We start from the raw sequence: 142,431 nt of genomic DNA, 5'->3' as shown, positions 1-142,431 counted from the left end.
TTCAACTGCTGCGCTGATTGGATATTCGTTAGACCCACCCCCCACCCCCCGCGCTCATTGGAGCAGCCGAATTTTCGGGTTGCTAAAGCCGATTCCTCTACTCAGCTCCAGACCAGAGAAAGAGTCCACTCTGAGAGTGGGCGGGGTCTATGGTCTGGAACCAGGCAAGGACATTCCAACATGGCTGCTGATGACTCTACATGTTTCTGCGAAAATCTACTGTAGAATTATGTGTGGGACACTTCCGGAGAACAGCAGACATACAAGCTCACGTCGTGTCGCAGTTGCAACCGTTGTGAGCTTGTAGATCACTCTCGGCTGCGACGCCGGAACTGCCGCATCACCTTCTGCGCAATGCACGATGGGACGTCATGCACGATCCCTGTGAAGATAGCTGTGATCTACAAGCTCACAACATGTCGCGATGTGACCCGCTGTGAGCTTGTAGATCAGCTATTTGTATTTTCTCTATTTTTGAAATCAGGGTTTATACAGTCAAGCCTTTTCAAACACTTTAAAACGTGTATTATTCAAAATATAATAAGTAGCATAAGGTTTAAGATAAGTTAACCCCTTCACATTCCCTTGGTCTTATTGTGAGTGGAGCTCTCTGTGTTTCCATTGATAAACAAATACAAACAAACATTCAAAATGTATTTAAATAAGGTGGAGCTCATTATTGAGCCTTTGGGATAAAGGATGAGTGGAGAGAAACAGAGAGAGGGATAACAGAGGGATGGGCAGGGGAGAGAGAGAGAGAGAGACAGACAGACAGACAGACAGACAGACAGACAGACAGACAGACAGACAGACAGAATGGAGGGATGGGCACAGTCCCAAGACAGAGAGGGGGAGAGAGAGAGAGAGAAGGAGGGAGGATAAGGGGAGGGAGGGAGAGAGAGATGAATAGAGGGAGTAGCAGGGTGCTGTCCGCACAGTGGCGTCAGTTCAGCAAAAGCTAGGGTATGGCCAATTTTGGAGTCCTCATGTACACAGCCACAGCGCTTTGTGGGTTTCGTCAGTTTTTTCCCTGGGTTTCTACGGTTTCTTGGGCTGGATATGGCAGCCTGGAACGGTTGCTCTAGTGCAGCTAAACTTGGCATGTTAGTAAACGCCCCTGGACCCATGGTAGGGCAGCTGCATACCCCTGCCATACCCAATTGACGCCCCTGTGTCAGCAGGTGCACAAGGGGACATGTGACTGACCGCAGGCGTGTGATTGGTGCACAGAGGGACATGTGACTGAGCGCAGGTGTGTGACAGGTGCTCAGACCACAGGAGAGGAGAGATGGTTATGTAAATAACATGTAAACACGATGCCTTGAGTTCTACGTCAACACTTGACCTTTCACTCTGCACTTTGTCTGCTTTTCCCCCCTCTACACCAAACCCCTTTGCCAAAATAGCCGGTCTACAAGCTCTCAACGCCTCGCAGCGCGAGGCGTTGTGAGCTTGTAGATCTGCTATTTTTGGCTAAAGTTCTCAGAATATGGACACTAGGGTTCAAGTGGTTAATATAAAAAAGGAGGAAAAGGGTTTCTATCACACAAAGATTTGGAGGACCCCCTGTAGTAACTCTGAGGACCCCCTAGGGTTCCCGGACCCCCTGTTGAAGACCCCTGATCTAGAAGAGCATCTGTCTGTTTGTCTGTGTTTGAAACAGTAAATTAAAGGTCAGTCTGTCCCAGTGAAGTTAAAAATAGAATTTGTGATGATTCATACTATCAGCCCACCCACCTACTGTAGGGTATATATAGTCTACTGTAGGTACAGGTCTATGTTTACAGCCTGTCGGACACATCAGCATGATGCTGAATGAAGCTAACGCAGTCTGAATAACCTCCACTATACCTGAGACAGTAGGAAATAAGTTATAGACCAGGGGTTTTCAAAATGGGTGACGGGGCACCCTGGGGTGCCGTGACAGCAGTCCAGGGGTGCCACGAGATGATTTGATAATATTTGGAATTTATTTGGACGCTTGAAAAAAAATATTTAGTATCATTTTAAACTTGAAGTATGTTTTTTTTCAGGCAGTTCTAACCAAAATGTCTATCTCAACGTTTTCCTCGCAACATAATCACTAAAATATCGTCACTGTCGGGCAGAAACCTTGTATCTCCAAGTTTCAAATGTGTACGTCTTTTGGTAAAGCAAAGCCCTGCTTCATCATACAAGACTGTCGCACAAAACTAGTGAAAACAGTCGATCTACAAGCACACACCGCCTCGCGATTGCGCTTGTAGATCGGCTGTTTTCACATTTTATAGATGATAAATACCAGTAAGACTCCCTAATCGGGAGATAAGCGACCTGCGGTCGCTTATCTCCACAAATAGGGCAAAAATGTGTTTTTCCAAAATGTTCCTGATCCATGTTGATGACATGAGTGTAGACATACTGTGTAGTGATTTTCGTGATTTTAGGGCAAAATCTGTAGGAGCAGTGTCCAAAAATGTGTTTTTAAAAATCGGCCTGAAGGTGGCGCTATATGGGACAGATTGATGTTGATGGGATGAGTGTAGACATAGTGTGTAGCGATTTGCGTGATTTTAGGGCAAAAACTGTAGGAGCAGTGTCCAAAAATGTGTTTTAGAAATCGGCCTGAAGGTGGCGCTAGAAGAGGGCGCTAGAAGAGGGCCATGTGAGAAATGAGGGGTGGGGTCTCCGCGTTGCCTTGGCGGACGAATAGGTACCGGCCCCGGCTCTCCCGGACGCTCCTAGCCCGAGTTACGGCATTTTATGTGAGCTGCAGTGGAGGGGGTCCTCCACTGGGGGCGCCACCACTTTTGCATCCGTTCTGGAGCACCAGGAGTGGGTGGTCCCCAGGAATTCCCTGTGAGCAGCCCCGTTGGGGAGGTCATTCATTTTGGTCATTTTTGCACATTTGGCCTTTTTTGACACCTGGGGGTCCCCCAGGGACCTGGGGGTCCCTGGAGCTCCGGGGGTCCTTGGAGGTTGTAGTTTGGCAGGTAAGGAGTGTGTGTGCAAAAGTTGGCATGGATGGGGGCAACGGTTGTGGAGATATGAGCAGGGCAAAAGTGTGACGTGTGACATATGACTCACGGATGGACATTTTTTTACACCTGCGGGTCCCCCAGGGACCCCCGGGGGTCCTTGGAGGTTGTAGTTTGGCAGGTAAGGAGTGTGTGTGCAAAATTTGGCATGGATGGGGGCAACGGTTGTGGAGATATGAGCAGGGCAAAAGTGTGACGTGTGACGTGTGACTGGCGGACTCACTCACTGACGGACAGCCTGTGGAGGTTTTGGTAGTAAATGCGACCTACGGTCGCAACAAAACGAACGGTTTTGGACATGCAAGGTTTCTACCCAAAAACGACGATATGCTATAAATATAAGGTGCTGGGACTGAACATTATAATGTAGGGGTGCCTCGGATTAAAACAAATATTTATGGGGTGACCTGAGACAAAAATGTTTGGGAACCCCTGCCCTAGACACTCTCATGGTCACGTGGCTCTCCATGTTGTTACTTGGTCTTGTTGTGTGCTTGTCCTTGGGCTGCACCCTGGGCGGTGCTGTTTGTATGGAAGGGGACAATAAATTATACAATTTCCTCTTTTTAAAAGGACTTTCTTTTGTCTTGAGTGAGGCAGGAAACGGGGAGAGAGAGAATGGCAGTGACACTCAGCAAAGGTCGTTTGGCTCAGGAATCAAACCTGCGACTCGCCGTCAGGCTATTCGAGTGCCTATGTAGTATGTGCCTTAAAGGGGCCCCACCATTTTTCTTTTTTCTATTTTTTTTTGGTCTTCCCAGAGTCTCGTCCAGCCCCAACTAAAAACCCAATTCATTAACTCTAAGCCTTGCCTTTCATTTCAGTGATTTTCTGAATGGGCGTGTCTGAAATGTCTAGCATGTTAGATTTCACTGGAACATAAACCTGGCACAATTCATTCATTATTTATTTATCTAAACTTTGATGAATACTAACTGTGATCACCACTGACGTAATCTTTTATTGTGATTGACTTGTGTAGGCGTACAGGAAGACATCTTGAGTGAGGGCTGCTGCTGCCAAGCAAAAGACACAATCAGTGGCGTCAGTTCAGAAAAAGCTAAAGGTATGGCAACATGACTGGTGTCTTGCACACCAGTCATGTTGCCATACCTTATTGTAAATCAGCTACAGTTTCAGCTGCTCTCTCTCACAGGAACGCACGATATAACCTTGTCTGCTAATGTATGGTAAATATCAAGGGCTTTGCACACAGACGCTTTCATTTTTTTAAAAGAAAACAATGATTCTCTATGACCTCATGCACACCGGCTCCCAATTTTGCCATGCGGCAGATGGCTGCGGCTGTGTGTTTTTTTCCCGATCGAACCCAGTTCGATTTGTGCGTCTTGTCGCATGCGGTAAAAACTCATTGACTCCTAATGACTCCTTTTGGGATCCACAGTGTGGATTCCGCACAGTCTTGCACACCAAATCCAATGTGTTTTAATCATGCAGCAAACGGAAAGAAACGCAATGGTCCTGTGTGCAAAGGCCTTAAAGGAGCGGTTCACCTCTGGGACAACCAGATCATTGTTGTTTGGGACACGATCAACACAATCCTGAGTTATTTTTTGAGTTCAATCTGTGTTTTTAGATATTTTAGTATTTCAGCATGCTACAACTGGTCATATGATGCAAAATGCATCATATGATGCTTTGTAGCATGCTGAAATACTAAAATACCTAAAAATCACAGATTGAACTAAAAAATAAAAATAAAAACATAACTCAAAAGATTGTGTTGATCATGTCCCAAACAACAATAAAATAAGATCTGGTTGTCCCAGAGGTGAACCGGTTAAGAATATTAACAACTTGTAGAAATATAGAAAATAGAAAAAAAGTCATTTTGGGGGTGAACTACTCCTTTAAGAATATTAACAACTTGTTCTACTTCCCAGCAGGGATGACTTTTAAAGTTTGGGAACCGCAGACTTAGAAAACAGATATTTTGTTTAAAGGAGCAATTCGCCCATTTTCAACTTTATCTTCATATAATTGGTCCTCACTGCATTCCACCAATGTTACGGGATAGACCTGCCTTACCTGTGTCTAATTTACTCTCTGGCAGGCATAGTTTTAGTATGGTTAGGATTAAGGTCAGGTTTAGGCATAGGCTAGTCTTACTAAGGTTAGGGTTGGGGTTAAGGTTAGGTTTAGGAATTGCAAAAACAGGAAAATCTCAATAGTCCGACGTCCCATTAGTCCTACCAAGGTCAGGGTTGGGACGATATGAAAATGTCATATCACGATTATTGTGACAAAATAAATAGCGATATACAAATATCCCGATAAACAAAATCCATTATCCTGGGGCAGAGCCGCAGAACATTGCGACGCGTTGTGAGCTTGTAGATCTGCTATTTTTGGGCAAAGAGATTTGGTAGAGAGTGGAAAAAAAGACTGTATCAATTACATTTACTAGTCGGCGACCTGGCCAACTCGGAACAATGTAAATAGGGAACGAATGCCCCGCCCTTTAATGCAAACCCCCATTATACCTGTTGTCATAGGACCCGTCTTGACCACGACCCCCAAAATAACCATATTTTAACTGGGTACTAAAAAGGTCTTAAAAGTCCTTAAATTGTCACTAGAACTGTGCAGATACTCTCTATAGACTTATAATGTATGTTGGTCTGTTTACTGTTGAGTGAGAAAACTATTTTAACATTAAGCTAAACATCTGGGGACCCCGAACCACATGTTGAGAACCACTGCTCTATAACAGCCCTCATGGAGTGACTTTCGTCAAATAACTTGGTCCAACCTGTAGGCTAACGTCATAGTGCTTTAAGACTTATAGAAACTTAAAGGAGCTATAGTCAACTTTTTCTTGAAAAACGGATGCTAAAATAAAAATAATGTTTCGAAAATATTTTATAAAAAAATAAGCTTCATATATGTGTTTCTATTCAAAAATGACCACAAAAAGCGTAAAATAATGATAAAATAATAATTTTGGCCATTGTCAGACCGATACTTTGTTTACATTCTAGTCTAGTCTATAGACTTGGATGTAAACAAAGTGTCGGCCCTACAATGAAAAAGTTGACTATAGCTCCTTTAAAGAATAGACCTCTATTGATGTATAGAACAGACCATTAGACTATAGAATAGACCTGTAGATGTATAGGAATAGGCCTCTAATAGCCTTAGGGAGCGTATAGAGATATTGTTCCACGTCCCATTAGTTTGATGCTGGTGAATGCTAACCTGGTGAAACGCTAACCTGGTGAATGCTAATATGCCTAAACCTAACCTCAGTAAAACTAAGCCTAAACCTTAGTCTGACTAGTAGTAGAGGAGCCTTTCAATTTCCGTACTTTTGGAATGTTAATTTTTGGAGACATGTATATCTTGATTCTTGGGGTTCTCAGAATGCCAAAAAAACATGTCTCCAATTTTTATTTTGTGGTTTAGCATGTGTAATTAGCATAATTAGCCAATTCATTGCCCAAAACAGGAAATGGCAATAACTTTGCTTCTAGGTAACTTATAAAGGTGATCTAAGAGTCTAAGTCCATGTTTGTGAGGTCCAGAAATTCATCTGTTACCATTGTGAAGTCATACAACCTTTCCTAATTATCATAATTAGCATACATTATTCAAAAACGGGTGAAAATAAGTAAATTGCTGCATTTTTTTAAGTTTTAGTCAACTTTGAAAGCTTCTCACAAACTCTAAGATGTATGTTTACAAGTCAATTATCATCATCCTATAAATAAATCATGTAACCCTTTGTCTGTGTAATAATTATGTAATAATCACACCCAAACGAGAAATAGCTATATTTCTTTGCTTTAAGTTAATTAATAAAGATGATCTTACATACAGTGTAAGTCTGTTTGCATGTCTAGAAAATATTCTCTTTCCATAACTAGGATATCTAACCTTTCATTATTAGCGTAATTTACATATATATTGTAACGACCCTGCAAGAGATCGGGCCGTAACTCGCCATGCCAAGCGAGCTGCTTGCCTTGTCTGCTGAGTGGGGGGCTGGAGTTCGCTTCCCGGTTTGGGAGCGAACCGCCTCACTCAGTCTGCAAAACGCTACATTAGTCAGACGGGCAGGCACGTGGAGCGTGCCTTTGCGTGAGGGACGTGAGGCACTCGGCCGTGGGCAGTGAAGCGTGAGGAGGGGGTAGTGTAACGACCCTGCAAGAGATCGGGCCGTATCTCGCCTCTTGGTGTTGCGGGTTGCTTGCCTTGTCTGCTGAGTGGGGGGCTGGGGTTCGCTTCCTGGTTTGGGAGCGAACTGCCTCACTCAGTCTGCAAAACGTTACAATATATATAGGCCTATATACTGTATATCCCTCATATAAAATAAAGAACAATATGAGAAATGGTCACAGATTGATTGTTTGTTCTAATATTTACAGAAAGTTTTGTAAACACATTTAAATAGAAGGGTCTCCATCTTTGTTGTCATCATCATCAATCCCCAACAGATGTGCCTTGCTTACATTACAACGCACCTATTCATCTGCCCCACACATGCATATCTGAGAGCAGTTACACGTTTGAGATCGACAAGAACAATGTGACATGCACTGGGATTTCAGTTGGGTAATGGTGGCTGGAGCTGGGGGTCATGTGTTGGGACTAGCACCAGTTGATTTCCCTCAGCCTCCCATCCATATTCAGTTGCTGGTGGTATCTGTGGGTGTACGTGGTCCTGACTCCTCATACCATACCATTGCCTGGTAATGGGCACGGGCAATGGCTTGATGTAATGCTCCTTGTGTAGGTTGCAGCTTCTCTGCTTCTAATTGTTTCTTTGTGAATAACCTCCACCTGAGCTCACCAACATCCACAAGATTTGTACCGGGATTGTATTTGTAGCTGGGAAACAAATGCTTCAATCTTTTTTTCTGTGTCAGAACTTAGCTTGTTTGCAGTACCTAGAGTAGCAAATGCAGACACCACCTCCACAGGGCTTGCCAACAGGTTAACTTTCCCTTGCCAGCAAAATGGCCTGGCTGGTCAGCTCCAGAAATGGCATGTAACCCTGGTAAGGCTGAAGTCCTTGTTTTACCCAGTGCACTACTGGCTACAGTGAGATGATACGTTTTTTGTTCCCCACACCGGTGATGAAATGGGGGTCCTTGTACAGCTGATGGTAACCCACACACAGCAGGCTGTGCAGGATTATCCTTGTGTCAGCCTCTTCCTGTGAGCTGTGGAGATGTTTTACATTGATAGAGTTTGAGTGGACATGTTGCCTTGACGTGATTATGAAAATGTTGGGTTTCCCCTGGAAGTGTTGGAGGGCTTTCTTAGCCAGATAGACAGTCAGCTCATCTTTGGTGTGGATACCTGACAGTTTTTCTGACACCTTCCCTATTAGTGTGTTGTCTTCCACATGATAAGTGGTAGGGGGCTTGCCACCCTGGCATCACTTACATGTGGCCTCCCTCAGTGAAGATGCAATGTCATGGCGGTCAAATACTACATGGGTCTCACTATGTTCTTTGGTCTTCCTGTCCAGTGTGGCTATGAAGTGGTCAGCCCACTGGAAACATCTCTTGATCCATTATGGCTTTCCCATTTGCATTTGCTACTCTAGGTACTACAAAAAAGCTCAGTTCTGATGCAGAAAACAAGATTGAAGCATTTGTTTACCAGCTGTACGAGCCCGGTACAAATCTTGTGGATGTTGGTGAGCTCAGGTGGAGGTTATTCACAAAGAAACAATTAGAAGCCGAGAAGCTGCAACCTACACAAGGAGCATTACATCAAGCCATTGCCCGTGCCCGTTACCAGGCAATGGTATGGTATGAGGAGTCAGGACCACGTACATAACCCACACATACCACCAGCAACTTAATATGGATGGAGATCAACTGGTGCTAGTCACAACACATGATCCCCCAGCTCCAGCCACCATTACCCAACTGATCAAATGTGTCTGCGAAAAATCCCAGTGCATGTCACATTGTTCTTGTCGATCTCAACATTTTAACTGCTCTGAGATGTGCATGTGGGGCAGATGAATAGGTGTGTTGTAATGTAAGCAAGGCACATCTGTTGGGGATTGATGATGACAACGACGAAGATGGAGACCCTTCTATTTAAATGTGTTTACAGAACTTTCTGAGAATAAACAATCAGATAATTCTGTGACCATTTCTCGTATTGTTCTTTATTTTATATCACTTCACTGCCCACGGCCGAGTCCCTCACGTCCCTCACGCAAAGGCATGCTCCACGGGCCCGCCCGTCTGACACTAATGTAACGTTTTGCAGACTGAGTGAGGCGGTTCGCTCCCAAACCGGTAAGCGAACTCCAGCCCCCCACTCAGCAGACAAGGCAAGCAGCTCGCTTGGCATGGCGAGTTACGGCCCGATCTCTTTCAGGGTCGTTACAATATATATGCAAATTAAGCTAATAAGGAAAGGTTAGATATCCTAGTTATGGAAAGAGAATATTTTCTAGACATGCAAACAGACTTACACTGTCTGTAAGATCATCTTTATTAACTTAAAGCAAAGAAATATAGCTATTTCTGGTTTCGGTTTGATTATTACATAATTATTACACAGACAAAGGGTTGCATGATTTATTTTAGGATGATGATAATTGATGACTTGTAAACATACATCTTAGAGTTTGTGAGAAGCTTTCAAAGTTGACTATAACTAAAGAAATGAAGCAATTTGCTTATTTTCGCCTCGTTTTTGCATCATTTAGGCTAATTATGCTAACTAGGAAAGGTTTTATGACTTCACAATGGTAACAGATGAATTTCTGGACCTCACAAACATGGACTTAGACTCTTAAATCACCTTTATAAGTTACCTAGAAGCAAAGTTATTGCCATTTACTGTTTTTGGCAATTAATTGGCTAATTATGCTAATTACACAAGCTAAACCCAAAAAGAAAAATTGGAGACATGTTTTTTTGACATTCTGAGAACCCCAAGAATCAAGATATACATGTCTCCAAAAATTAACATTCCAAAATTACGACCAACAGAATCTGCTCGATTGGCTCCCGTGGGACCTTCGAAATATGAAGATTTCACCTCGACTTACAGGGTAGAACTGACGAACTCCCAAGTATTGATTTGAATTTAGAGGATATCAGCTTTACAACATCAACAATAAAACATGACCCGCTCACTGGCAGTTTGCAAGGCACAAGAAAGAATGTAATAGGCTTTTAACATTTCGGTCGCGCGGTGGACCTTCCTCAGGCAGACATTATTAAATTCTTTCTTGTATCGTGCAAAGCTGGCAGTGAGCGGTATTTTTATTGCATTTTTCAATGTTGTCTGCTTTTTGTCTACGCACTCGCCTTTTACGCAGTTTTAATATAGGTGTACGAAAAGAATTTAAACGAGTTTATCCAGTTAAATTGCTTTTCCAGTTTTAATATCTACTTATTATTGTAGCGTGACCGCGATCCGGTCGGGAGGCGAACCCGGGTCGCATTATAACAAGGCATGGACGTTACCAGTCAGCCAAAGAGCCAGGCTCAACGGCCAAGAGTTACACATCACCCTGACGGCGTACATTACCAGTAAGACTCCCTAATCGGGAGATAAGCGACCGTCAGGTCCCATACACAAACTTTAGAAGGAAATGGTAGCCAATCAGGAGGGAACATGTTGATGACATGACTTTAGGGATACTGTGTACCGCCTTGCGTGATTTTAGGGCAAAATCTGTAGGAGCAGTGTCCAAAAATGTGTTTTGCAAGAATTGGCCTCATGGTGGCGCTAGAAGAGGGCCATGTGAGGAATGAGGGGTGGAGGTTGTGGTTTGGCAACCAAACTGTGCAAAGTTTGGCATGGATGGGGGCAACGGTGGCAGAGATATTAGTAGGGCAAAAGTGTGACGTGTGACTGACAGACAGACAGACTGACAGCCGGTGGAGGTTTTGATAGTAATTGCGAGCTGACGGTAGCAATTACTAGATGTGCACAAACCAAATGAACTCATTTAGCCCATGGAAGCGCTTTGACCTGCTAGAACCGGAACGTCTCCCTCAGGTGGGTCACCCTGACCTGCTGAGACGCTGAAGAGTGTCCTCAAATGAAGGGAGACAAGACGCTGGGAGGGTTGACCAGGCAGGACAATCTGCTTTTTATCCAGTGTTATTTACAACAGTAGCTACACCAACACCAGGCATCCTTTAATGCTGTTAACAACAGCTCCTCTCACCGTCCCCAAGAGTGTTAATTACATGATAACAGGTGTCCCTGCATTGGGCACATTTTCAAAAAATACTCAAAAAAGAAAGAAAAAAATCCAAATTGTCATTCCCTCCACCTAGAGCAGGGGTCTTCAATGTTTTCGGGCCAGGGACCCCTTAGTTGGGAGAGAGATGAAGCAGGGACCCCCACAACCTGTTCATAGATTCCATATAGTTTCATTGTTTGACAGCACATCATTGTATTTTGGATTCATGTCAATTTGTGTTTCCAGATATTTAAACACTCGAATCGTCAATACTCAATAAACGTGACCTTTCACTCTGTACTTAGTCTGCTTTTTTCCACCAAACCGAAAATAGCCGATCTACAAGCTCACAACGCCTCGAGGCGTTGTGATCTTGTAGATCGGCTGAGTTACAAGGGACTGAGTTGGGACTGAGTTACAAGGGGCCTTCATTATTTTATACTTTAGCCATTGAAAAATAGCAGATCTACAAGCTTGCAGTGCGGCACTCTGTGCCTTTTTGAAAGGAAGAGAGGAGCTGCCATTCAAAGCATTAACCAAATAAAGGTGACCACGTTGAACCTTTACAAAAAAAAGAAGAAAACAAAGAAACAGAAACCATACACAATAACATATCAATAAACAGCAGCAGGATTTCTGAACAGAAACGAAAACATACATAATCAATTACATCGTCATCTTCAACCAATCAGGAGCGTCTATGTGGCACTTGTTTGATGCAGTGTGTGTGTGTGTGTGTGTGTGTGTGTGTGGCGGGCGTGTGTGTGTGTGTGTGTGTGTGTGTGTTGGGTGGCTGTTCTGTCCTAAACGTATGTTAATATGGCATTAATGATGAGATGTGTTTATCATCAGCATATGTATGTGTTGTTACATACAGTAGCTTGCATGTTTCAAAGACAGCGCCTGCCTCGATGAAACACAGGTAGGTCTGTGTGCATATCTGCATAGTGTGTGTGTGTGTGTGTGTGTGTGTGTGTGTTAGGACAAAAACGAAAAAGTCGACAAGTCGACTCAGTCGACTTCATTACACAAGTCGACTCCCACCAGACAAAGTCAAAAGTCGAAGTTGAAAAAAAGGCGTTGTGAGCATGTAGATTGGCTATTTTCACAATTTCTGCCTCTATATATTTGACAATTTGGACAATGTTTAATTTGTCATTTTAGAGGTTTTAAAAAGTCCTTAAATTGTCACTTTAGAAATGTGCAGATACCCTCTATATACTTAAACTTTATGTTGATTTGTTTACAGTTGAGTGACAAAACAATGTTTCACATTAAGTTAATCATCTGGGGAGCCCCCCGAAATAATTGGGGGTTAGAGTGTGATGTGATGACGTCATCAAACGATAAAGTCGACTTCAACTCAACTTTTTACTGAGTCGAGTCGACTTGCAAAAATCACAAGTCGTTAATGCCCTAATGTGTGTGTGTGTGTGTGTGTGTGTGTGTGTGTGTGTGTGTGTGTGTGTATGTGTGTGTGTGTGTGTGTGTGTGTGTGTGTGTGTGTGTGTGTGTGTGTGTGTGTGTGTGTGTGTGTGTGTGTGTCACTAATTGCACTTGAGGACGAGGGTGTGGTGAACATCTGACGGTTCTCTGAAAGACATTTGGCGTGTCCTTTTTTCCCCCTTCTTCCAGAACCGTGGTGGGACCAGTCAAACTAAAAACACAGGCTTCAATGTTAGCGAGACGACACAACACAACATGGAACACATTCACTCTGTTTCCAGGGACCGTAACATCCAGACCGTCTTCAAACCAGAAGAAACAAAACAGAGTTAAAAGCCTGATTCTACCACTTTTTGTGGTCACATGTTCAAATACTGGATTCTGATTGGCTTAAAACAGTGGTAAATCAGCAAACTAAAGATCCCTGCCAGTTACAACTGTGTTTTATTTCATTTATATGGTAAAAGTGGTAGAAAAGCAATTTACCATTCGAGGTTGTGGGTTGTTGGCTGATTTACCACTGTTTCAGAGTGGGGGGGAAATTGGGAAATTGGCATAATAACTAAATTGGAAAAAAATATAGATATCTCTGCTGTCGGGCCGAAGCCTTCCAACTCCAAAATGTTAATTTTCTGCATAATGAGCTCAAGTGGAGTTAGGAGGTTTTGACCGAAGGGCTTCTTTACTACTTTTCATTGGTTCAATATTATTTTAACCAACAGACAGACATAAAGGGTGTTCAATAGCACTTATTTTAAGAAAAATAAATAAATAGAGAGGGCCAATCGGGTGGAGTTAGCTGGTTTGGCAGAAAGTGTGGAGTTTGGAGGTTTTGTCCCAAGCACTTTCTACTACTTTCTATTGGGTCAATATTATTTTAACCAACACTCGTAAAGGGTTGGTTAAATAGCCCTGATTTATGCCAAAACAAATAAAAAACCTCAACAATGGAGTTAAGAGGCTTTGGCCAGACAGTGACGTATATAGTGATATATTATCATATTATTCGACACTGTTCAGGCGACGCTTTTCACCGTTTCTTTGCTGACTTGGTATAAATGAGCATTTAGAGGTGGACTGGAAGGTGAGCGGAACGCAGTCCCATCATAAAATAAAATAAAAACTAAAACAAGAGAAACAACGGGACAGAAACGACAGTGAGGTTAGAAAACGGTTAATGTTACAGCACACCGAAACGCACCACTCTCTGAGTAAAACACAAACCGATGTACTGTAGCTCACTGGAGACACGTGGCAGGAGAGAGGAGGGACACTGTGACATTATCTTAACCCATTTAGGCCTAGAATTATTGAATGCTTTAACCAGCGAAAAATAGCAGATATACAAGCTCACAGCGCGGCACCGAGTGCCGCGCTGCGAGCTTGTAGATCTGCTATTTTTGAAAAAAGTTGTGAAAATGTGTGCACATCTTTGAATATAATGTATTTTCAAAGCGAACGTTTGTAACTCAAATTTTGCTTCTGGGGGGTCCCTGGAACTAGATATTTTGAGATGGGGGTCCGTGGCCAAATAAATATAATTTTGGGGGTCCTTCACATGAAAAGGTTTGAGAACCACTGACATAGTAGTCTCTCAAGAACAGACTAACTGAGCTCCAGTTAAGTGAAAAGGACCTTTTCTTTGACGATGGCTAACCAGATTGCTGACATAGAAACACAGGTTTTTCAAAAAAAAAACCTTAGAAGGATTCAAAAGACACTTATAGAATCGGGTCAGAATTCTAATTTTCACGATTTTTCAAAAATAGCAGATCTACAAGCTCGCAGCGTGGCACTCGGTGCCACGCTGTGAGCTTGTAGATCTGCTATTTTTTAATAGTTAAAGCATAAAATAATGATACACAATAATGTGTACCCGTTCTAAATGGGTTTTAATGGGTCTAATCTCGCTCTCTCACAGATATGACACATCTACAGAAGAATGATTCATAGTTGCACAAGTCTCTTCAGAACACAGAGTGACCAGTAATGAGCAAAGAAATAGTTTTTTTTTGTATTTTCTTCATTTTTTTTAACATTCTGTGCAACATCAGACCCAAGTCGTCCACCCTGATTCTAATTCCATCATAAGACGCCGTGCCGTACCAAAAACATGTCAATCTATAAGCCAGGGAGGGGTCTTCAACGTTTTCAGTCCAAGGACCCCTTAGCTGAGAGAGAGAGATTAAGCAGGGAGGGACCCCCACAACCTGTTCGTAGATGCCATACAGCATGCATGGGCAACTGGCGGCCCGGGGGCCACATGCGGCCCCCACCTTCACTTAATGCGGCCCTCAGGTTAATACCGGAATATTGATATATAATTGATTTCAGCTGTAACAATTCCAAACATGACCCGCTTTAATTCCTTCAGTCTATATTAGTAGCTTGATGACTAGTATAGTAGTATTAAAATGTATCTTTTATGTCCAATGTATTTGTATTTATGTTCATAAAGTTAACATGACTATAGAATTAAATGTGTTTGAAATTAAATCAAAATGTTACATTTCAGGATTCCAATTTAAATTAACAACACAATTATTCAAGATTACAATTCAAAAGAAGCAAAAAATAGCCGATCTACAAGCTCAAAACGCATCGCAGCGCGATGCGTTTTGAGCTTGTAGATCTACTATTTTTTGCTTCTTTTGTATGAGATACTCGAATGACAAAGTAGGACGTAGCAATATGCATTGTGGCCCTCTGGAGTGAAGGTGGAAATATAGTGGCCCTCGCCATCATCAAAGTTGCCCACCCCTGCCATACAGTATAGTTTCATCGTTTGACAGCACAATCACCAGTGTATTTTGGATTCATGTCAATTTGTGTTTTTCAGATATTTAACCACTTGAACCATCAATACCTAATAAACTTGACCTTTCACTCTGTACTTAGTCTGCTCTTTTTCCCCTCTAAACCAAAGCTCTTTGCCAAAAATAGCCGATCTACAAGCTCACAACGCCTCGCAGTGCGAGGCGTTGTGAGCTTGTAGATTGGCTATTTTTGGCAAAAGTTCTCAGAATATGGACGCGAGAGTTCAAGTGGTTAATATAAAAAAAGGGGAAAAAAGGTTCTATCGCTCAGTTTTGGAGGACCCCCTGTTGTACTAGTGACTCTGAGGACCCCCTGTTGAAGACCCCCTGCTATAGTCTCACAACGTGAGCTTACAGATGGGCTAGTTTCTGGCACGTGACGCCGTCGTACGACAAAGTATGCGTTGGGCTTAGCAGGTCTCTATCTAGCGTGTTCAAAGCATCATCTCTTCAGTTCATTCTATGTATATTTATTTACAGTTACATCTAGTCTTAGTACCACCACCAACCAACCTCTCAACGGGTTTCTAAACATTCCTCAAACAGCTACAATTCAACCCCCAAAACAGAATCCACTTTCTTCTGGTGCTCCACAGGGTTCCTATGTTCCCCAGGTTCTATGTTCCCCATTTACCCCACAAAAACAGGTTCTATGTTCCCCGCTTGTCCAAAAAAGGTCCTATGTTCCCCACTTACCCCCACAAAAAAAGTTTCTATGTTCCCCGCTCAACTTACAATAGGTTCTATGTTCCCCACTCATCCAAAAATGCAGGAAACATTCCTTTACAATTATTAATAATAACAACTCAAAACACCCAATAATGGGAAGAGATTACAAATACTAGTGGGACAGGGGGCACTAGGAACATCTGGACACCATACTTTTGTTATGTCTGGGCATCTGGACGAGTGGGCACCTGGACATCTGGGCAATAGTGACATGTGGGCATTTGGACGAGTTGGCACATAGACGAGTGGGCACTTAGGGGTGGAGACATCTGGGCACCTGGGCAAGATGTCCCACTATTTCCTGCATTTGAGTGGGGAACATACTTTTTTTTGTGGGGAACATACAGTAGATCCTGTTGAGAGGGGAACATAGAACCTTTTTGTGGGGGATTGAACCCCTCCACATGGTTCCACGGTCCCTACTAACTCTACATCATTCCTTCGATGGCTGTGGGGAAGTGGATTAAAGCCTATTCTACAATTGCACTTGTTTCAAATTCCTCTAGATAAAGAGTGTCAGCTTTGTGGTATAAAGAATGAACATAAATCCTATCGGTTGACGTGATTCTTTTTTTGTCATATGGGATGTCATTCTAATGATGTACATTTTGTCTCCTTCTCAAACAACTAAAGTGAACAGCAGAGTTGAATGTTGCAGTTTTTTTCCCCCTGCAACTTAGGCTTCGTTCAAACTGTAGACAAATCAGTTTTGTTTCTGGTCTTTAAAGGAGTAGTTCACCCCCAAAATGACTTTTTTTCTATTGATTACTCATGCCATGGAGAGTAGAGTTCAATAATATTTTTTGGTTTTTGTCACATTCAGACAAAAATTTGAATCGAGTAAATTTACCCCCATTGATTCCGGATGGGGACCCGTTTCGAAACGGGTCCCCATCCGGAACGAATGGGGGTAAATTTATTGTTATCACATTTTTGTCTTAGGAATGTGACAAAAAACTAAAAATATTATTGAACTCTACTCTCCATGGCATGAGTAATCAATAGAAAAAAGTCATTTTGGGGGTGAACTACTCCTTTAAGCCTGACAGTCCACACGGGAACACTAAAGCCCTTATCAGAGTCCAGGGTGAAGAGCCTATCACCGTAAAGTTTAGGTGTAAAGCTATCCACCTAAAGTGAGAAAACAAGTGGAGGTCTAGATCAACTGGTCTAAATCGACCAATCGGTGAACGGGGTGATGGGCCGATCTGTCTGATAGCAAAAACAGAGAGATGTGTCGGGGGTTCGCGGTGGAAAGCTCTTCACCGCGAGTAATGACGTAATGTTGTAGTTTTATGACTTAAAAAGACTACACCGCGGTGGATAGCTTACCACCGCGGTGCCTACTATGATAGGGGCTTCACAGTGTCCAAGTTGTTCAGACACATCTTTATGTGTGTCTTGATGAATTGAACACATAGGACCACAATGGAAACAACAAACCCTCAGGGCTTTTTGTGTTATCATTTTTTGCAATAATTGTATAACTGTACACATCTGCACTTTTTAGCAAACTGTTAATAAAGTATTCAATCAAATATGTCAGATTTGAATCATGTTTCAAAACCACTCAGGAATATGGTTCAAATCAAATTACTGTAGCAAAGAAAATCTGTTTACTTGTGTTTTTTTTCCCCCCTGCTGTTCAGGCAAATAAAAAACAATCTGATTTGGAATTCCAGTGTGAACGTTACCTTACAGATAGCAAACATCGCCCCCTGGAGGCCTGAAATATCCCAGTCCTGAATTTCAGGTGAAAAACAAAAAGGAAAAGAATAAAATGCATTTTGGAATGTCATGGTGTGGACTGAGCTGTGGATAAGGTGGATAAAGACGTGTGAGCGGTGTTTTTAAAGGTGGATTTTCCACCTCCAACCTGCAGCGTTAGAGAATTCTCCTCGTTCGTCCCAGAAGGCCTTTGGGCGGGCGAGGACGCAGGGCACGCAGTGAGGGAGGAAAGGAAGGAAGGAAGTAAGAGTTCTCAAATTCTGCCCGAACCCGACCATACCCGCACCCGACCCGCCATTTAGGGTCGGGTAGGGCCTAAAATGTATGCTAACTAGTCGGGCCGGGTAGGGCCTTTGGGCCGACCCCTTTAGGGCCCAGTTAGGGCCCGGCCCTTAATTTTCAGGCCCGTTGAGAACTCTAGAAAGAAGGCAAGAAGGAGGATATAAAAAAGATAGAAAAATTAAGAAACACGGGCAGACGAAACTATACCAGGGGTCTTCAACGTTTTCAGGCCAAGGACCCCTTAGTGGAGAGAGAGATGAAGCAGGGACCCCTTAGTGGAGAGAGAGATGAAGCAGGGACCCCCACAACCTGTTCATAGATTCTATATAGTTTCATTGTTTGATAGCACAATCATCAGTGTATTTTGCATTCATGTCAGTTTGTGTTTTCCGATATTTAACCACTTGAACCGTCATCACCTAATAAACTTGACCTTTCACTCTGTATTTAATATGCTCTTTTTCTCCTCTACACCAAACCTTTTTGCCGAAAATAGCCGATATACAAGCTCACAATGCCTCGCAGCGCGAGCCGTTGTGAGCTTGTATATCTGCTATTTTTTGGCTAAAATTCTTAGGATATGGACACTAGGGTTCAAGTGGTTAATATAAAAAAGGAGAAAAAAAGTTTCTATCACACAACGATTTGGAGGACCCCCTGTAGTAACTCTGAGGACCCCCTGTAGGGGTCCCGGACCCCCTGTTGAAGACCCCTGAATGAGACGACCTCACTGGACTTCACTCAAACCAAACCAGGAGGAAGAGAGAGAGAGAGGACGACATCAAAAAGAGGAGGGGACCATTATTTCAGTCTGGGGAGAAAAAGTTCCTCGAAGGAAAACCTCAAACGGAAACGGAGGAAAAGAGGAACGCGTCGCCCCTCCTCTCCACGGCGACTCCTCCCCTAAGAGCAAAACGCAGGGAGGGACCAACCAATCAGGAGGCAGGGAAGTGCGAGGAGGACGGAGAAGCCCCTCCTCCTTCTCTTGTAGTGCAGTTCAATGTCCAAACATGTGACGGTTCCTTCAAATGTTTCAGGGATTTAGGAAAACTATAACAAATTTTGGAAACTTCAGAGTACCGTATTTTCCGGACTATAAGCCTTTAATTTTCTCAAAAAAACTACAGTGCGCCTTATATATGGATAATTCATTGACATTGACATTCCCTTTAGCACAGCTCCATCTGTTGGATGCATAACGCAGCGGTAGCGTCTATTATGTGCGCCTTATAGTCCGGTGCGCCTTATATATGAAAACAGTTCGAAAATAGACCATTCATTGACAGTGCGCCTTATAGTCCGGTGCGCCTTATAGTCCGGAAAATACGCAAATCAGAAAATCCATGATTCCATTTGCAAAATCCCCTATAGGGGGATTTTGACAGCTGCTGAAAGTTTGGGTTTGTTTAATTGCCAAAAAAAAAAAAAAAAAAAAACATTCCTTGGGCTAAAAACTGACCCACAAAACCATGCTAGTCATTTAGAGTAATCACTTTTCACAATTTTGTGGGGCCCGTTTTTAGCCCTGGGAATGTTTTTCATACAAAACAAATGCTTGCAGTGAATTCAGAATCATTAAAAAAAAAAAAAAAAATGTGAGATCTACTTTTTAAAATAAATAGCTCAACATGATCTACCCATCCAAAATGTTTTAGCTGAGGGCCTGAGGGGGGCTTTGGAATAGCAGCACTGGCGTTACATTTCAGACAAACACACTTACTGTAAGTAAATAAATGGGAAACACTGGGGGAAATGTCTTCATCCCATTCTGTATGGAAGTGGTAGGTTTTGGGGTTCTTAGTAATGCTACTGACTCTTGAACAAAGCATTGCATTGGAGGTTTGCCTACTTTAGAAGCCATGAAGGGAGCTGACAGGCCCTTCTTGATGTCATATTGACATACGGTATTCTTTTTATATTTTAATGATATATTTTTAGAGGCATGTCATGTTTCTACCTGCACACCCTTGGTGATCTACTGGTAGATCACCATCTACCTTTTGGGCACCCTTGCTTTATTGCGACCGTCAGGGAGCAGTTTACTATGAAAACCTCCACCGGCCGTCCGTCCGTCCGTCCGTCCGTCCGTCCGTCCGTCACACGTCACACCTTTGTTTGTGTACGGTGTGATGTCATATATCTTCAGTATGACATCACACCACATGTGTACACAAACCTTTGTGTACGTTGCTGTGGCAACAGTCTGTTGTTGCTGGTCTGTTAGTGTACGTTAGCAACCACCTTAGCAACCATGGTTTTACCCTAGCAACCAACTGTTTACCCTAGCAACCAACTGTTTACCATAGCAACCATGTTTTTACCCTAGCAACCAACTGGGCATAAAAGGGATTCTGTTAGGGATCTCCATATATGGGCATAAAAGGGATTCTGTTAGGGATCTCCATATATGGGCATAAAAGGGATTCTGTTAGGGATCTCCATATATGGGCATAAAAGGGATTCTGTTAGCTGTTAGTGATCTCCATATATGGGCATAAAAGGGATGCTGTTAGGGATCTCCATATATGGGCATAAAAGGGATTCTGTTAGGGATCTCCATATATGGGCATGAAAGGGATTATGTTAGGGATCTCCATATATGGGCATAAAAGGGATTGTGAGAGGTGGAGGTTGTGATATTTGTGGAGATAAGCGACCAACGGTCGCTTATCTCCCGATTAGGGAGTCTTACTGGTAGTATAGAGTATAGTAAGTGAATGGGACTCAAACTTTTAAGCAGCTGTCAAAAAAAATCCCCTAGAGATTTAGCAAATGGAATCATGGATTTTCTGATTTTGTCATACTCTGATGTTTCCAAAAAATATATATAGTTTTCATAATCCCCCGAAAATCTGAACGAAATGACACAAGGGACGACTACACTATTGTCAAGTCTTCAGAGGGAGAAGGGGAAAAAAGAGGGGATCAGAAGAACTTGTCGTCGATGCGGAAGTGCGGCCTTGTGACGTCGTCTGGGTTGATGAACACGCTGATGGATTTCCCAGGGTTCTCGGTCACCAGCTGCTGCAGCTTCTTGGCCAGGCGGTCGTCAGGCTGGCTGTCGCCACCCGCGTCCGACTGGGAGGGGGACGGCAGGCCGTTGGCCCCGCCTCCTCCTCCTGGGGGGGGGGGGGGGGGGGGGGGGGGTGGAAAAATACAATATCACCATATTGTTCCCAAGCAGTGTCACGATACACTAGCCTGACACTCAGCCTGAATTGACATTTCGTTTCACTCCATTATTCAGTCTGAACTTGCTCTGATCTAAGGCAATTTCAAGGCTGGGCATTGCCAAAGAGGCAGCCTTCTGCGATTGGTTCGTAGTGTTGTTATGTGTGGCTGGCTAGCCTGTTGCTTGCTAGTGCTACTTTCTAACCAAAGAAACAGGCAGAATAGGAGCACTACGAACTAGTAATCAAACACAACATAACACGCATTTTACAGCATTTTACCGCGACGCGATGCGCGGTACGGTACGGCGGCGGCGCTGGTTTACTTGGAAACTCACATGAGTTCTGGGAAACCCCCACCCACGCTGATCACAAGACGCTGATTCACGACGCTGATTCGCCGTACGGATTTTCGAACGAGGCAGGCCTCTTCAATGAGAGGAATTCTAGACCCCTGAATCGCCAAAACAAAAATGTAAAGGGGTGTGGCTAGCGATTCAGGGTCTGGAACTAGGCTAACGATACACCATCTTATCACCACTCTTTTTCATGGTTATTTTTCAAGTTACTTAAAGGAGCTATAGTCAACTTTTTCATTGTAGGGCCGACACTTTGTTTACATCCTAGTCTATAGACTAGAATGTAAACAAAGTGTCGGTCTGACAATGGCCAAAAGGATTATTTTATCATTATTTTACGCTTTTTGTGGTCATGTTTGAATAGAAACACATATATGAAGCTTATTTTTTTTATAAAATATTTTCGAAACATTATTTTTATTTTAGTATTTTCAAGAAAAAGTTGACTATAGCTCCTTTAACTCTTAGCCAGCCAAATCGCCTTCCATCGCCATTTTGAGGAGGGTGAGGCAGCCAGATCGCCAAACGTCGCCTTGGGGATCATTTTCTGATCATTTTGGTATTTCTTGACATTTTTTGAGCTATAAATGACCTTTCTAGCTTAATTTTAGTCTAAAGTTACATATTCGAAGGAAGTGACATCATCGATGACGTAACCCGGAAGTCGTTCGGCCATAACATAGAATGGGCCTTTTTACAGCATTGAATGTTGACGTTTTTCTTATCAAACTTTACCATATTTAGACCGATTTTCATTCGGAAAAAAATGGCTGGACTGACAGATTGGTCACTCAAGAGCAAAAACGAGTGTAAATGGCGTGCGCACGACGTTCGGATCGTGTTTTATAGCTCCCGTTCGGCGGACCGGGAGACATAATGGCCGCCAATGGGCGCCGCCATTATGGGTCTACTGCTGTCCACTCGCTAGTCCAGACTCTAGGAGATTATCGTTGGGCACACTCTAGTGGATAGTACTAGTACTACATTCTACAACAATATGATCCCTGTTGGGTTAGATTAAAGCTAACTTGGAAATTAATAAAATTCCTGGCAGTATAGGCGCACAAGCCTATTGTAAATGGCTAAGAATGAGTTTAACAGTACAACCACCTGCAAGGTAACAACAACTAAAGGAAAAAAGGTTAAAACTGCAGTTTTAGCACCACACCGAATTTAGTTAGGGTTACACCGAATTTAGTTAGGGTTACACCGAATTTAGTTAGGGTTACACCGAATTTAGTTAGGGTTACACCGAATTTAGTTAGGGTTACACCGAATTTAGTTAGGGTTATTGAGGTTAGGGTTAGAGTTAGAGTTAGGCATAGTATTCTTAACAGATTCGGACTAATGAACCTTCGGACCAATGCCATGGCACCTAAAGTATTAATGTAATACTATGATAATTTATAATACTCTATAATAGATTATAACAGTGGTTATAACACAATAGAATCTTTTATCGTGTATTATATATACATATATCCTGGTGGTCTAAAAGTGAGTGATCAGTCATTATGAAGTGTTTGGCACTGTTTGGCCTAGCTCAGACCTACTCCAGTCTGGATTGGATACTTTTTAGTACCACGTTTAGTACCACTTTCACACCACTCTACCCAGGTCCTTGTAGTGGAAAACCTGGCACAAGTGGGCGGTGTGGAGTGGTGTGGTGTTGGGCCATGTCAGTGGAAAAGGGGCTAAAGTGGGGTCCAGGGACTCTCTGGGTTCCTTCAGGGGAGGTCTAAATTTGACCCTTACAAAGTATGTAACTCAGACAGTTACGGGTCCATTTGGTTTCATTTGTAAACTGTCAAAGTTAAGGGGGAGACCTTGAAATTTTAAAGTTTGAGAACTACTGATTTAGACCAAAATACAGGATTAAATTGAATTCTGCAATGAATCTCTGTATTAACAATTCAACAGGATTGTTTTAAGGCTCCCTCAATGTATCACGATGTATACTAGGGCATTAACGAAAAAGTCAACAAGTCACTCAGTCGACTTCATTACCCAAGTCGACTCCCACCAGACAAAGTCGAAAGTCGAAATTGAAAAAAATAAAAAAATAAAAAAAGTTCTAAAAAAAAAAAACGCCTCGCAATGCGAGGCGTTGTGAGCATGTAGATCTGCTATTTTCACAATTTCTGCCTCTAATATTTGACAATTTGGCCAATGTTTAATTTGCCATTTTAGAGGTATTAAAAAGTCCTTAAATTGGTTTGTTTACTGTTGAGTGAGAAAACAATGTTTCACATTAAGTTAATCATCTGGGGACCCCCCAAAATAATTGGGGGGTCGTGTGTGATGTGATGACGTCATCAAACGATAAAGTCGACTTCAACTCAACTCTTTACTGAGTCGAGTCGTCTTGTGAAAATCACAAGTCGTTAATGCCCTTCGATATACAGTATATACGATACCTCTGAAAAGGCATATCGTGGAGACACTGTATCGTCTCCGCGATATTGATCACCACGCCGCCCACCACCACCTACTGTACCTCCTCCGCCCGACAGTGACGATATTTTAGTGATTATGTTGCGAGGAAAACGTTGAGATAATAGCCATTTTGGTTAGAACTGACTGAAAATAACTTTGTACTTGAAGTTGAAAATGATACTAAATATTTTTTCAAGTGTCCAAATAAATTCCAAATATTATCAGATGATCTCGCGGCACCCCTGGACTGCCGTCACGGCACCCCAGGGTGCCCCGTCACCCACTTTGAAAACTCCTGTCCTACTGTACCTCCTCCCCCCACGCCGCTGCTGCCTCCGCCGCGCCACTGGGCATCCGACGTCAGGCGGTTGGCGGCCTTGGCGTGCTCGATGGTGGTGCGGAGGTGCTCGGCGGGGTCGGAGCGCACGGAGGACAGCTTGCGGGCGTGCAGCACCGCCGCCTCGTCAGACAGGTGCTCCAACATGTTGCACTGCGGGATGAAGTAGTTGGGGCACGTCTTGTTCACCAGGCAGTGCTGGAGGTCGTCGATGAGACCCAGGAGGAAGTGAGCCGAGAAGTCCTCCTGACGAGAGGGAGAAATGGTCACAGGGACATTAATTGATTGATTGATTGATTGATTGAAGACTTTATTGTCAGTTTGCATAGGAAAAGGTACAGTTTCATGACGGTACAGTTCACTGGTACAAGGTCTACTAAAAGGAGATCCATGAAAAGACTAAGCTTATTTCCACAGGAAACCATTAAAGTATCTCATATAACATTGAATGACAGACGAATAGAACACAGTACTATGCAGTAGATATGTAAAGAAAAGAAAATGAGAGAACAAAAAAAGAAAAAGAAAACAGTAAGTCTAAACAAACAGTAAGTATATACAAAGAAGGGGCAGGGGAGGGTAGGGTTGGGCTAGGTTAGTTTCTTTTTACCAGTTGCGAACGGCTGCTGCCTGTAAGTGGTTTTTCAGGGCAATTTTAAAGGATGCTAGTGATCCACACTCCTTTATGTCCTTCGGTAAGGCTTTCCACATTTTGGTGGTATAGCAGAAAAAAGAGTTTGACCCTTTGTTGGTTTTGACTCTGGGTTGAAAGTGATCTGTGGTGCTGCCTCTGGTGTTGTAATTATGGACATCCTTAATGTTTATAAAGTATTTTGACAGGTACTTGGGTATCATAGTGGTGTAGTGTATCTTGTACACCAGGCCCATTGCAAGTTGCTGTACTCTGTCATCTACTCTGAGCCACCCCACTCTTAACTGGTTTGAGTAGCGGTGAGGTGAGTCTGCTGGCCATTGGGAAAAGCGGGACAACTCCCGAACGACCGGTTCATTCCCGGCCGGTCCAGGCCGGCCATTAGGACAAAAAATTTTAAAAAAATGTCGGCCTTCGTTCCATTTTGGGGGCTGGGCGGCCAACAAAGTAAATCGTCACTGTCGGGCAGAAACCTTGTATCTCCAAGTTTCAAATTTGTACATTTTTTCACAAAGTAAAGCCCAGCCCTACAAGGCCGTTGAACAAAAGTAGTGAAAACAGCAGATCTACAAGCACACAACGCCTCACACCGCAAGGCGTTGTGTGCTTGTAGATCGGCTGTTTTCACTAGTTTAAATCATTTTTTTGATAAATACAAAACAAAGGGTTTTGGACATACAAGGTTTCCACCCGACAACAACGAAATATAACTCATGTACAGTAATTGGCCCACTGGCTTGTCACTTGTCATGGTCTGAAATGGCAAATCTTTGAGTAGCAGCAGCGCTATAGAGAGAGATCTCTCTCTATAGCGTGCAATTAGGGCCTCTACAATCCTGGGCTGAATCAGGGGCCCAGCATGTCCCTGAATGGTCATTTTGTAAAACAGCTAGTTCCATTCCTTGATTCTGATTGGCTGGTTTCCCTTCAGTTCTACTGCCAGATTTATTATTTATTCATTGGGGCTGGTGCCAGCAAAAAGCAGCTTACCTTTGCGATGTTATTGAAAAAGATCTATTGATTATTTCCAAACGATTCTTTTTTTATTGGATCTATCATATGTGTACTTTAGCCAAGCTGGCGGCAGAGGGCAGCCTTATGTAAAGAATGGATGTGAATTGGGCCGCTCCGCTTGCCGTCCATTCAGAGCATAGAAATGCATTTCTAGATCAGATCCACAGAAAACAGCCAGGAAGTGATTTGGGACTCCATTATTGTTTACGTGCGGTGGAAGTTTTAGAGCAACGTTACGGGAGATGTTTCGTCCTACATTTACTAACGCTAGTATTGTCATATTCCGACGATTTATTCAATGTAATCCAATGCAGATGGCCAACTTTGAAGCCCATTTTCTCTGAATCTATGCTTTTCTGGAAGAGGACAGCCTTTATCTGCGGCAAAATAGCCAAAATGTGCTTCTAACAATAACATTAGCCTAGAGGTACTGGAAGCCAAGGCCTTCCGGCGCATAGTGATGACACGCACAAAAGTCATCGCGCACGTCACGGCTGCGCAGGGCTTGCGCAGCTACAGCGTTGGTCAATGGGCCTTATCCCGACCATTGAGCAGGAGTTGGGCTCCATCTATTGGTGGCACGTATTGAATGCTTATTGAATACTTTAACCAGTGAAAAATAGCAGATATACAAGCTCACAGGCACCGAGTGCCGCGCTGTGAGCTTGTAGATCTGCTATTTTTGAAAAAGTTGTGAAAATGTGTGCAAATCTTTGAATACATGTATTTTTCAAAGCGAACGTTTGTAACTAAAATTTTGCTTCTGGGTGGTCCCTGGAACTAGATATTTTGAAATGGGGGTCCGTGGCCAAATAAATATAATTTTGGGGGTCTTTCACATGAAAAGGTTTGAGCACCACTGACATAGTAGTCTCTCCAGAACAGACAAACTGAGCTCCAGTTAAGTGAAAAGGACCTTTTCTTTGACGATGGCTATAGCCAGATTGCTGACATATAGAAACATAGTTTTTTTTCCAAAAATCTTAGAAGGATTCAAAAGACACTTATAGAATCGGGTCAAAATTCTAATTGTCACGATTTTTCAAAAATAGCAGATCTACAAGCTCGCAGCGCGGCACTCGTGCCGCGCTGTGAGCTTGTATATCTGCTATTTTTTCATATTTAAAGCATAAAATATTGCGTCATAATGTGTTGGTAGTTAACAACCTACCTGGGACAGGTAGTTGGTAGTTAACAACCTACCTGGGACAGGTAGTTGGTAGTTAACAACCTACCTGGGACAGGTAGTTGGTAGTTAACAACCTACCTGGGACAGGTAGTTGGTAGTTATCCTACCTGGGACAGGTAGTTTGCAGGCAGACGGTCACAGGCCCACAGCATCATAGAGCGCAGGTGATACGGGCTGATGGCCTTGGGCCGCGACAACAGCTTGATGATGATGGCTTTACACGCCTGAGAGAGAGAGAGAGGGGGGAGGGGAGGGGGGAGAGGGGAGAGAGAAGAGGGGGGGGGATGAGTTACTGTCCGCTCACCTCTGCAAGGTCTGCCAGCATCAATCAGACAGACATCACGGAGGGCAGAGTGGATTCCAGCACCACACACACACACACACACACACACACACACACACACACACACACACACACACACACACACACACACACACACACACACACACACACACACACACACACACACACACACACACACACACACACACACACACACACACACACACACACGAAGTTATCGATTTGTTTTAAGACTGCAACTGTGGATTCTTTTCTTAGGAATTATTCTATTGTTAAATGTTTTGCTTAATGATGAAATGAGATGAGATATACTTTATTAATCCCCAAGGGGAAATTGAGGCGTTACAGCAGCATAGTGTGCAATAAGCATAATGCAATACTCAAGGAGCACATTTTGTTTGGCATTTTTTTTTTTTTATAGATACCAACCCGATAATAATGTAGCCTTTCTGTTTTGGAAATTGTAATATTTTATTCAAATGGATTACCGGTGGTTGGGTTAACTGTTGCACCACTATCCTATCCTTCACCATACCAGATGAAGTTATTGATTGTAGTGAAATCAGCCTAGTGGCCACTCAGTCCAACGTGACTGGAGAAGTTTATTCTAAATATAATAAAAAATCTTGAATCCAGGACTAAGTCACTCCCAGAAAATTATATTTCTTTTCTCCTATCAATTACTCCTCGAAGTCTTTAGAATTAACGGAGAATTTTAGTTTGTGTTTGCAATCCTTCACAGTAAAATAAGAATCCAAAAACTAAGAATATAAATTTAAGACAATAAGGGTCAGCAAAACTACATCGGAAATGGGTTTATAAACTCGACAAACAGCAGAGCCTAAGTGTCTTTCTTGTCCTCAATACTTCCAAAACCCGTTTCCGAATTAAACATCACTATATAAAACAGAGCCTGACTGATATATCGGATCAAACCGATATATCGGTCGTTTTTGGACCCCAATGTCGGTATCGGACATCGGTCATTATCTCTCCGATGTATCTGTCGTTTTATAAGTAATATTAGACCAACATTTGATGACATTTGGCCACTCAGACCCAAAACTTAAGAATATATTGTCGTTGCCCGTAACGATCCATTGGGTTTCATTTTACACTCACGAGTTAAAGATCTTATAAAGGGTCCATTTGGTTACCAAATCGCCATCATTTTGCTGGGGACCACCTGGAAATCCCTCAAGGACCACTGGTGGTCCCCGGACCATTGGTAAAAAAAAAAAAGGAAAAAAGAAACATTTTGAAGGTAAGAGGTTTTAGAAGTTTAGGCTATATTTATTCGTATTTTATATTATTACAACACATCAGTTAAACATCAGCAATCAGTGGTCTAGCACGGCACCGGCATCGGTCAAAAAATATGGCATCGGTCGGGCTCTAATATAAAACATGAGATAAACAGGCTCATGCCAGAAGGAGGAGCGGGCCTGGCTGTAAGGCGTGCGTTCCTTGCTTGTGTGGAACAATGTTCATACTGGAAGTGTTTTAAAATAGAGCAATACATGTGGCTTTGGAAGGAATGGGGACATGAACTGGATTATACAGTACCGTTACAGTTGTGTTGAGTTCATGAACAGGGTTTTGATATAGAGCGTCGCAGCGGAAGTGGTTTCCTGGTGCCACTTAATATTCCCCATTCATTTTCCCCATAGACAGGTTTCTTGTTTACAAACATTGAGACTAAATGCACAGCTGACTGTATCATGTAATCAATTCCGTCCAATCCCCAAACCTGTTGTTTTGGGGAGCGCTGGTTTCATTGGCTAATTTTGGTACGGACCCTGCGGACCAGAAACCCGTCTATTGACTTTTACAAAAATATTTATAACAATTATGTTAAGCCTCGAAACCAAGCCATCCAGGATGGCAGTGAATCATGACCACACAACCTTTGATCCTATGTGAAAATACATTTTAATAGTACATTATTTGATATACTACATTTAATAACTACCCTTTGTTTAGCGATTTTCAAAATGTTCTTTTCATAGAAACAAAGGTTGTATGGTCATCCTGGATGGCTTGGTTCAAGGCTTAACATAATTGTTATAAATATTTTTGTAAAAGTCTATGGGGAAAATGAATGGGGAATATTAAGTGGCACCAGGAATCCACTTCCGCTGCGATGCTCCATAGTCTGATGATGTGTTTGTTGTCGTTGTTAATCCTGCACCCGTTTTCTTCAGTTCATCAAGTATGTATTATTCCAGGGGTCTTCAACAGGGGGTCCGGGACCCCTATGGGGTCCTCAGAGTTACTACAGGGGGTCCTCCAAAGCTTTGAGTGATAGAAAGTTTTTTTCTCCTTTTTTAATACTAACCACTTAAACCCTATAGTGTCCATATTCTGAGTACTTTAGCCAAAAATAGCCGATCTACACGCTTGCTTGTAGATCGGCTATTTCCGGCGAAGAGGTTTGGTATAGAGGGGAAAAAGAGCAGACTAAGTACAGAGTGAAAGGTTACGTTTATTACCGTAAATCCCCTTATAGTAACCCGGGCTCTTATATCTTCATTTTCCATGATTACACAAAACTACCCCTATCGGTAAGAAACAAATTGACCCTTTTAACTGTGATTATAATACAATATAAATTTGTATTACAACTATCCTAATTATAATGCAATATAATGGATTATAACTGTGATTATAATACACTATACAGTATTAATGTATTACTATGATAATTATAATACACTATAATAGATTCTAATAGTGGTTATGACACAATAGAATCTATTATCATGTATTACAACTATATCCTGGTGGGTCTAAATGAAAAGTCAGTGAGTGATCAGTCATTATGAAGTGTTTGGCCCTGTTTGGCCTAGCTAGCTCAGACCTACTCTAGATTGGATACTTTTTAGTACCACGTTTAGTACCACTTTCACACCACTCTACCCAGGTGCTTGTAGTGGAAAACCTGCCACAAGTGGGCGGTGTGATGTGGTGTGGAGTGGTGTTGGGCCAGTGGAAAAGGGGACCATATCTGGTAGCAGTAGTAGCAGCAGTCAGGTAGGTTGTCATTGTGGAGTGCATTGCCAGTTGTCAGTCGAACATAAACATTCATTTCCTTTCCAAAGGTGTCTTGGTTCGGGTCCAGCTGGCTGCCATGGACTCATTTAGAAGGGGACAGGACATGTGCCAACTCCACACATTGTTGGAAGCGTTTTGCGTACACTATTGTTGTGTAATTTGACCAACAGTGTTGGTCCTTGTAACCATACTCCTAAAGGTGTAACATACTGTATAAGTGTATAGAGGGTATCTGCACATTTCTAAAGTGACAATCTAAGGACTTTTTAATAACTCTAAAATGACAAATTAAACATTGGCCAAATTGTCAAATATATAGAGGCAGAAATGGTGAAAATAGCAGATCTACATGCTCACAACGCCTCGTCTGAGCATGCAGATCTGCTATTTTCACAATAGAACAGTGTTATACAAAATGGGTGGGGGTCCCCCAGTTAAAATACGATTATTTTGGGGGTCGCGGCCTAAAAAGGTTGAGAACCACTGACTTAGCAGCTAGGACCACAAAGTAAAACATACCAAACAAGGCAGTGCTGAATAGAGGTGGAAAGAGTAATGAAAAATCCTACTCAAAGTAAGAGTACCGTTACTTTTTTAGTAAGAGTAAAAGTACTTGTCCAGGAGTTTACTCAAAAGTAAGAGTAAAAAGTAGCCTATTTAAAAACTACTCTTTGAGTTTTTTAACTTTCTTTTTTTAACATTAATTACATGTTACACGTTACCGGATACCTAAGCTGTCCCAATGTGATGTCATTAACCAGGAAGAGAAAAAACACTAATCAGAAAACCACTTTTAATAACATGTTTAAGAAAATATATTATGTAAACTGTATGTAAACAATACACACAAATAAAGTGCTGCAAATGTTGGAAACAGAGGACATATCTTTGTTCAGTGGTTCTCAACCTTTTCAGGCTGCGACCCCTAAAATAATAGGAGCCTAGATATCTCTACCTTCCATTGCTTTCACAGAATGTCAAAAACCTGAATTTACTTTACTTATTTACTGAATTTAAACTACTCTCACTCATTGTCCAAATGAAAAGTAACGGGTACAAGTATTTACTTTGTAAATTACTCAAAAGTAAGAGTAAGAGTAGAACATTTAAAAAATTACTTTAAAAGTACAGATCCTAAAAAAAAAAAAAAAATCTTCAGTAAATAGTTGAGTAGTTTTACTCAAGTATTTTCCACCTCTAGTGCTGAGTAACGGTTGTGTCACTACATTGGCCATCTTTCAACTCAAATGTTTTCATCTTGGATAAGGCAACTGCATAGAGCACCCAACACTGCCCTCTAGTGTTAATAATGACTCACAACTCTGTGTGGAAGCTTGATCTGTTGTTAAAGATTATGTTTGTAAATCATTCATAGATAATTTTCTATAACATCGCAAAGGTAAGCTACTTTTTGATGGCACCAGCACAGATAAATCAGTAAGAATCCCTAATCGGGAGATAAGCGACCGTCAGGTCGCAGCGTGATTTTAGGGCAAAATGTGTAGGAGCAGTGTCCAAAAATGTGTTTGAAAAAGTCGGCCTGATGGTGGCGCTATATGGGACAGATCCATGTTGATGAGATGAGTGTAGACATACTGTGTACCGATTTGCGTGATTTTAGGGCCAAATCTGTAGGAGCAGTGTCCAAAAATGTGTTTTAAAAAATCGGCCTGAAGGTGGCGCTAAATGGGACAGATCCATGTTGATGACATGAGCGTAGACATACTGTGTACCGATTTGCGTGATTTTAGGGCAAAAATTGTAGGAGCTGTGTCCATAAATGTGTTTTGCAAGAATCGGCCTCATGGTGGCGCTAGAAGAGGGTCATGTGAGAATTGATTGGTGGAGGTTGTAGTTTGGCAGGCAAGGAGTGTGTGTGCGAAATTTGGCATGGATCGGGGCAACGGTTGCGGAGATATGAGCAGGGCAAAAGTGTGATGTGTGACGTGTGACTGACTGACGGACTGACGGACGGACAGCCGGAATATGCCAGTAGAACTGTAAATACTGAGGTCAGCCCACTGTGTCTCTGTCCGTGGTGCTGAAATGGTCAAACCCTGTGCCTGTGTCTGTAATGTTGTATTTCTGTTGGTATTTTGGATCCCAAATGAAAACATTGCAGAAGCAGGCAGCACTTAAACCTTGCTGCAGAAGGGGAGCGGCCGGTGGAAAATAAACTGCGGTGTGGCTGGCGGTACAGGATGAAATCACTGCTGGAATGGGCGGTAATGGTCAGAAATCACTGCTGGAATGGGTGGTAATGGTCAGAAATCACTGCTGGAATGGGTGGTAATGGTCAGAAATCACTGCTGGAATGGGTGGTAATGGTCAGAAATCACTGCTGGAATGGGCGGTAATGGTCAGAAATCACTGCTGGAATGGGTGGTAATGGTCAGAAATCACTGCTGGAATGGGTGGTAATGGTCAGAAATCACTGCTGGAATGGGTGGTAATGGTCAGAAATCACTGCTGGAATGGGCGGTAATGGTCAGAAATCACTGCTGGAATGGGTGGTAATGGTCAGAAATCACTGCTGGAATGGGTGGTAATGGTCAGAAATCACTGCTGGAATGGGTGGTAATGGTCAGAAATCACTGCTGGAATGGGTGGTAATGGTCAGAAATCACTGCTGGAATGGGCGGTAATGGTCAGAAATCACTGCTGGAATGGGCGGTAATGGTCAGAAATCACTGCTGGAATGGGTGGTAATGGTCAGAAATCACTGCTGGAATGGGTGGTAATGGTCAGAAATCACTGCTGGAATGGGCGGTAATGGTCAGAAATCACTGCTGGAATGGGCGGTAATGGTCAGAAATCACTGCTGGAATGGGTGGTAATGGTCAGAAATCACTGCTGGAATGGGTGGTAATGGTCAGAAATCACCGCTGGAATGGGCGGTAATGGTCAGAAATCACTGCTGGAATGGGCGGTAATGGTCAGAAATCACTGCTGGAATGGGTGGTAATGGTCAGAAATCACTGCTGGAATGGGTGGTAATGGTCAGAAATCACTGCTGGAATGGGTGGTAATGGTCAGAAATCACTGCTGGAATGGGTGGTAATGGTCAGAAATCACTGCTGGAATGGGTGGTAATGGTCAGAAATCCTGCGGGACCGGGCAGCCTAGACCAGTGTTTCTCAACCACTGGTCCTGGGGACCTTTGGTGTGACCCTGAGAAGGGTCAAGTGTGCCCCTTGAAACTGCTTGAAAGCCAGTATTGTATTTATCATTTTAAAAATGATAAAAATCTACAAGCACACAACGCCTCGCACCGCGAGGCGTTGTGTGCTTGTAGATCTGCTGTTTTCACTACTGTTGTGCGACAGCCTTGTATGACGAAGCAGGGCTTTACTTTGCGAAGAAACTTGGAGATACAAGGTTTCTTCCCGACAGTGACGATATTTACACCCCCCGTATCATGTTCCTGTGCCCATGGATTCTTGGGACATGAAAAGTGTGCTCATGAAGAAAAGAGGTTGAGAAACACTGGCCTAAACCCATCACAGGCTAAACAATACGGCTTGGTTGTATTATAATACACACATGTATTGGTTGTATTATAATACACACATGTATTGGTTGTATTATAATACACACATGTATTGGTTGTATTATAATACACACATGTATTGGTTGTATTATAATACACACATGTATTGGTTGTATTATAACACACACATGTATTGGTTGTATTATAATACACACATGTATTGGTTGTATTATAATACACACATGTATTGGTTGTATTATAATACACACATGTATTGGTTGTATTATAATACACACATGGGGAATTGGCAAAACAAACCAAAAAACAAAGCTAAACTATTAAACTAAAAACAACAAAAAACTATTGATCTCCAAAAAACTAAACTTTGATCTGAACAGGGCTTAAGTGAATGATTGGATTTTATTCCAGAAATAAATCTAGCTTTACTTCCAATGCCAATAAAGGGCTTGTGGAAGCTACTTTCCTGTCTGTGATTGAGTATGGTGAAACATAGTGTATATGTCTGTGATTGAGTATGGTGACACATATTGTATATGTCTGTGATTGAGTATGGTGACACATAGTGTATATGTCTGTGATTGAGTATGGTGACACATAGTGTATATGTCTGTGATTGAGTATGGTGACACATATTGTATATGTCTGTGATTGAGTATGGTGACACATATTGTATATGTCTGTGATTGAGTATGGTGACACATAGTGTATATGTCTGTGATTGAGTATGGTGACACATAGTGTATATGTCTGTGATTGAGTATGGTGACACATAGTGTATATGTCTGTGATTGAGTATGGTGACACATAGTGTATGGCTCCCTGTGATTGAGTATGGTGACACATAGTGTATATGTCTGTGATTGACTATGGTGACACATAGTGTATATGTCTGTGATTGAGTATGGTGACACATAGTGTATGGCTCCCTGTGATTGAGTATGGTGACACATAGTGTATGGCTCCCTGTGATTGAGTATGGTGACACATAGTGTATATGTCTGTGATTGAGTATGGTGACACATAGTGTATATGTCTGTGATTGAGTATGGTGACACATAGTGTATATGTCTGTGATTGACTATGGTGACACATAGTGTATATGTCTGTGATTGACTATGGTGACACATAGTGTATATGTCTGTGATTGAGTATGGTGACACATAGTGTACAGTATGGCTCCCTGTGATTGCTTATGCTGACAGACTGTATTTTAACATGCAGCCTCATCCATTCTACAGACCTTCATTCAGTGCACCAAGCATCCCTTACCCTTTTTCTTGTTTTCCATCAACTTACTTTTTATCTGACCTCGCACAGCAGTTTGCTCGACCATTGGTCATTACAAAGGTGCTCTATAACAGGGGTTTTCAAAGTGGGTGACGGGGCACCCTGGCGTGCCGTGACAGTAGTCCAGGGGTGCCTCGAGACAATTTGATAATATTTGGAATTTATTTGGACACAAAAAAAGATATTTGGTATAATTTTAAACAAAGTTATTTTCAGTCAGTTCTAACCAAAATGTCTATTATCTCAACGTTTTCCTCACAACATTATCACTGTCATACAGAAACCTCGTATCTCCAAGTTTCAAATGTGTACGTCTTTTGGTAAAGCAAAGCCCTGCTTCATCATACAAGACACAAAACTAGTGAAAACAGCCGATCTACAAGCACACAACGCCTCGCATCTGCTGTTCTCACTATTTTATAGATGATGAATACAAAACGAACGGTTTTGGACATACAACGATATGCTATAAATACAAGGTGTTGGGAGTGAAAATTATAATGTAGGGGTCTCTCGGATTAAAACAAATATTTATGGGGTGCCCTGAGACAAAGAAGTTTGGGAACCACTGATTTATAACAGTCTGAGCTCGCTCACCTGGTAGGCCTGCATCAGACTCTCACCTGGTAGGCTTGCATCAGGCTGGAGGAGATGCACTTCTTGAGCTGCACCTCACTGCGGGCGAAGGACAGGCGCCACTCGTTCTCCTTGCGTCCCTTGTGTGAGCAGGCGGGCACCAGGTAGAACCCAGAGATCACCTCCTCCTCAGTGATCTTACCATCCCAGAAGTGGTTCTCCATCAGCCAGCTCTGGGCCACCGCCGGCCAGCCCTGGAAGGAGGGACAGACCCATTATCCAAACGGGCGATTATCCAATTCCATATTCATACAATGTATTAATATCGAAAAATATCGATATTGAAAAAAAAAAACTTTTATTTTGTATTTATTTTTAACTATTTGTGCATCTTGGTAACTGATTTTCCCCGATTTCCCGCTGTGGGATAAGTTTTTAACGCTGAAATAATATTACCGCAAATTTAGAATACAAACAGCACAATCCATGAAAAACGCAAATTTTCAGGATTCAAATGAAAAAATAGCTAAAAAAACTATTCAAGATTCCAATTAAAAAATAGCAGACCTAAAAGCTCAAAATGCGTTGCACTGTGACACGTTTTGAGCTTGTAGATTGGCTATTTTTGCTATGTTTAACTGTATATGCATGTGGCCCTCTGGAGTGGGTGTGCAAATATAGTGGCCTCTCCATCATCAAAGCTGCCCACCCCTGTTCAAGGGTGATGTGGCGACTAGATGTGAGCCTCACTTGTAACCACTATTTAAAATTGGGGGATTTCTTTTATTTATTTTTTGTTAAAATGCATATCGGTTCTTAATATGGGTTATCGGCCTCTTTGATCACAACAAATCGATATGGAAATCGAACATGACAGTCCCGTATGGGTGGAGCCCTACCTTGAAGGAGACCACGGGCACCACGTCGTACAGCATGCGGCTGCTGCCCACCCCCAGGATGACGGAGATCACCGTCCCGTTGCGCTCCACCTTCTCCACACGCGGCATGCCTCGCTGCGGCTTCTTCTGGATCTGCAACACACAACAACACAACAACACAACACCTTACAATGTGGGGAGGCTTAGGCCAGTGGTTCTCAACATGTGGGTCGGGAACCCCGGAGGGGTCCCCAAATTATTTTGGGAGGGGTCCCCAAATTATTATTTTTTGGGGGGGGGGGTCCCCAGATGATTAACTTAATGTGCAACACGGTTTACTCACTCAACAGTAAACAAACCAACATAAAGTTTAAGCGTATAGCACATTTAAAGAGACAATTTAAGGACTTTTTAATACCTAGTCTGAAATGACAAATTGGCAGAAATTGTGAAATATCTTTTCGATCTTTAGTCATTCAGTAGACACTCTTATCCACAGCGACTGCATTAAATGCAGACTGAGGCTGAGGTGTCTGAACTCTGAGGTCAGTCGTCAGATTAGTGTCAGTATTTTGTACTTTTGTTGCAGGCAGCAACTGGGAGCCAACAGAGCAAACATAATACAATCAGGGCATTAACAAAAAAGTCGACTGAGTCGACTTCATTACACAAGTCGACTCCCACCAGAGAAAGTCAAAGTTGAAAAATAAATAAATAATAATAATCCTTTGTATTTTTTTCTATAATTATTTTGCTCCATGTGTGCGTCTGTACAGCATTCAAACAGTAGGATTGCTTATTGTCAAGGACGGAATGATCCAATATTACAGTGCTACATTACATTCGGTATAACATGGTTCTATTGTGAAAATAGCAGATCTACATAATAGCAGATCTACATGCTCACAACGCGCATGTAGATCTGCTATTTTCACAATTTCTGCCTCTATATATTTGAAAATTTGGCCAATGTTTAATTTGTCATTTTAGAGGTATTAAAAAGTCCTTAAATTGGCACTTTAGAAATGTGCAGATACTCTCTATGCACTTAAACTTTATGTTGGTTTGTTTACAGTTGAGTGAGAAAACAATGTTGCACATTGAGTTAATCATCTGGGGACCCCCCCCCCCCCAAATAATTGGGGGATCGTGTGTGATGTGATGACGTAATCAAACGATAAAGTCGACTTCAACTCAACTTTTTACTGCGTTGAGTCAAATTGCAAAAATAAAAAAGTCATTAATGCCCTAATTACAATATATCTGTCTGTCTGTGGGCCCATGTAGGAAATATCTCTATATTGTGTTTGCCTTTGTTTGATAACGGCCATTAATTGTTATAATTGTTCATTTGATTTCATTTGTCTTCATGTGAACAGTTATGAAAATAAATAGGCATCTCAGTGTGTCATGGAGAAAGATCACAGATCAGATGGCTATGAAAGATTGGGACCTTTATGTACCTACGACAGGGGTTCCCAAACTTTTTTGTCTCAGGGCACCCCATGAATATCTTTTTAATCCGAGGCACCCCTACATTATAATTTTCACTCCCAGCACCTTATATTTATAGCATATCATCGTTGTCGGGTGGAAACCTTGTATGTCCAAAACCGTTTGTTTTGTATTTATCATCTATAAAATGTACTAAGCTAGTGAAAACAGCTGATCTACAAGCACACAACGCCTCGCATCGTTGTGTGCTTGTAGATCAGCTGTTTTCACTAGTTTTGTGCGACGGTCTTGTATGATGAAGCAGGGCAAAAGACGTACACATTTGAAACTTGGAGAAACAAGGTTTTTGCCTGACAGTGACGATATTTTAGTGATTATGTTGCAAGGAAAACGTTAAGATAACGGCCATTCTGGTTAGAACTGACTGAAAATAACTTTGTACTTCAAGTTTAAAATGATAATAAATAATATTTTTTCAAGTGTCCAAATAAATTCCAAATATTATCAAATGATCTCGCGGCACCCCTGGACTGCCGTCATGGCACCCCAGGGTGCCCCGACACCCACTTTGAAAACCCCTGCCATGGAGAACTATCACAGATCAGATGGCTATGAAATATGGGGACCTTTATGTCCCCACGATACGATACGGTCACTTCCATTATCATCTGCACACTGTAAACCAAACCTCATTCTGAATCCCAGGGGGTCCTCGTCGGCTGCAGCCTCGTTTTCATTCCCAATTAATTGAATCAGATTGACGATTAATTACGAGAGAGCTGAATAAAATGATCAGATAGGATGTCCTCGATAAAGACATGCAGAAGATAACGAATATAAATTCTCCGGCAGTTATAAATATCTGAAAAGACAAATTGACATGAATTCAAAATACACTGACGATTGCGCTGTGAAACGATGAAACTATATGGAATCTATGAACAGGTTGTGGGGGTGCCTGCTTCATCTCTCTCTCAACCAAGGGGTCCTTGGCCTGAACACGTTGAAGACCCAAAGTGGGTGACGGGGCACCCTGGGGTGCTGTGACGAGGGGTGCCACGAGATGATTTGATAATATTTGGAATTTATTTGAACACTTGTAAATATTTAGTGTCATTTTAAACTTGTACAAAGTTTAAAATGACACTAAAGTACAAAGTTATTTTCAGTCAGTTCTAACCAAAATGGCTGTTATCTCAACGTTTTCCTCGCAACATAATCACTAAAATATCGTCACTGTCGGGCAGAAACCTTGTACCTCCAAGTTTCAAATGTGTACGTCTTCTGGTAAAGCAAAGCCCTGCTTCATCATAGAAGACTGTCGCACAAAACTAGTGAAAACAGCCGATCTACAAGCACACAACGACTTGCATCGCGAGGCGCTGTGTGCTTGTAGATCTGCTGTTTTCACTAGTTTAGCACATTTTATAGATGATAAATACAAAACGAACGGTTTTGGACATACAAGGTTTCCACCCGACGACGACGATATGCTATAAATATAAGGTGCTGGGAGTGAAAATTATAATGTAGTGGTGCCTCAGATTAAAAAAAATATTCATGGGGTGCCCTGAGACAAAAACGTTTGGGAACCCCATGCCCTAGAGAAGCTCCGAGTTACCTCTTGCAGGACCAGCGATATGGACTGGTGGAACCAGTCTGCCACCAGCGTGGGCGAGAAGAAGTAGTTGGTGGCTCCGTTGATGTGGTCCACCACGGTGCAGCAGTCCTGCCAGCGGGCGATGGTGGCCTCGTCGAACAGCCTCAGGCTGAGCCAGGAGTGGCAGAGCGCCGAGTGGCGCATGTCCAGCGTCACCGGCTGGTTGCGGTCGTGCAGCTTGAGCGCCGGCACCAGCAGCGTGAAGTCCATGTCGTAGTCTGAGCCGCGGGCGTACGGCGTCAGCTCGTCCAGGTCCATGTCCACCACGCCCTCGCGGACGCCCCCCGAGAGCAGCAGGTACTCGTTGGCCACCGGGAGCTTCTGGTCCAGCTTCTGGACCATACCTGAAGAACACAGAGAGAGTTAATGAGCTTCTGGTCCAGCTTCTGGACCATACCTGAAGAACACAGAGAGAGAGTTAATGAGCTTCTGGTCCAGCTTCTGGACCATACCTGAAGGACACAGAGAGAGAGTTAATGAGCTTCTGGTCCAGCTTCTGGACCATACCTGAAGAACACAGAGAGAGAGTTAATGAGCTTCTGGTCCAGCTCCTGGACCATACCTGAAGAACACAGAGAGAGAGTTAATGAGCTTCTGGTCCAGCTTCTGGACCATACCTGAAGGACACAGAGAGAGAGAGAGACATTGTGTATCATTATTTTATGCTTTAACAATTGAAAATCACACCTGTGTGAAGTGGAGCTGTGTGTGTGTGTGTGTGTGTGTGTGTGTGTGTGTGTGTGTGTGTGTGTGTGTGTGTGTGTGTGTGTGGATCATGTGTACCGATTTTTGTGACATTTGAAGAAAATATGTAGGAAAAGGAGCAAAAAGTGTGTTTTGGAGAAAATTCAAGATGGCGGAAAATCTATCATGGCGCAAATGGGCGTGGCCTATATGGGGAGATGCGTCATGGCCCAAGGAATCCAGGGAAAAAATATTTTTAATTTTCCGACCTACGGTTCAAGAGTTACAGGCCAAAACGTAAAGTGGGGTGTTATGGCGCCACCATGCGGCCAAATGACACAATTATTTTTTATTTAATCCTTGAAATCATTATGAACCTCCTCTCCAAGTCTTGAAACTCTAGCCCCTATGGTTTGCGAGAGACAAATAATTGAATGTGAGTTTTTGCGATTCCCATTATAAGTCAATGGGGAAAATTAATTCACTAATAAATTAATATCAATTAAACTATAGAACCTTTCTCTTAGAAAAGTAATAGCCCACGATTCCCGAGTAAGCCGGTCGATTTGACATATGGCGCGAGTGTGTGGTGGCAAAACTGTGGGACTAGTGGCGTGCCGAAGTTTAGGAAGTTCAGGCTACATACACACAGACAGACAGACACACAGACAGACAGACAGACACACACACACACAGACCCACACAGCCACGTATAGGGAGCCTGTGTTTCACACAGCTCCAAAAATAGCAGATATACAAGCTCACAGCACGGCACCGAGTGCCGCGCTGTGAGCTTGTAGATCTGCTATTTTTGAAAAATCGTGAAAATTTGAATTTTGACCCGATTCTATAAGTGTCTTTTGAATCCTTCTAAGGTTTTTTGGAGAAAAACAAAAATATGTTTCTATGTCAGCAATTAATCTGGCTAGCCATTGTCAAAGAAAAGGTCCTTTTCACTTAACTGGAGCTCAGTTAGTCTGTTCTTGAGAGACTACCATGTCAGTGATTCTCAAACTTTTTCATGTGAAGGACCCCCAAACTGATATGTATTTGTCCACGGACCCTCATCTCAAAATATTTAGTTCCAGGGACCCCCCCAAGAAGCAACATTTGAGATACAAACGTTTGCTTTAAAAATACATATATTGAAAGATTTGCACACATTTTCAAGACTTTTTCAAAAATAGCAGATCTACAAGCTTGCAGCGCGGCACTCGGTGCCGCGCTGTGAGCTTGTATATCTGCTATTTTTCAATAGCTAAAGCATTCGATAATTATATGAGCTTCTGGTCCAGTTTCTGGACCATGTCTGAGAGACAGAGAGGGAGTAGTCTCACGTGGCCAGACTGTTGCCTCCACAATTTGTAAATGCTCCCGGCATACAGTCTGGGGCACGGAAATAGAAACGATGAGTGCGAGATAAAGCGGATGTGACGCAACCGCTCCCTTGGTGCAGTAGCAATAACATGTCCTACTGGAAGCGTTATGTCTCCTCTCAATATTTTTTGGGGCGTTATTTCGTCTTTCTCTGGTGTTGTTGGTGTTACTTCCATGATGTGTTCAAATTAGGGCTGTCCTCGACGCAGGATTTATGAAGTCGATTCGAGTCGCGGGGGTTAATCCGACGCGTCGACGAATCGTTTATGTAAAAAAAAGGAAAAAAAAGTGGTGCTTTAAGCTTTTAAACCACGTCAACGTAATACAATAAAACAGCAATATGTTTTAAGCCTTTAAAGTGAATTAGATCCATGAACTACCGTGCATATTGAGACATGATAGCGGTGGACACTGGACATTAATGACGATAAGATTGCGTCCAGCCGTGCGTAATTTGCCGTGCGTAATTGTGAATTGTGGAGCAGAGTAGAACAACGGAGGAGAGAAGCAGGAGGGAGAATAATGCATCTCTTTGACAGCATGTCGTGTATTATTTCCACAAGTTGTATTTTCTCAGAGCACCGCTGCTGTATCAAAAGAGCTATGTTGCCGATCTGGTGCGAGATAATAAAAAGAAAACAGTTCGCCCGTCGCTATTCCTCAGCCTGAGTCCAACCACCACACACCCACGGCAGTGAAAGTGAAAGCGCATCGCGCTGGCTCTGCTGCTTCTTTGGCCAGCTCTCAAGTAGAATAACAACTCGTCGACGCATTTCCTCTCCAAGTGGTTACTTCAAAATAAGAGCTCCCTGTTATATGATCAAGGCAACTTTCAAGTCACGTGAACTGATTTTATTTTTAAGTCTAGTTTACAAGTAGTAGGAAGTATGGACTCAATAAGAATTACATGACAGTCACAGTCCAGCGCTCTCATACCGCACCACAGTATACTGGTGTGATAAAAAAAATTATATATTTTTGACGGCTCGACTCAAACAATTGGCGTCGATTCCGGGGGCTTAAAACGATGCGTCGATTCGTCTATTTTTAGAGGACAGGCCTAGTTCAAATGTTTTCTTAAACTATACACCCATAACAAGAATATGCCGCTCGAATGACTCTGTCTGTGCTAGTGAGCTTCTGTTATGTTTCCAATGGGACTACAGTTCCGTGCAGCAGTGGCTACTTCCGATACTCGCCGTTCAGGAGCTGCCATTCCAGACTCTATATAGCATTCGGAGATTGTGGAATAGTTGTCTGGCTACGCCAGACTAGAGAGAGAGAGAGAGTTAATGAGCTTCTGGACCATGCCTGAGAGAGCACAGGGCATGTTAGAGGGGCAGGGGCAGACATTTCTAAAGGGGCCTTTGGTGAAAATATTGAAAGCTGCTCGACGCGTTGTGAGCTTGGAGGTCGGCTATTTCCGGTGTTTAAAGGGCCTACACCAGGGATGTCAAACATACGGCCCGCGGGCCGAATCCGGCCCGCGAGATGATTCAATCCGGCCCACCAGGCTAGAGCATACATTTCTGAGCATTTAGAAAAAAAAAGTAAGTCTCTAGCCCATTCCTGTCAAGAGTTATGATTGTTTTAAGAATTAACCTAACTAATGTCTGTACACTGCAGGCTAGGTTTCTCCCACCTGGCAGTGATTGAGTTGATTGATTGGAATGTTAAGTGACCAGCTCTCTCTCTCTCTCTTTGAAGATGACAGCATTGCTAGGAATAGGGTGGTTGGTCTGGCTATGAATAATAACTGAACCAGTGACGTCATTACGTGCGCGTCCCGCGTCTCTGACGCATTCACGTTGCCTAGAGACGCATTCACGTCATTGCCCTGGGGTCCCACGGACGCATCGCCTCCATTGGAGTCCACGTTAAAATAATTTACCACGTCGCGAAAAAAAAAATATTTTAAAAAGTCCACAGACGCCACCATTATTCATGGGTGAAGGCATGCTACTTAACCCTACTTTAACACAAATGAAATCCGCGTAGAAAGTCTTAAAACAGACGATAGAACTAACAACAGTGCGTTCTATCGTCCACCGACGCCATTCTGTGTGCCCGTAGATGGTCACAGAATTCAATGGGTGCCTGAGTTTTAGCGTAGCACCGGGCCGCTCTCTGACCATAGTGGCACAGCATGTTAGGTGATACACCAAAAGGGGTTCCCCCACAGAACGTGTGCAACTGACGGCGCAGAAACGTGACGTCTCTACACTGGCAAAACAACAGCGTCGCGGTCAGGGTCCCCGCGGAATGAACGTGTCGCAAACAGCATTTCGTTTCATTAATATCCTCGCCAGAAACTGCCTGCCGTCTGTCTGTCTCTTTCTGCATGCAGCGGAGCCACCGCACTCTGCACTGCTGCAGCAGCATGAACGTGCTCTCTCTGTCACTCTGATGTGATGCTGCTACGTTTAGCTACATGCTAAAGCTACTGCCGTGGCTGCTCTTCTGAGGCACAGTCAGTGAGGCTGGCAGAGGGTCATAAACTCATTAAGTCATAAAAAGACGTCTGATTTTCAAAGCGGAGAAACTAATTATCTGTGATTTACAACAGCCGTTCTCCGGAGCGCTCCACTTTCTCATAGTATTACGTCGAGTGGTCTCTCCATACACAGAAGTATACTCAAATGTTTTACTTAAGTAAAAGTATCTTCTACTGCAAGTTAAAGTCCGGAATTCAAAATGTACTTGAGTAAAAGTATAGGCTACACTTTAGGACTAAAAGTAAAAGTACTCATTATGCACAATTATTCTGTATCACATGTTACCAAATAATATCCTTTGAAAATAGCCATGGCTGAAGTGGTTATGTAGGCTATACTTTTCAAAGTAACTAGTAAAGTTTTCAAATAATTGTAGTGGAATAAGTACAATATTTGCCTCTGAGATGTAGTGGAGTAGAAGTAAAAGTAATGAAAATTGGAAATACTCCAGTAAAGTAAAAGTACCTTAAAGGAGCTATAGTCAACTTTTTCTTGAAAAACGGATGCTAAAATAAAAATAATGTTTCGAAAATATTTTATAAAAAAATAAGCTTCATATATGTGTTTCAATTAAAAAATGACCACAAAAAGCGTAAAATAATGATAAAATAATCATTTTGGCCCTTTGTTTACATTTACAGGGTCCGTACTTTGTTTACATCCTAGTCTGTAGACTAGGATGTACACCTACAATGAAAAAGTTGACTATAGCTCCTTTAAATTGTACTTATAAGTTACCTTTTTATTACCCCAAGAAAAAAAAAAAAAGACCATTATTGCACCAAAGTAATCAACAAGCTAAAACTATACTATCAAAAATGTCCAAACATTAGCCTAATTGTAAAATAATATAAGATAGAGGCAAATATAAATAGCCGATCTAAAAGCTCACAATGCAAAAAATAAATAAAATGGGGACCCAAATTGGGGACCCATAATTTTTTTCTGGGACTCATTCGAATGACCACCTGTGGGTCCCGGGACCCATTACTTTGAAAACCTATTAACATCACTGCTGAACATACCTACAATATTCGAACTGTACTCAAAGATTACACATATTAGACATGGAAATTAATGTTGTTAAAAAAATAACTTATTTAAAAAATATAATAATAATAAAAATGTAAAAGTTTTATTATTCCGATATTTTCTGAATATGCCATTATTGTTCATTACTTTTATTTTTTTTATTATAAAATACAATAAAAATAATTATTGTCCTGCATCAATAATATTTTTTTAGCCATTTACAAATTATAGCGTACTGGAGACTATCAGGAATTGAATTATTCTATTATTAAATGGTTTATTCTTATTGGCACTTCTTAAAGGAGTAGTTCACCCCCAAAATGCCATGGAGCCAATGTAGACTCATTCCTAAAACAGAAATTTGATTACAATAAATGCATGCCTATTGATTCCGGATGGGGACCCAAATGCATTTGGGTCCCCATCCGGAATCAATGGGGGGAAGTGTACTATTTATTATCACATTTTTGTCTTAGTAATGCGACAAATAAAATAAAAATATATTATTGAACTCAATTCTCCATGGCGTGAGTAATCAAAGAAAAAAAAGTCATTTTGGGGATGAACTACTCCTTTAAACAAATAGCATCTCTCGTACCTATACCTAACTGCAACTGTAATACCAATAATGAAAGTAGCTATTTTACTTAATAATGAACACAATTTGTAAAATGATATACTGCTATACTGCTAGCTACAGCAGTGGCTGAGACGACAGGAAGAAAAACAGAGCGAACATGTGCGCGAGTGTGCATGCTATCCGATCCGCGACTGGTTCGGCCCTCATCAAGTCGCCTTTCATCCAATGCGGCCCTCACCCCAAGATGAGTTCGACACCCCTGGCCTACACCATGCTTTTAAAACTATATTTTTTGTATAAATATATGCTCAAAATTGAGTCTTAGACAGGTTTTAACCCTCAACAAACACTCTGACCATTCTTTTTGTTTGTTCTAGCTCTACTATAATGAGGCTCTCCAGCTGCAATACCAAAACGTTCTCTGTTTGCTCAGGGGCGCATCTAGTGGGGTTTTTCCAGAAAAAAGAGAAGTTTTTTGAGAAAAAAAAAGTTTTTTGAAAAAAAAGTTTTTGAGAAAAAAAAAAGTTTTTTGAAAAAAAGTTTTTGAAAAAAAAGGTTTTTTGAAAAAAAAAGTTTTTGAAAAAAAAAAGTATTTTGAAAAAAAAAATTTGAAAAAAAAAAAGTTTGAAAAAATAAATTTTTGAAAAAAAATTTTTTTTTTACTCTGAAAAAAAAAACGGGAATCCGTGTGACGTCACACGGATCAACTCTCAGAACAGCACTGTTCTGAGAACCCGTGGAAAGCTTTTCATCTCTGTCTTCCCAAAACCAGAGAAAGACACAATGTACAGAAATAGGACTTTGTGAGGATAGAAGGTGCCAGTGGGACCCCAAAAAAAGGTTTTAAAATAGAAAAAGTGAAAATTCATGGTGTAGGTCCTTTAATACCACACTTAAAGGGCCAGTTCACCTCTGGGACAACCATATCTTATTTTATTGTTGTTTGGGACACGATCAACACAATCCTGAGTTATGTTTTGTGTTCAATCTGTGTTTTTAGATATTTTAGTATTTCAGAATGAATGATGATGCATTTTGCATCATATGATGCACATGATGACTCATATGATGCAAAATGCATCATCATTCATGCTGAAATACTAAAATATCTAAAAACACAGATTGAACACAATAAATAACTCAGGATTGTGTTGATCGTGTCCCAAACAACAATAAAATAAGATCTGGTTGTCCCAGAGGTGAACTGGCCCTTTAACTAAGCATAATCAAGTGAATACTGGAGATTCGCAAATTAATAAAGAGCAAGGAAGAGTTTCAGCTGCTGATCAAGGGGCTGTGGTGGGATCAACCTGATGTTTATTTCATCACCCAGTTTGGTGCTTTGTTTGCTATACTGGAGCAATGGTAAAGGTTGTATTTACTAATTTATCTTAAAAATACAGACCAGTATGCAATCAGCTTTATTGTAGGGATGGAAATCGGAATCGGCCAATATAAAAAATCGGCAGGTATAATATTGTTGGGTTATAATATTGATTGTGTCTATGGCACTGCACAGCATGATGCTCTGGTCCTGTGACTAAAGTAAACATTAGAAAGTAGCAGCCAGTCTACTTAGTGGCAGCCTACAGAATACAGATGGTGCTGATTACCTTTGCAATGTAAGGATATATTCCATAATCCTGTGTCAATGTCGTCTCCAAAAAGAAGGGGGAAAAAAAGCATGTGTCACCTGCTTTCCTCCTGCCTAGTCCAGACGGTCATATTAGACTGGATATTGTCTGTGATTTTGGATATTGTACTATTGTGATTGATTTGGCAATAGTGTTCTTCTAGCTTATTGGTACTCAAATTGAAGTATGTCTTGTAGGCCTACTTGGCCTGAAAAAAAGGGTATTGGAGCAACCCTATTTTCTAGTTCTTAGCTAAAGAAATCGGTATCGGAAAAATCGGTTTTGGCAGGTCAGACCTTCATAAAACCGGTGGATCGGTATCTGCCAAGAATTTTGCAATCGGTCCATCTACTTTATTGTCTCGATTAAAAAACTGATTGTTGAGAAACAAAACTTATGCTGATACTAATAGACGAGACATTAAAAGCAGCAGGATGGTATCTATCTGCTGTTTTTACCGGCTTCCATCTGGGTTTATTCTGTTCCCTTCTTATTATGTCAGGATGACAAGATAAGACAGGACGTTCTCTCTGTGCATATCTCCTTTACTTCCTCTCCACTGACTCCAGACTGTCTGTTCTCCCTCCTTCCCTCCTTCCCTCCACACACACGCACGCACGCACGCACGCACGCACGCACGCACGCACGCACGCACACACACACACACCATGGTGACAAACAGGAGACTGGCAGCGACCCACAGCATTCCTGAGCTGAAACAGAGAGGCACTGATTGACCAACACACTGAGGAGGAGAGGAGAGGAGAGGAGAGGAGAGGAGAGGAGAGGAGGGGAGGGGAGGGGAGGGGAGGGGAGGGGAGAGGAGAGGAGAGGAGAGGAGGGGAGGGGAGGGGAGGGGAGGGGAGGGGAGAGGAGAGGAGAGGAGAGGGGAGGGGAGGGGAGAGGAGAGGAGAGGAGAGGAGAGGAGAGGAGAGGAGAGGAGGGGAGGGGAGAGGAGGGGAGAGGAGAGGAGAGGAGAGGAGAGGAGGGGAGAGGAGAGGAGAGGAGAGGAAGACCAGGAACTCATTATTACGCATTCTTTTATGCTTTAACTATTACAAAATAGCAGATCTACAAGCTCACAGCGCTGCGAGCTTGTAGATCTGCTATTTTTGAAGAAAAAGACAATTTGTACAAGTCTTTGAATATTTCTACCCGATTCTATAAGTGTCTTCTAAATTCGTCTCAGTTTTTTGAAAAACCTATGTTTCTATGTCAGTGGTGCTCAAACCAGAAGCATAATCTGGGTTACAAATGTTCCCTTTAAAAATATATAAGGTATATATTCAAAGATTTGCACATGATTATGGCATGATCCTAGATATTATTGATCTTAGCCATCAATAATGATGATGACCTATTATTGTATTAGATTAGATATCATGCAGACAGGTGTACTGTATTCTGGTGAATCATGTCTTACTGGGATCATTATGCGTTCCGTTATTAAATATTATTAATAATAAATATATCTGAGGACATTTTCTCTGGCAGCTACGATGAATAATAATCAAACATGGAATGAGACGATTTATCTGCCGAATGAAGTAATACCCGAGATATGGCAGGGGTTTACAAAGTGGGTGACGGGGCACCCTGGGGTGCCGCGACGGCAGTCCAGGGGTGCCGCGAGATCATTTGATAATATTTGGAATTTATTTGGCCACAACAACATTTAGTATCATCTTAAACTTGAAGTACAAAGTTATTTTCAGTCAGTTCTAACCAAAATGGCTATTATCTCAACGTTTTCCTTGCAACATAATCACTAAAATATCGTCACTGTCGGGCAGAAACCTCGTATCTCCCAAGTTTCAAATGTGTACGTCTTTTGGTAAAGCAAAGCCCTGCTTCATCATACAAGACCGTCGCACAAAACTAGTGAAAACGGCCGATCTACAAGCACACAACGCCTCGCGATGCGAGGCGTTGTGTGCTTGTAGATCTGCTGTTTTCACTAGTTTAGTACATTTTATAGATGATAAATACAAAACGAACGGTTTTGGACATACAAGGTTTCCACCCGACAACAACGATATTCTATAAATATAAGGTGCTGGGAGTGAAAATTATAATGTAGGGGTGCCTAAGATTTAAAAAATATTTATGGGGTCCCTGAGACAAAAAGGTTTGGGAACCCCTGCTGTATGGACTGATCTCAGATCAGATACCAACACCAAATGATATACACAAATAAAACCCTCACAGAAATATGAATGCAGTGCCCATCCATACCCTGGGTGGGGTTGGCAAAAGGGCCTTTCTGTGTGGTGCTTGCATGTTCTCCCCGTGTCACCAAGGGTACAAATGTACCCTCACAAAAAAAAATGCGGTAATCCTGGTCTCTATACTGCCTCCCCCTGGCCAGCCGGGGCGCCTGATGGGAGGGGAAAGGAACTGGTTGGAATAACGTGTTCCTTCCACGCGCTAAGTCCAAACCGGGGGAAGCTCCCCCCTGTCAGGTGACAAGAAGCGGCTTGGACTCCTCATGCATAGAAGGAAGCATGAATGAGGTCAGTCCGTTGCTCTCTCTGGGAGAGTAGCGGCCAGGATTACATTATATTGGAACTGGGTGAAAAATGGGTTGCAAAATCGTGGTATAAAAATTATAAAAGAAATTAAAAAAATGTATGCATAAATAAAGTTATTATTATTATTAGTAGAGTATTTTTGTGTAGTTTGTATCAGTTCAGATTTACCCTTCTAAAAAGAGAGGAATTCTGTGTGTGTGTGTGTGTGTGTGTGTGTGTGTGTGTGTGTGTGTTACAGATAAGGAGATTTGCTGATTTATAATCCGGTCCTGGAGGAGATCCAGTATGATACTGAATGTCCTCCCCCCCCCCCCCCCCCCCCCCCCCCCCCCACACACACACACACACACACACACACACACACACACACACACACACACACACACACACACACACACACACACACACACACACACACACACACACACACACACACACACACACACACACACACACACACACACACACACACACACACACACACACACACACACACACAGGGTGGGTGATATTTGGTGATTTTGCCAAATATCACCTATTGGTTCTTTCAGACACACGGAAAAAGAACAGCGGTTATTGCTGATATGATGCGTACAGCCTTTAAGACCAGCACAAGACTTGCAACGCGAGGCGTTGTGAGCATGTTGATCTGCTATTTTCACAAGAGAATCGTGTTAAACAAATTGTAACGCCTCAACTCTTCCATCTCCAAGTAGTGCTCGTTAGGGTGGGGGTCCCCAGTTAAAACATAGGGGTACATTTTGGGGGCTGCAGCCTGAAAAGGTTCTGTATAAAATGCAAGTGCTACGTATTATTATCTACCAGTAAGACTCCCTAATCGGGAGATAAGCGACCATCAGGTCGCAGCGTGATTTGAGAGCAAAATGTGTAGGAGCAGTGTCCAAAAAGGTGTTTGAAAAAATCGTCCTGATGGTGGCGCTATATGGGACAGATCCATGTTGATGACATGAGTGTAGAGCAAGTGTGTACCGATTTGCGTGATTTTGGGGGGAAATCTGTAGGAGCAGTGTCCAAAAATGTGTTTAAAAAGATTGTCCTGATTGTGGCTATATGGGACAGATCCATGGTGATGACATGAGTGTAGACATACTGTGTCCTAATTTGCGTGATTTTAGGGGCAAATCTGTAGGAGCAGTGTCCAAAAATGTGTTTTGCAAGAATCGGCCTCATGGTGGCGCTAGAAGAGGGGCATGTGAGAATTGATGGGTTGAGGTTGTGGTTTGGCAGCCAAGGAGTGTGTGTGCAAAATTTGGCATGGATCGGGGCAACGGTGGTGGAGATATGTATTATTATTATTATTATCTATCGTCTGCGAGACATACAGTACAGTACAGTAGACATACAGTAAGCCTAGTAGTTGATAAAGTGGGTACATCTCTAGGCCGGCAGGGTGTCAGACCGTATTTAGAGATAAATGTGATTATGAAACACTTTAGCCTGACGGTTGGGAGGACAAACGAGGCCGCTCTGTGCTGAGCTGAGCCGAGCTGGGCTCAACTTAACACTTATAGCATCATCTGTGTTTGCACTAGAGCAGTGGTTCTCAAGCAATTCAATTTAAAAAGACCCTCACAACGCCGACGAGTGTACATTTTAGGGCTGCACGATTTTGGGAAAATATCTAATTGCGATTTTTCTGACCTTTTATTCAGATGCCAGTATAACAGGATTGACTAACGTTTCGATGCTAGTGCATCTCGATCAGAGTCATGAGGAGCGGAAAACAAAGAGGAGTATTTAAAGGGACAGGAGAGGGTGGATCTCTCAATAAACCAATGGCTGTTGTTGGTTCTCAGCTAGTCTCGCGTAGCCAGACAACTATTCCACAATCTCTGAATGCTATATAGAGTCTGGAACAGCAGCTCCCTAACGGCGAGTAATGGAAACGGGCATTACCGTTCAAGAAAATATATTTTAAAATGTCATTTCTGCTAAGCAGCAAGCTAAACATGCTTTTTTATTTATATAATGATAAATGTGCGCGATGTGAGACGGAAACGGAAGTGACGAGGAGGCTTCACTTCCGCTTCATCTCGCACTCATCATTTCTATTTCTGGTTTGCCAGACTGTATGCCGGGAGCATTTGACCAAATCACGGGGGCAACAGTCTGGCCACGCGAGACTAGTTCTCAGCCAGGTATCAGGTGCTGCACCTGACAGTAGTGAGACTAGTTCTCAGGTATCAGGTGCGGCACCTGACAGTAGTGAGACCAGCAAAAGACGGGAGAATAAGAGCAAATGCGTGAGTGACGACGCAGGACATGATCAGAAATTACACAAGGGGGCACGGTGGCGCAGTGGTTAGCGCTTTGCCTCACAGCTAGAAGGTCCTGGGTTCGATTCCCGCCGGGGGAAGCTGTGCGCACTGGCGGCGTGTTCCTCCTCCACGTCATCAGCGCCCACACCCTAGGTGGGGTTGGCAATAGGGCCTTTCTGTGTGGAGTTTGCATGTTCTCCCCGTGTCTCCTAGGGTTGATACCCTCACAAAAACATGCACGTAATCCTGGTCTCAATAATGCCTCCCCCTGGCCAGCCGGGGCGCCTGATGGAGGGGAAAGGAACTGGTTGGAATAACGTGTTCCTTCCACGCACTATGTCCAAACCAGGGAAATCTCCACTGTCAGGTGAAAAGAAGCAACTTTGACTCCTCATGCATAGAAGGAAGCATGAGGTCAGTCCGTTGTCTCCCCAGGTTGGCAGAGGGAGAGCAGAGCCCAGGATTACATAGGCAATTGGCACTGGGTGAAAAAAAATGGGTTACAAAATCATGGGATAAAAATTATTAAGAAAAAAAAAAAAGAAATGACTACACAACAGGATCAGCCCAGGTCGGCAGGTTTGGCGATAAAGCAAGAAGAGACAAGGTTGAAATGGTTTTGGATATTAGTCTGGGGCGTTAGGGATATTTCGCGCTATATCTATACTATAATTTTTCAGTATCTCTGTAGCCATTAAACGAAACGGGTTTCTTACATTGATGCTCCTACATCATATCATGCAAGCACCAGTTAAAGTTACTTTCCATCCCTCATATACTGTGTGCACAGTGCACATCCCATAACCCACACACTGCACATCATTTTGGAGCTCATATCTTTGAACGGGTAAGGGCTAGTTAGTCTTAAAGCGCCAAATCTTGCACAGATGTAGCCCAGGGCATGTTCTAATGATTTGGCTAGGGCGCCCGAGCCGCCGACCTTCGGGTCGCCACAGCGGCCAAATCAAGTTGGGCTCCCATCGACTTTCTATACAGGAGGAAAATATCCAGAGAAAAATCTGCTTTAAGTAGGATGTGAGGGGTCAAACTAGGGGTTTGTCATGATGCTGAATCCATTGAAAGCATTTGTTTTGCACAAAACACATTCCATGGACTATAAATGGCCCCAGAAAACGCCCACAAAACAGTGAAAAGTGATGACTCATCACTTTTCATCACTAAACCATCGTTTTCTGGGGCCATTTTTAGCCCAAGGAATGTTTTTGTGCAAAACAAATGCTTGCAATGGATTCAGCATCATGACAAACCCCTAGTTAGACCCCTCACATCGTACTCAAATACCCAGAAAAAAAGGGTTTTTTCCTCCTGTATAGAAAGTCGATGGGAGTCCAACTTCATGTGGCTGCTGTGGCGACCCCGAAGGTCGCCGACTCGGACGCCTATAGCTAAATCATCAGAGCATGCCCTGGACTACATCTGTGCAACATGTGGTGCTTTTAGACTAATATAGCGCAAAATGGCCATGTTATCTCCCTAACACCCCCGACTATATGTAGGGCTGTCACGATATGACATTTTACATGACGATTAATATTCACTCAAATAATTGGCGATTAACGATTTAATTGTGTTTTTGTCATTGGCAATTACATTTCTGTTTGGCTTTTAGGCTTTGAAGTTGCACATGGCAGATATGACACAAAACCTAAATACACGAAGAAATTACTGACATATTTGACAACTTACTACTTAAAAAATAACATTGATAGTGGAAATAGCCGATCTACAAGCTCACAGCGCGTCGCGATGCGACGCGTTGTGAGCTTGTAGATCTGCTATTTCCACTATTTCTGACATTTTTCAACATTCACGATTAGGACGATTATGACAAAATAATTGCGATAACGTCAAATAATCACGATTAGACGATTATGTAATAATTGTGACAGCCCGGACTATATGTGCAGAGCAGAGGAAGGACGAAGGGAACATTGGGAGAAGGATGCTGAAGATGGAAGGAGTGCCAGGAGGCAGATGGAAGTGCCAAGAGGAGACGGAACGGAAGGAGGTGGTTTATGGATGCACTGCGGTGAGACTAGACGACACGCAGGCTGTAGTGACCCAGGAAAACACTACCACATTTAAAGACATGATCCGCTGAACACCTCCCTCCACAGTAAACTCAGGCTTACGTTAGGGCTGTGGGAATTATTACATAATTGTCTAATCGCAATTATTTGACATAATCGTCATAATCGTTTACATGTTGAAAAATGTTCATATTTTCAAACATTTTCAAAAGTAGTGTAAATAGCCGATCTTGTAAATCGGCTATTTCATCTATCAATGTTCTATTTTAACTGTTTTACTGCCAGCTGTTTTATTTATTTATTGGGTCTTTTGCCAGCAAAAAGCGGCTTACCTTTGCGATGTTATAGTAGATAGATAGACGTTTTTTATTTTTATAAAAAATTTTTTGATTGCGCAACATGCACTTTGGCGGACCTGGCAGCAGAGGGCGGCGTCATGCAAGAATTAATGTGAATTTGGCTGTGGTGAGTTGCCATCCATTGAGACCAGTCACTCCTAACAAAGCCACAGGGCCAGAGAAATCAACACGGAAGTGAATTGGTCTCCGTTGATGTTAACGCATAATGGATTTTTTAGACAATCATTGCGGCAGATGTGTTTACAGTACATGGCGGCGCGACCCCTCATCAGCTTACGGACATCAACAAGGTAAACGAACGAGCGGCCGTATTGGCTATGAGCGACGTTCCGAATTGGGGCGAACGGTAACGTCCGTAGCAGTAAAACAGTTAAGCATAAAGTTGTCAAATATGTCAGTCATTTCCATGTATATTTAGGTTATGTGTCATATCTGCCATGTGCAAGCCTACAAGCCAAACAGGAATGTAATTGTCAACGACAGAAACAGTTAAATTGTTAATCACAATTATTTGAGTGACAATTAATCGTCATGTAAAATGTCATAATCGTGACAGCCCTAGTAGCCTACATGCCTGGTGGTATGAGACTCATTCACTGTTTATTTTGTGTCACAAGTGTTGCGAAGAAGAAGAAGAAGCATCGCATCCGGCAAACACATTCTCACTCCCAAGTCGTCGTCAGGCTTCAGACGTAAAGCAGCCTCATTGATCTTCTCTCTGCTTTCGTTGTCAATGAAAGGAGAGAAGTTCAATGAGCCTCGAGTCCAACCTGAGCCCCATCTATAAATAGTGTCACGCTGTAATGGAGGTGCTCTGCTGAGTGCCCATCCATGGCTGTATTTGATAGAAAACCATTTGTCTGGCTAAGAAAGAACAACCTGAGCTATTTATTTCCCTGAAATGTATTCACCTCAAAGCTATTTAACGTGTTATCAATCGTGCTATGATGATAACATGCAAAAAAACGTAATCTGTGATTAGGGCATACACGAATAGTGATTTTTAGTATTCGAATTAGTCAACCTCAAAGTATTCGAATAGTTGTTCTCTCATTTTCCTTTTCTTTACATATCTACTGCATAGTACTGTGTTCTATTCGTCTGTCATTCAATGTTATATGAGATACTTAAATGGTTTCCTGTGGAAATAAGCTTAGTCTTTTCATGGATCTCCTTTTAGTAGACCTTGTACCAGTGAACTGTACCGTCATGAAACTGTACCTTTTCCTATGCAAACTTCTAATAAAGTCTTCAATCAATCAATCAATCAATGAATATTCGACAAGACTGGCCAAACTGTCAAATATGAAGTAAACAAGAGGCAAACATTGTGAAGATAGCCGATCTACATGCTCACAACGCCTTGCGTTGCGAGGCGTTGTGAGCATGTAGATCTGCTATTTTCACAATATTTATCTGCGGAACCGAGTCACATTAAATGTAATACCTACAATTCCAAGTGCTTGTCAGGGTGGGGGTCCCCAGTTCAAATATGTTTATTTTGGGGGTCACGGCCTAAAAAGACATGCATTTTGTGTTTATTCTCAGAGTACGTTGCCACCACAGGGCCTAAAAACAATCACTGAATACAAATCTTTCATGTTGATTCATTAAGACATTTAAACATTATCACAAAAAAATGATATATAATATAATGATTAACCTTTTAGTTTAACACATATGGTGCCAACCCCGAGTTTCCCGAGTTTGTATTGGTACTACCGCTGTGCCAACCCCGAGTTTCCCGAGTTTGGGCCGTTTTTGAAAAAAAAAAAAACTTTTTTTTTTTCAAATTTTTTTTTTTCAAAAAAAATGTTTGGACCTCCAGAAATGTATTAGGCATGATCGCGATCGCGAAATTGCATGTTTAACCCCCATACCAACTCATTCTTTCAAACATGGCAGCCATGTTTGTTTACATCTGAAGAAAACATAATGGCTGATAAATCATGAATGCCTGAACGGATTTCCAAGCGGATTTTTTTGTTTGAAAGCTGTGAACAGCATCTGCAAACGTGGTGCATCATCTAGGCATGGGCGTGCACTTTTTACACAATTGCACAATTACATGGAAGTCTATGGTAACCATGGCAACGCGAGACATTGAAGAGAAAAAATCATTGCAACATAAGTGTTAAGTCAGTTACTGGTTCTAAATACCACTTTAAACATATTTTATAATCGCCCAGCCCAGCCTGAGCTGACAAGAATAACGTACAACTTCAATAATACCACATCACCTTGGATACGGTTACTATGACAACTGTTTTAAACTACATCCACGGCTGCTAAAAGGGCCATGAACCTCTGCTAGGTGGATCTGTGTAGTTTGTCTTCCAGTTCAGGTTAAAAACTAGAAACTACAGCACATTATAAACAATGGCAGAGGCTTAGTAAGCAACTCAGCTGCAGCTAATCACATTAATAATTAATAGTTTAGGTGTGGCCAGAGGCCATGTGTGTGAGTCAGTAGTTAACACAGTATTGTCACAGGGGTTGACACTATTAAAGGTCTCAGAGGCACTTGCCCATCGTGCAAGTACAGGTCATGGTTCTACTTGCCCGAAGGTAATGCCCACTTGCCCGAAAAGTAAATTGTCCATTATAAAATGATAGGTACGATTTTAATTACCGCTCAATTTAACACTTATTTCTTTACTTTCTGGGGCTGTGCGATAAAATGTCATACCTCAATACCTCCAAATCCAAATACCAAATACTTTAGCTATGATTGAATATGTCTATGGTTTCACACTTGTTATTTTATATTTTTAAATGTAGCAACAGTAAAAACAGCACATTATAGGTAAATAGTGCTCTTATTTTACATTCCACAGACCAGAAGACACAGCGCACTGGCCACGTTCAGGTGTTTAGACAGATATTTCATGTTATGTAGACAGTAGCGTCCCCTCTCAAATGAGTACTTGCCCTGTCGGGCAACCTGAAAGCTGTTTCATTTACCTGCCGGGGGCAGGTGGGCAAGCCTTAGTGTCAATGCCTGTGTCATCAATGCACATTGGCAGTACAACCACATCAACCACTCCCATTTACATCAGTGGTTCCCAAACTGGGGGTCAGGACCCCCAGGGGGGTCCCCAAATGATTTTAGGGAGTCCCAAGATGATCAGCTTAATAATGTGCAACATTGTTTTCTCACTCAACAGTAAACAAACCACACTTCTACAAATGTCTAAGGTTACATTTTAAGAACTTTTTATACCAAATCGGTTAAATTGGCAAATATTACTTAAAGGGGAGTTTCGGTCAAAAACGACTTTCCTACCTTTCAAATGATGATTCAGGAAGCTTCTGGGTTGATCCAGGTGTTGTTTGACCCATAGCAGCATTTTGTTCCATTTTCGATTTTCTCCCCTGCACCCCACGGCTCCAAAACGGCACCTCTCGGGTCACTTTATAATCCGGTTATTATTCTCGCTCAAAACTCACTTTTCTCGCTCGGTCTCAGTCCCTCATACTGTTGTTAGCATATCCGAGCTACACCAGCTCCTTGGTCGCCGCCATGTTTGTTTACAAAAAGCTCAACTCTGAACTCAGCCCAGCTAGAGAAACACTGGGAAATCCCGTTTTGTATCGCGTAACCGGATTATAAAGTGACCCGAGAGGTGCCGTTTGGAGCCGTGGGGTGCAGGGGAGAAAATCGAAAATGGAACAAAATGCTGCTATGGGTCAAACAACACCTGGATCAACCCAGAAGCTTCCTGAATCATCATTTGAAAGGTAGGAAAGTCGTTTTTGACCGAAATTCCCCTTTAACCCATTCAGAACGGGTACACATTATTGTGCATCATTATTTTATTCTTTAACTATTGAAAAATAGCAGATATACAAGCTCACAGCGCGGCACTGAGTGTTGTGCTGCGAGCTTGTAGATCTGCTATTTTTGAAAAATCTGGAAAATTAGAATTTTTACCCGATTCTATAAGTGTCTTTTGAATCCTTCTAAGATTTTTTGAAAAACCCCTATGTTTCTATGTCAGCAATCTGGCTCTAGCCATCGTCAAAGAAAAGGTCCTTTTCACTTTAACTGGAGCTCAGTTAGTCTGTTCTTGAGAGACTACTATGTCAGAGGTTCTCAAACCTTTTCATGTGAAGGACCCCCAAAATGATATTTATTTGGCCACGGACCCCCATCTCAAAATATCTAGTTCCAGGGACCCCCCGGTGTAAGATGGTGGGCGATAGGGTTGGGACCCAGAACCGCAGGAAGCGGAATTAGTGCTGTCACGATATGACATTTTACATGACGATTAATTGTCACTCAAATAATTGGCGATTAACGATTTAATTGTGTTTTTGTCGTTGATAATTATTTCTGTTTTGGCTTTTAGGCTTTGAAGTTGTACATGGTAGATATGACACATAACCCAAATATACAAAGAAATTACTGACATATTTGACAACTTACTACTTAAAAAATTACTTTGATAGTGGAAATAGCCGATCTACAAGCTCACAACGCGTCGCGATGCGGCGCGTTGTGAGCTTGTAGATCTGCTATTTCCACTATTTCGGACATTTTTCAACATTCACGATTATGACGATTATGACAAAATAATTGCCATTATGTCAAATAATCACGATTAGACGATTATGTAATAATTGTGACAGCCCTAAGCGGAATCAGACTTCACATCTGCTGTACAATTACAATACCGCTGGTTCTCAAGGACCACCATAACTCTGAGATTTTACAATCGTAAGGCTCCGTTTGGAAACCCCTATCGAACAGTTTCCGCGAGAATTTACTGTAGCATTATTTGTGGGACACTTCCGGTTAACAGCAGACATACAAGCTCACGTCGCGTCGCAGATGCAACCGTTGTGAGCTTGTAGATCACTCTCGGCTGCGGCGCCGGAAGCTGCCTGCACATTCTGCGCAATGCATCATGGGATGTTGGAAAGTTGTGGATATGAATCGTGAAAGGGAAGCACTAAGTCAGGGGTCTTCAACAGGGGGTCCGGGACCCCTAGGGGGTCCACAGAGTTACTGTCCTCCAAATCTTTGTGTGATAGGAGCTTTTTGTTCTCCTTTTTTAATTTAACCACTTGAACCCTGAGACAAGTGTCCATATTCTGCGAACTTTAACCAAAAATAGCAGATCTACAAGCTCGCCGAGGTGTTGTGAGCTTGTAGATCTGCTATTTCCGTTGTAGAGGGGGAAAAGAGCAGACTAAGTACAGAGTGAAAGGTCAAGATTATTAAGTATTGACGGTTCAAGTGGTTAAATATCTGAAAACACACATTGACATGAATCCAAAATACACTGATGATTGTGGTGTTAAAAGCTGAAACTATATGGAATATATGAAAAGGTGGTGGGGGTCCCTGCTTCATCTCTCTCTCAACTAAAGGGTCCTTGGACTGAAAACGTTGAAGACCCCTGGCCTAAAGGATTCCAACCCAGATTGGGGAAGCGTTTGTGAAATTATTTGCAGAAAAATAACGACTGGGGTTTAGTGACATCATGTCTGCCTGGTCTACCTGCCTGCATGGTGAGAAGGCGGCTTTACTGTTAGTTACTGTTTACAATGGTGATAATTAAACCATGGTGATTAAAAAGCACACAGTTAACAACATTACCCCCCAACACACACACACACACACACACACACACACACACACACACACACACACACACACACACACACACACACACACACACACACACACACACACACACACACACACACACACACACACACACTGAACAGGTAATCAATATGTATCGACATGAAAGCCCAAGACATTTGACTTCTTCCTACATCCATGGATCATATCCATCTATCTAGGCCAGGGGTCTTCGACGTGTTCAGGCCAAGGAACCCTTAGTTGAGAGAGAGATGAAGCAGGGACCCCCCACAACCCATAGTAGATACCATCATTGTTTGACGGCACAATCATCAGTGTATTTTGGACACTCTGTACTCTGTACTTGGTCTGCTCTTTCCCCCTCTACACCAAACCTCTTTGCCAAAAACAGCCGATCTACAAGCTTGTAGATCGGCTGTTTTTGGCTAAAGTTCTCTGAATATGGACGCTATTAGGGTTCAAGTGGTTAATATAAAAAAAGGAGAAAAAAAGTTTCTATCAAACAAAGATTTGAAGGACCCCCTGTAGTAACTCTGATGACCCCCTAGGGGTCCCGACCACCTGATGAAGTATATCTCAATAATGATATCAACCAGGCTAGTTTTGAGAAGATGATTGATCATATATATAAATGCATCAATATAAATCTATTCACCCACCCAGTCACAATCATAGATAATAATATAGCATGAAAATATATACCGGTATGTATTCGCATATCACTTGAGAATATTATGCTCATAAATAAAATAATATAGGCCTACCATACCATAACCCATCATCATATAATAATAACACAATAATAACAACACAATCCCTCCCAGTCAGCCAGCAGCAGGAGAATTATACTCCTAACATAAAAATAAAGACAGTGTAGTAAAATAAGGGTCTTCAACAGGGGTCCGGGACCCCTTGGGGGTCCTCAGAGTTACAACAGGGGGTCCTCCAAATCTTTTTGTGATAGAAACGTTTTTTCTCCTTTTTTTATATTAACCACTTGAACCCTAACGTCCATATTCTGAGAACTTTAACCAAAAATAGCAGATCTACAAGCTTGTGAGCTTGTAGATCTGCTATTTTTGGCAAAGTACAGAGTGAAAGGTCAAATTTATAGTATTGACGGTTCAAGTGGTTAAATAATCTGAAAACACAAATTGACATGAATCCAAAATACACTGATGATTGTGCTGTCAAACAATGAAACTATATGGAATCTATGAACAGGTTGGGGGGGTCCTAGCTAGGGGGGGTCCCTGCTTCATCTCTCTCTCAGCTGAGCTAAGGGGTCCTTGACCTGAAAACGTTGAAGACCCCTGTCCTAACATAAGAATAAAGTCTGAAAACACAAATTGACATGAATCCAAAATACACTGATGATTGTGCTGTCAAACAATGAAACTATATGGAATATATGAACAGGTTGTGGGGGTCCCTGCTTCATCTCTCTCTCAACTAAGGGGGTCCTTGGCCTGAAAACGTTGAAGACCCCCTGTCCCTACCATAACAATAAAGACAGTAGTAGTAAAACATAATAACGTTTACCCACCCAGCATGGAGAAGATGAAGTCCTTGGCCGTATGGATCTCCAGTGCCCGCTGGTCGTCGTATTCCCTCTGGTCGTGCTTGCTGAATTCCTGGATGAGTCTGTTGAGCTCGTCCATCCTGGCTCCGGACCTGAAGTCCAGCTCTGGGGGTCCGCCGCCGCCGCCGCCGTGGGGGGGTCCGCCGCCGCCGCCATGGCCAGGGCCGTGCTGCTGCTGCTGCTGCTGCTGGAGCAGCAGCTTGTTGTTGTTGGTGTTGGTGGAGGATGAGGAGCCTGGATGGGTGGTGGTAGGACTGCTGCTGCCCTGCAGACTGCTCTGGGAAGCGGCCCGGCTGGACAGAGTGGCCGCCATGTTGCTGCCTGCCTGCCTGCCTGGAGGGACTGGATGGAACACCGAACACTGAAACACTGAAACACTGAAACACTGAAACACTACCAGACCGCTAGCCTCGCCTCGCCTCGGAAACCTCCTAGGCTTTTATTTTGGCGATAGCAAACCAAAGTATGGGGTGGGACGTTCGCGAACGAATCGAATCCTTTGAACAGCTCTTTGAAATGAACGATGGGATTCGGTTCACACTATGGAGCCGTTCCTTTCTAATGAACACTGTTCTGTTGTTCATTAAAGAAGAATTTGAGTTCTTTTTACACCACTGTTCATTGAACAGTGGTGTAAAAAGTATTCTTTACTTTATAATAATAGCCTAATTAAAAGTATCGATACTGCAACGTGGAAATACTCTGCCACAGCAAGTAGAAGTTCGGAATTAGAATGTACTCGAGTAAACATACAAGTGTATAATTATCAAAATGTACCAAAAGTACCAATTATGCAGAATGTTCCATTTCACAGGTTTTCCAATGAATACAATTTGGGGGGGGGAAAAAATCATCTGAAAATTGCAACGCATTGTGAGCTTGTAGATCTGCTATTTTCAAATGGGGGAAATGCACATATGGCTGAAATGTATATAGGGTTGAACTGAAGTGATTTGTAATTATAATCAAAATCAAGTAACTAGTGACTAAAATGAGCCAGTCTTTTGAACGGCTCTTTGAAAGGAACGTACGGATCCCAGAGATCCGGTTCACTTCAAAAAGCCATAAATCCCATCTCTACAGCCTGACGTCGTCAAGTCAACGCTCGTATCAATAAGACTTCTGTTCGGAAGCTTGATGGTTCCGGTTTTCACAATAAAGGCTGACTGAGTAACCGGTAGCCCTGAATACATGACCGTCATGTTTCCACCTCAAACTGTCTTCTAGCGAGGTGGACAAAGAGAAACGGTTTGAGCTACAAACGTCAACTTTCAAAAAATAAAGTGCTTACCCAAGTCTCATTTGGGTCAGAAATTATGCCGTTCAACCAGAATTACAAGCCGCTCCCGGATTGTTTAATAAAAAGCTTTTTTATTTCTGTTTTTCCCCTCTAGTGGAGAGTCGCATCATCTCCGTCATGTCCGTTCACTTAAATGAACGGAGATGGCGCGCCTATCCACTAGAGGGCGCTGGGAAAATCAGGGTAAAAATGCTTTTTATTAAACAATCCGGGAGAGGCATGTAATTCTGGTTGAACTGCATCATTTCTGACCCAAATGAGACTTGGGTAAGCACTTTATTTTTGACATCTGACGTTTGTAGCTCAAACTGTTGCTCTTTGTCCACCTCGGCGACCTCGCTAGAAGCCAGGTGGAGGTGGAAACATGACGGTCATGTATATATATGGCCTTCATGTATTCAGGGCTAAGTAAACCAGATGAATTGGAATTAACTCAAAATATTTTAATACCATATTTGTGGAGATTGATATTGAAATGTCATTGTTATAAAAGTTGTCATCATCTTCTTCTTATTAACAGTGTGTTTTTTTATTATGTTTTTTTAAAAGGGTAACGTTCGTATTTGACTTTAATTTTGAAGGCAGGATTTGTGTCCCTGATGACTTCATAGAGCTGGGTGGCGAGGCGTGCAAAATTATGATGAATTATTAATTATAATTTAATTTAATATAAATCATTAATATAACATGTGCTTTTGGTCCTCTGACACGCCCTGTGTACATTTTGATGCCAATACTTTTGTAGTTTTACTCAAGTAGGCCTACATTTTGAGTTTAAGACTTTTACTTGCTTGTAACGTTGTATTTCTATATTGCAGTATTGATACTTTTACCTTAACACAATTTGAGTACTTGCCTGCCTATTTTATTCCGTTAATGTCTTTGATGTGGTCTGCTATAAAATTGAAAACTGAATTGCAACTCCCGTCTTTGTCCACTAGATGTCGCAGTCCCTCTGCGTCACAAACAAACGCCCAGCCGCGTGTGTCAAAACAACATCCCGCTTCCAGCAGTGGAAGCTTGTGATTGGCTGAACCGGAGGTAGGGAGCGCTCCTTTGTGTTCGCCTGGACCGCGCGGAGGTGCCGAGAGCTCACTGGTGTATAGATTATAGGTAATATAATAATAGGCCTACATGTGATGTTTCATAACATATAACACAAGAAATAATCATAACCAGGGCCGTGCTTACCATACAGGCAAAATAGGCAGCCGCCTGGGGCCCCCTCACAGCCTGGGGGCCTCATGAGATTATTATTATTATTTTATTTTTTAACCAACATGGCCATCAGGGGGCCCCAGTTGAGCTCTCAACTGTGAGACAGAGAACAGTTGAAGTGAGGGTGAGGGTTAACATTAGCTCATTAGAATCTGAAAAGAGCGTGGCTCTCAAAGGTGTGACCAGAGAACAATGGTCCTGATTACCCAAGCGGTTCTTTTGTGTCTGTTCTGTGATGTCACGTACATTACTTTAACTTTAAGAAGGATCGATGCAGGGAATGGATACATTATTTCTAAAGTGTGTGTATATGTTTATATTTAAAAAAGGTTTTGAGGGCCCCCATATTTATATATACATATGTGTATCAATTCCATTTCATTTTGGGGGCCCCAGATAGTTTGAAGTGGGGCCCGGGATGAGATCAATATAAAAGAAGGGTAAAAAGGGCCTTAACATGAAATGTGATGTTTAACTTGAAATACTTTCACAGGGTTTACTGGGGCTTCTTAAAGATGGCACGCATAGTTTGTATACTGTTTATTTATATTTAACATTTTGAGGGGCCCAAATATATCCATTTGGGGCCTCTCAATCTCTCAAACAGAAACACCCAGGGGGCTCCATGAGTTATCGTCAAATATAAATAAACAGTAAAAAGGCCCTTAACATAGTCATGTAATGTATGTGTTTAACTTCGAATGGATATGTATAGCCTTAACCCACTGACTGTCCCGTGAGACAAACTTTGTCTTTGAAAACCACTGCAAAACATGCACTTAAAAGTTATTCTTATTCTTATTATAATTAAGTTTTTTTAAAACACTATAAGTAATAACACTGATTCAATTCATAGGTTTAATAGTGTATGAAACTTGAGCTGAAGTGTGTTATTTAACATGAAGCAACCATCCTTAGATGACATTTCTGCCACAGACATGCAGCTAATTACCACCTGAAAGAAGTTGGCCTGTCGCTGCAACAATGGGCTCTGATTATCTGAAAAGAGCTTTAATGTCACAAGTTACTTTAGTCTCCTTAAAAATATAAACAAGATTTATACTGTATATATTTATATTTAACGTTTTGAGGGCCCCCAAATTCATTTGGTGCCCCACCAGCTCTCAAACTCAAGCTCTCAATACCCTCATATATAAATAGTAAAAGGGCCCTTAACAAAAGGCTGTTAACATGGTCATGTAATGTAATGTTTAACTCAGTATTCTTATTCTTATTACTTTACCTGTCCTGTGTAAGTTGCTTCTGGTGAGAGAAGTTGAAGCTCATGCTTTATCTTCTATATGTCAAACATTGTGGCCATCCATAGCTGAGTGGTTAGTGAGCCTGCCAAGGGAACCAGATCCCTGGTTGTCACAGGTACGATTCCAGGCCAGGTTAGCAATGTGTAACTTGCAGTGTCCCTGAGTAAACACCCAACCCCTGTTTTCTCCCTCCTCCTCTTATTATTTTCTCTGGAATTCTTTTGAAAAAGTGCTAGAGTTTATAGGCTATTAAACTTGTGTTATTAAAAAAAAATATATATATATATTTTCAAATAATTAAAAGCTAAAATATAGGAAACAAAACATAAGGGAGTATTTATTCGCGACCCCTAGAAATTGGTCCGCGACCCGCATATGGCTCCCGACCCAGGGGCCTCAAACTGGGGTTTGCCTGGGGCCTCCAAATCGCTAAGCACGGCCCTGATCATAACACATTATAAACATTCTATATTTATAAGGTCAAGTATTCTACTTAATAATTGGGACTTACAAGAACCATAGTTATAATAGACCTACATTTACAGTAGTTTAGGCATTTTGGTTGTGGGCAGAATAATTTGTCCATATTTGACTATTTTTACTTATAATTAAAGACATTTCATAGTCAATTAGTGAATAAAAATAGCCTATGTCATGAATGATGCTAGAACAGATTGTGTTCCTCCGTCATCTCCGAAAACAAGCGCTCCGCCCTTGTTCCATTGTTGGAACTGGGATGTTGTTTTGATACACGTGTTCTGTTGAACTTGACCCGGAAGTGTAGGGACAGTGTGAGAGAGAGAGGAGGTCAGGACAACATGGCGTGGAGAGGCTGTGTTTTCAGGCTGAGTGTGAGACAGCAGAGCTTCAATAACACCACGGGAACATCAGGGTATGTTACATTTAAATGAACACAGCTTCAATAACACCACGGTAACACAGGGGTATGTTACATTTAAATGAACACAGCTTCAATAACACCACGGTAACACAGGGGTATGTTACATTTAAATGAACACAGCTTCAATAACACCACGGTAACACAGGGGTATGTTACATTTAAATGAACACAGCTTCAATAACACCACGGTAACACAGGGGTATGTTACATTTAAATGAACACAGCTTCAATAACACCACGGTAACACAGGGGTATGTTACATTTAAATGAACACAGCTTCAATAACACCACGGTAACACAGGGGTAATGTTACATTTAATTTAACACAGCTTCAATAACAGCACGGGAACACAGGGGTATGTTACATTTAAATGAACACAGCTTCAATAACACCACGGTAACACAGGGGTAATGTTACATTTAATTTAACACAGCTTCAATAACACCACGGTAACACAGGGGTATGTTACATTTAAATGAACACAGCTTCAATAACACCACGGTAACACAGGGGTATGTTACATTTAAATGAACACAGCTTCAATAACACCACGGTAACACAGGGGTATGTTACATTTAAATGAACACAGCTTCAATAACACCACGGTAACACAGGGGTATGTTACATTTAATTTAACACAGAGCTTCAATAACACCACAGGAACACCAGGGTATGTTAGATTTAATTTAACACGGAGCTTCAATAACACCACAGGAACACCAGGGTATGTTAGATTTAATTTATCACAGAGCTTCAATAACACCACGGTCGGGAATTGATTGAGTGAAGACTGTCAGTTTGCATAGGAAAAAGTACAGTTTGATGACGGTGCAGTTCACTGGTACAAGGTCTACTAAAAGGAGATCCTAGAAAAGACTATAGCTTATTTCCATAGGAAACCATTGAAGTATCTCATACAACACTGAATGACAGACGGATAGAACACAGTACTATGCAGTAGATATAGTCAGGAAAAAAGGGGGAAACAAATAAAAAAATAAAAACATACAGTAGGTAACGTTATTACTTAGCCTACTTCAATTTAGCTGCAGCACGGTGTGTTTCTGTATTTTCACGTGAATAACAAACTGAGATGTGTGACATGAAGCTTTTCATTAAAACATATAAAGTCAGATTGGTCCAGGAGAATGTGATATATTATTTCCTCACCACTAGCCAGGCTTGGCCGGGTGCCAGCCAGGCCAGCTGTTGTGTGTTTGAGGAAGGCGTCCTCACATGAACCATAGGATATATGACCCCATGATGAGGTGACATTCTCCATATAGACCACGGCTCTTCAATGTTTTCAGGCCAAGTGTTACGAACCCAAAAGGTCTAGGGCTAAGGTTTGTAACAAACATATAAAAGATTGATAAAAGTGCAAATAACGGAGTCAACACAGTTTAAGAGTAAAGGTGCTGGTGTGCCTTTACTCTCATTTCAAGTTTGGATCAAGTATTTACAATATGTACAGTACTTTAAAAGTATGCACAGACATAATGCAAAGACCAAAAATAACAAACAAAGCAGCTAAGTGAAACAAAGACAGACTAACTAACTACCAAGTAACTAGTCTAGTAAAACAAAAGCCTGCCTACCTAACTCTCTAACCGAACACAGTTCAAAAATACATAAGTGACAACAACCCCTTACCTAGTGTGTTTAATAAAGTTCAACCTACGTGTTGCCTGTGTATAGAGGCCTCTGTCTTTCCCTGTCCCAAGGCAGCGACATATACGACAGAATTTACATTTGTAGGAGAAATAACAAAATGGCTAAAAGTTTGCTCTGGGGGAAAAATAACACAAGACAAAGTGACAGGGCTACAAAACAGGAGACTGGTTTGGAGAGACTGAGCAGAGGTGGAGCCCAGCCTTTTATAGGCAGCAGGTGGTGGTGATTGGATGGTGTGGAGCCAGGTAATGGATGATGGACAGCTGATTAGATGAGACCTGTAGAGAATGACAGAGGGAGAGACATGGGGAAGGAAACACAAAACCCAGGCAAACCTACAGTACGTGGAACGTAACACCAAGGGCCCCTTGGTTGAGAGAGAAATAAAGCAGGGACCCCCACAATATGTTCATAGATTCCATATAGTTTCATTGTTTGACAGCACAATCATCAGTGTATTTTGGATTCATGTCAATTTGTGTTTTTAGATATTTAACCACTTGAACTGTCAATACTTAACTCTTTTACCGATTTGGACGTTCCTGTTCGCCCCATTTTTCACGGCGGCGAGACGCCAATAGTACGTTCTTTGGCTCGTTCTTTTGTACCTTGTATTGATGTCTGTAAACTGATGAGGGTCGCGCGGGTGTGTACAGTAGAGACAGCTCCCGTAATAGTGCTCTCAAAAATCAACTGGACGTTAACATGAATGAGTCCCAAATCGCTTACTGGCTTGGTTCTATGGACAGCACCAACGCAACGCATTCCTATGCTGTGGACTACGGCTAGCAGAACGGGCCAATTCCATTACATTCGTTGCATAAGCCAGCCCTCTGCTGCCAGCTAGACCAAAGTACCACAGTGTAATGAAAAATAATAATAACAAAAATAAAATAAAAACGTCTATCTATCTACTATAACGTCGCAAAGGTGAGCCGCTTTTGCTGGCACAAGACCCAATAAATAAATAATAACATCTGGCAGTAAAACTGTTAAAGGGCCAGTTCACCTCTGGGACAACCAGATCTTATTTTATTGTTGTTTGGAACACGATCAACACAATCCTGAGTTATTTTTTGTGTTCAATCTGTGTTTTGAGATATTTTAGTATTTCAGCATGAATGATGCATTTTGCATCATATATGATGCAGCATGATGACTCTGTACATACAGTATGATGACAATACGGTACCAAACCAGTAGAGTACGTTATACCATGTGTGCATAATTTTGAGCTTCTCAGAAAATAATGTAGCCTTTGTCTGCGATAATAATAATGATATTATAAATAATAATCAATGCCGGGAAATCAAAGCTATCAAGAACCGTGGAATGTTCAGTTCAACTGTTTAATTGATTCATGTAATTGAATGAAACCTGTTGATCTGAACTTGCAAATCATGAGCATTGACCATTGGCATGATCAGGGAGTGCTGTTTACAATACCTGAGTGTCTTAACTTAATTTTTCGTAAATACGAATGGGCTTTACAAATCTGTTTGCATTCCCGTGAATGAAACGAGTGTTGTGATTTGTAGGAAAAGATTGTTTCCAGTCGAAATACATACAACAGAAGTCCCACCCCTGTATACACTCTGGGAACAAGGCTATTTTCACCCCAGGTCCCATACCAGTAAGACTCCCTAATCGAGAGATAAGCAACTGTCACGTCGCATTCACAACCTTTAGAAGGCAATCGTAGCCAATCAGGAGGGAATATGGGAATGGGACAGATCCATGTTGATGACGTGACTTTAGAGATACTGTGTAACGCTTTGCCTCATGTTAGGCCAAAATCTGTAGGAGCAGTGTCCAAAAATGTGTTTTGCAAAAATCAGCCTGATGGTGGCGCTAGAAGAGGGCCATGTGAGAAATCAGGGGTGGAGGTTGTGAGTTGCCATCCAAGGAGTGTGTGTGCAAAGTTTGGCTTCGATAGGGCCACCGGTGCCAGAGATAAGAGTAGGGGCAAAAGTGTGACGTGACAGACGGACAGCCGATGGAGCTTTTCATAGTAACATGCGACCTGGCGGTCGCAATAACCCAATATCCGCACGCCACGCACATTGGGTGAAAAAATTAAGATGTACTAATACTAAATACTATCATGGTACTAATGGTAAATGGAGCATTTACTAGTACTAGACCTTACCCGTTTGAAGATATGTGCTCCAATATATGTGCAGAGTGTGGGTTATGGAGAAATTAACTGTAACTGGTGCGTGTGTGAGAATATGTGGGAGCATCATAATGTAAGGAGCAACCCATGGAGGAGTGTATATTTTTTGATGGATACAAATAATTTAACAGCTAAATTAGGTGAATAGAAGTATGGGGATGTATGCGCTTGCCATACCCGTCGGAAGATAAGACACACATCAAATGCACCCGGTGCATTAGTGACCCGTGCATGGAGGCAAACCACATATATGAGAGAGAGAGAGACACTGCAACATTCCTAACTGTGTGTGTTAGCCTGATACTTCAGTCCGCACATCACCACCCCCTGTTGGTGGGTGGTTTGTAGTGGAAAAGCATTTACTGACTGACTGACTGACTGACTGACTGACCTCCTACTGACTGACCTCCCTAATTATATGATAGATGGTATGTACTGTATGTATGTAGGTGTATATATGGATGGAAGGATGGATGGAACTAGTATAACCAGCAAGACTCCCTAATCAGGAGATAGGCGACTCGCAGCGTGATTTGAGAGCAAAATGTGTAGGAGCATTGTCCAAAAAAGTGTTTAAAAAGATCGGCCTGATGGTGGCGCTATATGGGTGAGATCCATGTTAATGACATGAGTGTAGACATATTGTGTACCGATTTGCATGATATTAGGGATAAATCTGTAGGAGCAGTGTCCAAAAATGAATTTGAAAAGAATCGGCCTGATGGTGGCGCTATATGGTACAGATCCACGTTGAAGACATGAGTGTACTAGATCAAGTGTGTACCGATTTGCGTGATTTTAGGTCAAAATTTGTAGGAGTAGTGTCCAAAAATGTGTTTTGCAAGAATCGGCCTGATGGTGGCGCTAGAAGAGGGTCATGTGAGAATTGATGGGTATTGGGTAGGCAAGGTGTGTGTGTGCAAAAGTTGGCATGGATCGGGGGAACGGTTGTGGAGATATGAGCAGGGCAAAAGTGTGACATGTGACAGACTGACGGACAGCTGGTCGTATTAATGAAGCTATTGATTGAATTGATGTCTGTATGTCTCCAGGTGGGGGCACTGTTTCCAGCAGAGATGCGGGTTCAAGAAAATGACCAAGAAGCCGGAGGTGAAGAAAGTGGAGGAGGCGGCCCCGGCCAGGCCCTCCCAGACCCCGCCGGACCCCGCCCAGGACCTGATCCACCACAGAGGGACCCCCGTTCCCCCCCGGCCCCGGAGCTACCGCACCGGAGGCTTCAGTAACCTGATCAAACCACTGGTCTTCACTGTAGGGGTAGGATATCTCAACACTTTGATTAGTACTAAACTACTGGTCTTCACTGTAGGGGTAGGATATCTCAACACTTTGATTAGTACTAAACTACTGGTCTTCACTGTAGGGGTAGGATATCTCAACACTTTGATTAGTACTAAACTACTGGTCTTCACTGTAGGGGTAGGATATCTCAACACTTTGATTAGTACTAAACTACTGGTCTTCACTGTAGGGGTAGGATATCTCAACACTTTGATTAGTACTAAACTACTGGTCTTCACTGTAGGGGTAGGATATCTCAACACTTTGATTAGTACTAAACTACTGGTCTTCACTGTAGGGGTAGGATATCTCAACACTTTGATTAGTACTAGTCTGGCGTAGCCAGACAACTATTCCACAATCTCCGAATGCTATATAGAGTCTGGAACGGCAGCTCCCGAACAGCGAGTATCAGAAGTAGCCACTGCTGCACTGAACTGTAGTCCCATTGGAGACATTACAGAAGCACACTCGCACAGACAGAGCCATTCGAGCGGCATATTCTTGTAATGGGTGTAGGCCTATAGTTTAAGAAAACAATTGAAAACATCATGGAAGTAACAACACCAACACCAGAGAAAGACGAAATAACGCCCCCAAAAATGTTGAAAGGAGACATAACGCTTCCAGTAGGACATGTTATTGCTACTGCACCAAGGGAGCGGTTGCATCACATCCGCTCTATCTCGCACTCATCGTTTCTATTTCCGTGCCCCAGACTGTATGCCGGGAGCATTTACAAATCACGGAGGCAACAGTCTGGCCACGGGAGACTAGATTACTACTAAACTACTGTTCTTCACTGTAGGGGTAGGATATACCCAACACTTTGATTTTTAGTACTCTGTACTCTTTAGTAATCTGACTTAGAGGAGCGATCATACTGTAGATCAGCGCTTTCTGGATCAGAGGGCCCCACGGCCCACTAGGGCTGTCACGATTAAGACATTTTACATGACGAATTGTCACTCAAATAATTGCGATTAACGATTTAATTGTGTTTCTGTCGTTGACAATTACATTTCTGTTTGGCTTGTAGGCTTTGAAGTTGCACATGTCAGATATGACACATAACCTAAATATGCAAAGAAATTACTGACATATTTGACAACTTTATACTTAAAAAAGAACATTGATAGTGGAAATAGCCGATCTACAGCCGATCTACACAAAAAAAAGCTTACAACACCTCGGGCGTTGTAAGCTTGTAGATCGGCTATTTATGGCTACAGTTCTCCGAATATGGACACTAGGGTTCAAGTTGTTAATATAAAAAGGATTGGACAAGTTGGAGTAACTCTGAGGACCCCCTAGGGGTCCCGGACCCCCTCTTGAAGACCCTTGATGTATACTGCATAGTGCCCAGCAGCCCTAACTCCAGGTCAGTTTACAGGCTGTTCATTCTAACACCAGGTCAGTTTACAGGCTGTTCATTCTAACACCAGGTCAGTTTACAGGCTGTTCATTCTAACTCCAGGTCAGTTTACAGGCTGTTCATTCTAACTCCAGGTCAGTTTACAGGCTGTTCATTCTAACTCCAGGTCAGTTTACAGGCTGTTCATTCTAACACCAGGTCAGTTTACAGGCTGTTCATTCTAACTCCAGGTCAGTTTACAGGCTGTTCATTCTAACTCCAGGTCAGTTTACAGGCTGTTCATTCTAACTCCAGGTCAGTTTACAGGCTGTTCATTCTAACTCCAGGTCAGTTTACAGGCTGTTCATTCTAACTCCAGGTCAGTTTACAGGCTGTTCATTCTAACTCCAGGTCAGTTTACAGGCTGTTCATTCTAACACCAGGTCAGTTTACAGGCTGTTCATTCTAACTCCAGGTCAGTTTACAGGCTGTTCATTCTAACTCCAGGTCAGTTTACAGGCTGTTCATTCTAACTCCAGGTCAGTTTACAGGCTGTTCATTCTAACTCCAGGTCAGTTTACAGGCTGTTCATTCTAACTCCAGGTCAGTTTACAGGCTGTTCATTCTAACTCCAGGTCAGTTTACAGGCTGTTCATTCTAACACCAGGTCAGTTTACAGGCTGTTCATTCTAACTCCAGGTCAGTTTACAGGCTGTTCATTCTAACTCCAGGTCAGTTTACAGGCTGTTCATTCTAACTCCAGGTCAGTTTACAGGGTGTTCATTCGGCACGGCCGCCATCTGGCAGTACGAGTCTCTGAAGTCGCGGGTCCAGAGCTACTTTGACCAGACCATCGCAGACTGGCTGGAGAAACGACGGCCCAACAAGCAAGGAGACGTCCGGAAAGAGGTCGGTGAGACGCCAGAACAATCACCTCACCCTGGGTTTAGTGTCGCGTAGCCAGACAACTATTCCACAATCTCCGAATGCTATATAGAGTCTGGAACGGCAGCTCCCGAACGGCGAGTATCGGAAGTAGCCACTGCTGCACGGAACTGTAGTCCCATTGGAAACATAACAGAAGCACACTAGCACAGACAGAGTCATTCGAGCTGCATATTCTTGTTATGCGTGTATATTTTAAGAAAATATTTGAAAACATCATGGAAGTAACACCAACAACACCAGAGAAAGACGAAATAACGCCCCCAATTTCTTTTGAAAGGAGACCGCTTTATCTCGCACTCATCGTTTCTATTTCCGTGCCCCAGACTGTATGCCGGGAGCATTTGCAAATCGCGGAGGCAACAGTCTGGCCTCGCGAGACTACCCTGGGTTTATACAACGATGTATGTCCCTGACTTACTGTTCTGTCCTACTGTAGGTCTCACTGGCTGTTTGTTATGTTTTAGATCAACCAATCACTGGCTGTCTATTATGTTTTAGATCAACCAATCACTGCTGTTTATTATGTTTTAGATCAACCAATCACTGGCTGTCTATTATGTTTTAGATCAACCAATCACTGGCTGTCTATTATGTTTTAGATCAACCAATCACTGCTGTTTATTATGTTTTAGATCAACCAATCACTGGCTGTCTATTATGTTTTAGATCAACCAATCACAGGCTGTTTATTATGTTTTAGATCAACCAATAACTGGCTGTTTATTATGTTTTAGATCAACCAATCACAGGCTGTTTATTATGTTTTAGATCAACCAATCACAGGCTGTTTATTATGTTTTAGATCAACCAATCACAGGCTGTTTATTATGTTTTAGATCAACCAATCACAGGCTGTTTATTATGTTTTAGATCAACCAATCACAGGCTGTTTATCATGTTTTAGATCAACCAATGGTGGAATAGTTTGAGTGAAGGCCAGCGGACTGCTACTGGTAGGTCTGTCTGTCTGTCTGTCTGTCTGTCTGTCTGTCTGTCTGTCTGTCTGTCTGTCTGTCTTAGAGCAGGGGTTTTCAAAGTGGTTGACGGGGCACCCTGGGGTGCCAGGACAGCAGTCCAGGGGTGCCGCGAGATCATTTGATAATATTTGGAATTTATTTTCAGTCAGTTCTAACCAAAATGGCTATTATCTCAACGTTTTCCTCACAACATAATCACTAAAATATCGTCACTGTCGGGCAGAAACCTCGTATCTCCAAGTTTCAAACGTGAACGTCTTTTGGTAAAGCAAAGCCCTGCTTCATCATACATTGCGAGGCGTTTTGTGCTTGTACGGTAGATCTGCTGTTTTCACTAGTTTAGTACATTTGACAAAACGAACGGTTTTGGACATACCAGGTTTCCACCCGACAACGACGATATGCTATAAATATAAGGTGCTGGGAGTGAAAATTATAATGTAGGGGTGCCTCGGATTAAAACAATATATTTATGCGGTGCCCCGAGACAAAAAAGTGTGGAGTTAGAGGCTGCACCATAAAAATCATATTGATTTGTGGTATGTGGCCTGAATACCAGAAGAGTCGCCGGAAACAAACTCGACAGGGCTGATGGTTTATGCCTTTTTTATTGATTGATTGAGGTATTTATTAGAGGTTTTGGATAGGAAAAGGTACAGTTTCATGACAGTGCAGTTCACTGGTACATGGTCAACTAAAAGAAAACTAATTGAGATCCTTAATATCCTTATATACCTTTGTAAAATATGTCTAAATGGTTAAACCTAACCTTGTTCCTAATCTTAACCTCAGAAAGATATGCGTAATCCTAAAGTTATTTCTAACCTCATTCTCAGTAAAACAAATACAAGAATATAAATCTCTGCAAGTTTCTTTCCGGCAACTCCACCGGTTTACCGGCCTAATGCCTATCATTAAGGGTCTGTGTTGCCGTCAGTGGGCTTTAAATGATTTGTTCTAAGGCCATGAAGCTGCCGTCATGTGATGGAATATAAATTAGACTTTTAAGTGCTTGTCTAGTGAGATGAGGGTGACTGTTCGACTGTAATCGATCAGCTAAGAATGAAGGATTTCTAGAGCAGGGGTTTTCAAAGTGGGTGACGGGGCACCCTGGGGTGCCGCGAGATCATTTGATAATATTTGGAATTTATTTGGACACTTGAAAAAATATTTAGTATCATTTTAAACTTGAAGTACAAAGTTATTTTCAGTCAGTTCTAACCAAAATGGCTATTATCTCAACGTTTTCCTCACAACATAATCACTAAATTATCGTCACTGTCGGGCGATATTTTAATAGTTTTGTTGCACAAAACTAGTGAAAACACACAACGCACACAAAGCACACAACGCCTCACATCGCGAGGCGTTGTGTGCTTGTAGATCTGCTGTTTTCACTAGTTTAGTAAATGTTATAGATGATAAAGGTGCTGGGAGTGAAAATTATAATGTAGGGGTGCCTCGGATTAAAAAAATATTCATGGGATGCCCTGAGACAAAAAGGTTTAGGAACCCCTGGCCTAATTTATAACACTATAGTTTGACATTGTTGCTTTTGGAGTATTTCTGAAGAATGAGAGAAAACGTACAAGACAGTTCACACAAGGTTCTTAGTTTTTCACGTTAGTTAGTTTAGACCGTTTTCAACTTAAACTTAGTTCTAATAAGTTTTTAAAGCAGGTTTGCTATTTTTATTTATTTTATTCTAATATGGGGTGTTTGTCAGGTGTGCTATTAAAGAAAAAGTCAGAAAGAATATAGTGTAATAAATACTCAACAAAACATACCATTTAAAACAATGGCATGGTTTAAACTAGCTCCGCTAAAAAGAACACTCGACAGATTCCATATCCACCTTAGATAAAACTGATATTTTCTCCATGATTTTGGTTAGTTTTGTAAGTACACAATACCGGTTTCAGTTAGCTATTGATTCTTTTGGAAAGCCATGTTTAGGTTTTGATTTCAGTTTGACAAAATGTTTCCTCCCATCTAGTTTGAGTTATGTTGTTAGTTTTAGTGAATACAGTATACACTAGGAGTTTTAGTGAATACAGTATAAGGTGCCCTCCACACTAGGAGTTTTAGTGAATACAGTATAAGGTGCCCTCCACACTAGGAGTTTTAGTGAATACAGTATAAGGTGCCCTCCACACTAGGAGTTTTAGTGAATACAGTATAAGGTGCCCTCCACACTAGGAGTTTTAGTGAATACAGTATAAGGTGCCCTCCACACTAGGAGTTTTAGTGAATACAGTATAAGGTGCCCTCCACACTAGGAGTTTTAGTGAATACAGTATAAGGTGCCCTCCACACTAGGAGTTTTAGTGAATACAGTATAAGGTGCCCTCCACACTAGGAGTTTTAGTGAATACAGTATAAGGTGCCCTCCACACTAGGCGCGGTTGCTGTCGGGGCACAAACACACTCGCTCAGTGAGTAAACGCTGCGCGGTATTTCACAAAGATGAATACAATCCATCTCTCACCGCCCGCGTACGCATGCACAAACGAGCACGCTCGCGGGGGATTTCACGGGACCGCGCCCGCTCTCCTCGCCACACCAAAACTTCACTGCGCGGCCAAAAAAGCCGCCCGCCTCCCATTGAAAATGAATTGCTAGCAGGCGGAGACCGCGCCTAGTCTGGAGGGCACCTAAGACCCCTGGTTGTCTGTGTTTAATGCTCTACTGTCTACTCTCTCTCACAGGGATCATAGCAGCCAACGTTGTGGTGCTGTGCTGTTGGAGGATTCCTTCTCTACAACCTATCATGCTCAGATACTTCACATCCAACCCTGCTTCTAGTCAGTACACACACACACACACACACACACACACACACACACACACACACACACACACACACACACACTAGGGCATTCACCAAATATTCGAATATCAAAGTGACTATTCGACGTTGTTCACCGAAGTCGAATATTTCTTTTTTTTTTTTACTCTTTAAAATATATAGTTTATAAAGCTTGGCTAGATAGGAAGTCATAAGAATGAGTTGGGAATGCCCCTGTTGGATGAATTTGTTAATGCTCTATATGGGGCTTCTCAAACCTTTTTAGGCCGTGACCCCCAAAATAAACATATATGAACTGGGGACCCCCACCCTGACAAGCACTTGGAATTGTAGGTATTACATTTAATGTGACTCGGTTTCACAGATAACTATTGTGAAAACTGAAAATAGCAGATCTACATGCTCACAACGCCGTTGTAGATCTGCTTTTTTCACAATGTTCGCCTCTTGCTTACTTAATATTTGACAGTTTGGCCAGTCCTGTTGAATATTTGAATACTAAAAATCACTATTCGTGAATGCCCTAACACCCAGACAAACACACACACACACACACACACACACACACACACACACACACACACACACACACACACACACACACACACACACACATTGGCTCAATGATTAATTAAAACAATGTAGGCCCTATTTACATTTTGCCATTTCTAATTATTACTTTCTTGTCCATTAGAAAGACCGGATGCTATTTGCAAGCCATTTGCTCAACTGTGTTAGGATAGTAAGAACATCTTGAACTGCAAGAACAGCAGAAGAAAGTTCTGAGAGAGACTCACCCAAAGTTCTGAATGACATCATTTTGCACTTATTTCCTACCCTTTCCGTGTCCCTGTCCCAAAGTCAGAGCATGTACACGGCTTTATGCTGCTGGCCAAACAAATCCCCAAATCAGCCTAGGGTTTCATGCCCCCTTATAGTCCAGTCATTTTAGGGTTAGACCTAGAACAAATTGCAATAGTAGCAAACTCAACTGATTTTGTATCCTCAATATGTCCTTAGTGAGGGAAAAAAAGTCCCAAGGAATCCCACCGGGGCAAAGTTTTGAAAACGACCTATCTACCTTCACTTACTATACACTACAATATAAAGGAAAAAATTACTGAAAGAAAATCTGCTTTAAGTGGGATGTGAGGGGTCTAACTAGGGGTTTGTCATCATGCTGAATCCATTGCAGGCATTTGTTTTGCACAAAAAACATTCTGTGGGCTAGAAATGGCCTTAGAAAACAATACACGTATGGGTGCGTTTTCATGTTAGTCGGAGGCCTTAGGGTTTTTTTTTTCTCGTGCTAATCAGTCTAAAAGTTCAAAATTTTGCACAGATGTAGCTCAGGGCATGCTCTAATGATTTAGCTAGGGCGCCCGAGTCTGCAACATTCGGGGTCGCCACAGCGGCCAAATCAAGTTGGGCTCCCATCGACTTTAGTGATGAAAAGTGATGAGTCATCACTTTTCAGAGTTTTGTTGGTGCTGTGGCGACCCCGAAGGTCGCAGACTCGGGCGCCCTAGCTAAATCATTAGAGCATGCCCTGAGCTACATCTGTGCAAAATTTTGAACTTTTAGACTGATTAGCACGAGAAAAAACACCCTAAGGCCTCCGACTAACATGAAAACGCACCCATACGTGTATTGTTTTCTAAGGCCATTTCTAGCCCACAGAATGTTTTTTGTGCAAAACAAATGCCTGCAATGGATTCAGCATGATGACAAACCCCTAGTTTGACCCCTCACATCCCACTTAAAGCAGATTTTTTTTCAGTCATTTTTTCCTTTATATTGTAGTGTATAGTAAGTGAAGGTAGATAGGTCGTTTTCAAAACTTTGCCCCGGTGGGATTCCTTGGGACTTTTTTTCCCTCACTAAGGACATATTGAGGATACAAAATCAGTTGAGTTTGCTACTATTGCAATTTGTTCTAGGTTTGGACAAATTTTGGCCTAAAATGACTGGACTATTACTTAAAGGAGTTATAGTCAACTTCTTCTAGAAAAACGGATGCTAAAATAAAAATAATATTTCGAAAATATTTTATAAAAAAAAATATGCCTCATATAAATGTGTTTCTGTTCAAAAATGACCACAAAAAGCGTAAAATAATGATAAAATAATCATTTTGGCCATTGTCGGGCCGACACTTTGTTTACATTCTAGTCTAACACATAGACTAGAATGTAAACAAAGTGTCGGTCTGACAATGGCCAAAATGATTATTTTATCATTATTTTTTTATAAAATATTTTCGAAACATTATTTTTATTATAGCATCCGTTTTTCAAGAAAAAGTTGACTATAACTCCTTTAACCCATTTTAGATCAGGTAGGGATATCTGTGTCACCACTTTAACCATTATTTCAAACTTTTAACTATTACAAAAAATAGCAGATCTACAAGCTCACAGAGAGCTTGTAGATCTGCTATTTTTGAAAAGGTAAGTCTAAAGAGGTGAGTTTTGAGGGAGGCCTTGAACACGGCAAGGGTGGGGGCGGCTTTTATATGAGGTGGGGGTGGGTTCCAAAGGGTGGGGGGGGGGGGCTGCAACTGAAAAGGCTCTGTCGCCCCAGGTGCATTTATTTGTTTCATGGGTAAATTCCAGGAGGTTGGCATCGCCAGATCTGAGGGGGCGGAGGAGGGAACATGACGTTTGACGAGGTCAGAAAGATAACAGGGAGCCATGGGTTAACTGTGTGTGTGTGTGTGTGTGCGTGTGCGTGTGTGTGTGTGTGTGTGTGTGTGTGTGTGTGTGTGTTACAGGGACGCTGTGCAGTCCCATGCTGCTGTCAGCGTTCAGCCACCACAGTGTGTTCCACCTGGCTGCTAACATGTACGTCCTGTGGAGCTTCTCCAACACGGCTGTCACCATGCTGGGTAGAGAGCAGTTCCTGGCTGTCTACATGTCTGCAGGTACCATGGAGGCATTTTTATGAGATGCTCTTATCCTGCCACTTGCAACAAGCCAGTGGTCGTCAACCTTTTTCAGGCCACGACCCCCAAAATTATCATATTTTAACTGGGGGACCCCCCACCCTGACGAGCTCTAAAGTACCATGCATAGTAGTACATAAGGACCACAGGAATAAACAAGCAACGGAGGGTGAGAGAACTTTACTCCTTTTGGTCCGGTTTGACTCCCAGTACGTAACACTCCGGATGATTTATCTCCGTATACGGATCCTTACGGACAGCACCCAACTGGACGGACTGAACGGACTGAAGATGTATCCGTAGCAAGAAGTAGGCCTACCCATGGCCACCGTTGTCAATCGTAGGCGCAGACGCGCAGTAGTGAGGAAAATTACTTTTCCTCTGCTCTATGACAGCGGTTCTCAAACTGTACCGTACGTCAAGAAACGGTAAAAAAAGTAACGTCACAACAGGACGGCTTGACACACAAGAAGAGCTGATTAATTAGCTCAGCGGCTCATCATATACTTGGGAATTATATGCGGGTGTGTTTTGTTATAATCACTCCGGGTCCGGATCCATATGTGGTTAAATCTGTACCCTTGCAGAGTTTTACATTTACCGCGAATCCGCGAAGCAACTTTGCCGACAGACAGCAGAACCTGCAGTCCAGACTGTTACCACTTATAACATCACGTCGTTGGGTCAAGAAATTCTGTGGTTCTACATATTTTGGCTGCTTCGCTTTTGTTAGCTATTCTGTTCTGTGCTGCGAGGCACAATATGTGGCGCGCGGCCCAACGGAGAGCGCTCGGCACGGACATAACGTATAGGAGGAACTATGTATGTCGACGGAATTACTGTACGTAATCCCTCACCCAAAACGTACACAATCAACCATACATAACTATAAATGGCCATTAAGAGTTGAGGCATTACATTTTGTATAACACAGTTCTATTGTGAAAATAGCAGATCTACATGCTTCAACGTGTTGTGAGGCGTTGTGAGCATGTAGATCTGCTATTTTCACAATTTCTGTCTCTAATATTTGACCAATGTTTAATTTGTCATTTTTTAAAAGTCCTTAAAGGAGTAGTTCACCCCCAAAATGACTTTTTTTCTATTGATTACTCAGGCCATGGAGAGTAGAGTTCAATAATATTTTTTGGTTTTTGTCACATTCCTAAGACAAAAATGTGATAACAGTAAATTTACCCCCATTGATTCCGGATGGTGACCCGTTTCGAAACGGGTCACCATCCGGAATGAATGGGGGTAAATTTACTCGAATCAATATTTTGTCTTAGGAATGTGACAAAAACCAAAAAATATTATTGAACTCTACTCTCCATGGCCTGAGTAATCAATAGAAAAAAAGTCATTTTGGGGGTGAACTACTCCTTTAAACTGTCACTTTAGAAATGTACATTTACATGGGGTGATCATATCCATGTGTTTTTGTTTTTAGTAGGATGTGTAAACCACGTCAGACTCTGTGCTCTGTGGTTTCAGCTTACATTTTATTGTGTAGTTTTTATCATATGTTCTATTCATTCTATTGTCCTCAGGTGTGATCTCTACGTTTGCCAGCTACATGTGTAAAACAGCAACGGGGAGGTTTGGTCCTTCACTGGGAGCGGTGAGCGCACGCACGCACGCACGCACGCACGCACGCACACGCACACACACACACACACACACACACTATTACACCTGGATACACAGCTAAGGGCTGTTCACACTGAGCACTACACCTATAATGATAACTAGTATATCGTTCAACATTGCATTTTTTAATATATAGCTGGTGTGAACTCTGCCATCCACTTGATGATTTTTTTAAACTATATCTATACTATAATTTTGCGAATGTCTGTCTGTCTGTCACAGCGTTTCTCCTCAGTGGCTGGAGCAATTGATCTGAAATCGCATCACCATTAGCATATGAACACACCTGACATAACTGTGAAGCCCGTTTGTGACTTTCACAAATCATATGCTGTATATTAGCATTTTTATGGTGTAACTACTATCTATTCTGCATCTAGCATGAGGCATATCTATTCTGCATCTAGCATGGGGCAACATGTTTAACCAGCTCTGTGTGTGTGTGTGTGTGTGTGTGTGTGTGTGTGTGTGTGTGTGTGTGTGTGTGTGGGGGGGGCGGGGGGGGGGGGGGGGGGTGGGGGGGGGGGGGGGTGTTGGCTGGCCCTCTTTCAGAAACGGGTATTTCTTACATTGATGCTCCTACATATTATCATGCAAGCACCAGAAAGTTACTTTCCATCCCTCATATACTGTGTGTACAGTGCACACCCCATAACCCACACACTGCACATCATTTCGGAGCTCATATCTTTGAACGGGTAAGGACTAGTTTATATAATGAACTAGAGATGTGAACAGCCCTTAAAGGAGTAGTTCACCTCTGCGATGCAAAAAGCATCATATGATGCTTTTTCAGCATGATATTGCTTCATCTAATGCATCATATGATGCAAAATGTATCATATGATGCTTTGTAGCATGATGAAATACTAACATATCTCAAAACACAGATTGAACACAAAAAATAACTCAGGACTGTGTTGATCGTGTCCCAAACAACAATAAAATAAGATCTGGTTGTCCCAGAGGTGAAGTGGCCCTTTAACACCGGGGACTGCCCATACGTCCGGAACCTTCGGACCAATGCCATGGCACCTTAACACCTGGTACACAGACCTATGGGGCTGTTAAGTCTGACATCATTTTGTAGGCAGAGGAGAACTTTTGGCCCCAGCGCCCGTGAATCTTTTTACTATTTTTACTATTAAATAATTTTTCTTCTCTTTGTTGTTGAAAGGAAAGTGGTAGAATTATACTTTAGTCGTTATTTTTGTCTCGGATCTGTTGAAATAGCGAGGGACAGATATTGATAATAAATCTGTTTGGAAGTCTGACTACAAAATGATGTCACGGCTTAAACGCCCCATACACTTGTTATATGCACCTTGTACACACTGGGTACTGAGATCTGGTACTGTGTGCGTGTGTGCGTGTGTGCGTGTGTGCGTGCGTGCGTGCGTGCGTGCGTGCGTGTGTGTGTGTGTGTGTGTGTGTGTGTGTGTGTGTGCGCGTGCAGTCAGGAGCCATCATGACCATCCTGGCTGCTGTTTGCACCAAGATGCCAGAATCCAAACTGGCTCTGATCTTCCTGCCTGACTTCACTTTCAGCGCTGAAAATGTAAGTACTCATTCTCTGTCTCTAGTCTCTCTCTCTCTCTCTCTCTCTCTCTCTCTCTCTCTTTCTCTCTCTCTGTGTTCTAATGTCTCTCTCTCTCTCTCTCTCTCTCTCTCTCTGTGTTTTAATTAATATATTTTTATCCCCCGGTTTTTGCAACCCATTTTCCTGGTTTCCGCTCTCCCCCTGCCGCGCCAGGGGACATTGGGGGGCACCCGGCTGGCTAGGGGGAGGTTGTATAGAAACCAGGACTACTGCATGTTTTTGTGAGGGCATCTACCCTATAGGAGACATGGGGAGAACATGCAAACCCCACACAGAAAGGCCCTATCGCCCAGGCTCTGAAGGTGATCCTGGCCATGGACACAGCAGGGGTGGTTCTCTCTCTCTCTCTGTTCTAATGTCTCTCTCTCTCTCTCTCTCTCTCTCTCTCTCTCTCTCTCTCTCTCTCTCTCTCTCTCTCTCTCTCTCTGTGTGTGTTCTAATGTCTCTCTCTCTCTCTCTCTCTCTCTCTCTCTCTCTCTGTGTTCTAATGTCTCTCTACCCTCCAGGCTCTGAAGGTGATCGTGGCCATGGACACAGCAGGGGTGGTGCTGGGGTGGAGGTTCTTTGACCATGCTGCTCATCTGGGTGGAGCGCTGTTTGGCATGTGAGAAACACACACACACACACACACACACACACACACACACACACACACACACACATCATTTCGCCCTCTTCTAGCGCCACCATCAGACCGATTCACATTTTTGGACACTGCTCCTACAGATTTTGCCCTAAAAGCACGCAAAGCGGCACAAAGTATCTCTAAAGTCATGTCATCAACACGGATCTGTCCCATTTACCATATTCCCTCCTGATTGGCTACCATTGCTTATCTCCCGATTAGGGATATTATATTATATTTCAGATGGTACATCATGTTATATTTATATTATATTATATTATATTATATTATATTATATTTCAGATGGTACATCATGTTATATTTATATTATATTATATTATATTATATTTATATTATATTATATTTCAGATGGTACATCATGTTTGGTCATGAGTTGATCTGGAAGAACAGGGAGCCTTTCGTCAAGCTGTGGCACGAGCTGCGGACACGGGGGTCCGGTGGGTCCGGGGGGTCAGGGGGCGCCGATAACTGAGGAGCACCCGTCTAGAGACCTTTGACCTTTGACACCCCAAAGGCTCCAGCAGCAGCAGCACCCACCTGTAGCTGACCTTTGACACCCACCTGTAGCTGATGAGAAAAGGACCAAGGCGGAGAACAATCCCTTAACCTGTGATGTCATCAGAAGGTGACATGTCCCTTAGCTACAGTGTCGTCGGGGGAAGAACCCGTTCTTGGTTACGACGTCAGCAAATGGTGCTCAGGTCTTTAGAGAGCTGTTGGGACTGATATTTATAATGTTTTTTTGTTTCGTTTGTATGTAGAGCATCGCAGCGGAAGTGGTTTCCTGGTGCCACTTAAAATCTCCCATTAATCTTCGCCATAGACTTTTTACAAACATATTTATAACAATTATGTTAAGCCTCGAACCAAGCCATCCAGGATGGCAGTGAATCATGACCACACAACCTTTGATCCTATGTGAAAACATATTTTAATATTACATTATTTGAGATAGTACATTTAATAACTACCCTTTGTTTAGCGATTTTTTAAAATCTTCTTTTCATAGAAACAAAGGTCGTATGGTCATGATTCACTGCCATCCTGGATGGCTTGGTTCGAGGCTTAACATAATTGTTATAAATATTTTTGTAAAAGTCTATGGGGAAAATGAATGGGAGATTTTAAGTGGCACCAGGAAACCACTTCCGCTGCGATGCTCTATACTGTAAGGAACCACATGATGAAGGAGTGTTAACCTGCACAGCAGGGTGCTTATTTAACCTGTGAGCGTCCAGGGGTTCATGTCTGGACCATCACAGTATAGGAATGATTTATGCCTGCATACAAACACTTCACACTGTCACATTTTCATCCAATGGCACTTATCAACCAGTAGGTGTCATACTTGACCACAGAATATAAATCTCGTTAGACAACTGGTAGTAATATTATATTGTATTAACATACTCAATTTACAATTTAAGCATTTATCAGACGCTGTTAATCCAGAGCGATTTACAATACGCAAGGTAATACATCAATACAATAAGCAAGGTATTATACATCAGTACATCATCAATATCAAATGGAAGGAAATAGTTGGCAAATCTAAGAAAACTGTTAAACCAAGCACCTATTCAGTAAAAATGTCATAACAAATTATAACATAAAAAAATAAATAATAATACTATATCTAAATGACATGTATGGTCATTTGAGGGTAGGCAAGCGCTACAGTAAGTGGGCTAAAAGGTGGAGTCTACCTATTCTATAGGGAGTGAGTCTGCAGTTCTAAGTGCAGCTGGGAGTTTATTCCACAGTTTGGGGGCCAGGAGGGCGAAGAGTCCAGGACGAGTGGATCGTTTTCCTGTTTTTGTTTTCTTTAGCAAGGGTTCTGTCAGCATCCCTGTGTTCACTGATCTGAGTGCACAGGAGGGGTTGATCAGGTTTCGGAGGTATGGAGGAGCCGTGGCTTTGAAGGTCAGCATCAGTGTTTTGTATTCTGTGCGGCCAGCAACCGGGAGCCAGTGGAGGGAGAGGACCATTCAGATGGGTCAAAAATAACAATTCACAAAGATTCTCTTCATTCAAATACAAAATTTCCCGAGGGTTCCCGCGCACATTTTGGACTTAAATCATATATTCCTATGTGTGTATTTGTATATTTAAAAAAAATTGTTGAGTAATTTATCTGAATGATTTCTGCCCTGTGATCTCATATCACTCATATTTATAAAGAAATACGTGTGGGAATATGACTGCACAAATACACACAGAACCTTGGCTCATGAAAATGACCAGACAAAATGTCCCCATAACTCAGTGGTTCTCAACCTTTTTAGGCCGTGACCCCCCCAAAATAATCCTTTGATCTGGAGACCCTCACCCTGATAAGCACTTGGAATTGTAGGAGTCGAGGCTTACATTTGAGTTTGACTCCACAGTTAAGTATTGTGAAAATAGCTGATTAGCTACTTGCTATTTTCACAATCTTTGCCCTTTTCTCATTTATTTGGTCAGTTTTTGTAGTATAGTTTGTTGATTACTTTTGATGCAGTAATGGTCTTTTTACATGTATTTTATTTCTCTATATAATTAGGGCTGGGATGCAATTAAAAAAAATAATCGAATTAATTACAGGCTTTGTAATTAATTAATCGCAATTAATCGCATTTTAATCGCATATTAATATTTGACCCGAGAAGCTTTTTTTTTTTCAAGTAAAACACATTTTGTTGTACGAGTGAATCAACAAGTGAGTTTTTTAAATCGAAATTTCGCATCCACTGGGCCAAGCAAAGCGCTTTGATCGGATACTACTCCCTTTGCGTTTGTTGTCTCTTGGTTGGTGCATCGCTATGATCGGAATGCCCGAAACTGAAGGTTCTGTGGTTCAAAAACTAAGTGCGATTAAAATGTGTTCATTGTTTTTATCAAGTTAAGTTTCTGTAATTAATTAATCCCAATTAATCAGTTAAAGTCCCAGCCCTAAAAAACAATATATAATAGTAATAATTTGGGGACCCCCTGGGTTGACCCGACCCACATGTGAGAACCACTGAGCTTCAGCCTGTGACAAACTGAATATTATAACAAAGAAAAATACCAAAGTAACTTGGGGAATGTGGACATTAATAAACTTGACCTTTCACTCTGCACAGTCTGCTCTTTTTCCCCTCTTCACCAAAGCCCTTTGCCGATCTACAAGATCTACTACGCCTCGCGCTGTGAGGTGGTGTAGATCTTGTAAATCCACAGTTAACTAAGGCCATGGCTACACAGAGCTGGATTTTTCATATCCGGTTTTTCAGATATCCACATAGAAAAATATCTAGGTCCACACGGAGCTGGATATTTCATATATCCTGGTTTTTCAGATATCCACATAGAAAAATATCTAGGTCCACACGACAAAGATATCTAGGTCTAACAAGCAGAAGCAGACACACACAAGTAAAGTCTTCAGAGATATCCGGGTACCGTGTCTACACGGATCCAGTGAATCGGATATTGTTCAATGTCTTCACTTATTTATCCGTTTTAAAAAATATCCAGCTTCGTGTGGCTGCAAGCCCCAACAGCACAAAAAAATGTCTAGCTTCAGAAATATCCAGCTCCGTGTAGCCTAGATCCACAGCCTTGTAGATCTGCTATTTTTGGTCAAAGTTCTCAGAATATGGACGCTAAATGATTTAAAAAAGGAGGGGAAAAAAAGCTATCACACAGATTTGGGGGACCCCCTGTAGTAACTCTGAGGACGCCCTAGGGGTCCCGGGCCCCCTGTTGAAGACCCCTGATGTACTGTACTGTATATACAGTAGGTATGTACATGTGTACTTCATACTGTATGTATACTTCATGTTTCAAAAAGCTAGATTGCATTTTTAAGTTTTAGAAGTTTTTTTTTGTTTACTGATTAGGTGCGTGGTCTGCTAAATGCCTAAACTGTAACTGTAAACTGTACCAAAAGTATGTAGACATGGATTCACAGTGCACACACACACACGTGCTAGTTAATTCAAGGACATTAAGCACAGGAACCATTAGGCCTACTATACAATATGCAGGGATATACTGTATAGATATAGGCCTATCTCATGTTTCAAAATCTACCAGAAGTGACGAAATAATATATTTTTGATGCCCTACCTATGGCAGAATAATAAAAAAATAAAATAAATTTGTATTTGTATAGCACTTTTTTAAGAGTGCTATACAAAAAACAGGCGTTATGTGATCATATCTCCTGGTACCCGTGATGAGTCTCGCTGACACATTTTGTACCAGCTGTAGACGGTGTAGCAAACTTTGAGACCAGAGTATAGGGCATTACAGTAGTCTAAACAACTGAAGTATTTGTGGAAATCTTCAGCCCAAATATATTATTGAATGGTATTATTTGGTAGTTTTTGAAGCATGTGAAAATGTATTTCTCCAGAGTGGAGAAGTTATCTTTGTTATGCAGTGATGACACAGCATTGATTTGCTTGACGGCTGTCGTCATCACTTTCAACACGTTTTGCAAATTATTTTCAGCTTAGAGAAGGGAGCTGGTTGTACAGATTAATATAGAGGTGAAGAACTGTACCGTATGTTTCTCATTTGAACCAAATAAAAGCTTCATGTAAGGCCACGGCTCTATTGACTCATACTATGTATAATACTGTTAATACATAGACCTTACTATTGACTCATACTACCGGTATGTATAATACTGTTAATACATAGACCTTACTAAGGACTCATACTATGTATAATACTGTTAATACATAGACCTTACTAAGGACTCATACTATGTATAATACTGTTAATACATAGACCTTACTATTGACTCATACTATGTATAATACTGTTAATACATAGACCTTACTATTGACTCATACTATGTATAATACTGTTAATACATAGACCTTACTATTGACTCATACTATGTATAATACTGTTAATACATAGACCTTACTATTGACTCATACTATGTATAATACTGTTAATACATAGACCTTACTATTGACTCATACTATGTATAATACTGTTAATACATAGACCTTACTATTGACTCATACTAATACTGTTAATACATAGACCTTACTATTGACTCATACTATGTATAATACTGTTAATACATAGACCTTACTATTGACTCATACTATGTATAATACTGTTAATACATAGACCTTACTAAGGACTCATACTATGTATAATACTGTTAATACATAGACCTTACTAAGGACTCATACTATGTATAATACTGTTAATACATAGACCTTACTAAGGACTCATACTATGTATAATACTGTTAATACATAGACCTTACTAAGGACTCATACTATGTATAATACTGTTAATACATAGACCTTACTATTGACTCATACTATGTATAATACTGTTAATACATAGACCTTACTATTGACTCATACTATGTATAATACTGTTAATACATAGACCTTACTATTGACTCATACTATGTATAATACTGTTAATACATAGACCTTACTATTGACTCATACTATGTATAATACTGTTAATACATAGACCTTACTAAGGACTCATACTATGTATAATACTGTTAATACATAGACCTTACTAAGGACTCATACTATGTATAATACTGTTAATACATAGACCTTACTAAGGACTCATACTATGTATAATACTGTTAATACATAGACCTTACTAAGGACTCATACTATGTATAATACTGTTAATACATAGACCTTACTATTGACTCATACTATGTATAATACTGTTAATACATAGACCTTACTATTGACTCATACTATGTATAATACTGTTAATACATAGACCTTACTAAGGACTCATACTATGTATAATACTGTTAATACATAGACCTTACTAAGGACTCATACTATGTATAATACTGTTAATACATAGACCTTACTATTGACTCATACTATGTATAATACTGTTAATACATAGACCTTACTAAGGACTCATACTATGTATAATACTGTTAATACATAGACCTTACTATTGACTCATACTATGTATAATACTGTTAATACATAGACCTTACTATTGACTCATACTATGTATAATACTGTTAATACATAGACCTTACTAAGGACTCATACTATGTATAATACTGTTAATACATAGACCTTACTAAGGACTCATACTATGTATAATACTGTTAATACATAGACCTTACTAAGGACTCATACTATGTATAATACTGTTAATACATAGACCTTACTATTGACTCATACTATGTATAATACTGTTAATACATAGACCTTACTAAGGACTCATACTATGTATAATACTGTTAATATATAGACCTTACTATTGACTCATACTATGTATAATACTGTTAATACATAGACCTTACTATTGACTCATACTATGTATAATACTGTTAATACATAGACCTTACTAAGGACTCATACTTTGTATAATACTGTTAATACATAGACCTTACTATTGACTCATACTATGTATAATACTGTTAATACATAGACCTTACTATTGACTCATACTATGTATAATACTGTTAATACATAGACCTTACTAAGGAGTATTTCAGTCACTGGTTCTCAATTATTCTGCTAATGTGTGGGAGATTAGACTGTAGAGATGGGATTTATGGCTCTTTGAAGTGAGCCGGATCTCTGGAATCCGTTCATTGTGGGCTTGCCTGAAAGGCAAGAACACTGTGTTATCCTCATTATTTATATAGTGAGTTCCGCCACAGACAGTTCAAAGGCCAAAACACTATGGTTTCAGCATTGTTTCCGCCGCATATCGTGTTCCCTTATCCAATGAGGCGCAATTGGTGGAAAAAAATCTGGGAGTGGTGTTAGCTGGAGTATTGGTTGAGTTTCACATGACAGTTAGCACGCTGCAGAGTATAGTCCCGAGCGAGCCCACACTGTTTCATAGGGACAGTATTTCTAGTTTCAAAGAGCCGTTCAAAAGACTCATTTTAGTTACTAGTTGCTTAGGAGATTTTGATTGCAGATCGGCTATTTTCAAATGATTTTTCTACATTTTCATTAATTGGAAAACCTGCGAAACAGGACAATCGGGGGATAATGAGTACATTTGAACTTCTATATTGCATATACTTTTACTTAAAGGGGAAGACCACCCATTTTCAATATTGAAATATGTCATTAATATACCTTACTTGATGTCATCACACATTGTACTTTACAATACAAACCCCAAAATCAATCCTCCAGTTCTTGGCAACACAGAAGGGGGGGCACTTTTTTTTCTATTTCCACACAACTCCTCTAAGGTATATTAACGACATAGTTCAATATTGAAAATGGGTGGTTTTCCCCTTTAAGTAAAGAATTCACTCCTCCTCAAGAAAACAAAAGAACGGCTCCCTACTGCGAACCGGATCCCATCGTTCATTTCAAAGAGCCATTCAAAAGACACGATTCGTTGGTGAACGTCCCGCCTCTGCATTATGCATGTTTCATGTTTATCTCTCTTATGGTGCATTAATGTTCTCCTTCTGTTTGTCCTGCCCCCTCCACTGTTATTTCTAGGGCTGTGACGATATAGTAACTGCATCGAAATATCGTTTTTAACTTAAATCTAAGTATCTCGAAATGAAAACAGCTAAAATCGAACCGTATCGTTTGATTTTGTATCGTATCGAAACGGCAGTGAAAAGAATCGATTGTATCGATACTACCTACTTGTGCATTGTATTTAGCATTTCTAAGAAGGAAACATGAAAAGGGGGGGGGGGGGGGGGAGGGGGTAATTGCTTTCCTTTCCATATAGATACACTGGTCTATCGATAAATGTGTGTAATCTCTGGGTTCATGTCAAGGTGCAGGTTTGTCAATATACAATGTCCATGTATTTGGCAGATAATCACAGTATTTACTTATTTATATCCATAATAATACACGTTTCCCTTAAAAACCTGCACTATCCACACTTTTCACACAGATTTAATGTATTGTGGCTAAATAGTTACTATATCGATTTTAAATCATTGAATCGTATCGTATTGCCATGAATGAACCAATATCGTCCATGTATTGTATCGTCAACCATGTATCGTGATATGTATCAAATCACTATTAAAATGTATCGTTACACCCATAGTTATTTGATGACAGAGTTAAACCTCACATGGGTGAGTGCTGCCTTAATTGTAATGGATGGGGGGGGGGGGGGTAGACATTATACAATTATTAATCAAACATGCCTATTGAAAATCCAATTCACCAAAACAATATGTGGGTAGAAGATCAAATGTAGCAGTAGCTCCATTCGGAAAGCCTTGTTCTTGATGATGCGCTGTCATATATGGAACTAAATATTTTGAGATGGGGGTCCGTGGCCAAATACATATCATTTTGGGGGGTCCTTGACATGAAAAAGTTTGAGCAACACTGACATACTATAGAAACATAGATTTTTCAAGAAAACCTTAGAAGGATTTGAAATATTCAAAGACGTTTCACGATTTTTCAAAAAATAGCAGATCTACAAGCTCGCAGGGCAGCACTCGATGTCGTGCTGTGAACTTGTATATCTACTATTTCTCAATAGTTAAAGCACAAAATAATGCGTTCCCAGTCTAAATGGGTTAAACCCCCTCCCCCTCTCCCTATGAAGAACATTCATCCTTGTACCCATGGGGCACAGAATTTGGAGTGACACGCCTGTTGGCAACGCTCAAAAACAATAGGCTATTTAAGCGGCGCCTTTCTGATACAGCGACGACTACGGCTGCTATGACGTAATCGCCGTTGCGGTCCAAACCGTTAAGCTCACAGCCGGCGGCGACGGAACCATACACAACGCCACCGCCTGGCGGTGGTAAAACACCCCTTCCACTGACAGCTGTGGTTCTCATGGTGAAGCGTCTATGCCACACGTGTCGAACATAAATACGGACAGAAACAAAGACAACACTCCATCGCGCATCAGCCTACTTTCCGAGCTGGTGAAAAAGTAGCCCTGAATACATGACTCTCATATACATGAGAGTCATGCTGTGCCCTTAACATGAGGACCAGTGGGGAATCGAGCCCTCAACGGTTTGAGCTAGGAACGTCAGATTTCAAAAATAAAGTGCTTACCCAAGCCAACTCTGCTAACGATTTGACGCCGTGCAACGTTCATTACACGCCGCTGCCGGATTGTTGAATAAAAAGCATTTTTGTCCGAAATTATTTTGCTTAACATAGGACTTCCGCCCCTAGTGGACAGTCGCGTCATCTCCGGTTGATCATTGTAGTGAACGGAGATGATGCGATGACGTGACTGTCCACTAGAGGCGGAAGTCCTATGTTAAGCAAAATAATTTCGGACAAAAATGCTTTTTATTCAACAATCCGGCAGCGGCGTGTAATGAACGTTGCACGGCGTCAAATTGTTAGCAGAGTTGGCTTGGGTAAGCACTTTATTTTTGAAATCTGACGTTCCTAGCTCAAACCGTTGAGGGCTCGATTCCACACTGGTCCTCATGTTAAGGGCACAGCATGACTCTCATGTATATGAGAGTCATGTATTCAGGGCTAGTGAAAAAGATGCCTGCTGATCGCATATAGTGTGTGTGCGTGTGCGCTATGATGATGACGCCTGTGTCCGAGCGCCAGCTCCCTCTGACGTGCGGCACTGCGGTCACGCTATCTCCACTTCAGGAAAAGCTGGTCGCGCTATCCTCACTTCAAAATATGGTGCGCTTCTACACGGCTGTTTACGGTTTGACAAGGGGATGGTGCGTTCAAGGCGAGCTGGTACATTAGAATTTCTAGACTTTCGAGACCAAGGGTGTATAAAATATGGAACTACATACTATTCAATCAACAGATGCTTTAAATTAGACCCCCCCCCCCCCACGTAGTGATGTCAGTAGCTCATATACTGAATGAATACGATGCATAGTAGTGATGTCTGTAGCTCATACTGAATGAATATGATGTATAGAATAGTGATGTCTGTAGCTCATACACTGAATGAATATGATGTATAGAGTAGTGATGTCTGTAGCTCATATACTGAATGAATATGATGTAGTGATGTCTGTAGCTCATATACTGAATGAATATGATGCATAGAGTAGTGATGTCTGTAGCTCATATACTGAATGAATATGATGCATAGAGTAGTGATGTCTGTAGCTCATATACTGAATGAATATGATGCATAGAGTAGTGATGTCTGTAGCTCATATACTGAATGAATATGATGTCGTGATGTATGTAGCTCATATACTGAATGAATATGATGCATAGAGTAGTGATGTCTGTAGCTCATATACTGAATGAATATGATGCATAGAGTAGTGATGTCTGTAGCTCATATACTGAATGAATATGATGCATAGAGTAGTGATGTTTGTAGCTCATATACTGAATGAATATGATGCATAGAGTAGTGATGTCTGTAGCTCATATACTGAATGGATATGATGGCATAGAGTAGTGATGTCTGTAGCTCATATACTGAGCTCATATACTGAATGAATATGATGTATATAGTAGTGATTTCTGTAGCTCATATACTGAATGAATATGATGTATAGAGTAGTGATGTCTGTAGCTCATACACTGAATGAATATGATGTATAGAGTAGTGATGTCTGTAGCTCATATACTGAATGAATATGATGTATAGTGATGTATGTAGCTCATATACTGAATGAATATGATGCATAGAGTAGTGATGTCTGTAGATCATATACTGAATGAATATGATGCTTAGAGTATTGATGTCTGTAGCTCATATACTGAATGAATATGATGTATATAGTAGTGATGTCTGTAGCTCATATACTGAATGAATATGATGTATAGAGTAGTGATGTCTGTAGCTCATATACTGAATGAATATGATGTAGTGATGTCTGTAGCTCATATACTGAATGAATATGATGTATAGTGATGTCTGTAGCTCATATACTGAATGAATATGATGTATAGAGTAGTGATGTCTGTAGCTCAAATACTGAATGAATATGATGTATAGAGTAGTGATGTCTGTAGCTCATATACTGAATGAATATGATGTATAGTGATGTCTGTAGCTCATATACTGAATGAATATAATGTATAGAGTACTGATGTCTGTAGCTCATATACTGAATGAATATGATGATGTTCCTAAGTACCTCTAAAAAATATTCCCAAACTTTTTTACTGTGCCAATAATTTATAATAAATTCTACAAATATTACCATAATCCATTCGCTATACTGCAAAAAGTATAAAATCTGATAAAAATTAAGAAGATTTGTTACCATAAAACAACTATGTCACCTTATTCATGATGTACCTAAGTACCTCTAAAAATATTCCTGACCTGTTTTACTGTGCCAATAATTTATAATAAATTCTACAAATATTACCATAATCCATTCGCTATACTGCAAAAAGTATAAAATCTGATAAAAATTAAGAAGATTTGTTACCATAAAACAACTATGTCACCTTGTTCATGATGTACCTAAGTACCTCTAAAAATATTCCTGACCTGTTTTACTGTGCCAATAATTTATAATAAATTCGACAAATATTACCATAATCCATCCGCTATAGAGCAAAAAGTATAAAATCAGATAAAAATCAAAAAGATTTGTTACCATAAACCAACTCTGTCACTTTGTTCATGATGTTCCTAAGTACCTCTAAAAAATATTCCCAACCTTTTTTACTGTGCCAATAATTTATAATAAATTCGACAAATATTACCATAATCCATCCGCTATAGAGCAAAAAGTATAAAATCAGATAAAAATCAAAAAGATTTGTTACCATAAAACAACTATGTCACCTTGTTCATGATGTTCCTGAGTACCTCTAAAAAATATTCCCAAACTTTTTTACTGTGCCAATAATTTATAATAAATTCGACAAATATTACCATAATCCATCCGCTATAGAGCAAAAAGTATAAAATCAGATAAAAATCAAAAAGATTTGTTACCATAAACCAACTCTGTCACCTTGTTCATGATGTTCCTGAGTACCTCTAAAAAATATTCCCAAACTTTTTTACTGTGCCAATAATTTATAATAAATTCGACAAATATTACCATAATCCATCCGCTATAGAGCAAAAAGTATAAAATCAGATAAAAATCAAAAAGATTTGTTACCATAAACCAACTCTGTCACCTTGTTCATGATGTTCCTAAGTACCTCTAAAAAATATTCCCAAACTTTTTTACTCTGCCAATAATTTATAATAAATTCGACAAATATTACCATAATCCATCCGCTATAGAGCAAAAAGTATAAAATCAGATAAAAATCAAAAAGATTTGTTACCATAAACCAACTCTGTCACCTTGTTCATGATGTTCCTAAGTACCTCTAAAAAATATTCCCAAACTTTTTTACTCTGCCAATAATTTATAATAAATTCGACAAATATTACCATAATCCATCCGCTATAGAGCAAAAAGTATAAAATCAGATAAAAATCAAAAAGATTTGTTACCATAAACCAACTCTGTCACCTTGTTCATGATGTTCCTGAGTACCTCTAAAAAATATTCCCAAACTTTTTTACTGTGCCAATAATTTATAATAAATTCGACAAATATTACCATAATCCATCCGCTATAGAGCAAAAAGTATAAAATCAGATAAAAATCAAAAAGATTTGTTACCATAAACCAACTCTGTCACCTTGTTCATGATGTTCCTAAGTACCTCTAAAAAATATTCCCAAACTTTTTTACTGTGCCAATAATTTATAATAAATTCGACAAATATTACCATAATCCATCCGCTATAGAGCAAAAAGTATAAAATCAGATAAAAATCAAAAAGATTTGTTACCATAAACCAACTCTGTCACCTTGTTCATGATGTTCCTGAGTACCTCTAAAAAATATTCCCAAACTTTTTTACTGTGCCAATAATTTTTAATAAATTCGACAAATATTACCATAATCCATCCGCTATAGAGCAAAAAGTATAAAATCAGATAAAAATCAAAAAGATTTGTTACCATAAAACAACTCTGTCACCTTGTTCATGATGTTCCTAAGTACCTCTAAAAAATATTCCCAAACTTTTTTACTGTGCCAATAATTTATAATAAATTCGACAAATATTACCATAATCCATCCGCTATAGAGCAAAAAGTATAAAATCAGATAAAAATCAAAAAGATTTGTTACCATAAATCAACTCTGTCACCTTGTTCATGATGTTCCTAAGTACCTCTAAAAATATTCCTGACCTGTTTTACTGTGCCAATAATTTATAATAAATTCGACAAATATTACCATAATCCATCCGCTATAGAGCAAAAAGTATAAAATCAGATAAAAATCAAAAAGATTTGTTACCATAAACCAACTCTGTCACCTTGTTCATGATGTTCCTGAGTACCTCTAAAAAATATTCCCAAACTTTTTTACTGTGCCAATAATTTATAATAAATTCGACAAATATTACCATAATCCATCCGCTATAGAGCTAAAAGTATAAAATCAGATAAAAATCAAAAAGATTTGTTACCATAAACCAACTCTGTCACCTTGTTCATGATGTTCCTGAGTACCTCTAAAAAATATTCCCAAACTTTTTTACTGTGCCAATAATTTATAATAAATTCGACAAATATTACCATAATCCATCCGCTATAGAGCAAAAAGTATAAAATCAGATAAAAATCAAAAAGATTTGTTACCATAAACCAACTCTGTCACCTTGTTCATGATGTTCCTAAGTACCTCTAAAAAATATTCCCAAACTTTTTTACTGTGCCAATAATTTATAATAAATTCGACAAATATTACCATAATCCATCCGCTATAGAGCAAAAAGTATAAAATCTGATAAAAATCAAAAAGATTTGTTACCATAAACCAACTCTGTCACCTTGTTCATGATGTTCCTGAGTACCTCTAAAAAATATTCCCAAACTTTTTTACTGTGCCAATAATTTATAATAAATTCGACAAATATTACCATAATCCATCCGCTATAGAGCTAAAAGTATAAAATCAGATAAAAATCAAAAAGATTTGTTACCATAAACCAACTCTGTCACCTTGTTCATGATGTTCCTGAGTACCTCTAAAAAATATTCCCAAACTTTTTTACTGTGCCAATAATTTATAATAAATTCGACAAATATTACCATAATCCATCCGCTATAGAGCAAAAAGTATAAAATCAGATAAAAATCAAAAAGATTTGTTACCATAAACCAACTCTGTCACCTTGTTCATGATGTTCCTGAGTACCTCTAAAAAATATTCCCAAACTTTTTTACTGTGCCAATAATTTATAATAAATTCGACAAATATTACCATAATCCATCCGCTATAGAGCAAAAAGTATAAAATCAGATAAAAATCAAAAAGATTTGTTACCATAAACCAACTCTGTCACCTTGTTCATGATGTTCCTAAGTACCTCTAAAAAATATTCCCAAACTTTTTTACTGTGCCAATAATTTATAATAAATTCGACAAATATTACCATAATCCATCCGCTATAGAGCAAAAAGTATAAAATCAGATAAAAATCAAAAAGATTTGTTACCATAAACCAACTCTGTCACCTTGTTCATGATGTTCCTGAGTACCTCTAAAAAATATTCCCAAACTTTTTTACTGTGCCAATAATTTTTAATAAATTCGACAAATATTACCATAATCCATCCGCTATAGAGCAAAAAGTATAAAATCAGATAAAAATCAAAAAGATTTGTTACCATAAAACAACTCTGTCACCTTGTTCATGATGTTCCTAAGTACCTCTAAAAAATATTCCCAAACTTTTTTACTGTGCCAATAATTTATAATAAATTCGACAAATATTACCATAATCCATCCGCTATAGAGCTAAAAGTATAAAATCAGATAAAAATCAAAAAGATTTGTTACCATAAACCAACTCTGTCACCTTGTTCATGATGTTCCTGAGTACCTCTAAAAAATATTCCCAAACTTTTTTACTGTGCCAATAATTTATAATAAATTCGACAAATATTACCATAATCCATCCGCTATAGAGCTAAAAGTATAAAATCAGATAAAAATCAAAAAGATTTGTTACCATAAACCAACTCTGTCACCTTGTTCATGATGTTCCTGAGTACCTCTAAAAAATATTCCCAAACTTTTTTACTGTGCCAATAATTTATAATAAATTCGACAAATATTACCATAATCCATCCGCTATAGAGCAAAAAGTATAAAATCAGATAAAAATCAAAAAGATTTGTTACCATAAACCAACTCTGTCACCTTGTTCATGATGTTCCTAAGTACCTCTAAAAAATATTCCCAAACTTTTTTACTCTGCCAATAATTTATAATAAATTCGACAAATATTACCATAATCCATCCGCTATAGAGCAAAAAGTATAAAATCAGATAAAAATCAAAAAGATTTGTTACCATAAACCAACTCTGTCACCTTGTTCATGATGTTCCTGAGTACCTCTAAAAAATATTCCCAAACTTTTTTACTGTGCCAATAATTTTTAATAAATTCGACAAATATTACCATAATACATCCGCTATAGAGCAAAAAGTATAAAATCAGATAAAAATCAAAAAGATTTGTTACCATAAATCAACTCTGTCACCTTGTTCATGATGTTCCTAAGTACCTCTAAAAATATTCCTGACCTGTTTTACTGTGCCAATAATTTATAATAAATTCGACAAATATTACCATAATCCATCCGCTATAGAGCAAAAAGTATAAAATCAGATAAAAATCAAAAAGATTTGTTACCATAAACCAACTCTGTCACCTTGTTCATGATGTTCCTGAGTACCTCTAAAAAATATTCCCAAACTTTTTTACTGTGCCAATAATTTATAATAAATTCGACAAATATTACCATAATCCATTCGCTATAGAGCAAAAAGTCTAAAATCTCATAAAAATGAAGATTTGTTACCATAAAAACACTATATCACCTTGTTCATGATTTACCTAAGTACCTCTGAAAATATTCACAACCTGATTTACTGTGCCAATAATTTATAATAAATTCTACAATTATTACCGGAAAGCCATTCATTATAATGTAATCACAGCAAAATAAAGAAAAGCTGTTAACAAAATACTATTAAATCCTCTGGTTCATGAAGTACATGAGTACCAATGAAAACATTCCCAACCTGTTTGACTGTGTCAACAATTTTTAAATAAATTCTACAAATATTATAGTGACCCATTCGCTATTAAGCAAAAACTAAAACATCTGAGGAAAAAATGAAAGCTCTTATCAAAAAGGAAACGGACATAAGTACCTGTACATAATATTCACCAGCTGTTTAACAGTAGCAATTATGCTGAATAATATCTAGAACATTACAGTAACCTATTTGTTATAATTTAGAACAAAAAGTCATACACACAGTGTCATACTAAGGCAGAAAAAAACACAAATTAGGCCGAGCAAGGATTAGAATAACACATTTTAATTGCTCTTACAGATTTTGCCCAAAAATCACGCAAACCGGTACACAGTATCTCTAATCAAAACGCATCTGTCCCATCTAGCGCCACCATCTGGACCATTTTTGAAAAACATTTTTTTGGACTCCCTCCCAAGAAGTCTCCGCCTCCTGCAGCCAGGCTCCCTCCCAAGAAGTCTCCGCCTCCTGCAGCCGGGCTCCCTCCCAAGAAGTCTCAGCCTCCTCCTCCTCCAGCCAGGGCTCCTGAGTTTCCGCCTCCTCCTCCTCCAGCCAGGGCTCCTGAGTCTCCGCCTCCTCCTCCTCCAGCCAGGGCTCTTGAGTCTCCGCCTCCACCAGCTGGGCTCCTTAAGTCTCCTCCTCCGCCTCCACCAGCTGGGCTCCTTAAGTCTCCTCCTCCAGCCAGGGCTCTTGAGTCTCCGCCTCCTCCTCCTCCAGCCACGGCTCCTGAGTCTCTGCCTCCTCCTCCTCCAGCCAGGGCTCCTGAGTCTCCGCCTCCTCCTCCAGCCAGGGCTCCTGAGTCTCTTTTTCCTCCTCCTCATAGTCTCCGCCTCCTCCTCCTCCAGCCAGGGCTCCTGAGTCTCCGCCTCCTCCTCCAGCCAGGGCTCCTGAGTCTCTTTTTCCTCCTCCTCCTAGTCTCCGCCTCCTCCTCCTCCAGCCAGGGCTCCTGAGTCTCCGCCTCCTCCTCCTCCAGCCAGGGCTCCTGAGTCTCCGCCTCCTCCTCCAGCCAGGGCTCCTGAGTCTCTTTTTCCTCCTCCTCATAGTCTCCGCCTCCTCCTCCTCCAGCCAGGGCTCCTGAGTCTCCGCCTCCTCCTCCAGCCAGGGCTCCTGAGTCTCTTTTTCCTCCTCCTCCTAGTCTCCGCCTCCTCCTCCTCCAGCCAGGGCTCCTGAGTCTCCGCCTCCTCCTCCTCCAGCCAGGGCTCCTGAGTCTCCGCCTCCTCCTCCAGCCAGGGCTCCTGAGTCTCTTTTTCCTCCTCCTCCTAGTCTCCGCCTCCTCCTCCTCCAGCCAGGGCTCCTGAGTCTCCGCCTCCTCCTCCAGCCAGGGCTCCTGAGTCTCTTTTTCCTCCTCCTCATAGTCTCCGCCTCCTCCTCCTCCAGCCAGGGCTCCTGAGTCTCCGCCTCCTCCTCCAGCCAGGGCTCCTGAGTCTCTTTTTCCTCCTCCTCCTAGTCTCCGCCTCCTCCTCCTCCAGCCAGGGCTCCTGAGTCTCCGCCTCCTCCTCCTCCAGCCAGGGCTCCTGAGTCTCCGCCTCCTCCTCCAGCCAGGGCTCCTGAGTCTCTTTTTCCTCCTCCTCCTAGTCTCCGCCTCCTCCTCCACAAGCCAGGGCTCCTGAGTCTCCGCCTCCTCCTCCTCCAGCCAGGGCTCCTGAGTCTCCGCCTCCTCCTCCTCCAGCCAGGGCTCCTGAGTCTCCGCCTCCTCCTCCAGCCAGGGCTCCTGAGTCTCCGCTTCCTCCTCCTCCAGCCAGGGCTCCTGAGTCTCCGCTTCCTCCTGCTCCGCAGTTCCTGCCTTCAGCTCCGCAGTCCCTGCCTCCAACGGCCAGGCCACACGAGCCCCCTCCAGAACCTGCCCCCCCCCCCCCTTCAGTTGCCACCACCTGAGCCCCCCCCCCCCCAAAATACTACGCACATATTTCGCAGTACCACTCTTCGGCTGTGGCATTTAGAGCCATATCAGGCACAGCCACACAATTTGGGTGGTACCAAGTAGAGCAATTGCTGCATTGCACCATCAGGTCGCTTTCTGAGGTCCTGCAGACACAATGGACCTCCACATCAAAGGAATTCCTTTCAGGACTTGCATCTTTTTGAGAGAAAGGGAATTCAGGAGCCTGTTTTCTGAACAAAGCTGTCTTTACAATATTCCTCATTTTCTTCTCCTCAAAGAGACACTGCTCTGGCCTAATTCCTCTGCACAAAACATCCTGGAATGCCAAAGCAAAAAGGCCACAATTGTTGCAATTTGTTTGCAGTTGAACAGCAGGTAATTGTACAGAGAACTTAGGTGCCAGTGGTCGGAGTAGCCAAGACACCTTTTGCTTTGTTTGTTCGGTATGACAAACATTAAGGCTGTCATAAATGGCTACCTGATTTGGGCCACAAAAGATGTTGCTTACTGTGACCCAGTGGTTGCCATTTATGTGCAGGACCTGAACAAAAGGCCTCTGGGGTGTCCCAACCACACCCCCTTTCTCAAGAGCCTGGAAAATTACACAGGACTGAAACCCATCCACCTCAGGAAATGCCTGTGACGTGTAATATGAGGAAGCATCCATCTCCACATCTATGAGCCAGGTCGTTGGTTTAAGGATGCTTAAAAGGCGATGCTGCGCTACGAATGGTGCTCGTCCCAATCTCATTGGTGGGATGACATCCTGAGGTGTGTATCGGTTCCAGATTGGCCCACAACCTTTTTTAGCTCTCCTGTCTTTCTTCTTTACCTATGAGACAAGCAACATAAAAACACACTTAGTTTAATTACGACCGTCAGGTCGCAGAGTTACTATCAAAACCTCCACAGGCTGTCAGTCAGTCCGTCTGTCCCTCTGTCAGTCACGTCACATGTCACACTTTTCCCCTACTCATATCTCTGCCACCGTTGCCCCGATCCAGGCCAAACTTTGCACACACAATCCTTAGCTGCCAAATCACAAACTCCACCTCCTTTCTCATTCTTCTAGCGCCGATTCTTGCAAAACACATTTTTGGACACTGCTCCTACAGATTTTGCTCTAAAATTAAAAAAAGTGGTACACAGTATTTCTACAAACCTGTCATCAACATGGATCTGTCCCATTTCCCATATTCACTCCTGATTGGCTACCATTGCCTTCCAAAGTTTGTGGATGCGACCTGCCGGTCGCTTAAGTCCCGATTTAGGGAGTGTTACTGGTAACAATGGGCCTCATCATTCATGAAGGTGGGGGGGGGTTCGGGGCCATGAAGGTGGGGGACGATGAAGTTGTGTGTGTGTGTGTGTGTGTGTGTGGGGGGGGGGGGGGGTACGGGGTGAGTGATCTCCCCACCTATCCCCACATCATTGTCTTCTCCATTGGAATTAAGAGACTCACCTGCTTTTCCGTCAGCTGGCCAGGAGATTGTTGGGCCCCTTGGTCCTTCACAGACACTGGTGATGTGTTCTAGTTTTTGGAGGGTTGCGATGATATCAGTGGGGAAAACAGAAAAGAATAATTTCCAACAGTGTTAATTCCATATATCTTATGTTTTAAAGATATATTGTTGCTATGAAAATTCCCCTTTATGTCACGTGTTGAAACCCATGTTGCTCCCATAATATACTGGTAATACAAAATAAAACGTACTCCGTGCTCATGGAAAAACAACACACACACACACACACCTTTTCCGGCAGCTGGCCAGGAGATTGTTGGGCCCCTTGGTCCTTCACAGACACTGGTGATGTGTTCTAGTTTTTGTAGGGTTGCGATGATATCAGTGGGGAAAACAGAAAAGAATAATTTCCAACAGTGTTAATTCCATATATCTTATGTTTTAAAGATATAGTGTTGCTATGAAAATTCCCCTTTATGTCAAATTCCCCTTTATGTCACATGTTGAAACCCATGTTGCTCACATAATATAAATACAAAATAAAATATACTCCGTGCTCAGGAAACCCCCCCCCCCCACCCCACACACACACACACACACACACACACACACACACACACACACACACACACACACACACACACACACACACACACACACACACACACACACACACACACACACACACACACACACACACACACACACACACACACACACACACACACACACACACACCTTTGAGCAGTCAGAGCCAACTTGCAACACAGGCACCAACAACAATCTAGCCTATAAAACGATCAATCATCATAATCAGTACAAAATAACATCCTATAAAGATAGATTAAACTCACCATGGCTGGTAAAGTGTAGCAGACCGCATTCACCCTTAAGTTACTTTTATCTCGAAGTTCTACCAAAAATAATTCCATGTCCTCCTTGTCCTCAAATTGGAACATGAATGGTTCCCTGATCTCATCCTCATCGTAGTCATCCCTGATCTCATCCTCATCGTAGTCATGGAAGGCACCATCAACAAGCAGCTGGTATCGTTTCAGGGCTACAGCAGCATCCACCTCGTCCATTTCCACTATTTGGGGTCGACGGACATTCCCCTTGAAAAGGTGGCTGTTGGTGTCCAGCCACCCATATGCTTGTTTGATGGCCTCCATCACTGGATACTCCTATTAGAGAAAATATAATTGAAATAAATTAACACAACCTCCAATGTGTCTCATGTCATTATCAGACTTTAAGTCAGCCATACCCATGCTTTGACTGGTAGGGTTAGGGTTAGGGTTCATACCTATTGCGTCATGATCCAAGGAAGCCAGGGGAAAAGAGATTTGTATTCTACGTCCTACGGTTCAAGAGTTATTGTCCAAAATCTAAAGAGGGCTTTATAGCGCCACCATGTGGCCAACTGGTGTAATTCTTTTTTGATATGCATAGGCCTCTGGACATTAGGCTTTACAATTTCCGAGGGAAATTTCGCACAGGGAGCTTAGCAAACAGGCGTTTTGTTCGAAACACTTAGTAGACGGCCCCTAACCGCTCGCCTAACGTTCAGCTGCACATAGAGAGGCATGTAATCTGTTAAACTCGGAGGTTGTTTTTTGGGGATACAAATGAAGTTGTAGTTGTTTGTTTCTCTAACCAGGATAAGAATGAGACAGTTTTTGTGTTTTTGGAATGTTTCGTTCCTGAGCTATTGAGCCCGGAAGAGCCAAACTGTGAATCTCTTGCTATCTTTACTTCAGTCAATTAATCTCTGCATCCCTACTTGCCACAGTTTAGCTCGTGATCTGTTGTGTTTGTGGACGCATGTGTTCGTTTGCGGACGCATCGCGATTTGCGGAGCAAAAAAGCCAACCTATAGACACGGTGTTGTATCATTTTCTCACTCCCCACTGAATCTAAACCCCCTGTTTCAAGGCTGGTGACAACGGCACTAATTATGTATAGCCAATAGCCTACAGTAGAGTTCTCAAATTATGCCCGAACCCGACCATACCCGAACCCGACCCGACATTTAGGGTAGGGCCTAAAATGGATGCCAATTAGTCGGGCCAGGTAGTGCCAAGGGCTCAATGAAAAAAGAACAAACAAAAAATATTATTATGTTATTACTCTGTGATAGAGTAATGAGAACCCGACCATACCCGACGTTTAGTGTAGAGTAGGGCCTAAAATGTATGCTAATTAGTCGGGCCGGCTAGGGCCTCGGGCCGACCCAGTTGGGCCCAGTTAGGGTCGGGCCTTAATTTTCAGGCCCGTTGAGAACTCTAGCCTACAGTAGCTAGTAGCTTATAATATGTTTTAAAAAATAATGTTATCTCTGTCCACTTCTTCTTTTTTTGGAAGTGTCCTTGCGTAACACCAGAGGGGGAAAATCATCCCCTGGCTGGGTGACCGGCTTCTTCTGCTTCACTTCTCTGCAAACAATTAAAAACCAAGATAGGAGGGGCTGCTGAAGCGCATCTTGAGCCCCTCAAAATAGCAGGAGCACTCGAAAAATTTGACATAAGGCCAAGCTAGGCTCACGGCACGGTATTGGGATTTGCGTTTCACACAAAACCAAAAAGAACCATTTTAAACATACAAATCTGGAGTGTCCCTCTGGACATGACCACACTGGAGTGTCCCTCTGGGCATGACCACACAAGCTTGGCCACCAGGGGGAGCAGAGGACTTCTGGTTAACTTCAGTACCATGGACAGTGCATAGCAGTAAAGTAATAAAGTAACAATAACAACACAATAACAAACATACAATACACAGCAAGTGACAATAACAGACTTTACAAGTAACATAACATAACATAACAGCCTCCCAGATAAAAGCTAGCAGTGTTCGTTAAGAAATCTAACATCTGCAGGAACAAAGGATCTCTTCATTCTCTCAGTAGAGATTATAGGCATCAAAAACCTGTTGCTAAACTTGATAACATTAGAAGCGTGTGCCTTAAATACCTTATAAAGAGGATGGCCTTCGAAGGAAAGAATAGTGTTCAATTTGGTCCTCATTCGCTTGGCTATGGTGATATTCAAAGTATCCTGAGGGAGGCCAATCACTGAACCAGACTTTTTAATCAATTTATTGATCCGTTTTTTTGTCATCAGCCGTGATGCTGCCCCCCAGCAGAGCACAGCATAAAAGAGGACACTAGCAAGGATACCATGGTAGAAACCATGAGTTCATGTGTTCATCTTCCAGTCCAGCTTCCTGTCCAAATGAACACCAAGATACTTATAGGACTGGACTATTTCTACCTCCTGGTCTTTTAATGACAGGTGAAATAGTCACCTTCTTTTTACAAAAGTTAACAACTAGCTCTTTGGTCTTTTCTACATTAAGCAGAAGAAAGGACTTTTCTACATTAAGCAGAAGAAAGTTATCATCACACCAGCGAACAAATAGATCGATTTCATTTTTATAGGCCCGATCGTCATCCTTGTTGATGAGACCAATAAGAACAGTGTCATCAGAGAATTTCTGCATGTGTCACTTTGCCTCACTGTGCCTACAATTGGCAGTATAGAGGATGAATAGAAAGGGAGCTAAAACTGTTCCCTGAGGGGCTCCAGTTTTTGTCCAAATGACATCTGATACTGCATCATCTAGCTTAAAATACTTAGGTCGAGGCACTAGATATTTCATGCACCAGGTGATGGTTGAATTATGCAGTTTATACTGCCTCAATTTATTAGCTAGGATATGTGGCTGTATAGTATTGAAGGCAATAGAAAAGTAATAAATAAAAAAAAAAACCTTAACAGAACTGGCAGATGATTGAAGGTGAGTGTACATGTGATGCAACATAACAATCAGTGCATCATCAAATTCTAATGTCTAAATTTCGCCATGGTTCCAGTCAGAAATCCCAGAGGTGTCATAGGGGCAATAAAACATTGACAAAAACACACTTTGGACCATTTGTTCTCTTGGGATCATCAAAATCTCAATATTAGAGGTCATAAGAAAGCCAAAAATCCAAACTAGGCAAAAAAAAAGAAAAAAAGGGGGGTGCACGTGGACCCCTCCTATGGCCTCTACTAAAAGTATGTATAATAGATTCTAATTATATGCCATCACATGTAGCCGAATAGGTACCAAAATCAAAACTAGTTATGAAAAAGGTGTTATCCAATTGTGTACCTGTTCATAAATTGTGCATGTTTACTACAAAATCTCATTTTGCAGTGATCTCCCCACCTATCCCCACATCATTCACTTCTCCATTGGAATTAAGTGACTCACCTGCTTTTCCGGAAGCTGGCCAGGTGATTGTTGGGCCCCTTGGTCCTTCACAGACACTGGTGATGTGTTCTTGTTTTTGGAGGGTTGCGTTAATATCAGTGGGGAAAACAGAAAAGAATAATTTCCAACAGTGTTAATTCGATATATCTTATGCTCTAAAGATATATTGGTGCTATGAAAATTCCCCTTTATGTCACGTGTTGAAACCCATGTTGCTCCCATAATATAAATAAAAAATAAAACATACTCTGTGCTCAGGGAAAAAAAAGGAGCTTGGTCGACATGGGGCTTTACTTCTAGAATAATTTAACCACTTTAACATTTACCGTCTGCGTGCCAACTTGATTTTCCCCATGGTCCACTGGGGGATTTGGACGTGTCACTGGAACTGTCCTCACCTGAATGAATGCAGATAAACTATTAGAAACTTCCAAGGTTCTCATAAAACTATTTAATAATATAACTACTAGTAAAGGTGCTTCATATTACCACATTCTTGTAGTAGAAGGGCCTTTTGATGGAGGTAACATAAACTCCCCTCTTGTTATGTTTCCGCTGCCTCCATTTTTCCTCCAGGATGCGGTGCTCCTTTCAAAAGAAATATATAACATGTTAGAATATATATTTCCATGACAGTGAAAGTTTCACGTTTAAGACATTTTGAAACTGTGCTTTTGATTGACTAATAGAAATTTAATTTTCTTTATGTACAACGCATCACTAATTCTGTATGTTTGACTGTGGCTCTCGACCTTGATGCAACCCTATAACCCTGTATACAAAAGTGTAGGATTGGTACTATAGGGAGAGTTCTCGAAACTAGATTAATGTAATCATATTGGGAACATGAAATGTGATTATCCAATTGATTGTCACATGGATATCAGGCCATAAATTCATAAAAATTGCCATTAAAGGGATGGTAAGGGATAGGTGGAATTCTAATCCATAATCCTTATTTCTTGTAAACTTTGAAACACGAGGCAATTTGTGATTTAACTGCTTGTTAATTACTGTATGAAATTAATTATTAAGGGATGGACAATGAACCTTCTCTATAAGCAATATATATATATATATATATATATATGTGTATGTATGTATGTATGTATGTATGTATGTATGTATGTATGTATGTATGTAACAGAGGTGATCCGAACCTCCCCACCTGGACATTGAACCCAGGCCTCCCACGCTAAAGTGAAATCTTAACCACTAGATCAGGGGTCGGCAACCCAAAATGTTGAAAGAGCCATATTGGACAAAAAAAAAAAAGGAAAAGAAAATCTGTCTGGAGCCGCAAAAAAAAAAATCCTTATATATCATCGTTGTCGGGTGGAAACCTTGTATGTCCAACACTTCTTTTTGTATTTATCATTTAAAAAATTAACTTAACTAGTGAAAACAGCCGATCTACAAGCACACAACGCCACAAGCACACAACGCCTCGCGCTGCGAGGCGGTGTGTGCTTGTAGATCTGCTGTTTTCACTACTTTTGTGCGTGTCAGTCTTGTATGATGAAGCAGGGCTTTACTTTGCGAGGAAAAAACATAACACATTTGAAACTTGGAGATACGAGGTTTCTGCCCGACAGCGACGATAAAAAAATATATATATTTTCCCCCCCATCTTTTTTCCATTTCCATACATTTTTGAAAAGGCTCCAGGGAGCCACTACGGTGGCGCTAAAGAGCCGCATTTGGCTCTAGAGCCACGGGTTGCTGACCCCCGCACTAGATCAAAAAGACATCTTTTTCGTCCGGGGGAGAAACTAGACTTTTGAGGCTTCAACTCTCTCTAATGTGTGACACACACACACACACACACACACACACACACACACACACACACACACACACACACACACACACACACACACACACACACACACACACACACACACACACACACACACACACACACACACACACACACACACACACACACACACACACACACACAAAATATGCTTTTGATTGGCTTACCTTTCTTTTGGTGGTACGCTTGGAGTCACCAAATTCCCTTAAAAGGGCAGTGTGGGAGTCTTTGTACAACCTCACAAAGTCATCGAGTCTGGTCAGTCTTCTTCTTTGGAATCGGATGTTTTTCAGGTCCCATTGGCTCTTCTCCATGATTCCCTGGGTCTTATTGTCCTGTGTGAAATTCTTATGAAAACAATACAAATAAAAAAGGAGGGGGAAACAAACATGTTAGTGTGTCTTTGATTTTTTTTTACTCTATTTAAAAAAAAAAAAAAAATCCAAACATCTAAATAATACTACACCTGGGTGTTTTTCTTTGCTATGATGGCAAATTTCTTTGAAAAACGTTCGTAGGGGGCACCGCCACCATGCCTACCCAGGTCACCTGAAAATGCAAGGCATTCATTTTAATGTCACATTTGTTTATTTTTAAACATTTGCATCAGTTCTGTATACTAATTTATCATCATTTCTGTAAATTAACACCAAAACATCAACTACAACTGGCCCACCAATGCAGGTGTTTTAATGATAATATCGTTATTGTGTTTAGTGTAAAAGGCACTGTCTGTAGTTTTCATCTGAGGAAAAATATGTGTAAATAGTTCAAATAGCTGATCTACTAACTGTGTTGATCTAGGTAGCAGTGGTGCAAAGTAACTACATTTACTTAAGTACTGTAATTAAGTACAGTTTTGTGGTATTTGTACTTTACTTGAGTATTTCCAGTTTTCAGTACCTTTAACACTACTCCACTTCATCAAATATTGCACTTTTACTCCACTACAATTATTTGAAAACTTTAGTTACTATACTTTGCATGTATAAATTATAATATAAAAAGAAAATAGATCACTTTTAGCCCCATTTCATACCTAGGCTGTTTGAAAATAGCCGATCTACATGCACACAACACGACACATTGTAAGCCTGTAGATCTGCTATTTTCAAACATTCTGTACTTTTACTTTTGGTACTTTAAATACTTTTTGTATGTAGATTTTTAACATACATTTAATCCTGACTCACCCAGCATCATACCCGACCAAAGAGCTGCATGCGGGAGGAAGAGAGTTGCTAAGGAGGACACAAATGTCTTAGAGTAGTAATCATTCGGGTCCCCCTCCTTGTCCAATGGTGCATTGGTGATGACATTATTGAAGTGGTCTTGGAAGTGAGTACAGCTGAAGGTCTCCTAGAAATGGATATATCAGGCTATATATGTGATATCCATTCTACTAATCATGTATTTCTTGTCATTATCTTACTATTTAAGTGGGGCATACCTCAAGGTCCTCTCCAAGTACCTTGTCGTCATCGACAGTCAAGTCCTCACAGTCAGAGTCGGTCAGCTTGTACTGGATGTTCTTAAAATGCTTCTCCACATTAGTAGAGCTGTATGGACTGCTGAACACCACTGTGCAGCTGAGGACCATTTCATCGAGTTCAGCAAGGGACTCGGCTGTGGTCATTTGCCCAAAGATATGCATGGCCAGCTTGTAGTGCTTGGGCACACTGAGGAAGAAATACAAAATCATAGCATCATCATCATGATCACTTCTTTGTTAATACTATTGATATCTATATGTGAGTGTGTGTGTGGGGGGGGGGGGGATCACTTACTGTTTTTTGCATAATGATTTTGCATTCTTCATTATGTGGCTCAGACAGCGGTGGAGGATTGGCTGACTGAAGTCTTCCTCAGTGCCATTCCCTGTGAGGATGTTCCAATATCCTTGGATCAAGGAATTTAGGTTTGTCTGGCAGAATACCATGGATATGGCCTGCATGAGCACCATGGAGCCATCACAGATGATCATCAGTGGACTGATATTTCTGTGTCCAAATAGTTTTTTGTGATCTGTTTGGAACGCACTGAGGAAATAGAGGACAGAGGAGGTTGTGTGGTCGCAGGTGAGGTAGGTGGCCACCGGAAAGGGAGGGGAACCCTTTTTGGGGTTTCTTACCACCAACTCATATACATAAAAAGGGCGTGAGCTGTGTTTATTTTTCTTCAGGATGCTACCTGTAGCATCGAGATATATAATGTCCTCTTTCGATCGATCATGAAATATCTCAATGCTTTTTTTGGACCACAGCATCACGCCCTTAGGCTCCAGGATGACCTTTTGTAAAACCTCGGCTGGGTCATCCGTCCTCTCCTCCAGCATAATTTGGAGGCTCTTGATCTCATCCTTGTCTTTGCGTTCTTTATTTCTTTGTCTGCAGGAGATGGACTTGAGGACACCTGGTGATGGTGCCTCATCCCTGCATCCAGACTCGACAACTGATTCAGTCAAACTTTGGAGGTTTTTCAGAAATTCAGACCTTGGGAGTGTGTGTTTCAATGTTTGATGTATTTGTTGTTGTTTGTCCGCTCGTTGAGGTCTGGCTTTCAAATCCCTTTTCGAATGATGACAAATCCATCCACTGAAAGTGACATTTGCTTTCAGCGATTTCTCATCATTTACTACTACCTTCACGGTTGCTGGACAATCATCAAACATGCAATAACCTGCACATTTGAAAACAGGTCCACGCCTACAAGAACCCTTGGCCTTGACCCTGTGGCCACTAAATGCAAAACTGCATTCTGGATGTAATGTCCGAATTCCTTCGGACATTACATTAGTCCACTGTAGATTATGGAACATATTTTTTTCCTGTTTTTGTCTGATTTTGTTCCAGTCCCTTGGAGGAATAAAAAAGAAAGAGGGGGGGTCAGGGAGGCTCTTTGTAAAATAATCCACGTCAGATTCAGATCCACCCTCTCGTCCGTCCTGTGCCTCTTCCTGCCGTCCATCCTGTGACACTTCCTGCCATTCATCATCCTGTGACTCTTCCTGCCGTCCATCATCCTGTGACTCTTCCTGCCGTCCATCATCCTGTGACTCTTCCTGCCGTCCATCATCCTGTGACTCTTCCTGCCGTCCATCCTGTGACTCTTCCTGCCGTCCATCCTGTGACACTTCCTGCCGTCCATCCTGTTCCACTTGCTCCCGTCCATCCCGGTCCACTTGCTCCCGTCCATCCCGGTCCACTTGCTCCCGTCCATCCCGTTCCACTTGCTCCCGTCCATCCCGTTCCACTTGCTCCCGTCCATCCTGTTCCACTTCCTCCTGTCCATCCCGGTCCACTTGCTCCCGTCCATCCCGGTCCACTTGCTCCCGTCCATCCTGTTCCACTTCCTCCTGTCCATCCCGGTCCACTTGCTCCCGTCCATCCCGGTCCACTTGCTCCCGTCCATCCTGTTCCACTTCCTCCTGTCCATCCCGGTCCACTTGCTCCCGTCCATCCTGTTCCACTTCCTCCTGTCCATCCCGGTCCACTTGCTCCCGTCCATCCCGGTCCACTTGCTCCCGTCCATCCTGTTCCACTTCCTCCTGTCCATCCCGGTCCACTTGCTCCCGTCCATCCTGTTCCACTTCCTCCTGTCCATCCCGGTCCACTTGCTCCCGTCCATCCCGGTCCACTTGCTCCCGTCCATCCTGTTCCACTTCCTCCTGTCCATCCCGGTCCACTTGCTCCCGTCCATCCTGTTCCACTTCCTCCTGTCCATCCCGGTCCACTTGCTCCCGTCCATCCCGGTCCACTTGCTCCCGTCCATCCTGTTCCACTTCCTCCTGTCCATCCCGGTCCACTTGCTCCCGTCCATCCCGGTCCACTTGCTCCCGTCCATCCCGGTCCACTTGCTCCCGTCCATCCCGGTCCACTTGCTCCCGTCCATCCCGTTCCACTTGCTCCCGTCCATCCTGTTCCACTTCCTCCTGTCCAGATTGCTCTTCAAGCTTGTTGTAAGCCCTTTTGAGAATATACAGATTACTTTTTGTATTTTGTAGACCTAAATCCTTGGCCACATCATGCCAAAAGGTATCAGATGTAATGGCGACAGATTCTTTATGTTTTTCAACATAGGTCTGTATTTCTTCAAGAGAAAGGTATTTCCTTCGGGACTGGTGGGGGAAAAAAATGTCTGTTTTAACAAAGTGGAAAACATGTTTCCACACACACACACACACACACACACACACACACACACACACACACACACACACACACACACACACACACACACACACACACACACACACACACGCCGAAAACTCACGATTCGCACAACTTTTCATCGTTAAGGTGTCTTGAGCATGCTGAGCGAATTTGAAGTTGATCCGATTAACCCCCTAGGAGGAGTTCGTTAAAGTGCGACCCGTGAAAACGGCTAAAAATGTGCTTAAGTGGGGCTGTGGGACTGTTAAATTATTACACTTATTACACCAGTAAGACTCCCTAATCGGGAGATAAGCGACCGTCAGGTCACAGCGTGATTTTAGGCCAAAATGTGTAGGAGCAGTGTCCAAAAATGTGTTTGAAAAAATCGGCCTGATGGTGGCGCAATATGGGACAGATCCATGTTGATGAGATGAGTGTAGGCATATTGTGTACAGATTTGCGTGATTTTAGGGCAAAACCTGTACACTACTCCTACATCTGTAGGAGTAGTGTCCAAAAATGCATTTAAAAAAAAAAACAGCCTGAAGGTGGCACTAAATGGGACGGATCCATGTCGATGACATGAGTGTAGGCAAGTGTGTACCGATTTGTGTGATTTTAGGGCAGAATTTGTAGGAGCAGTGTCTAAAAATGTGTTTGGCAAGAATCGGCCTCAAGGAGGTGCTAGAAGAGGGGCATGTGAGAATGTGGGTGGGTTGTGGTTTGGCAGGCAAGGAGTGTGTGTGCAAAATTTGGCATGGATCGGGGCAATGGTTGCGGAGATATGAGCAAGGCAAAAGTGTGACGTGTGACCGACTGACTGACAGACTGACTGACTGACTGACTGACTGACGGACAGCTGGTCGAGGTTTTGATAGTAACTGCGACCTGACGGTCGCAACTAGTACACTTATTACACGATTACACTTATTACACTATTACACTTATTGCACTATTACACTGTTAGACTTATTACACTATTACACCATTACACTATACACTTATTGTGCTATTACACTATTACACTTATTATACTATTACACTATAGCACTATTACACTTATTGCGCTATTACACTATTACACTTATTACACTATTACACTATTACACTATTACACTTATTGGGCTATTACACTCATAACACTATTACACTTATTACAGTACACCATTACACTTTTACACTTATTACACGATTACACGATTACACTATTACACTACTAGTAAGACACCTGAGGGTGGAATGCGACCTCAGGGTGACATACAACCTCGAGGTCGCGCCAATTCTTGATCATCTGGCCAACCACAGCGTTTCTCTGACGATTCTAGTTGTTGTCATTCTGGGGGGAGTTTGTTCATGTTTTTGTGAGGGTATCAACCCTAGGAGATACGGGGAGAACATGCAAACTCCACAAAGAAAGGCCCTATCGCTCACACCCTAGGTTGGGTTGGCGATAGGGCCTTTCTGTGTGGAGTTTGCCTAAACATGGAGATGTGGTACAGAAGGACTCATATATGGGCATAAAAAGTATCTTTATCCTCCTCCTCCTGTTTTTGTCTTTCTTATTCTTGTGTATCCTTCTCTTTTGGCTACTGTCTATGACAGTAGTCCCATTTGACATGATGGACTGGACTATCTCCATATATATATAGTGTTATCCACATTTCGTTTAGCCGCCCTGTACAGGAAGTGATGTCACATCTCGCTGACATCACAGAGGTTACGGAAGGAAGGTCACTCAAGCGACACGGTTACGGAAGGAAGGTCACTCAAGCGACACGGTTCTTCAGAGTATATGCGACCTTTGGTCACAACACTTTACTTGTTTAGTGTGTAGCAACATTTTCATAAAATACCTAAGATGTGTTTATTTTTTGTATAGGCTAAGTCGCACACTTACACGCTTCACCACGGTCACGCCTTTTTATGAAAACTCACGATTTTGATAACTTTTCATCGTTAAGGTGTCTTGTGTATGCTGAGTGAATTGATCCGATTAACGCCCTAGGAGAGTTTGTTAAAGTGTGACACATGAAAACGGCCCAAAATGCGCCAAAATGACACAAAGAAGTCAAAATGGCTGACTTCCTGTTTGGTTTCGGACATGGCGGCAGAGACTTTTTAGTGAGTCCAGACATGATACAGGTGTGTACCGATTTTCGTACGTGTAGGTGAAACCGTATGGTGGGGCTGCGCCGTTGACATTTTCTAGGGGGAGATTACAATAGGGTCCTCACACACTGTGTGTGTTCGGGCCCTAATAATAATAGTTTGGAAGTTGCGGATGAGGATGGATGTGGATATATAAATTGCATAATATAATTAATGCATTTGGATAATGGGCGGATAATTAATTTGCATGGATGGATTCGGACGACATCAAAAGCCTATCCGCGTATCACTAGTCCTCACACACTGTGTGTGCTAGGGCCCTAATAATCTTTGCAATTACAATAGGGACCTCACACCACTGTATATATACTGTGTGTGTGTGTGTGTGTGTGTGTGTGTGTGTGTGTGTGTGTGTGTGTGTGTATATATAACTTTTTTTTTCCTATATCCACAAGTTTCCGTGGGAGTTTACTGGAGACTATCGTGACCAAACTTCCGGGTTTAACAGCAGACATACAAGCTCACGTCGCGTCGCAGATGCAACCCGTTGTGAGCTTGTAAATCGGCGCCGGAAGCTCGCTGCAGCCGTCTGCGCAATGCACTATGGGGCGTAGGAAACTCGTGGATAGAGTTCTCAAATCGGTTTGTAATTAACACACAAGTGGCATTACTGTAAAACAGGGGTTGGTCAACTGTGATGATGGTGAGTGCCTCTAGTTTTCATATTCGCTTTAGGGGGCCACAATGCATATACAGTCAAAAACAGCAGATCGGCTATATTTTGCCATTTTTTAATCCCGATTTGTTTTCTTTTTTTGGTTGTTTGATTTTCCATATGCATGTATATCTTACTTTTATGAACAAATGCATTGAACATAAAAAAGCCAATAAAATTGTAATATAATGTAGATATATGTAGATATATGATATGATATTTCTATATGATATTTCTATGAATTCATTGATCGCTCCATTAATACAGAAAGGTTTGTCATGTTGTGGCATTAATGTAAATATATCGTGTAACTAAATGAAATATGACAGTCTGCCATGTACTATTTTGTTATAAATTAAAAAAATATATTCAACCCCAGTTCCATTCCCTCATGAGGGTCTGCAGAAGCCAAAGGCAGCCCAGAGCAGTGAACACACTGCTGTATCATATATTAGTGAACAGCACCTCTAAGTGGACGAAAATGGGAGTATATATATATATGTGTTTGGAAGCCAAACCAACAAAGAATTGAACTCTCTCATACTTTGATCTCTCAGATAATTAAATCATACCTGGAGGAGCCATGTTCTGATTTTAAAATATAAATATTAATCTAGGGCAAACTAAAACAAATTTCCACTCCACAATACTGTACTTCATACTGGTTGTGTATATAGTACTTACCCCTCCATATGTTTTGAAGGAAATTCTGATAGGAGAGCAAACAGAAATAAAAAAATGATCAAGAATAACATTAAGTTCATTTATAAGAATCAGTCTACTTTGGCAATTGAGGGTCAATTAAGGGTTTCCTGCAGGAAAAAGTCTTGACCAGGGGGGGGATCTTCGCGCGTGCGCCGACATTTTTTGATGATTAATTAATTAATTTGAGTAATTAATTCACTTAATTTTTTATATTAATTCTTATTTTTGCCCTATAAAAAACACATGAATGTGCCCATGATGACGGAAAACTACATGCTATCATTCACATTTATTCAACATTGAATAACTACGTTTTTCACAGGACAGTGTAACTTGTTTTTTTCCCCCAGGTAGTTACATTGCTGGAGGTCCAAAAAGTTTTTTTGAGAATTTTTTTTTTTTTTTTTAAAACAATTTTTATTTTTTATTTTTTATTTTTAATACCCTTGGGGGGGCGGGGGGGTTTGCAGGCCGGGCGGGGCGCCTGGCCTGTAAAGTGCTGCAGGAAACCCTCATGTTATGTTTAAATTAAATTGTCCAGGAAAGTTTAGAATCAAATAATACATCAATTCAGTATTAGTCAAAGCTTAACTTACCCCTTTTTTTTCTTTGGTGCCATGACAAAACTTAACAGTAGTAGTAGTGAAATGTATTGGTACCAGTTAAAGCATTGAAAAGTTTGATAAAGATGATTCGGTTTGCACTACAACTGACAAATCCTCTCAGAAGCACAGAAGGTTAATGCCAGGTGGAATTGGTCAAACCTAATGAGTTGGTGTCCAGGTGGAATAGGTCAGACCAAATTAGTGGGTGGTGCCCATGATAATAGCCTAACTGAAGTATTGACCAATATATGATCATCATGTGTTTATCAATATGTGTGTGTCTCTCTCATTGGTCAACCAAAACCAACTGAATTTAACACTCTATTGTCCAGGCGTTTCGGGCAGTATTTGGATGGAATCGTGCACTTTATGAAAGAAGCATGACATTTGGCACACAGTTATAAGATGCCATATGGAACATTTTTGTCTATAGGGACATCGCAGATTTGTCTTTGGAAACTTGTGGGAGCCAATCAAAGTTGGACTCTCAGACTTTGCTATAGAGTAAAATAATAACAAAAATAAATCTAATTTAAGTAGCATGTGAGGGGTCAAAGTAGGTGTTCTTTGGGCTTCTGAATCCAATACAAACATTTGTTTTGCAGGAAAAACATTCCTTGGGCTACGTACTATATGCATAACCAGTATGAAGTACAGTATTGTGGAGTGGAAATTTGTTTTAAATAGCTAAATTAATATTTTTCTAATAAAATCAGAAAATGGCTCTTCCAGGTATGATCTAATTATCTGTACAGAGATCAAAGAGTTGCTAAACACATATAATATATGTGTTTAACAGCTCTGGAAGATGGTTTGAAGTATATTATACTTCCAACCATTTTCGTCCACTTGGGGGTGCTGTTCACTAATATATGATACACTGATATAGGTCACACTTTTCCCCTAATGATATCTCCGCCACCGTTGCCCCGATCCATGGCAAACTTTGCACACACACTCACAATAACATGACATAAATGGCAACATGATTTGGGTCACAAAAATGTGGCTTGCTGTGAGCCAGTGGTTTGATTGATTGATTGATTGATTGATTGATTGATTGAAGACTTTATTAGAAGTTTGCATAGGAAAAGGTACAGTTTCATGAGGGTACAGTTCACTGGTACAAGGTCTACTAAAAGGAGATCCATGAAAAGACTAAGCTTATTTCCACTGGAAACCATTGAAGTATCTCATATAATATTGAATGACAGACAAATAGAACACAGTACTATGCAGTAGATATGTAAAGAAAAACAAAAAATAAGACAGTAAGTCTAAACAAACAGTATATACAAAGAAGGGGCAGGGGAGGGTGAGGTTGGGCTAGGTACATTTTTTACCAGTTGCCCTGGGGGTCCCTGGGGGTCCGTGGAGGTCCGGGGGTCCTGAAGGTTGTGGTTTGGCAGGCAAGGAGTGTGTAGGGGTAACGATGGCTGTGCAGAATTTCCCCCTTCCGCCACTAGGTGGTGCTCCGTGATGTGTTGAGTCTAGGTTAGGTTATTTAGATCAGGCAGTTTCCTGGGCACCTAGGGGGCCTTAGCCTTCACTATAAAAGGCCCAGCAGCCATTTTGTCAACCTTTTCCTTTGACCTTCAGAGAGACAGATAGATGTGTGAAAGCTCTTGTAAGTTGTTATGATATGTGTTAGTTTCACTAGATATATTTGATTTATATGATACTACACTACAAAAATAGCTGATCTGCACCATTTAACAATATGGTAAATTGAGAATAAAAGTTATTAAGCCTCTTATAAAAACTCATATTGAATGACAGACACATAACATTCCATACAAGGGTCACAGCTTGCTTGCATTTACATCTAATTATCTATTTATATTTACATTATTTATACATATTACTTATATAAAATGTACTTTTAAGCAAAACAAAAGCCAATGCAGAGACGCTGCAGTCAAATCATTAAACGACCACCTCTGTCCCCTCCCGGATTTGAACCTGCCTTACGATTTGCATTTGGTAAGAGGCAAAAATCCTTAGAGCCACCAGCACTAACCGCTACACTATCAAACATGTTAGAAGTTTTAAAGGAATGTCATAATACAGGCTGACACGTACGAAAACGATAAAAAAAAATACATCAAACCATGCCCAGACACACCGTGACACATCACATTACAGCACTACTAACCCCCCCCCCCCCCCAACCCTAAACATTATAATTGATTCACACTGGACCTATAAGAAAACATGCGTTTTCACCCACACACACAAGACTCACACGCAAGACACAACACACTGCACCTCACCACACCATCATATTTCGTATCACATTCTTCCCCCCCAAAACCCCCCCCCCCCACCACTCCACAGCACCCACCTTCAGAGGAACACACTACGAGAAGCACCCGATACTGACTGCATGGATTGGAACGATATGTCTGCCACTCTAACCTGACGATCAGAACCACCTGACCCATCAGAGCCAACCGGCTTCTGACCTGCTCTTTCTACATCATTTAAACCCTTACAAACCCTATTGAAACACAAAAACTCCCCAAAACACACGTAACATAGCCATACTTTCACTACTAAACCGAAATTATTAAAACACCAAATTATTAAAACACCAAAACCCATATATATATACACAATTCCCCCCATGACAAACCGCGATAGAACCAACAACAATATAACAAATGCATATCTGGCATGCTATGATGGCTCAACCAGATAGTGAACTTACAATGTGACGCTGTCTTACCTTTACACCTGCATGACTTGTGCTGCATGTCTGGTCTCTCTGAGAAAACCTTCTCTCTGTCTACAGTAACATCTGGAAAAGCAAAAGTAATGGGCAAAGATTATCATAAAGCATCTTGGATTTCAGTACATTTGCATATAAATGGGTGTGACGGTCAAATCAAAAAAGATAAAATAATTAAAATGATAGGGTCTATTTAAAAATTGGGAAGAAATAAGGCCGACTTCACCCATTTTCAACCTAACTTCATATAATTGGTCCTCACTAAATATATTCGCACGCACGCACAAACGCACAAACGCACACACACACATACTTACCCCGACACAGGACAAACTCGGACCATATACCTAAACCTACTCCTCTGTGAGTATTCTTCAGGGCACTGACCACCTTCCCCTCCAACTCCTTGTCACCTAAACAAATACACACGTAAAACACAATAAAATGAACACACCACGGGCACACACACACACACACACACACACACGCACACACGCGCACACACGCACACACTCACACATACTTACCCCTACACAGGACAAACTCGGACCATATACTTAAACCTACTCCTCAACCTCTTCCCTCTTTTCCCCTCTACCCCAGACCATGGACCGCAAACCCTCCCGCCACGACACCCACGGGCGATGCTTGGACCCTCGTGCCCCACGTGCACGTCTCCACAGAGACCACCGCCCGGCCCCATATCCCCCCAAACACGACCGGAATGACCGGCAAACCTACCGCTCCTCCTCCCCCCCTACACGCCAAAATGTCCCCCGACCGCCCATGGGGCTAAACCTACCAAAGGCCCCCACCACCCACACCCACAGTCGAACCCACACTGACCACGGACCTCCAAGACCACGCCCAACACGACGGCACACCCACAGACCCAGACCCTACCCCCTGGAACCGGAAAACACGAGCCAAGACAGACAGCGAATCACCTCCACCACCGGTACTTCTTCCCCAGCACTCAGCCTCGGAACCGGGGACCCCACGGAAACAGCCATCACGACCTTATCCGAGCTGCTCCAGGCTACCCACCATCTGGACGAAATCACGGCCTTTACTCGCCTGGACCTCCCACCGGAGGGCCACACAAATCGAATCTCCCAGATCAACGCAATCCTCCTACCCACGAACCCTTCCCCGGCCACAACCCAAGCCCTCAACCAGGCCTCTGAGGCCTGGCTCCAGAAGGGCTACGTAATCCTGGAGAAGCACTACAAGACCAAAATCAAAGAACTCCGTACCCACCTCTCCACTTTGTCTTGCCCATACCCCGATCTGGCCTGGCAGGAAGCCTGTGCCAGGACCAACAGGGCCCTCAACAAATCCCCCAGGCCCAACCTGACCTCGGCCGTGCACGCTTCCCTCCCGGAATCCTTCAGAAACCCGAGACGACACACCACCAGAACCCTAAGTCACTCACCAAAAAATAACCTAGGGACAGACCGGATTGATGAAACTACAACCCCCACACCACCCTCAGGGACCTCACCCACGCCAACCCCCACAAGAGTACCGTATCTGGAAAAACCGACGGGTAGACCCCCACAATTTCCACAACCACCTCTACCCATCAGCTGTGTTCTTACACCCCCGACCACTACATCAGACACACTGGAGGACCCATCCTCGACCCGGGACTCCTCTGACCCTAACCAGGGTGAACACCACACCACGCCCCAGACCAACGAAACACCCGGCACCCCCAACCAACTTCTCGACGCTAGAACGGGACCCCGCAATCCGGAACCCCCAAAGACCCTCCCCAAGCCCCTGGAAAAACCGACGGGTAGACCCCCACAATTTCCACAAACACCTCTACCCATCAGCTGTGTTCTTACACCCCCGACCACTACATCAGACACACTGGAGGACCCATCCTCGACCCGGGACTCCTCCGATCCTAACCAGGGTGAACACCACACCACGCCCCAGACCAACGAAACCCCCGGCACCCCCAACCAACTTCTCGACGCTAGAACGGGACCCCGCAATCCGGACCCCCCAAAGACCCTCCCCAAGCCCCAAACCTCAGTCACACAATACAATGACAAATTTACCTCCCACGGATACAGCATCAAGAATCCCAAATCCCTCTGGAGAGTCCACCCCAGCTGCCCAGTTCTCATCCTGGGCGATTCCAGCCTGGCTTCCCTATCTATGATCCAAGACTTTAGAATACAGGTTGACTCCTTCCTGGGAGCATCCATATACGATGGCATCGAGATTCTCTCTAAAATCCCGAATTCCCTCCCCGAAACCAGGAAGGTGGTACTCACCTTCGGCACACACCACTGGTCGTCCTCGACCACAGTCGACACCATTCGGAAGACCCTCCGCCGCTTATACAAGCTGGCCCAGGAAAAATTCCCAGCAGCCACAATCTACATGCCCCTCCTGTCCTCCGCCCTACAACTCTCCCGTGAGGACCAGGAAAAGCTAGCCACCCTCAACGACATGATCAAACAGGAATTCCCCCACCTACCGGCGCTAGCCCGTCCCCTCCTCAAGGACCTCATCCAAAAAAAAAACACCCAGCCTCTAAAATTTGGGGAGGAAACGTGGAACCTTTGGAGCTCCCGGCTCAACGCAGAGACGAGCCCTCCCAATCCCGGGTCCAGTTAGACTAAACACAAACCCCCCCCCCAAAAAAAAAAAAAAATTAAAAAAAATATATAAAAAATATATATAAAAAAATAAAAAATAAAAAAATAAAAAATTTAAAAAATAAAAATAATATATAAAAAAATAAAAAACGCCCCTTTAAAAACGGACCGGACCTACCTGTAAATAGCCCCCCCCCCCCTCCACTTCCCCTTTCCCCACAGGCCACGTGTGTGTGTGTGTGTGTTGTAATAGAAACATGTTTTCCAGTTTGTTAAAAAATACATTTTTCCCCCCACCAGTCCCGAAGGAAATTCCTTTCTCTTGAAGAAATACAGACCTATGTTGAAAAACATAAAGAATCCGTCGCCATTACATCTGGTACCTTTTGGCATGATGTAGCCAAGGATTTAGGTCTACAAAATACAAAAAGTAATCGGTATATTCTCAAAAGGGCTTACAACAAGCTTGAAGAGCAATCTGGACAGGAGGAAGTGGAACAGGATGGACGGGAGCAAGTGGAAGGGGATGGACGGGAGCAAGTGGAACGGGATGGACGGGAGCAAGTGGAACGGGATGGACGGGAGCAAGTGGACCGGGATGGACGGGAGCAAGTGGAACGGGATGGACGGGAGCAAGTGGAACGGGATGGACGGGAGCAAGTGGAAGGGGATGGACGGGAGCAAGTGGACCGGGATGGACAGGAGGAAGTGGAACAGGATGGACGGGAGCAAGTGGACCGGGATGGACGGGAGCAAGTGGACCGGGATGGACGGGAGCAAGTGGACCGGGATGGACAGGAGGAAGTGGAACGGGATGGACGGGAGCAAGTGGAACGGGATGGACGGGAGCAAGTGGACCGGGATGGACGGGAGCAAGTGGAACGGGATGGACGGGAGCAAGTGGACCGGGATGGACGGGAGCAAGTGGAAGGGGATGGACGGGAGTAGTGACCCATACTTTATATTACTTTCACCATTTTCACCTTATATTTCCTTTCAGTACCGGTTACAGCTTTTTGATTATTAAAATGTTTTATTGTAATCCTTGCTCGGCCTAATTGTTGTTGACACAGTCAAACAGGTTGGGAATATTTTTAGAGGTACTTAGGTACATCATGAACAAGGTGACATAGTTGTTTTATGGTAACAAACTTCTTAATTTTTATCTGATTTTATACTATTTGCTGTATAGCTAATGGATTATGGTAATATTTGTCGAATTTATTATAAATTATTGTCACTGTAAAACAGGTTGGGAATATTTTTAGAGGTACTTAGGTACATCATGAACAAGGTGATATAGTTGATTTATGGTAACAAACCTTCTTAATTTTTATCTGATTTTATACTATTTGCTGTATAGCGAATGGATTATGGTAATATTTGTCGAATTTATTATAAATTATTGGCACTGTAAAACAGGTTGGGAATATTTTTAGAGGTACTTAGGTACATCATGAACAAGGTGATATAGTTGTTTTATGGTAACAAACTTCTTAATTTTTATCTGATTTTATACTATTTGCTGTATAGCGAATGGATTATGGTAATATTTGTCGAATTTATTATAAATTATTGGCACTGTAAAACAGGTTGGGAATATTTTTAGAGGTACTTAGGTACATCATGAACAAGGTGATATAGTTGTTTTATGGTAACAAACCTTCTTACATTTTATCTGATTTTATACTATTTGCTGTATAGCGAATGGATTATGTTAATATTTGTCGAATTTATTATAAATTATTGTCACTGTAAAACAGGTTGGGAATATTTTTAGAGGTACTTAGGTACATCATGAACAAGGTGACAAAGTTGTTTTATGGTAACAAACTTCTTAATTTTTATCTGATTTTATACTATTTGCTGTATAGCGAATGGATTATGGTAATATTTGACGAATTTATTAAAAATTATTGGCACTGTAAAACAGGTTGGGAATTTTTTTAGAGGTACTTAGGTACATCATGAACAAGGTGATATAGTTGATTTATGGTAACAAATCTTTTTGATTTTTATCAGATTTTATACTTTTAGCTGTATAGCGAAGGTTTATGGTAATATTTGTCGAATTTATTATAAATTATTGGCACAGTAAAACACTTTGGGAATATTTTTTAGAGGTACTTAGGAACATCATGAACAAGGTGATATAGTTGTTTTATGGTAACAAACCTTCTTACATTTTATCTGATTTTATACTATTTGCTGTATAGCGAATGGATTATGTTAATATTTGTCGAATTTATTATAAATTATTGTCACTGTAAAACAGGTTGGGAATATTTTTAGAGGTACTTAGGTACATCATGAACAAGGTGACAAAGTTGTTTTATGGTAACAAACTTCTTAATTTTTATCTGATTTTATACTATTTGCTGTATAGCGAATGGATTATGGTAATATTTGACGAATTTATTAAAAATTATTGGCACTGTAAAACAGGTTGGGAATTTTTTTAGAGGTACTTAGGTACATCATGAACAAGGTGATATAGTTGATTTATGGTAACAAATCTTTTTGATTTTTATCAGATTTTATACTTTTAGCTGTATAGCGAAGGTTTATGGTAATATTTGTCGAATTTATTATAAATTATTGGCACAGTAAAAAAGTTTGGGAATATTTTTTAGAGGTACTCAGGAACATCATGAACAAGGTGACAGAGTTGTTTTATGGTAACAAATCTTTTTGATTTTTATCTGATTTTATACTTTTTGCTCTATAGCGGATGGATTATGGTAATATTTGTCGAATTTATTAAAAATTATTGGCACAGTAAAAAAGTTTGGGAATATTTTTTAGAGGTACTCAGGAACATCATGAACAAGGTGACAGAGTTGGTTTATGGTAACAAATCTTTTTGATTTTTATCTGATTTTATACTTTTTGCTCTATAGCGGATGGATTATGGTAATATTTGTCGAATTTATTATAAATTATTGGCACAGTAAAAAAGTTTGGGAATATTTTTTAGAGGTACTTAGGAACATCATGAACAAGGTGACAGAGTTGGTTTATGGTAACAAATCTTTTTGATTTTTATCTGATTTTATACTTTTTGCTCTATAGCGGATGGATTATGGTAATATTTGTCGAATTTATTATAAATTATTGGCACAGTAAAAAAGTTTGGGAATATTTTTTAGAGGTACTCAGGAACATCATGAACAAGGTGACAGAGTTGGTTTATGGTAACAAATCTTTTTGATTTTTATCTGATTTTATACTTTTTGCTCTATAGCGGATGGATTATGGTAATATTTGTCGAATTTATTATAAATTATTGGCACAGTAAAAAAGTTTGGGAATATTTTTTAGAGGTACTCAGGAACATCATGAACAAGGTGACAGAGTTGGTTTATGGTAACAAATCTTTTTGATTTTTATCTGATTTTATACTTTTAGCTCTATAGCGGATGGATTATGGTAATATTTGTCGAATTTATTATAAATTGGCACAGTAAAAAAGTTTGGGAATATTTTTTAGAGGTACTCAGGAACATCATGAACAAGGTGACAGAGTTGTTTTATGGTAACAAATCTTTTTGATTTTTATCTGATTTTATACTTTTTGCTCTATAGCGGATGGATTATGGTAATATTTGTCGAATTTATTATAAATTATTGGCACAGTAAAAAAGGTTGGGAATATTTTTTAGAGGTACTTAGGAACATCATGAACAAGGTGACATAGTTGTTTTATGGTAACAAATCTTTTTGATTTTTATCAGATTTTATACTTTTAGCTGTATAGCGAAGGTTTATGGTAATATTTGTCGAATTTATTATAAATTATTGGCACAGTAAAACACTTTGGGAATATTTTTTAGAGGTACTTAGGAACATCATGAACAAGGTGACATAGTTGTTTTATGGTAACAAATCTTTTTGATTTTTATCTGATTTTATACTTTTTGCTCTATAGCGGATGGATTATGGTAATATTTGTCGAATTTATTATAAATTATTGGCACAGTAAAAAAGGTTGGGAATATTTTTTAGAGGTACTTAGGAACATCATGAACAAGGTGACATAGTTGTTTTATGGTAACAAATCTTTTTGATTTTTATCAGATTTTATACTTTTTGCTCTATAGCGGATGGATTATGGTAATATTTGTCGAATTTATTATAAATTATTGGCACAGTAAAAAAGGTTGGGAATATTTTTTAGAGGTACTTAGGAACATCATGAACAAGGTGACATAGTTGTTTTATGGTAACAAATCTTTTTGATTTTTATCAGATTTTATACTTTTAGCTGTATAGCGAAGGTTTATGGTAATATTTGTCGAATTTATTATAAATTATTGGCACAGTAAAACACTTTGGGAATATTTTTTAGAGGTACTTAGGAACATCATGAACAAGGTGACATAGTTGTTTTATGGTAACAAATCTTTTAGATTTTTATCTGATTTTATACTTTTTGCTCTATAGCGGATGGATTATGGTAATATTTGTCGAATTTATTATAAATTATTGGCACAGTAAAAAAGGTTGGGAATATTTTTTAGAGGTACTTAGGAACATCATGAACAAGGTGACATAGTTGTTTTATGGTAACAAATCTTTTTGATTTTTATCAGATTTTATACTTTTTGCTCTATAGCGGATGGATTATGGTAATATTTGTCGAATTTATTATAAATTATTGGCACAGTAAAAAAGGTTGGGAATATTTTTTAGAGGTACTTAGGAACATCATGAACAAGGTGACATAGTTGTTTTATGGTAACAAATCTTTTTGATTTTTATCAGATTTTATACTTTTAGCTGTATAGTGAAGGTTTATGGTAATATTTGTCGAATTTATTATAAATTATTGGCACAGTAAAACACTTTGGGAATATTTTTTAGAGGTACTTAGGAACATCATGAACAAGGTGACATAGTTGTTTTATGGTAACAAATCTTTTTGATTTTTATCTGATTTTATACTTTTTGCTCTATAGCGGATGGATTATGGTAATATTTGTCGAATTTATTATAAATTATTGGCACAGTAAAAAAGGTTGGGAATATTTTTTAGAGGTACTTAGGAACATCATGAACAAAGTGACAGAGTTGGTTTATGGTAACAAATCTTTTTGATTTTTATCTGATTTTATACTTTTAGCTCTATAGCGGATGGATTATGGTAATATTTGTCGAATTTATTATAAATTATTGGCACAGTAAAAAAGTTTGGGAATATTTTTTAGAGGTACTTAGGAACATCATGAACAAGGTGACAGAGTTGGTTTATGGTAACAAATCTTTTTGATTTTTATCTGATTTTATACTTTTAGCTCTATAGCGGATGGATTATGGTAATATTTGTCGAATTTATTATAAATTATTGGCACAGTAAAAAAGTTTGGGAATATTTTTTAGAGGTACTTAGGAACATCATGAACAAGGTGACAGAGTTGATTTATGGTAACAAATCTTTTTGATTTTTATCTGATTTTATACTTTTTGCTCTATAGCGGATGGATTATGGTAATATTTGTCGAATTTATTAAAAATTATTGGCACAGTAAAAAAGTTTGGGAATATTTTTTAGAGGTACTCAGGAACATCATGAACAAGGTGACAGAGTTGGTTTATGGTAACAAATCTTTTTGATTTTTATCTGATTTTATACTTTTTGCTCTATAGCGGATGGATTATGGTAATATTTGTCGAATTTATTATAAATTATTGGCACAGTAAAAAAGTTTGGGAATATTTTTTAGAGGTACTTAGGAACATCATGAACAAGGTGACAGAGTTGGTTTATGGTAACAAATCTTTTTGATTTTTATCTGATTTTATACTTTTTGCTCTATAGCGGATGGATTATGGTAATATTTGTCGAATTTATTATAAATTATTGGCACAGTAAAAAAGTTTGGGAATATTTTTTAGAGGTACTCAGGAACATCATGAACAAGGTGACAGAGTTGGTTTATGGTAACAAATCTTTTTGATTTTTATCTGATTTTATACTTTTAGCTCTATAGCGGATGGATTATGGTAATATTTGTCGAATTTATTATAAATTATTGGCACAGTAAAAAAGTTTGGGAATATTTTTTAGAGGTACTTAGGAACATCATGAACAAGGTGACAGAGTTGTTTTATGGTAACAAATCTTTTTGATTTTTATCTGATTTTATACTTTTTGCTCTATAGCGGATGGATTATGGTAATATTTGTCGAATTTATTATAAATTATTGGCACAGTAAAAAAGGTTGGGAATATTTTTTAGAGGTACTTAGGAACATCATGAACAAGGTGACATAGTTGTTTTATGGTAACAAATCTTTTTGATTTTTATCAGATTTTATACTTTTTGCTCTATAGCGGATGGATTATGGTAATATTTGTCGAATTTATTATAAATTATTGGCACAGTAAAAAAGGTTGGGAATATTTTTTAGAGGTACTTAGGAACATCATGAACAAGGTGACATAGTTGTTTTATGGTAACAAATCTTTTTGATTTTTATCAGATTTTATACTTTTAGCTGTATAGCGAAGGTTTATGGTAATATTTGTCGAATTTATTATAAATTATTGGCACAGTAAAACACTTTGGGAATATTTTTTAGAGGTACTTAGGAACATCATGAACAAGGTGACATAGTTGTTTTATGGTAACAAATCTTTTTGATTTTTATCTGATTTTATACTTTTTGCTCTATAGCGGATGGATTATGGTAATATTTGTCGAATTTATTATAAATTATTGGCACAGTAAAAAAGGTTGGGAATATTTTTTAGAGGTACTTAGGAACATCATGAACAAGGTGACATAGTTGTTTTATGGTAACAAATCTTTTTGATTTTTATCAGATTTTATACTTTTTGCTCTATAGCGGATGGATTATGGTAATATTTGTCGAATTTATTATAAATTATTGGCACAGTAAAAAAGGTTGGGAATATTTTTTAGAGGTACTTAGGAACATCATGAACAAGGTGACATAGTTGTTTTATGGTAACAAATCTTTTTGATTTTTATCAGATTTTATACTTTTAGCTGTATAGCGAAGGTTTATGGTAATATTTGTCGAATTTATTATAAATTATTGGCACAGTAAAACACTTTGGGAATATTTTTTAGAGGTACTTAGGAACATCATGAACAAGGTGACATAGTTGTTTTATGGTAACAAATCTTTTTGATTTTTATCTGATTTTATACTTTTTGCTCTATAGCGGATGGATTATGGTAATATTTGTCGAATTTATTATAAATTATTGGCACAGTAAAAAAGGTTGGGAATATTTTTTAGAGGTACTTAGGAACATCATGAACAAAGTGACAGAGTTGGTTTATGGTAACAAATCTTTTTGATTTTTATCTGATTTTATACTTTTTGCTCTATAGCGGATGGATTATGGTAATATTTGTCGAATTTATTATAAATTATTGGCACAGTAAAACAGGTCAGGAATATTTTTAGAGGTACTTAGGTACATCATGAACAAGGTGACATAGTTGTTTTATGGTAACAAATCTTCTTAATTTTTATCAGATTTTATACTTTTTGCAGTATAGCGAATGGATTATGGTAATATTTGTAGAATTTATTATAAATTATTGGCACAGTAAAACAGGTCAGGAATATTTTTAGAGGTACTTAGGTACATCATGAATAAGGTGACATAGTTGTTTTATGGTAACAAATCTTCTTAATTTTTATCAGATTTTATACTTTTTGCAGTATAGCGAATGGATTATGGTAATATTTGTAGAATTTATTATAAATTATTGGCACAGTAAAAAAGTTTGGGAATATTTTTTAGAGGTACTTAGGAACATCATCATATTCATTCAGTATATGAGCTACAGACATCAGTACTCTATACATTATATTCATTCAGTATATGAGCTACAGACATCACTATACATCATATTCATTCAGTATATGAGCTACAGACATCACTACTCTATACATCATATTCATTCAGTATTTGAGCTACAGACATCACTACTCTATACATCATATTCATTCAGTATATGAGCTACAGACATCACTATACATCATATTCATTCAGTATATGAGCTACAGACATCACTACATCATATTCATTCAGTATATGAGCTACAGACATCACTACTCTATACATCATATTCATTCAGTATATGAGCTACAGACATCACTACTATATACATCATATTCATTCAGTATATGAGCTACAGACATCAATACTCTAAGCATCATATTCATTCAGTATATGATCTACAGACATCACTACTCTATGCATCATATTCATTCAGTATATGAGCTACATACATCACTATACATCATATTCATTCAGTATATGAGCTACAGACATCACTACTCTATACATCATATTCATTCAGTGTATGAGCTACAGACATCACTACTCTATACATCATATTCATTCAGTATATGAGCTACAGAAATCACTACTATATACATCATATTCATTCAGTATATGAGCTCAGTATATGAGCTACAGACATCACTACTCTATGCCATCATATCCATTCAGTATATGAGCTACAGACATCACTACTCTATGCATCATATTCATTCAGTATATGAGCTACAAACATCACTACTCTATGCATCATATTCATTCAGTATATGAGCTACAGACATCACTACTCTATGCATCATATTCATTCAGTATATGAGCTACAGACATCACTACTCTATGCATCATATTCATTCAGTATATGAGCTACATACATCACGACATCATATTCATTCAGTATATGAGCTACAGACATCACTACTCTATGCATCATATTCATTCAGTATATGAGCTACAGACATCACTACTCTATGCATCATATTCATTCAGTATATGAGCTACAGACATCACTACTCTATGCATCATATTCATTCAGTATATGAGCTACAGACATCACTACATCATATTCATTCAGTATATGAGCTACAGACATCACTACTCTATACATCATATTCATTCAGTGTATGAGCTACAGACATCACTATTCTATACATCATATTCATTCAGTATGAGCTACAGACATCACTACTATGCATCGTATTCATTCAGTATATGAGCTACTGACATCACTACGTGGGGGGGGGGGGGTCTAATTTAAAGCATCTGTTGATTGAATAGTATGTAGTTCCATATTTTATACACCCTTGGTCTCGAAAGTCTAGAAATTCTAATGTACCAGCTCGCCTTGAACGCACCATCCCCTTGTCAAACCGTAAACAGCCGTGTAGAAGCGCACCATATTTTGAAGTGAGGATAGCGCGACCAGCTTTTCCTGAAGTGGAGATAGCGTGACCGCAGTCAGGCGGCGGGCTCTAAGACTAGACCAGGATTTCTGTACCCCTACGAGGGCTCAACTTCAATCAAAATAAACTAAACTACTTCACTACTCACCAAACCAAAGGTAGTTTTGCGTTGTTGAAAGTCTATTCTCCGCGGTGGGAAACCTCTCAGCACCCCACCCACTCTGTAAAATACACTATTTTTGGCATGAAATAAAACGCATCCAACTCAACCATCGCTTATTCCCGGGTTGTGTCTGCGGTGGTTCGAGGAGGGTGCGTTTTATCTCATGACAAAAATAATGTATTTTACAGAGTGGGTTTGGTGCTGAGAGGTTGCCCACCGCGGAGAATAGACGTTCAACAACGAAAAGCGACCTTTGGATAGGTGAGTAGCGAAGTAGTTTAGTTTATTGTCTCCACCAGCCGAAGGCTGAGGGAGAGTATGTTTTCCCCTCCGTGCGTCCGTGCGTCCTCCCAGTTTGTGAGCAGCTAATCTCAGTCACCGTCGGCCCGATCACTGCCAAACTGAGCACACACACTCCCTGGATGCCAATCTAGAACCTCTGCCCCACATTTTTCAAATCAGCCTCATGGTGGCGCTATAACAGGCCGATTTGTGTGGCCTGGTTGTTACCAGCTAATCTCCGGCGCCGTTGGCCCGATCGCTGCCAAACTGAGCACACACACTCACTGGATGCCAATCTAGAACCTCTGCCCTAAATTTTTCAAATGGGCCTTTTCTAGCGCCACCTAGTGGCCGATGTTCGCAAAACACATTTTGGTGCACTAGCCTTACAGATTTTGGCCAAAAATCCTACAAATCGGAAGGCAGTATCTCCACAGTCATGTGATCGACACGGATCTGTCCGATTTTGCATATTCCATCCTGATTGGCTAAGATTGGCTTCCAAAGTTTGTAGGATTGAGCCGTTTGGAACAAAATGCCTCAAATCCCAAACGCAAAGTGCAATCATCATGAAATCGCGCACACACGTTCCCACTAGGTCGAAGAAGAAATGCCACTTAAAATTTTTGAAATCAGCCTCATGGTGGCGCTATAACAGGCCGATTTGTGGTTTTACCTATAACTCCACCGATCAATTTCAAACTTTGCAAGCGCACTCCCTAGAAGCTAACGATAAACCTTTGCCCTGCATTTTTCACATAAGCCTTTTATAGCGCCACCTTTGGGCCGACTTATGTAAAACACATTTTTGGATATTACTCCTTGAGATTTTATCCAAAAATCACGCAAATCGGTACACAGTATCTCTATAGTCATGTGATCAAGTCCGATCCGTCTGATATTTCATATGCCATCCTGATTGGCTAATATTAGCTTCCAAAGTTTGCAGGATTGCACCACCAGGACGCACAGCCTGGTGGAGACCTGTGCTCGGAAGAGCACTGCTTCTAGTTGTGCCTGAAGTTGATGCCTCGTAGGGGCCGAGAAATCCTGTTCTATTCTTTGAGTTGGCCGACTGAGCTAGATGGGCACAGCTCGCGGCAGAGCTTATTCAACATGCTGTGTGGAAAAGTGTAGCCTATAGGTCTATTACTTTCGCACAGTTAGTGGACTGTTCACTAAATTCATTTATCCCATATATAATAATAATAGGGGTAATAATAATAATAATAATAATAACACACTTTATTTATATAGCAGCACCTTTCATACAGAGAATGCAGCTCAAAGTGCTTCACATAAAGAACAAACATCACGATTGCTTCACAAAAAAAGGAGTAAAAGCAGTAATAACAATACAGTGTAATTATAAGCCGAGTTCATGCAAAAAATGCGTCCACAGTAGTAAAATCAATCAGCTGATCTCGACGTAGTGAGCGCTACGTGAAGAGGTGCCTTCTGCCGTCGTAGAACTGACTGCTACGGCAGCGAGGTTTATATATCGAGCACCGATTCCTTTCCGGTCGCCGTAGCCGTCGTCCACAACGCCTCTGCGTAAATAGCCTAGTGAGTCAGTTTGATGTCTGCGACCATAGCAACCGTGACATCATCAAAATACTCCAATCAGTCCAATCAGTGTGCGGCTGTGATGCACAAACCTGGGGCGAGTTTGGGGCCGTATAAATATGAAAGCCATTGCCAACACGGCACTATAGCCTCAAGACAGACAGTATTTCACACAAGCTTCGAATGCTATTGTGTTCCACCTCCAAAAGGAATATGTCATGTGTTTGTCATTTCCATTCACATTACATGTTAAAGTAACTAGGACATATATATATTTTTTGAATTTCCATTTCTGCTAAACAACAGAATAGATGGGCTTTGATCTATTTGATTTGCAGTAGGACTTATTTGCGTGACTGCAAAACTGTGAGCCAACGGTCTGTCTCAAGAGACTTGCCCTGCACTGACCGATTAGTATACCATCAGCAACATTTCCACTTGAATCATACATGCAGAGGTAATAAAACAAGTCGCCTTACAGAGGTGTACAAATAGCACAGAGATCACATTGACATTTTATCCTCTGCTAAGTAAGAAATCCACCAAACACACACAAAACAGAGCTATTATGGGGGACTATTACCACGTTTTAGGTGTCCGGAAGAACGTGTTACAAGACGACATCAAGAAAGCGTACAGAAAGCTGGCTCTGAAGTGGCATCCGGACAAGAACCCAGACAACAAGGAGACCGCAGAGAGGAAGTTCAAAGAGCTGTCGGAGGCGTACGAGGTGCTGTCGGACGAGAACAAGAGGGACGCGTACGACCGCTACGGTAAAGAAGGACTCTCAGGCGAAGGCCTCGGAGACGGGGTCGGACGAGGCCAGCACTTTGGGAGCGTCTTCACGTTCCGTAACCCAGAGGACGTTTTCTGGGACTTCTTGGACGGCGGGCAGTGGACACATTTCTTCACCACCGACTCGTTTGAAGACCTGTTTGGGGTGGGCCAAAACGGTCAACGCCAGCAAGGCAAGGGCCGGAGCAAGACCGCCTGGCGGCCGTCCTTCCACGGCGTCACCTCCTACATGACCACGTCCTTCAGGGGCATCGGAGGAATGGATCATCTAAGGTTTGTTCTGACTCCTACCAGGACCAAGATCACCACTAAACTTGGTGGGTTGTGGAAGAGGGCCAGGAGCACGTGGAAGTAAAGAGTAATGGTCAGCTAGTCTCTGACTGTTAACAGTTAAGGCAGTGTTTCCCAACCACTGTGCCTGGGGACCTTTGGTGTGCCCCTGAGAAGGGTCAAGTGTGCCCCTTGAAACTGCTTGAAAGCCAGTATTGTATTTGTATTTATCATTAAAATGATTTAAACTAGTGAAAACAGCCGATCTTCAAGCACACAACGCCTCGCTTGTGTGCTTGTATGTCTGCTGTTTTCACTACTGTTGTGCGACAGACAGCCTTGTATGATGAAGCAGGGCTTTACTTTGCGAAGAAACGTACACATTTGAAACTTGGAGATAGAAGATTTCTTCCCGACAGTGACAATATTTACACCCCCGTATTATGTTGGTGTGCCCATGGATTCTTGGGACATGAAAAGTGTGCCCATGCAGAAAAAAGGTTGAGAAACAGATTAGAAGACGGGATAACAACAAGTGACAATCCCCTCAACAGTGGGATTAGGAATACAAGAAAATAAAGACAACCGGCCAAGAGGCTTTAAAAATCACACCTACTGTGAAGTGAGCGGTGCTATTTATATATGACTTAATTGTGGGCTCGCTTTTTGTCCCAAACATTTTTTTTGGCACCCTATAAGTTCCACATTTTTTGAGCTACAAATTTTGTTCAAACTTCAGACAAAACAGTGTGGGCTCGCATGGAACAAACACCATGTATGGGCGTAAAGATCTACACTGCTTGTAGATCTGCCTTTGTATTGTCTGCCAGTTTTGAGGAGAATAACCTTACTATATAAAGATTTGGGAGAACATACTTAAAGCTATACTATGGAAGTTGCTCAACTACTGACTGGTATTGCTTCTTTCGTCAGTTTTTCACCCGGGGTCGCCACGGACCACGGCGTCCGCCTGCGCCTCGCCGAGACACATCCGTAGAGGGGTCTCGCGTCCCTCTGCGACCAGGCGTTGGGGAGTAACAGGCTAGACTCCTACACCAGAGTACAAACACTGCTGTTGAGGCAAGCTACTTCCTGAAAATACGGCAAGACGGCGCTGTGATTGGCCGGTAGTGTATGATCTGGAGACAACGTATAGCCTACGGAAAGAAGCAGATGACGTAATTTTGCAGGATCATAGAAAACATATTTACAGAAGGCTTTAGGGGCTGAAATTCACGGAGTGGGCATTCTAAAACTTTAGCGATTTAATAGTTAGGACAATTTTAAGATTTGTTTTATTGGAAAAAGTTACATAGTATAGCTTTAATTCTTCTAAACATTACTTCTGAAAGGATTTCATGTGGGTGGTGTTATTTGTATCAGGTCGCACTTGTTGGTGATGATGTCACCTAGAACGCAGGTCCTCATTGGCCAAGGGCCCTGCCTTTGTACCGTCGTTAATTCTTTTTGCGGAGAATAAACGTGACCTGTAAAGATTTGCTAGATTGCTAGACCATAACCCTGTTGGCTACAGCTTTTCTTATCCCCCATTTGTTTAGATCATTCTACCTCAAGAAAAAGCAGTCTTTTGGACACAGCCTCCTCACCAAATTTCTCCCGGAGTCGTTTGCGGTCCATCGGGTCGGCTGAGTGCAGGACACTGTCATCCGAGCGACTCCAAAAAGGCCCCTGGACAACGGAGGGAGTCGAGAGGAGAGACCGGGCAACAGAGAAGCTTCCGCTGGCCTTCAGCAGGGCCTTAATCACACTCTGCAAATCCTGACTAGACTCCCTCATCAGCTCTCTGACTCGCTGCATGTCCCCTTCCAGATGGCTCTGACTCGGTGAGACCACCGTGTCCTCATTCTTTCCTCGCTGAGGGCAGGTTGAGGTTCCTGCACTGCTGACTGGTATGACTGACCGACACTGGCTGTCCCGGGATTCACTGGGTGTGGCGGGCCCAGGACCGGCTGCCTCTGGGACAGGATGACTCCTCTGGAGGGTAGGTCCAGGACAGGCTGCCTCTGGGATAGGAGGACCCCTCTGGAGGGTAGGTCCAGGACCGGCTGCCTCTGGGATAGGAGGACCCCTCTGGAGGGTAGGTCCAGGTTCACGGTTAAAGTTTGGGACAGCAGCAGCTGCAGTGGTGGCAGTAGCCGTGTTGGGGGTGGAGGTTTCTGTATGTCTGTCCTGTACTTCCTCAGTTACAGACACTTCCACAGTCTCGTCGTCGCTACACTCAAACTCTCTCGCCATCTCCAGGAATCCCAGACGTCTCTTTTCCTTGTTCTTTCCTACAGTCTGTTGCTCGGTCACTGGTTGAAATGCTGAGGCCGAAGCTGTGGCTTTATCCTTCACTGTCTCTCTACTCTCTCCTCTGGCTCTTTTAGGGCTTGGTTGATCTGTGGATGTATCATTCGGACCGGCAGGCTGCTCTGTGGTGTCTATTGGTTTAGGATGAGGTGAAACCGTGGTCTTCTGGGGAGTAGGAGGAGGAAGCAACGACCTGACCTTTCTTTTAGAAGAGGTCTGGGGTGACTGCAGCTCGGCAGGCTCAAGCTGTCTACGTATTAAATCACATACAGGCTGGGCTGCCATGGGGGAGGCTGTCTGCTTAGCTCGCTCCTCAGATGTGGTCTGAGGAGGAAGGGCGTCCTTCCCAGCTGATGACTCTGGAACGTCCATCTCGTGCTGCTTGGTCTCTGCCTCAGTCTTGCTCTTCTCTTCTAGGGTGATTGTTCTGTGAGCCAGGTGCTTCTGGTACCTGGCTTTCATTGACTGCCAGCTGTGACCCGTCACATTTTTCTTTTCCATGTCTTGCCACAGCTGGTTCCCTCCTGTCCTTATCTTGTCTTGGACAGCATAGCTCAGAATGGCAGCGTCCTCCTCAGGAGTGTAGGCTAGTCGTCCTCCTGAGGACCTGCCAGAGCTCTGCCTGTCGGCTTTCAGTCCAGCGGAGGTTAAGAGCTCCGTCTTGAACCTGTAGTCCTCAACCTCCAGTTGCATGTTCTTCTCTACACAGTCCCATATATACTGGGTGGACACATACCGCCGAGAAACACTTTTGGGTAGAGACTCGAGCTCCTCTTGGTCTGCTAGCAGAACAGCCCCTGGCTCCTGTGCCTTGGTCACCTGTCCTCCCCCTGCCTTAATGTGGGGCTGGAGCTGGAGCTTAGTGGGTCCTGGACGAAGGAAGAACCGCATGGATTCACCCTCTATTGTCATGAAAAGCACGGGGGAAATGGGAGACGGTTTGCCAGCAGTGTCCTGCCTCTTCAGCGTGCCTGGAACCATTCAACTTGTTCCCGAATGCACAGAGGCTCTTGCTCATACTAAAGGTGAAATGGTTCCCCAGTCCACCACCACAGATAGCAAAAATTACCCCACGCTGAGTGTCAACGCCTATCCTCTGAATCAGATGAGGAAGTCGCCAGCTCTCCTGGAAGGGATGGACGATAAACCAGCAAGAAAAACAGGGAATCTATCAAAGAATAAACAAGTGTTACCAAAGGGTGACTACGACGGACAGAGATTAACTAGATCACCTCTTCCTCGTGTGTGTCACACTCATACATTCGTACATGAGGGGAACTTCCTTAAAGGCAGGCCACAGATGTCAGTGATCTATGATGATGTATCTCTGAAGTAATGTATGACTCCAAATTTGGGCAAAGTTTCAGTCCGATCAGAGCCACACTGTCACTGACTTAGATTGTAAAATGTAAGTGAAAGTAATCACAGTAATGTGAAGTGAGTTAATCTTATTAAGTGTTGGCCTAATGGCAGCATGCACAATACATTTTCTTTCTTTTCAAGTATGGATGAAGACCCAGTCCCAGGTTCACAATGTTTCTGTAATCTTCATGTATTCACTGAACTGAACCACGTACAGTACAGTACAGTACAGTACAGTACAGTACAGTACAGTACAGTACAGTACAGTACAGTACAGTACAGTACAGTACCGCTCCAAAACAATGTCACAGACTGGCCACATAAAGTAAAAATCAAACCTTGGTTCGAAGTGAAGCGGTGAATTTCTATTCTATGTGTTCTAGAGCTATGAAATCTGTGTTCTAGATCTATACTTTCTATGTATAGATAGACAGATAAAACCTCTATTCCGAATTGTTATTTGAATAAGGTTTTCATAGTAGCATTAGTTGTGGATGCAGTAGGTGAGAACTATTGCATGTACAGGACAGATAAAACCTGAAGGCCAAATTATCATGTGAAGCTTGACCAATCCTCAAAGTATCCATTCATCAGACCGGGAGGGACACTACACACATATTCTGGATGTACAGGACAGATAAAACCTATTAATTCTGAACTGAAATGGCCATATATGGACATGGGACACACATTTTGCTTTTTGAAAAAGCCTATTCATTCTGGACTGATATTCTGGACGTACAGGACAGAAAAAACCTGTTCATTCTGGACTGGAGTGACCATATATGGACATGAGGTGACATATATTTTGTTTTTGAAAAAGCCTGTTCATTCTGGACTGAGATGACCACATATGGACATGAAACACACATTTTGTTTTTGAAAAAGCCTGTTCATTCTGGACTGAAATGACCATATATGGGCGTGGGACACACAAAGCCACTCATTGGAAGCGGTTTTCACCGCTTCAAAAACGCCATTATTACTGTACTGTGTTGGGTGATTATGTATGCAGCGTGTCTGTCTGTGTTTATGCCCGTAGCCAATCAGGGACCACCATTCTTGGTGACGTCACCATCAATAGCCAATGAATACCTTTTCTTTACTTGATCTTCTCCTTTTCACCGCTTTGCCGAAAATAACCGATCTACAAGCTTGTAGAGCATGCTATTCTCTGCAAATGTTCCTCTCAGAAGAGGGATGCTATGGTTCAAGTGGTTAAGGTAAAGAAACTAGACCAGGTCACCTGGTTCTGCCAGACCCGCAATGAAAACTTGTAGATCGGCTGTTTTGACTAGTATGGCACTGAACTAACACATGAACACACAGGATTGTATAGGCTGAGCAGCTGGAAATGTTTGTGAGCTTGTAGATGGGCTGAGGAATTTATAGTGTCAGCAGCTCGTCAGCCAACTCAACTCAGCTGGTCCTGTACAGGTGACGGCACTCAAGGCAATCAGCCGAGCAAGGGAAGGGAGGGGCAGATGAGCAGTCAGAGGCAAACACAGGCACACTGAGGAAAAGAGGGACCGACCGATCGACCGACAGACCGACAAAGCCTTTTGTAGGCCGACCCCCTGGGTCTGGCAAAAAGAAACCACGCCGTTCGAAGTGAGCGGTACTGTTCCTGAAGAATTCCTCTTACCTATTTCTATATTACACTACTAGATCCTTACCCATCTCCTCATGTCTCCAGATCGCCTATTTATAAACTGGATAAATACCCGTATGTAGCCTTATACATGCCTTGATATTATGACGTCACCCTTTTCCCCTCTCTGATTGGCTATGGGAATACACGGTCCGTGCCCCGTGATTGACTACGGCTACGGGGCTTAAACACACACACACACACACACACACACACACACACACAGTGTATAACATGGACATACACACAGTAACGTTTTGGAGCACCGCTCAATAAAGTTCCTATCACACAGAGATTCAAATCAATCAGAGATTCAGTCAATCTTCTAGGGCAGGGGTTTTCAAACTTTTTTGACTCAGGGCACCCCTGTAAATAACCTTTTCATCCATGGCACCCCTGAATTACACTGTTAATCTTTAGAATCTTACATCCTATTGGAGAAATATCCGTTTCCATCAGAACTGACTGAAAATAACGTTATACTTGACGCTTAACCACTCGAACCCCAGAATGCCTATTCTGGAGGGAAGGTTCACCAAAAATAGCAGATCTACAAGCTCACAACGCGTCACGTTGTGACGCGTTGTGACACGTTGTGAGCTTGTAGATCTGCTA

At 41.4% G+C, this 142,431-nt stretch overlaps 4 protein-coding genes across 4 annotated transcripts; 3 read left to right on the top strand and 1 right to left on the bottom strand.

The window, feature by feature from the left end:
- Positions 1–21,137: 21,137 nt before the first annotated feature.
- LOC308289780 (nucleotidyltransferase MB21D2) lies at positions 21,138–62,625 on the bottom strand (the record flags this gene model as incomplete). Its single annotated transcript, XM_080731533.1, has 7 exons — positions 21,138–21,322; positions 24,517–24,760; positions 27,477–27,593; positions 36,149–36,355; positions 37,001–37,132; positions 40,056–40,438; positions 62,277–62,625. The coding sequence occupies 7 exons, from the start codon at positions 62,623–62,625 to the stop codon at positions 21,138–21,140; spliced, it is 1,617 nt and encodes a 538-aa protein (XP_080587659.1).
- A 4,284-nt stretch (positions 62,626–66,909) lies between these two features.
- On the top strand, positions 66,910–85,543 carry LOC308289446 (presenilin-associated rhomboid-like protein, mitochondrial; the record flags this gene model as incomplete). Its single annotated transcript, XM_080731135.1, has 10 exons — positions 66,910–66,984; positions 71,897–72,119; positions 74,266–74,406; positions 75,350–75,398; positions 78,131–78,226; positions 81,005–81,154; positions 82,726–82,796; positions 84,282–84,383; positions 84,932–85,029; positions 85,420–85,543. Exons 1-10 carry the CDS (start codon positions 66,911–66,913, stop codon positions 85,541–85,543), a joined length of 1,128 nt encoding a protein of 375 aa, XP_080587261.1. The 5' UTR covers position 66,910.
- A 34,899-nt stretch (positions 85,544–120,442) lies between these two features.
- On the top strand, positions 120,443–124,208 carry LOC308289445 (uncharacterized protein; the record flags this gene model as incomplete). Its single annotated transcript, XM_080731134.1, has 2 exons — positions 120,443–120,467; positions 122,175–124,208. Exon 2 carries the CDS (start codon positions 122,178–122,180, stop codon positions 124,206–124,208), a length of 2,031 nt encoding a protein of 676 aa, XP_080587260.1. The 5' UTR covers positions 120,443–120,467; positions 122,175–122,177.
- An 11,785-nt stretch (positions 124,209–135,993) lies between these two features.
- On the top strand, positions 135,994–136,575 carry LOC308289444 (dnaJ homolog subfamily B member 3-like; the record flags this gene model as incomplete). The annotated part of the gene is made up of 1 exon (XM_080731133.1): positions 135,994–136,575. The coding sequence occupies one exon, from the start codon at positions 135,994–135,996 to the stop codon at positions 136,573–136,575; it is 582 nt and encodes a 193-aa protein (XP_080587259.1).
- Between the last annotated feature and the right edge of the window lie 5,856 nt (positions 136,576–142,431).

The sequence above is a fragment of the Nannobrachium achirus genome (assembly GCF_963921795.1).
Source record: "Nannobrachium achirus genome assembly, chromosome: 8".
Taxonomy (NCBI): Eukaryota; Metazoa; Chordata; class Actinopteri; order Myctophiformes; family Myctophidae; genus Nannobrachium; species Nannobrachium achirus.
Note: the sequence above shows the minus strand (reverse complement) of the source record. Positions and strands in the feature narration are given on the sequence as shown.